The sequence below is a fragment of the Marmota monax genome, unplaced genomic scaffold, assembly GCF_021218885.2.
Source record: "Marmota monax isolate L192 unplaced genomic scaffold, Marmota_monax_Labrador192_F-V1.1 WCK01_AAM20220418_F8-fsc00180, whole genome shotgun sequence".
NCBI classification, from domain to species: domain Eukaryota; kingdom Metazoa; phylum Chordata; class Mammalia; order Rodentia; family Sciuridae; genus Marmota; species Marmota monax.
The window spans coordinates 317,878-431,027 of NW_026693881.1; the positions used below are offsets into that span (position 1 = coordinate 317,878).

General features: G+C 40.9%; 1 protein-coding gene across 6 annotated transcripts; it reads right to left on the reverse strand.

Moving 5' to 3' along the window:
• Nucleotides 1-21,539: 21,539 nt before the first annotated feature.
• Nucleotides 21,540-107,432, reverse strand: Ptpn2 (protein tyrosine phosphatase non-receptor type 2). Of its 6 annotated transcripts, none has more exons than XM_046462742.1 (10): nt 107,267-107,431; nt 78,365-78,455; nt 62,371-62,471; nt 57,225-57,323; nt 52,969-53,103; nt 46,436-46,645; nt 43,751-43,903; nt 35,056-35,237; nt 29,353-29,454; nt 21,540-21,908 (listed from the first exon to the last, which is right to left on the reverse strand). In XM_046462742.1, exons 1-10 carry the CDS (start codon nt 107,333-107,335, stop codon nt 21,887-21,889), a joined length of 1,164 nt encoding a protein of 387 aa, XP_046318698.1. In that variant the 5' UTR covers nt 107,336-107,431; the 3' UTR covers nt 21,540-21,886. The 6 variants fall into 6 exon arrangements, with proteins under 6 accessions (XP_046318698.1, XP_046318697.1, XP_046318696.1 ...); XM_046462741.2 differs by lacking the exon at nt 107,267-107,431 and adding an exon at nt 106,905-107,030; XM_046462740.2 differs by lacking the exon at nt 107,267-107,431 and adding an exon at nt 106,905-107,030 and having other exon boundaries at nt 29,317-29,454.
• Nucleotides 107,433-113,150: the final 5,718 nt, after the last annotated feature.

Below are 113,150 nucleotides of genomic sequence, written 5' to 3' on the forward strand. Positions count from 1 at the left end.
TCTGAAATGATAGTTTTCTATGAAATGATATTTTATCATTACAAGAGTCTCAGTTGCTGTCCTCTCTTCCCTATCTGCAAATCCTAGCTGTCTCATTAAATAATCTGCCCTCAACATCTGCAGGTTCAGATTTCTCAGAAAGAGAGGGAGGGAGGGAGGGAGGGAGAACAGAACCCTGCAAAGTTCCTTCAAGGAGGAACTCTGAACCCAAGTTACAGGAAAGGTCGCTGCCTGGGTTGGCCTCACTTCCCGTCGCGGTGAACGCAGGCTCTGTTCTCCAGTTGACTTTAGCCCTGCTCAGGATCCTTGGGAGGATTTCAGTTTTTCCTTTGTGTGTTTGCTGACACTGTGCTAGGCATTGAACCCAGGGCCTCATGCAGGCTGGGCAACTGCTGGACCCTGGAGTCCCAGCCCCAGCCCCAGGACCCTTTAATCCTAGGTCCCATGCATTATGTCCCAGTTGGAATTTCCCTGAATCTGAAAAGGTTTGGATGAGCTTCAATACTGAGCTTCAAATCAGAAATGAAACTTCGTGTGGTAGGAAAAGTTCAGAACCCAGAAGTACCTGTGCTGGTAAAACATTTTTGGTAGACAGAATTTTTGTAAAAATAACACACACTAATCACAAAATTTCAAACAATAAAGATGGTAAAACAGAAAGGAAAATGCCAGGAAGGCCCCTGAGTATGTCCACCTCTGCCCCAGGGAGACACTGTGGAGTGATTCTTTCTGGCCGTGTGCATGTGGATGTATTTGCATGTGTGTTCAATTGATTTCACACACTGTTACTAAATTTTCTCTGTTTAATCCATGATATATCAAAGGCATCGGCCATCTCTCTTCTCTCTCTCTCTCTCTCTTTTTTTTGCAGAATCTTACTAATTTGCATAGGTTCTGTATAAGTTGCTGAGGCTGACCTTGAACTTGTGATGTTCAGCCTCTTGAATCGCTGAAATTACACCCAGCTCCATGTCATTTTAGTACCTTTTTATTTTTTTCTTTTGGTACTGGGGATTGAATCGAGTGGTACATTTTGGTACTGGGGATTGAATCCAGGGGTACATTCCCAGCCCCTTGTTTAATATTTCATTTGGAGACAGGGTCTCACTAAGTTGCTTAGGGCCTCGCTACATTGCTAAGGCTGGCTTTGAACTTGCAATCCTCCTGCTTCAGCCTCACCTGCCACTGGGATTACAAGCATGCAACACCTTGCCTAGTCCTTAGTATATCTTTTGAAGAATTCTTTAATTGTACAGGTTTGTATTTGATTTGTTCTTGCAGTGCTGGGGATTGAATTTACGACCTCACATGTGGTAGGTAAGTGCTCTACCTGAGTCACATCCCAAGCCCAGGCTTTACTTTGTAAGTAATACATGTTCACAATCAAAAAAAAGAAAAAGAAAAAGAAAACCTATCCTCCATCCTTCTTTCTAGGCCTGCAGTTCCCCTGACAGGAGCAGCCGCCGGGCTATTTGGGTTTTTGTTTTTTGGAAATTCACCCTAAAGTACTCTCTGCTGTTTAGGTGTTACCTGAATCTCCTTCATGTCCCTCTGCAGTTTCCGTGGTGACCGTACTGAATTGGATTAATTTTGACATATGTGAGCTTCCGTGTGACCCTTAGCCAGATTAACACATGGAACATTCAAACATCCTGAAACGAGAGAGGTTTTTAAGAAGGGGCCAGGGTTTTGAGTTCCGGCAAGCGAAGAAGTATTATAGCACAAAGCGTTTCATACATTAAAATGTCTCCCAAAGAGGCCAAGTGAGGACACGGCAGGACGGCCGCTGTCTGCAAGCCTGGAAAGGAGCTCTCACCAGAAAAATGGATTGGCCGACCCCTTGATCATGGAATTCCAGCTTCCAGAACTTTTAGAATTCAATGTCTGGTGTTTTTTGTTTGTTTGTTTGTTTTGCGGGGGTACCCAGGATTGAACTCAGGGGCACTCGACCACTGAGCCACACCCCCAGCCCTGTTTTGTATTTTATTTAGAGACAGGGTCTCACTGAGTTGCTTAGTACCTCACTGTTGCTGAGGCTGGCTTTGAACTTCAATCCTCCTGCCTCAGCCTCCTGAGGAACTGGGATTACAGGTGGAAGCCACCACACCTGGCTGTTTGTTTTTGGTAACAGGAATTGAACCCAGGGACACTTTACCATGTCCCCATCCCTTTTTATGTTTTTTTTTTTTTTTAATTTATTTTTTTAAATATTTTTAGTTGTGGATGGACACAATACCTTTATTTTATTTACTTTTATGTGGTGCAGGGGATTGAACCCAGGGCCTCATGCATGCTAGGCAAGTGCTCTGTACTTCGCCACGAGCCCAGCCCCTTTTTATGTTTTATTTTGGGACAGGATCTCACTGAGTTGCTTAGGGCCTTGCTAAATTATTGAAGCTGGCTTTGAACTTGAGATCCTTCTGCCTCAGCCTCAGAGCTACTGGGATTACAGGTGTGCACCACCGCGCCAGCTTCAGGGTCTGTCATTTAAGTTGCCCAGCCTGTGCTATTCTGCTATGGAAACCTTAGACTAATATGTTAGGACAGGAACAGCAGAAATCTCCAAGAGATTTTGGGGGTGCACAGATGGTTCTATGTCTTCCCAAAATCCATGTTTAATCCTAACATCCAAGGTGATACCATTAGAAGGTGGACCTGGGAGGATGATCAAGCTGCAACAGCAGAGCCCTTGTAATTGGGACTAGTGCCTTTATAAGAGACCCCAGGACTCCACCATGGGAGGACACAGGGAGAAAGCACATCTGTGAACCAGGAAGTGGGCCCTCGCCAGACACCAAATCTGCACAACTTGATCTTGGACTCCTCAGCTCCCAGAACTGAGAAATAAACCTCTGTTGTCTACACCACCTTGTCTACAGGATTCTGTCACAGCAGTCTAAACAGTGACCGGGCATCTGAGAACAGAGGGCTCTGTGCCTTCTTTCCCAGCCTCCCAGAGATACCCTGGGACCAGCAGGACCTGTGTAAGGAGCAGCAGTGTCCGACAGTTCCTGGAGCCTCTGAGCCCATGCTGACCTTTCCCAGGCTTCTTAGGGCCTGGGGGGCTGCCAGGCCTCAGGGTTGGGGGATCCAGCCTGCACAGTGCAGGATTACACGCAGGACCACAGGCTCCTGCAGGAGGCACAGAGCGGAAGTGAGGGCCTCATGGGGTGCCCGCAATGCCAAGATACAAGTGGGCACTGGTGTCATGGTGGAGAGAAGTTTTCACTTCCTCCTCAACTGGGGACCTCACTCCGTCGCCTCAGCTACTGTGTTGACCTGGGAAGGGCTACCTTATGTTTTCCACCTGTGCCTTTTGGTTCTCAAAGCAAAAATTAACTGTAGGAAACAAGAAACAGTTTCACCCACGCCGTGACCTGTGAAATGTGTGTTAACAACAAACGACTGTGCGACTCTGTGTGCCCATGTGTGTGTGCAGACCTATGTGCATTTGGGCCTCTGTGTGAGGTTCTGTTCCCACGGACTCAACCAACTGTGTCTTGAAAGTCATGCCTGTGCCGATCACGTGCAGACTTTTTTCTTGTCATTCTTTCCTCATCAATGAAGTACCGGGGCTGGGGCTGGGCCCCGTGGTGGGGCACTTGCCTCACACATGTGAGACGCTGGGTTTGATCCTCAGCACCACATAAAAATAAATAATTAAAACAAAAATATCGTGTCCATCTACAACTAAAAAAAAAAAAATTAAAAAAAAAGAAGTGTAAGAGTTGTTTACACAGCACTTACATCGTATTAGAGGGTCTAAGTAATCTAGAGGTGATCTGACTCACACGGGAGAATGTGCATGGGTCATATGCAAGTGCTCCACCGCTTAATATGAAGGACCTGAGCATCCACAGACCTGGGTGTCCATGGGGTCCTGGACCATTGGTCCAGGGATGCTGCAGGACAGCTCTATATCCATGCTCACACACCCTCGATTTTTCTAGTTTACAAAGGTAGATACATTCTTTTCCTCAATTAGAGGCGGGAGAGTGGACCATCGAAATCTGCCAGACTTCTGTTTGCCCTGAAGGTCCGAGGACCACTGGGACAAGGGGACAACTGCACAACTGCTGCAATCCCAAGCCTCCCCCTGGGTTGGCGAGTCAGCAGGAGGCAGCAGGCACATCCGCAGAGCTTGACCAGGGAGTGCCACAGCAAGGAAGGACTTGCGCTCCCCCGAGCAGTGGCCTACGTTCCCAGAGTCCTCTGTGCTACCTAATCCTGGTGTGTAGAGAAGAGCATGAGGTGGCTTTGGATTGTGTCCACTCAGCTGCTTCTGGTTGGGGTGGCCATGGGAGCAACCATGGGACCTGGAGGGCAGAAGCAGCAGGGGACGTTCTGAAGTGTGTGCAGATTGGCACCTGCCTGTGGGCGCACCTTGTGATCATGGAAAGCAGCCAGGAGTGCTGCTCCATGCCCCTAGCTTTGGCAGTAAGGACATTGGCTCCAGCTTCTCCATTAGAGGCCAAGAGGCTTCCACAGGCCTCCACCCATCCTCATAGTTGGGGTCCTGCTGTGGCATCTCGCCATCCTGACTCCCTTCGCACTGCCGCCTTGTGGACCTCAGGTTCCAGCTCAGGTGCCAAGAGCATCCTGGGAGATGACTCCCCAGCTCCCACAGTAGCAGGGGTGCCCACAGATACCCTGGCAACAGAACTGGGTGCTAGAAATGGGCTGCTTCCAAAGAAATAGAAAGCTTTTAAAAATCCTCACTGATACATAATCATTATACAGACTTATGGGTACGGTGTGATAATTTCATGCCTGTACACATTGTGAGTTTTTTTGTTTGTTTATTTTTGGTACTGTGGATTCAACCTAGGGGCACTTGGCCTCTGAGCCACCTCCCCAACCATTTTTATTTTGAGACAGGATCTCACTAAGTTGCTTAGGGCCTTGCTAGATTGCTGAGGTTGACCTCGAACTTGTGATCCTCCTGTCTCAGCCTCCTGAGTCTCTGGAATTACAGGTGTGCATGAGCTCACCCAGCCACTTCTTTGTACTGGGAACATTCAAAGTTCTCTCTTCTAGGTATTTGAAATATACGATGACTTATTGTTAACCAAAGTCACCCTACTGTGCTACAAAACATAAGCACTTACTCTTCCCATCTGTCAATTTTGTGCCCATTAACCCGCCTCTCTATTCCTCCTTCCAGCTACCCATCCTGGCCTCTGGTAACCACTATTCAACTCAACATCTATTAGGCCAACTTCGGAATTTTAAAGATGAACTTCCTGGGTTGGTCTTCTTTTTCTTTTTTTTTGGTGGTGCTGGGGATTGAACCCAGGGCCTTGTGCCTGAGAGGCAAGCTCTCTACCAACGGAGCCACATCTCCAGCCCCTGAATTGGTCCTGAGGGTTCTGGATGGGGGCCTGATATAATCAGATCTGAAGGGATTGGTGACTCCAGGTCCAGTAGGGGCAGGGACACTGGTAATTCCCAGCCTATGGTGGGGTCATGATTTGGATCTGACCACAGGCAGATGTGCTGAGGCGTGTCACCAGCCTGTGCCACTCTAATTGGTGGAATCACAGGAGGTGAGATACTGGAAGGAAGTCAGGTCACTGGGGGTCCCCAGCCCTTGGCTCTCTGTCCTGCCTCCCAGCCAGCAGCTCTGCTCCTCCCCACACTCCCACCACGACGTCCAGAGTGAGAGCCAGCCAACCTCGAGCTGAAGAACGAGGAACCAAAATTAACTGTTCCCCCTTGTGTGACCTTCTCATGTTGTAGGGGACAGACCAGGTGGGGCACTGAAGATAGCAGGAAGCAGTTTTATTTGGCTGCAGCCAGGCTCAGAGGGCACAGCTTTTGCTGTAATCAATCAATCCCTGAACCCCGAGTTCAGGGAGTTTCAGAATTTTATACCTAGCATGTAAGGGGAGGGGCTCAAATTTTCATGGTCTGCAGAAGTTCACATAAAAGCAGCCCCCCCCGACTGTTTTGAGCAATTTAACCCTTCAAGGACAACACCTGAGAAGGAGGGAGCTTCTTCTCCCCTTTTGTTTCTCCCCTGATAGCTGTTACCAGGGAGCTCAACTGGTACCTTCTCTTATCCTAGAAATGTAGATATCTGTGAAGTGAAGCTCAAGACCAGAAACCTTGCTAAAGGATTGTCTTTTTTAAAAATATTTTTTAGTTGTTGATGTACGTTTATTTTTTATTTATTTATATGCGCTGCTGAGGATCAAACTCAGTGCCTCACCCATGCCAGGCAGGGGCTCTGCCCTGAGCCACAACCCCAGCCCCAGGATTTGTCTTTTTTTTTTTTTTTAAATCACACTTTGCATTTTCAAACACACTTCTACAAACTACTATACTGGATAAATGTTTGTGAAATACTAGTAAAGGGGTGTCCAGCACCTGGAGTGCTGATCTCTTCCAAGCCAAGTAAAATAGAGCAACAGGAAAATAGGAAGTTTACCCACATTGAACTCTTTTGTAGACTCTTCTGCTGACAGTCCTAAAATTAGTGATGGTGAAGATTTCTGGAGAAGCTTGGTTAAGATTTTCCGTGGAGGAGGGGGTGCCACTCCACTCAGGTGTTTTGTCACAATGGAAAACTGGCTAACAGCAAAGGCAAAACAGTTACTCCAGTGACCCTCTGCAGATACCTCTAACCAGATGCCTGTCAAAGGCAAGACTCGGGACAACCAAGAGCCACAGAACACCTTGGTAAAAACAGAGAGTAGTGAGCTGGATGTGGTGGGACCCACCTGTAATTCCAGCAGCTCTGGAGGCTGAGGCAGGAGGATGACAAGTTCAAAGCCAGCCTCAGCTACTTAGTGAGTCCCTGACTCGGGGGAAAAAAAATGTGTAATGAGGCTGGCTGGTTGCTAGTCGGCTGGTTGCTTCTAGTGCACTAGGGAATTTGGAGAAATGACAAAGATGAGCTCAAGACTTTAAATTCCCAGCTCGAAGTTCCCCAAAGGAATCTGAAAGCTTCTGTTATCACCCCAAAAGAAATCCTCAACTCCTATAATGACAGAGCCAAGATCTCTGAAAACCACACCCGACATCTAACCCTGTGGGCAGTTCAGTTGTGACACAAATCAAATCCCCCAGCCTCCCAGGTCTTTTGTTAATACCAGGGCACTGATTTGTGTCAAAGGGTAAAATACAACAATTTAAAGATCTTAGTTGGCTTCATTTTTTATTCTAGAATTGGGTGACGGTTTTCTATAAAATAGAACAAGTGTTCCAATGATCTGATCAGAGGAAGTCGGTTTTCCAGACAAGGGCTGAAGAAGGTAGGAACAGAGGTGAGAGAGGATCAGTTGTTTCTGATAATTTTGATAGGCAGAGCTAGAAACAGAGACAGAACTGTAGAGAACAACTGGTTGGCTGACGTCAGGTTTCTCCAGGCCACCTTTGTGTGTGAGGATTAAGGCCCAGGGAACTTCATCATCCAGCCAGTGGAAACTGTCCTGTCTGGGGAAATCAGCCTTTCTCTCTCCTGATTTCTCAGAAGGTGTGAAAATAACCAAAGGTTAGTTGGGGACATGGAATTTGTCATGAATGACTCCATTTTGAACTTTACCTGGGCTGTTGGGACCCAGTCTAATGGCCCTGTGAAATTTTTATTTAACATTGTACAAGAATGAGATCCCAACCATTGGAATAGGAACACAGGGACAGGTTCCCAGGAAACAGCAGGACTTTGAACCCTAATACTGCGAAGGTGACACGTTTTACCAATATAAGAAGATCTTGCCACCCCTGTTTCAGGAAGTTGCTGTCCCCTGCTTGGGAAGACCCTGCCCGCCTCCCTCAGAGACAACCCTGGCCCTAGGCACCTTGCTTCTAGACCCAGGCTGTTACTGGAGGCCTGGACTCTGGGGATCCCAAAAATCAGGTTTGGTCACTCACCCCCAAATCCCTCAAAGAAAAAAAAATAACAGAAGTAGCAATATTGAAGATCAGGAAAGGAACCCTAACCCATGTGGCCACCTTGGGCAGGCACGCGTGGGATCCGGCTGCCCGGCCCCGTCGTGAGGGCATGGACGTGAGCTCCAGGTCTAAGCAGAGGAAGGCTGGGGCGGAGGTGATGGGCTGCGCTCTGCAGCCGTCTTGCCAAGCTGCGGGCCGGTGGGTCGAGCTCTCGGTTCTGATCACATCGTCTGATCTATGTCAAGGGAATCGCTGCTTCTGGGCCATCTCCGCTTGCTCACAGGATGACATCCGTCTTGTGATCCCGGGAGGGGGCCCTTTGGGTCCCGAGGGACGACTGCTCCTGCTTCGGGGGCAGAACCACGGGACCATCTGCTCCACTGCTCCACTGTTTTTGGAAGGTGCAGGGCAATGAGGGACGGGCAGGCCCTGGCATTGTGATAGCTGGCTGCTGAGACCTTGAAAGCACCTTGGTCACTCCTGCCTGTGTCCTCCGCCCTGGCGTGGGTGGGGTGGGGGCAGGTCACTAGCTCTGATGATCACTCTTTAAATGACCAACATGGCTGTGTGCACAACTGAGCAGAAATCTGACCCAGGTCAAAGTTGTGAGGGATACAGATGCAAAGTGAAGGCAGAGCCTGGTGAGAATCCCCCTCAGAGACCCCCTGAGTGAAAAACTCCTCAGAGCCCCAGGTAAGGAGCCCCTGTCAGAGCCCCAGGTGAGGAACCACTGAAGAGCCCCAGACGAAAAGCCCCTTCAGAGCCCCAGGTGAGGAGTCCATCAGAGCCCCAGGTGAGGAGTCCATCAGAGCCCCAGGTGAGGAGTCCATCAGAGCCTCAGGTGAGGAGTCCATAAGAGCCCCGACTGAGATGGCCCTCAGAGCCCCAGGTAAATAGCCCCCTCAGAGCCCCAAGTGAGGAGCCCCTCAGAGCCCCAGGTGAGAAGTCTCTCAGAGCCCCAGGTGAGAAGCCCCTTAGAGACCAGGTGAGAAGCCTCCTCAGATCCCTAGGTGAGGAGCCCTCTCAGAGCCCCAGGTGAGGATCCCCCACAGAGGCACAGGTGAGAAGCCCCTTAGAGACCAGGTGAGGATCCCCCACAGAGGCCCAGGTGAGAAGCCCCTCAGAGCCTCAGTGAAGAGCCCACTCTGAGCCCCAGGTGAAGATTCTCTCAGAGCCCCAGGTGAGGAGCCCATCAGAGCCCCAGGTGAGGGGTCCCCTGAGACCTCTGTGGTGACAGCCGTCAGAGCCCCAGGTGAGGAGGACCTCAGATCTGCTTGGCAACCGGCCCCTCAGAGCCTGGGGTGAGGAGGACTCCCCGAGGTGCTGGGTGAAGGTGGCTCTCAGAGCTGTGTGATCAGTTTACCTGACAGGTAGCCCAGGTCTTCAGACCCCGGCCCCCGGTCTGAGTTTTCCGTGGTGGTGGCAGAACAGCTAATGGTGTTGTAAACACTGGGTAGCTCGTGGGGTGACGTGCATGTATGTGGCTTCCTCCTGGTAATGCAGAGGTGAGTGTGAAGTCCCCCTCATGATAGCATGATGGCATCTTACCCAAGTGAACCCATCATGTGACACTTGTCCCCTGGGGTATACCCATTGAGCCCTTTAAACCCCCCTCATGGATCAGGGCTGTTCGGGAACAATGACCTGGCATCGACCTGCAGCACCCATTGGCCCTCAGGGACTCTGAATCCTCCTGGCTGGGATGGAGCTCCCCGGGTTCCCCCAGTGCTGTGGTCACATACACATCCTTCAGGGCCTGTGTGCTAAGGACTTGGTCCCCAACCTGTGCTGGGGGTGGTGGAACCTTAGGAGTGGGGCCTGGTGGGAGAAGTGAGGTCATGTTGAAGGGGGTCTTGGGCCCCCACCTCTTGGCTGAACTCCAGAACACTGCTCTGTGTGCTGACTAGGCAGGCCACTGGCTCCTTGGGAACAAACAAGACACTGGACTCAACCTGATCTGGCTGGTGACTTTTTTCCCTGGAGCAAGAAAGCTTACCTGGAAGTCAGTGGGCAGCAGAGTGGAGACAAGAGTCCTGTGCATTTGACTCAGAGGTTTACTGCTTCAGGTCCTCTCCATCTCCAAAACAGGTCCTGTGACATAGCCACTTCCTCAGTGCCCACCATCCCAGACTGGCACTCTTCTCCAGTGTTGTTACTGGACTGAATTGGGCTACTGTTTTGTCTTGGCCGAAGAGCCTTTTTCTTCCTCAGTAACATCGCGCATTGTGTGATTTTATAGTTCAGTTTTCAGAGAGTGACAAGTAGCCTTCCATACTCCCTAAGTTCCTGGAAGGCCCTACCCTGCTCATTATCTGCATTAACTGTAGTGAACTTGGCCAAGTACCAGTACCTGCCTTCTCTTTTCTAGTATTCTCTGGCAAAAGTTGTGTTTTGTTGTTGTTATTTTTTTTTTTTTTGGTACTGGGGAGTGAATCCAGGGGTGCTTTTAACCATTGAGTCACATCCCTAGTCCTTTTTTGTACTTTGTTTAGAGACAGGGTCTCACTGAGTTACTTAGGGCCTCACTAAGTATTTGAGACTGGCTTTGAATTCCAGGTACTCCTGCCTCAGCCTCCCAAGCCTCTGGATTGCAGACATGTGCCACCATGCCTAGTGGCAAAAGATATTAAGCATGTACTATGTACCAAAAATGTACAATTCAATAGCACAATAAGGAATAACAGGCTGAGGCAGGCATGGTGGCATACTCCATTCAGGAGGTTAAGGCCGGAGGCTTATAAGTTCAAGGCTGGCCTCAAACAACTTAGCAAGACCCTGTCTCAAAATAAAGATAAAAAGGGCATTGGGTTCAAAGTGCCCCTGGCTTCAATCTACAATACTGAAAAATAAATAATAATGGTCACATGCATTTAAATATATGAGCTCCAAATAATATTTTTTTTAAAAAAGGAAACTTCACTCATTCCTGTTGGAGCTTTCAGAGTCCGTAGTCCTTACACAGATGGTGCCTTCCTGTCTTAGACCTGCTTAGAAATTGACAAAGGCAAATTCTTCTTTATAAAAGAAACACAGTTAATGAATGTGGAGGAAGTGGAATCAGAAAATTGCTACATTGTTTCCTGTAAGCAGGCGTTAGGTGAAGGCGGTGCAGGGGCAGGCGCTCAAACCCATTAGCTGGAAGGTTGGAAGTCCCGCAGGAATGGATCAGACACCAACAACTGCACCTACCAATCACCTTCTATTTTATTTTATTTTTTTAGCAGTGCTGGTGATGGAACCCAGGGCCTCATGCACACTGGGCAGGTGCTCCACCACGGAGCTGCACCCCCAGTCCAATCAATCTTAATTCCACTAAAAGTGGGGCGCTGCACTTGAGGTGCCTGCATATGCCTCCCTGCCAAGGCGCTTTCACCTGCTGTCGCCAGCACTTAGTTATCTAAGTTAGTTTGTTGGAAATAAGGGGCGAGGTGCAGGTACAGACGCCATCACAGGGATACAGCCAGCTGAAACCAAGGTGGGGGGGGGATTCAGCAGGACAAAAGACCCCGGTTTCCCAACAACTGAATTGCAAAATATTAAACAAAACAAAACAAAACTGGGGGGCTGGGGATGTGGCTCAAGCGGTAGCACGCTCAGCCTGGCATGCGTGTGGCCCGGGTTCGATCCTCAGCACCACATACAAACAAAGTTGTATCCGCCGAAAACTAAAAAATAAATATTAAAAAAATTCTCTCTCTCTCTCTCTCTCTCTCTCTCAAAAAACAAACAAACAAACAAACAAAAAAACTGGCATGGGCAGGTGGGTAGAGGGACCTGTTATAGATTAACGGAGACCCAACTTCCTTTTCGGGTAAACACAACATTTGGACCTTGGATCCTGATTCAAACAAAGAACAGCAAAGACACTAGTTTGACGGCAGCCGTGGAGAACTAAAGGAATGAGTGAAGCTTCTGAGTGGGGCCACGACAGTGCTGTGGGTTAGGCGATGTCTAAGACGCCCTCTCTGAGCGAGGCATGGTGGAGGCTTCCCGGGGAAGGGCATTACGTGGGGTGAGGCTGCGATTGGCAGAGCAGAGTTTCCGGCTGCTGAGCCCCAACCTGGAGGCAAATGCGGAGGTTCACAGTGCGACTCTCTGTGTGCCTGCTTCACACCATCCAGGGTCCAGCAAGTTTAATTACATTAAAAAAACATGTTTTCCAGTCCTTAAGACAGTGGGGAGCCAGCTCTGGGAGGCGGTGTCACATGGCAGGACTCCCACTTCTGCCTGACCTGGGGACAGGGCCGCAATGCCCCTGGCCTCAAATAGCAGTTCACAAACTTCCATCGAGGGCCAGACAGTAAGTATTTCTGGCTTGCAGGCCATAGAGTCTCTGTCACATCCACTGACTGCCCCTGGCATGCAAGAGTGGTCACAGGCAGTGTGCAAACAGGCTACGCCCCAGGGAAGCAAGGGCTACTGGGACAAACGCCTGCCTTAAGGAAACAACGCCAGCACGGGAGGGTACAGGTGGCCCCGTGTCCGGCAGAGCTTCCCAGGTGTGGGCACCTGAGCTGCACACACAGTGTGCACCACGCGGGCATGGATGCACACGGGCGAGGACTCACACCAGGGCAACCTGCTGGAACCCGGGGGTGCAGGGGCAGAGGATGAGGCTGTGGTCCTAGGGTGCTGTAAACAGGACCCGGGGCCTCAAGTGTGCTAGGAGGTACTCGTCCCTGAGCTCCACCCCAGCCCGCTCCTGTTTTATTATTTGCACTAATCTGCGATGTCACAGCATACAATACAGACCAGGATCTCTCTGCTTTCCCCAGTCTTCAGCGTCACTTCAACAAGTACGCAGTTCCCACCAGCACCTCTCAAACCAATGTCTTTGTAATCGTCTGTTGTCCGAGACTCATGTCCAGCAGGCGCCTAAAGGACAGCTTACACACAAAATACTTCCTGAATTCTTGCATGGTAATGACTTTCAAAGTCAGTTTTACTGGACTTTATATCATCCTTGGTTCACATTTTCTTTGTATGTGTTACTCAGTATGTTATTCAATGTTCTTCTGACATGAAGTACTGCTAGACTTTAAAGAAAAGGGAAATTTGGGAGCAGTGGTGCACACCTGTAATCCCAGTGGCTTGGGAGGCTGAGGCAGGAGGATCTCGATTCAAAATTAGCCTTAGCAGCAAAGCCCTCAGAAACTCATCAAGACCCTTTCTCTAAATAAAATATAAAAAGTGACTGGGGCCAGGCATGATAGTGCACACCTGTAATTCCAGTGGCTTGGGAGGCTAAGGCAGGAGGATCGCAAGTTCAAAGCCAGCCTTAGCAAAAAGCAAGATGCTAAGCAACTCAGTGAGACCCCATCTCTAAGTAAAATACAAAATAGGGCTGGGGGTGTGGCTAAGTGCCCCTGAGTTCAATCCCCAGTACAAAAAAAAAAAAAAAAGAAAGAAAAGGAAAAGAATTTTTTGGGGAAAAAAGAACAAATGATTCCCAAAGGAAAGAAAATAATTTATAATCAAAGTCAGAAGTTTACTGAAATATTGCTTAATTTTGGTGGCTTTGGGTTGATACTCTCAAGTGTACTCTCTTGGTCTGTAGTTACAAATATTTTAATTTTACCTCAGGAAACTTCAACTTATTAATTTTAGAATTTTGTGCACTCTGAATTTCTTTTTCAGGGAATCCTATTACCTGTTTGTTGGACCTTCTTTGCCTTTCTTCAGTATCGTTACTGTGTCTTGACTCCTTTCTAAGCTTTTGTCTTATTAATGATCTTTTTATTTTAGAACAGTTTTTAGAATTACAGAAAAAAAATTGCAAAGATAAACACAGAAAAGTCCCATAGACCCAATCTCAATTGTCACCTTTCATTAGAATGATAACTTTCTTTCTTTTTTTTTCGAATTTCTGGGGATTGACCCCAGGGGTGCTCTACCACTGAGCCACATCCCTGCCCTTTTTATTTTTCATTTTGAGACAGGGTCTCGTGACGTCACCCAGGCTGGCCTGGAAGTTCCCATGCTCCTGTTTCAGCCTGAGTTGCTGGAATTACAGGCATGAGCCCTTGCACCTGGCAGATTGTCACAATTAATGAACTAACATTGACCCATCGTTATTAACAAAGGTCCATTCTTTATTCAGAAGTACCCAGTGTCCTTTGTTCCGGGAACACGTGGAGGACTCCACGTGACATTTGGTTGTTACCTTCTGTCTTTTTCCAGACTCCTCTCGGGTGTGATTGCTTCTCAGATGGGCCTTGTTCTGGGTGGCCTGGACAGTGTTGAGGAGGACTGGGCCAGGGTCCTGACCGCTGGAGTTACATGCCTTGGGGAGTAAGACACAGAGGGGTTCATCCCATCGTGCCCAGAGCAGGTACTCCCAACATGACTACATCTGCTCGTGTCAACCTTGATCGTCCGGCTGAGGGTCTAGCGCATTTTTATTTATTTTTTATTTTTTGTTACTGGGGATTGAACTCAGGGGCCCTCAACCACTGAACCACACATCCCCAGCCCTATATTGTATTTTACTTAGACACAGGGTCTCACTGAGCTGCTTAGTGCCTCACTGTTGCTGAGGCTGGCTTTGAACTCACTGGGGTTACAGGGTGTGCCACTGTGCCCAGCTGCATTTTTATTTGATTTGATATGCTATTTGATATGCATTATTCCTTTCCCAGAGGAACTTTTTTTTTTTTTTTTTTTTTTTTTTTAATTTTTTATTGTGGGTTGTTCAAAACATTACAAATTTCTTGACATATCATATTCCACACTTTGATTTTTTTTTTTTTTTTAAATATTTATTTTTTAGTTTTCGGCGGATACAACATCTTTGTTTGTATGTGGTGCTGAGGATCGAACCCGGACCGCACGCATGCCAGGCGAGCGCGCTACCGCTTGAGCCACATCCCCAGCCCAACTTTTTTATTTTTTGATGGTGCTGGGGATGGAGCCCAGGGCCTCAAGCATGGTAGGCAAGTGCCACCACTGAGCTTACCCCAGCCCAGCATTTTAAATTTTAATATAAGTAACACTTTTCTTAGCTAATAATAATACTGATATCCGTGAATATTGAAATGTTAGACGTGGTGAGAAGCACCTGAAATAGAGCATCTTATTCCTCTCAGTAACCCTGTGAAGTATAGATACAAATACGATTCCCATTTACAGAAGAGAAACAGGAAGGCAGAAATCTCACACATTTAATTGTAGTGAGATACACGTATCATAAGTTTCCGTTTTAATCACCCTCACTGCACAGCTCAGGGCCTTGGTGCATTCACACTCTTCCACCACCATCACCACCCACCTCCGGTCATGTTTCATCTTCCCAACAGAATACAGTTTTGATTCTTTTTGTGCTTCACCAGGTCTTCTACTTCTTTTTTTTGTACCGGGATTGAACCCAGTGGTGCTTAACCACTGAGCCACATCTCAGCCCTTTCTGTTCTATTTAGAGACAGGATCTCACTGAGTTGGTCACTGCTGAGGCTGGCTTTGAACTCTTAATCCTCCTGCCTCAGCCTCCCCAGTCTTTTGGCCTTTCAGGGATTCAGATGATTCCAGCCACTTGGGCTCATCCTGAGTATTCCTGAGTCTGAATGGATCAGTTCAGGGCCATCTGCTCTCAGCTGGCCATGGCCACTGCTCCTCTCTGGAGCCACATTTCCTGAGACTGCTTCCCCACCTAGCTGCAGCTTAGACTTTGCAAATGACAGAAGTGCCCACCAAGCTCTGAGTGTGGAAGTGTCCAGTTCTTCTCTGGACAGCTGCAGTGTGTGGGGGCACAGAGGAGGTTCCTGGTGGCCTTGCAGCAGGCTCCGCCCACACGTCCCACCACTGCAGACAGAAGTGAGCTGTCCCAGACCCACCAGGAAACCGCTGAGATTTATCTGTGCAGGAGCTTCAGGTGGATCTTGGCCATTCCCTTCATGAGATCAGTCAGCAGCACCTCTGGCCTCTCTGAAGCCCAACTTCTGCCCAGTGGAATAATCAGGAAGCCCAAGTTCCACGGGTCAGAGTCACCCAGGCCTTGGGGTCCAGCTCTGCAGACCTACCTCCAGGCATCCGACAGTGACCAGGAAAGGCAGAGTTTGAGATGGTCTGAATTTCTCTCTCTCCATTTTGTATTTTAAGTGATGTGTAAGTTATTAATGCTGAATTCGAATTTAACAGATCACTGCTCAAAAGATACCCACCACCTTGGCATTTTATCATTCAAACATCAATTATCAGAAACACAAGCAAATAATACTAAAAATTACCCAGATGTTTCAACAACTATCCAAAAATATCTCAAGGGAATGATTTCTTTGACTTCTATAATCTCATATAATATTGTCCAGGTTCTACCAGAATTGGATCATAAAAGGCACCTGCACACTTGGATTATAATTCACACCAGTCCTCACCTTATGTTGCTGTATGTCTGTTTACAGTCGTTTAACCTGATCCTAACCCGAGGAGAGAGATCCTTTCCGGTCTTATTAGAGAGAATACAGTCGTAGAAAATTCAGCACAGAAATTTGGACCCTTACATAGACAGAATGTGCTCTGTCCATTCTTCCAATTCTGCCTCCCGTGACTATTGCCAGGGTGCCACAGAGGGGATGTATAAGACATTGTGTCTCATTCTGTTTGGACCCCAGATGAAAAAAAAAGACACCACACGCCTTCCCATATCCAAACACAGTTACCAGGCAGGCAGCTTCCTGGCTGGGTCTTACAAGGGCTGTGGGCTTATTTTTACTATCAATGTTGGACTGTGTGGGGGAATTCACTCCACTTTAACAGAGCGGGAATACATTCAGCTGAAATACTTAATTTTCCAGACTTCCTCGCAACTCAGTGCATGCATGTGGCCCAATCCTGGCAAATGAGATGTAAGCGCAAGTAGAAGGGCCAAGTATGGGGAAACCTGCTTAAAGGATGCCAGCTCAGCCACAGTGGGTGCTGCACACCCGGAATGTGAAAGTATTACAGAAGCTTCAGCAGCCATCTTGGACCTTGAAGTGATCATGAGAGAACAAACCATGAATGCTAGAGAAATGGAGCATCCTTGAGTGACCTATCTGTCCTGATCTACGAGCATCTAAATTTCCATCTTGGGTAAGCATTTCTTTCTTCCAATCTGTTAGTGGCCAAGACAGTTCCTAATTGTCAGGGTGCATAATTTTTAGGGTCTGTTACTCTGTACTGGGCAGGCTCAACCCCTTCTGCTGTCACTGTCTTGCCAGGGCCCTGGTTCCCTATGGCGAGAGGCCGTTGAGACCAGGCCTTCTGTAGGAACTCAGCAGGCATCACTTCCTGGGGACTTTTTCTGAGCACAACACATCTTAGCCTGCATCCATTTCTCTTCACTCCGGGGCTGAGGAGCATGGGGTCCTCTCCCGGGCTGTGCCATCTGATTCCCTGCTGCCCGTCTCTGGTGGCCTCGCAGTCTTCTTATTGGGCCTACACAGCCCTGGGAGGTGCTCCTCAGGAGTGGAGTCCTGGCTTGGCTGGGGCTCAAAAGGATGCCCACCCAGAGCCCAGGGAGCACTTCTCATTTTGAAGCAGGCTTGCTCTCATAAGTTGCTGAGGCTGGCCTTGAACTTGGGATCTCCTGCCTCTGCCTCCAGAGCTGATGTTAATAGGTGTGCACCACTGTACCCAGCAGAATGTTCATTTTCTTCCGTCTTCACACCCCTGACTCAGTGTACCCATCTGACAGAGCTCCGCACACAGTCCCTCTGAGCACGGTTGGGTGTTGTGTGTCACATGCTAATTACTATTTTAAATAAATTGTATTTCTCCCCTGCCACCAGGCAGCACAGTTCTCCCCCTGACATGGAAAGCTGGGATATTTCAAACCCAGAGCAACAACTATTCACTTTTGCTTGGAAGGCCACTGTTTGCTGGCTTTGGAGGGCGTCCTTGGGACCTCCCTCCATCCAACTGGCTGATGAGCTTGGTGGTGAGGAGAAACTCAGGGTCCCTGCTGCCCTGGTAAGAAGCCGGTATGAGGTTGACTCGGTGTCAGCTTGACTGGGTGGGACAGGCCTGGGGCTGGCAATGCTTTAATATGTTACCAGGGCTTCGGGAGGCATCTGGCCCAATGCTCTTCTAATGAAAGTGACCCCAGGAGGTCGGCATTTGATCAGAAAGACTGGCTGCCCCAGCGTAGGTTGGGGCATTTCTGGAAGAGACTAGTGTGAGTTGGTGAATGAGAAGATCCCTCCGTAACATGGGTAGGCACCATCTGCGGAGCTGAAGGCCAGGCAACAAGAAGGTGGACACGGGTGGGTTCTTGCTCTCTCTTCTCCCACCTATGGATGCTGGAACTTCTGGTTCTCTGGCTTTTGGACTCTGGGAGTCTCACCAGTGTCCCTGAGCTCTCAGGCCTCCAGTGCCACTCTGGGAGTTCCATCATCTGCTCCCCTGGTTTTGAGGTCCTGAGTTGCAAGGATTGTGCCCCAGGTCTCCCTAGGTCTCCAGCCTGCATTACACCCCCTGTGGGACTCCTCAGCTCCATCAAGCACGCCAGGTGCCCTGATGCACCCTCCTCCTCTCTACTTACCCCTTTGGTTCTCTGGAGAACCCTGATTGATAGCACACCAGGGAAGCTTCCTTGTTTCCACGTCCACATCCTAAGCTGCTCATGGGCCATGAGAATGGCTAACACTGGTGACTTACTGTGCTCACTTGCTTGTTTTTAATTTTTTTTTTTTTAAAGAAAGAGTGGGAGAGAAAGAGAGAGAGAGAGAGAATTTTTTAATATTTATTTTTTAGTTCTCGGCGGACACAACATCTTTGTTTGTATGTGGTGCTGAGGATCGAACCCGGGCCGCACGCACGCCAGGCGAGCGCGCTACCGCTTGAGCCACATCCCCAGCCCCACTTGCTTGTTTTTAAAGGGTCCGTCAACCACCCACATAGTCTTAGGCCACATTCTGCCTGGTCCCCACCTGGGAAGGGCCGGGTCACTCTCCTCCAGTCTCCTAACACTCCCTCCAGAGCCCAGCGGTAGTGGTAGTCTGCACACCAATCCCACCTGGACCACAGCGCGGCACCTCGGGTGGGCTGGGAATTGTTGGAAGATGCATTCCAACTCCACAAGGTTACATTAAGCTTCTGATTCAGTTAGTTAAGATAATAACCCCAGCAGGGCTGGGGTTGTGGCAGAGTGTTTACCTAGCATGTGTGAGGCACAGGTTTGATCCTCAGCACCACATATAAATAAACAAATAAAATATTGTGTCCATCTACAACTAAAAAACATTTCAAAAATTTACAAAAAGATAAAATATAATAAAAACTCACACAGAGCAGGGCAGGGCTCCTCTCTCCAGCCTGCCAGCAGTGGGAAGGTCGGCTTGCTGTGCTGCTTGGTGGGTAACACACTTCTTATGTGGTCCTTTTTTTAAAGTTGTAGATGGACACAATACCTTTATTTATCTTTATGTGGAGCTGAGAATGGACCCAGTGCCTCACGCGTGCCAGGCAAGTGTTCTGCCCCTGAGCGACAGCCTTTAGGAAAGGTTGAGCAGGGGTGAAAGGGCCCTACTCCTCAATAGTTTACCTACTCCTAAAATAGACACAGGAAATCTGGCATCTGAGGCAAAAGGAACATAAGGTGAAGTCATTTAAATTTTTTAAAGATGAAATAGATCTAATAATATGAGAATATCACAGTTGGCAAAAAAAAAAAAAAAAAAAAATCAGAGCTGCACTCTCCAGGAGTTCCCTGCCTCCAGCAGGGAAGTGCACACCAGGGAGCCCCGTAGACCCCAGGGATGGTCCTTGCCCCTGCTCTGCCTCCCAGACTGGGGGCCCTGTTGCCATTCCTAAGAACATTCAGTGCCCAAGTGCTCCTGAGCAACTGCGTCTGGGTTGTGAGTTCTGTGAACTCAGGTCCCCACAGCTGAGCAGTTATCTGTTCATCTTTGTCACAGCATTTGCTCACTGACCTGCCCATTGCTGAGGTCACAAGTCATGTTTCCTCTCTGGGCACTGGATGTGGAGGACCTCGTAAGTGCCTAGCATTTACATGTTCAATAAATCTTCATTTGACAAATGAATGAATAAGGACTATTCCACTAATTCAAAATGGATGGCACAGCTCCAACAGGTGCCTGTGAGGTCAGGTGGGGGACAGCTAGAGGCACACGGCTCCCTGAGGCCTCGGGATTTAAAATGAAGGTAGAACTGTCTAAGGCACTGTCTAAGTTTGAGGATGTTAATGATCGGGTCTGTAAAGATCATGTGGACATAGAGTGGACTGGTACAAACGGGTGGGCCACACCAGGAAGGAAAAGCCACTGCTCTCCCCACACACATAACGCAGCTTCCACCAAAGCGGGCCATGGAGTATGCAGGACCTCATGACTCAACTGGACGTGGAGCCCACGGGGAGGGGAGCTTCAGCTCTCTGGGCATGTTGTCATATAAAATGAAATATCTGGAGACAAGCTGAAGGAGATGGCATTCAATTTTAAAGACTGAAGAATCTATACACACCATGACACCAGTCTGGGAACCGGAGACATGGTTCCTCTGTGAAGTGAGATCTGGCCTGGGCTAAAGACGTTGCACAGAACCAGCTTAGTGAGGTACCAGAGACTTGCAGAGTTGAGACGACCAAGGTCACTGTGTTAAAATTAAAACCAAAGGCTCAGAGATGGAGTGTTGGAAACTCTCAGGTTTGAGAGTCAGGAAGAAGAAATGAAATAAGGAAAATCTGAGGTCTTAGGAAGTCTGTGGAAAAAGCTTCAAAGAAGTCCTTGATCTGCTGCCAAGAAGTCATATAAAGAGTGATGGCCTTGTTTGGTCACAGCAGAAACTAAAATGACCTTGTGGGCCACCTTGGGAGTGGTATAAGACAGACAAAGCCACAGTAAGGCAGAACACGGGAAGTGAGGAAGTGGAGGCAGGTAAAGGTGGTAACTCCAGGAGCTTCCTCTAACGGGGAGGAGCAGCTGGCTGCTGTGCCTGGTGAGAACAACTCCTCCTGCAGCTTTCAGGAGAGACCCGGCAGGGGCTCACTCCACCTGCCTCTATATAACAGACCCAGGAAATCTGGCGTAGGGCAAAGAGGAACACAGGATAAAGTCATTTGAATTTTTAAAAGCTGAAACAGCTGTATTTATAAAAATATTGTAAGAATTTCACAGCTGGCAAAATAAACAAATAAATAAATGACAGGTTTTTATACCCTTAAGGCGCCGCTCACATGACTGCAGGGGCTTAAGTGTCACTGGACACCAAAACCATCACCAATAGACAAGTGACCACATACGTTGCCCCAATCCACCCCTTGGGCAGGAACTGAGATGGAAAAAGGGATCCCTGGCCTCCTGCTGAGGGAAACGTGGGGCAGAGTGCACCAGCCTGCAGGAGGACACTGGGTACGAACTGCAAGGGACTGCCGCACCTCTCTGAAACTACTTTTTGACCACTAGGCAATATTAGCTCACATCTCAAGTGACCTCAGGGATGTAACTTTCCTGTTTTTGCTTTTACCTAACCAATACTATCAGGACAGAAGACTATTGAGGGATAACTAAAAAAATCTGGAAAAGTAACCAATGTTTTGAATCAATTTTCATTTAAATATCAACTGCTAGTTATGGAAATCTGAGAAAAAACCCATAATATTCATATTTGAAGCAGAGCTGTCCTAAGACAATGCACACAAAGCAACATAGTCTATTTAATAAAAATATTTAATGCTGCCAAAAAGTATAAAAATACAGTAGGAATGGCAGTACAATACAAAGTAGTCTCTCCTAATTTATTTCTTTTACATCTTTCTACATTTCATACACGCATTAAAAACATGTAGCAATACATCAGATTAAAGGGTCTGCCAAGTCTTCTGCTGGTGGGTGCTCTTCATTCCCTGGGTGTAAAGTTTACTTTGTAAACAGACAACCGTGAGGCCGTCTACAGGCTTAGCAAGCCTCACTTAGTTTCCGGAGTGGGCTTCAGGTCTTGCTTTGCACATCAATGGTTCAAAATTTATAGCTGCAGAATATTCTCAAGTCATGAATATTTAGGTGTCTGTCAATCTTGGCCTAAAACATAAAATAAGAAGTCATCTATTCAATTCATATTTACCAAACACACAGACGTACATAGATACACACAAACACAACACGACTAACGATGAACTAAAAGTAGGGCACCGAAAACCATTCCAACGTGTCACAGTCAACCACACCAAATGCTTCGCTATCATCTTGGTAAAACTGCAGTGCTTGATTTTCATGTACAATCAGTGGTGTAAGACAGACGCAGGTAAAGCACCATGACTCATCTTCTTCTTCAAGAATTACTAACTTCAAATTTTTCAGGTCATCCAGTTTTACACAAGAAATGACCTCTATGTAAGATACTGACAGACAGACAGATTTTTTAAAAAAAGTAGCCACAGGAATTTAGCAAGACTACATGGTATGTGCTGACTTACCAACACTTTGGAATTCAATGCCAAAGTCTAATCCAATTTGGACCTCCACTGTGTAAGACTGCTAAAAATACTATTGATACAATGTTTGGACACAAAGTTGCCATGTGTCTTTAAATCACTCATGTTAGCAGCTGCATTTTGTCCTGAGGGACAACACTAAGGATCTACACTACATGACTGAAGTGAGAGGAAACTGAGGTTACCATCAACATGAAAGAAAACAGACATAAAATAATTGTCAGGCTTACTGTACCTTAATGCCAAGGGGTGAAAATGAGTTTAAACAAGCAATGGAAGGAACGGCTATGGACAAGGGCAGCAGGATTTTTGAAGTTCCTGCACAATTATTTGCAAACAGACAAACTGACAGGTTTTTATACCCTTAAAGCGCCGCTCATGTGACTGCAGGGGCAGGGTCTCTGGACACCAAAACCATCACCATTAGACAAGTGACCACATACGTTGCACCAATCCATTGCCATTCTCCCCAGCTCCTCTTTACCACAGAGCCCCAAACCTAAATATGTCAGTCCTGTGACTCCGCATGGGCAGGCAGGAAACACAAGCCAGGTCCACACCAGTTAGCCAGAACGTCTACTCAAAAGCCCCGAGTTCTGGGGACCAGACTTCTTCCAGCTCCCAGCCCCCTCTGCAGAACAGCACCCCTGGCACCGGGCACCAATGGAGCCGTCTTTTCATCGGGACTTCCCACCAACATGAACATCAAGTCATCAAGAAATCATTCTTAGTAGAATCTGAGTCACAAAAACTATGGGTGCTCGTTACAGGGGTCTCCAGCACCTGAACCAAGGGGGCTGATGGAAGGCAGAGAACCCTTTACAATTCTGATGCAAAATGTGCACCTTCCATGCACTCAGAAGACTGCTCGGAAAGGAACTTAATTCAATAACAGTGAATGAAAGAAGGGTTTGATTTAGAGAATATTCCGATGTTCCAAGAATACTTCTGATTTTCAGTGGTAGTACAAATTATTTCACAACTTTCTCCCTCCACTTAAAAAAAAAAAAAATCAGAGGAATATTTTGGCTTTTAACAGCTAAGAGTCTTTCATTTTCTCACTTAAATATTTGGTCCAAATACTCCACATAAACACAGTCGTGACTTAACAGGAAAGGCCTGAGGCGTGGAGTCATCGGGCCTCCACGGTTGGAGACTGCACCTCAGTTCTATCAGGTACTGGCTGTGCAGTCTGTGGCAAGTTACTTACACTTTGATTCAATTTTCTTACCCAAAACCAGAGGTAATGCCATCTAGTTAGATGAAGGGTCATGGAGGTTAAATCCAGATTATACATTTAAACTGGTTGGAAAAACTGTAGATGGTGATTGGCTACAATTTCAGATTAAAGACATATTTACCAAGGATAATTTTTTTTTTTTTTTGGTACTGGGGACTGAACGCAGGGGTACTCGATCACTGAGCCACATCCCCAGTGATTTTGTATTTTATTTAGAGACAGGGTCTCACTGAGTTGTTAGCACCCATCATTGCTGAGGCTGGCTTTGAACTCGCGATCCTCCTGTCTCAGCCTCCCGAGCTGCTGGGATTACAGGTGTGTGCCACAGTGCCCAGCTGAATGATTTCTTATAACAACCTAAAAGATGGGATTTTAAAAAATTTAATTATTATTTCTAAATATTTTTCAAACAAGATGAAATCACTGACGAGGGTAACTGTTTTAAAGGACTATTTATACGTAAGACTGAAAAGACAAATAGGCTTCATTTTCAGAAATTCTGGTATGTTTGCTTGGACCAATTTTTGCTATTTTGTTTAATGAAGCGAAAGGTAAAACAGGTTCTGACAAGCTGAGTGGTGTGGGTTGCGCTGGGTCTTCTCTGCAGAAGTAGCCTTGGCTGGCGTGGGCAACTCGGGGTTCTGTCCTGACATGCTGAGGTATCAGGAGCCAAACTGCTCCAGGAGTCATTTCTGCCATTAGATATTCACACCAAGAGTCTACTGCCTTGAGTTAGTAGACTCAGTTGCTGATCACAACCTCTCAGGTGAGCCAGGGCTGCCTTAAAGGCCACTTACCCAAATTCCTCTCCTGAATGTGCCAGACATAGTGTTTATTAGTTATTTAAAGCATCAACGGCATCATGGTCTGAAAAGTCTATGTCAAGTCAGAGCAGCAACGAAAAATAACTTGATGCCTCTTAAAGAGTCTATACAGGAAAAACCACCACCACCATCACCACCACCTTCAACACCTCATGCAATTCTCCTCGCAGAAGGCCAAAACAAGCTAAGCAGCACACCAGCCAGGGTCAGAGCCGACTCTGCAGGCAACATCCTCACTCAACACTGTAATCCCCATATTCCATTTTTAACCAGAAAAACAGAAAGGGCTCAAAGACAGAACTTCTCATTTTCCCAATGGACTGCCCAGAGTCAGGGTTCTCTGAGTGTTTTCACTGCCAGCTCCCAAACTCTCAGACCATGCAGAAGCTTCCACATCAGCCCCTGCTGACACTGGCAAGGGCTCTGGGCCAGGAGCACAGCACGGGAGGAAAGGATCGGCACTGACAGTGGGTCTTTCCAGAGCGCAGGAGCCAAAGGAGACGGACGCTTGTTTCTGTGGAGAGTGCAGACAGGAAAGCACCGTGCAGAGCAGCCTGCTGCTCTCCTGGGGCAACGTGAAGGTGCCAGACAGTCAGAAAACTCCTGCTGCAGGGAAGAGAGAACCACACTCATACCACTTTCTTGGATCTGGATGAACAATGAAATGGCAATGTTAGGACAGGCAGCAGAATAGAGCCCACATGAGAGCGCTGTTCGTGCACTTCCTGGGCAGAGCAGGAAGGAAGAGCCCCCCCCCCGCCCCCCCCCCCCACCTCCACAGCAGGGACGGCTGGGACTGCGAGTGCCAACGCTGCTGGGAGGCTCGGGCACCACTGTCCCATGAACACCACTTGGAGAATAGGTACAAGGACAAACAGAATCCAAGCCAAATAACAGAACTGGAGGGAAGGATGAATGAACAGGTCAGCTACAGAGTAACCATCCAGACAGTGAGAAGGCCTTTATTTCACTTCATGAGATGATAACATTTGCCTCTATCACCTACGTAAGTCACAGCCAAATAAGAGCTTCTTAAAAGTGAGAGAGCCTTTATTAGCTGCTGTGTATGAATGAGAGTGCAGAGTAGACATTTCTATTGACACCTGGTTCCAGAGTGTGGAAAGAGGCACCCAGTCCAGTCAATGAAGGATGACCTCAGCCGTCCTTCCTTCCCTACCAAGATGCCACAGACTGGCGGGGGCTACACCCAGTTACATAGTCCTCACTCACTCAGAACCCCCGTGGGGACCTGCTAGAAGAAAATATAAACCAGTGTTTAGCAAGGGCTTGAAATCTTGCCTGAACACAGACAGAATGAATTACATACTGAATGGTATTCAGATTAAAACATTTAAAATTATTTTTAAAGATATGTATCTGAAAGTAAAAATCAAAGCAGATTAGATTTTTTGAATCTGTACAATAATAAGGCAGGCAAATTTGGAAATGCAGGCACTCATTAAAAGGTCAGTAAAAGTATTTTTAATACCATCAGGTTCTGATCTCTATATCAAATCCAGTTAGTAACAGTTTTCTGAGCATTTTATTGTTCAGCTTGGAGACAGCATCTCTCTTAAGTCATTCCAACTTCAGATCCTCCTGTCCCTGCCTCCCAAGCTGCCGGGGTCACGGGTACCACATGATGAACATGTCCAGCTGGGCAGACACGTTAAGAAATGAGTTGCAGTCTAAGAATGATCTGATTCTAAAATATACCAGAGAGAGACTTTTCAATGATAGCACCGCAAAAGAAATGAAGAGATGTCAAGTTTCAGGCTTCTTGGGACCTAACACCACCACGACCGACTCCCAGCACTGTGTGAGCACCATCCCTGAAAGGCACAGTGCCGGGCACACAGAGGGACCGTGCATGCCATCAACTGAGCCCTACGTGTTTCCGAGTCACCATCAATTCCAGCTCATGCAAGTCGAAGGGACAGGCACATGTGCACCCAAGGCAACTCACTTGCCACCCTTCCTCTGGCAGCTGCTAGGCAGAGCTCTTTAACAGAAAATGACTAACAGTTTCTCAACATCCTTTCACTTTTATTGTTTATCTCTTGGCAGAAATATTAAAACACTGAGAAATGGACCCAAAAGATAAAGGACTTGGCAAATACATATCATCTCTGTTAAACATGAGAAATGGCTTCACTTTGTGCTGAAGCTCTGTATGCACTTTTGTTACTTTAAACTGCAAAAAGCGGGCATTATGTTTATCTTATATATAAATTAAACATGGAGAATGTTTAAGGAACAATGTAACACAACACGTGGCTACACCTGGAAAGGAGTGTGTAACCAGCCAGCACCGCCATGAAGCAAAGTCTGTACCAGCTCAGAGTAGACGTGGAGGTGAACTAAGTGCTCTTTCCTGAGAATAAGAGACCTTCTTTTTTTTGTGTTTGTTTTTGATACTGGGGATTGAACTCAGGGGCACTTAAGCACTGAGCCACATCCTTATCCCTTTATTGTATTTTATTTAGAGACAGGGTCTCACTGATTTGCTTAGGACCTCACTAAGTTGCTGAGGCTGGCTTTGAACTTGCAATCCTCCTGCCTCAGCATCCCGAGCTGCTGGGATTACAGGCATGTATCACTGTGCTCGGCTATAAGTGACTTAAAATCTGTTGAAGTCACAAATATTCTGGAGACCTATGCATACACAAAATCCTTTTCAAGATACAGAACCCATCAGGAACTGCTTTCTTCTGGTGCTAATGGAGAGGGCAGGAGCCACATCTTTGTCCATGTTTGACTTGCATAGCTCATTTAACAAAGGGCTGGGGTAATGACCATGGCACTGCCACCTACTGCCATATATTTTAGTAATTAGCATTTGGCACACACAAAATATATCAGCACTGGTAAAACCACACCCCTGTTTAAAGACTCCACCATCCACCTCACCCTCAGGGATCTGCTGGGAGGGAAGAGCCTGGCCCTGAAGTTCACAAAGTGTTCACTACACTGAATTTGATTTTAAAACACACTGTACCATGTACCATTCAGAAGGACAAAAAGCAGACATAACGCTAGGCTGAAATGCTGAATCCACGAAGCACGTTCATCCTGAGTAAGGCTGGGTACAGCCTTATCAGTATTTCTTTCCTATAAGGAGTCTTTACCTTGTTGTTAAAATCAAGGAAACAAACTAACTGGAAATGGAATGATGCCTGCCCATGCTGGCTTGCAGAGCAATGGACTGTACTTTAGCAAAGATAAAACAATGCAAATTAGAAAGAAGGATTTTAAACCAAAACCACCTAAAGCATTAGCGTCTTGATGCCTAAACACAGGTTTAGTTCAGACAGACAGACAGAGATGTCCCTCTTACTCCTCTCCGCTTCAGGGTCAAGGACACAGTGATACTGAGTCAGGACATGGGCACACGTTACATCAATCTTACTTAATATGTAGTACCACCTATGTCCTGCACAGTCAGCACACTCAGTAAGGCTACGCAAGTCAATCCCAAACATTACCTACACCCATGGTTTTCAAACTGCCTTTACATGATAACTGTCCCCCTTGAAATGATTAAGCCTTGTGCCAAAACCTTACATGGTATATAAAAGATAAAGCAGAGATGCTGAGGCTGACAGTCAACCTCTTGGTGACCCTCTTGAAAATCCAATGAGCAGAGTTTGGAAACCACTCAAATAATATGTACTATCTATGCTGCCTGGCAATTAATTTATATCAACTATTTAGAGTTTAAGTTAAACAAGTCAAACACTGATTGGTGTATTGGAACCTGAAGAAAACTAGCACTAGGGTGAGTACTGAAGTCTAAAAATATTCACTAAGAAGTTAAAGGACAAGGGAAGGTTTGTACATCACCTCACTATTTGCTGCAGTGGAAAGAACGTGAAAAAATTTTGCTTCAAAACTTCAGTCTGTGAACTGAAATCACAGATCACCAGTGTCGCTGCTTTGAGTTTCTAAATCATGATTTACCCCAATTATAAATTAGGGTAATTACACTGAGTTTTTGTGGAAAATGTACAATGTTAGTCATGGGCTTTACAGAGACCGATTTCTGTACACAGTCTTGGCAGCTATTACCTAAGTGTCCCAGCAAGGATTTCAAAGATATTTTGCAGAAAAATTTTGTTTTTGTTTTTCTTTTTAAAATAGAGAAAACTGTAAAATATAAATGAAATGCAAATATGTAGTAGAAACTGCTTATCCTGATTTGTAACTACTCATATCAAACTTCTCTTTAGGAAAAGGGAAAATGTATCCAGTACAATTGAAGCAACATACAATTTATTATTATTATTTTTAATGGTAACAGATTTTCAAATTGAGTTTTTAAAAAGTACATTTAACTACAAAAGTAAGATTAAATAGGTACTTATAAAATATATTTACCCTGAAATGGTTAAGAATATAAAGTGTTGATGCCCATGTCAATAATACATTATACATTACACACATTAAAGGTCATTTTCTTTCCATTAATAATGTAATAAAACCACAATATTTATTGCTTGTATCAAGTGCAGGTTAAAATCCAGATAGCCTTCAAATTCAAATCCTTGTGATAAAGGATTTCTCAATGTTGGTCGGGTGAAATTACGTGTCACACTTGTGAATACAGGTGCAGAATGTATCGATTTTTAACACGCACGAACGTCTTTATTTTAGACAGCCGCTTACAGTTTAGGTTTCAGAGGCACCTGCAGTGAAGAGTCCTGAGATGCTGGGCTGGGGTTAAGTCTCACTGATCTGGCTGATGTCTATTCTACTGCACCGTTTTTGGGGTAGGAGGCGTTTGCTGCTAAAAGACAGACCCTTGTGATTAATGCAGCAACGTCAGTACTAGTGCAGAAGCTTGCTGGGCAAAACTGTTTATTTATAGGACATTTTGCTGAAAAAACAGAGTCCAGCCAACCAAAGCGCCAACCAAAATGACTGACACAAACCCCATCTTAGTGAGCACAGGCTGCCAACATAACCACCTTTTTCTTTTTCGTTCAGTCTCATTCAGCCTCTGTTTCATCTGCTGCACCTTCTGAGCAGTGGTGGCTTTTCTGTCCTCTCGAATACGTCTCCGTAGAATACTGTGGATTAGAAATAATAATGATAAAAAGAAGGTACACATGGCAGAACAAGATCACTCTGGTATAAAGGACCCGGACACTGACAAGCCACACACATCCACATGTTCTTCAAGTCCTTCAATCACTGCAATAAACAAGGGGAAGCCCCAGTACTCCAAATGGTCCAGAGATGTGCTCTGATAACTCAGCAATCGCTTCTGGTACAGTTTTATATTAATGTATACTTTTAACAGGACCTGAAAATAAGCAAGGCTCTTTTTCAAACTGTGAACTGGTGTCCATCAGTTTTCGTTCCCTCCTTTTTTTTGGCAGGGAGCAGGGGGAGGTTCTGGGGCGTTGAACTCAGGGGCACTCGACCACTGAGCCACATCCCCAGTCTTATTTTGTATCTGATTTAAAGACAGGGTCTCACTGAGTTGTTAGTGCCTCCCCGTTGCTCAGGCTGGCTTTGAACTTGTGATCTTCCTGTCTCAGCCTCCCGGCAGCTAGGATTACAGGTGTAGCCTCTACGTACAACTCCTTCTTTCTCTGCCAGCCAGTCTGCAGATGCAGGAATGGAAAAACAAGGAGGTGCTCCAGCACCTGGTCCTCTGTACTAGCATTTGATGTTTCAAGGCCCTTGATCAATGCCATCTGTTAAAAATTTCCATGGATACTCTACTGTGACAGGGCCTACTTTTCTTTTCTTTTTATTTATTTTTGGTACTGGGGGTTAAGCTCAGGGGCACTGAGCCACAACCCCAGCCCTATTCTGTATTTTATTTAGAGACAGGGTCTCACTGAGTTGTTAGTGACTTGCCATTGCTAAGGGTGGCTTTGAACTTGCTATCCTCCTGCCTCAGCCTCCCCAGTCACTGGGATTACAGGCATGTGCCACCACGCCCAGCAAGTGGGCCTACTTTTAAATTTATCCTTACACTTTTCTAGCTCCTGTTTTCCTATTCAGTACTAGTCAGCATAAGCTCCCTGACTCCCAAGATACTCAGACTCAGCACTACATAAAGAATGGCCAATGGCAAAACATCAATTACTACTTCTTCCCTTTAAAAATCTCTCACAAAACTCATCTGCTCTTTTTGCTTATTGTCTGTGATATGGCAAAAGCCTAACCAGTTTCCCAGTAATTTTTCTAAAGTAGTTCTGAGCATGCAGTTTAATTTTAAAAAAGTGACTTCCTCTTCAATGTCTACTACATGAAGACACAACTTTTCTTCCTGGCCAAAATGTTTAATCTGAATCAAATCATGAGCAACAATGAGAAATATAGACTGTGGAACATTTTAAAAGACAATTGGTCAAGAGAGGGGAAAAAGAAATGGAGAACAGTTCCAAATTAAAGGAGAAACTTTAAAAACCACATCAATCAAATATAATCAAATGCATGACCCTTGATTAGATCCTGAATTACTTTTTAGAATAGTTCTAGAAATTGGGATAATCATAAAAATGTTCTAAAATTATGTTATGGTCTTAGCCACAAAACTCTGTAAATATATTAACATCCACTGAATTCTATACTTTAAATAACAGGAATAGAGGGAAGGGAGGAAGATGGGAATGGGAAAGACAATGGAATGAATGGGACATCACTCTCCTATACACGACCAGTGTAACTCCACATCATGTACAACCACAAGAATGGAAGTTACACTCCATGCATATATGATATGTCAAAATACAATCTACTGTCATGTATATCTCTAAAAAAGAATAAATAAAGAGAAAAGGAAACCCAAAACACAAAAAAGAATCTTATTTTATCATGATACATTGTCTGATATGCTGGAACCTGCAGATGTTGCTGACCGACGTGTCCAGGCAAAATCAGCACAAACAGCCTTCAGCTCTGCACTACTTTTCATGCCCAAACACCGCCCCCCACCATCTTGTTCTTCAGATTTGTTTCCCACAAAGACAGAATCTTCCCTTTTATTTTGGTCCTCTCGTTTCTATTCTATTCTTCAACCCTTCCTCTTCTCATCCACTGAAACCCTTGTGTATTTATGGTATTTAATTTATAGTAAATAATTGACAATTTGCTAATAATTTGCTAATTTGGGTACTTGCTTCTCATATTAGTAACTGAGGACTATATTTTGCTTACCTTTAATTCCTATAGTTCTTCTGCACATCTTTTTCATTTTCACTTATTAAGTAAACAGGCCCCCCTGGCTGTCTGAATTCCATCTGAATATTTACTTGCAAAAATTATTACTGAGAATACTCTCTGAATTGAAAACTCGTAGACAAATGCACGTACTGCTAGTAAAAATATTCAAGTTGTGTTCAAATGCAGGAAATACATTTATAAAAGATGTAATGAACCCATTAAGTGATACGATTATATAATTAGTGCTTTACATCTGATATGAGTTTAAAAGGGCTGCCCAGAGGAGACCATGTGGAAAGCCTTGCAGTTGCACACAGTGGGCTTCTGCCAACACATGCCCTGGCAGGCACATTCCACACTACACACACTCTCAGGAGAGGGTCCAAATGACTGAACTTTTCAAATACCCCAATTATTTATTCTCATTTGCAGAACACTGACTTTCAAATTTAAGACTGTGAGACATAGTAAGAAGCATCTTACTATCACAATGGAGTAACCACACATTTGTGTCTATATGTTATTATCATTACACATTATATTATTATAATATATATTATTACTATATCATTAGTATATTAATGATAATATTAACATATAATTAAATTATAATATTATAATTATAGGTGTTTATATTTATATTCAATACATACATATATAAAAGTAGGTTAAAATAAACTATTTGTGATACTCAGATAATTTTTTTTTGTATGTATACTCAGATAATTTTTAAAGTATGCCTTTATTTTATTTGTGTATTTTTCTATGTGGTGCCAAAGATTGAACCTAGTGCCTCCCACGTGAAAGGCAAGCACTCTGCTGCTGAGCTACAGCCCCAGCCTGGATAATGTCTTTTTTACTCTTACATTTTCTTCTTTAAGAAATACTTTTTAGGGCTGTGGTTGTGGCTCAGTGGTACAGCGCTTGCCTAGCACATGTGAGGCACTGGACTCAATCCTCAGAACCACATAAAAATAAATAAATATAATAAAGGTATTATTTCCATCTAGAACTAAAAATATTTAAAACAAAAGAAAAAGAAATGCTTTTTAAACCAAGTAAACTAAACTTCCAATTTGAAAAGCACTGCTGTAGAGGATATTCAATAATGAAATGGAACAAAAATAGTATTATGGGCTGGGGATATGGCTCAAGCGGTAGCGCGCTCGTCTGGCATGCATGCGGCCCGGGTTCAATCCTCAGCACCACATACAAACAAAAGATGTTGTGTCCGCCGAGAACTAAAAAATAAATATTAAAAATAAATTCTCTCTCTCTCTCTCCCTCTTTCTCTCTCTCCTTAAAAAAAAAATTAAAATAGTATTATATTCTAGTCTTTCAGAAGCTCCAATTTATTTAATATGATTTTTACTTTAAAAAAATATATATATTTTTTAATTGTAGATGGATACAATATCTTTATTTCATTTTTATTTGGTCCTGAGGATTAAACTCAGTGCCTCATGTGTGCTAGGTGAGCGCTCTACCACTGAGCCACATCTCCAGCCCCTCATTTTTACTTTATTAGGATCTCTAATATAAAGCTATCAGTATTAATATCTATTGGGCCTGAGCAATAACTTACTAATCTCATCTACCTCAGAGGAAGGAAAAAATAAAGATGAAAACAACATGAACAAGTATACATATGCGCCCACAGCCCCCTTTAAAAGCACGTTTTGTAACAGCTCTGTAATTCCGGAGTGATTTTGCTAATCTCTGTGCCATGAGACTCAGACATGGGAAGGTTAACTCACTGGACAGGGACTATGGCTGGCCTGTGTCTTTAAAACCAAGACAACACTCCAAAATTACAAAGGATCCCAATCCAGTCACCAAGCTCATTTTTCCTAATTCTGCACATAATACTTAATCAAGGGGTGGGTGGCGGCAACAAGTATGCTTGTGACAATCTTATTATGAAAAAAATATTGAAAAAGATAACAGCAATTTAAAACAATATTACTTTGTGGTTTTGGGGATGCTGCTCAGTGGCAGAGTGTTTGCCTGACAAGTGAGGCACCCCAAGAACCTACACATGCACACACACACACCGTACACTTCCTCATTTAAAAGTTCTAAATTTAAGGTGAAAAAAATATACTTGTACAAATAATTTCATGCTTTCACTAGTCATCTTAAAACTACTAAAACCATAATAAGGAATAATATATCATAATTAACGATTCAAAAATAAACTATTCAAGTCTAAAAACCCATGACTATATAGTGAAATGTTAGTTTTTATAAATTTTAAGGCATGTAATCTTCTTTTCTGTTGCTGAGGATTGAGCCTAGGGCCATGCACACGCTAGGAAGAATGTTCTACCACTAAGCTATACCCCCAGGCCCATATTAGGAAAAGAGAAAAGTGAAGCTATAATGTGTAGTTGGCCTTGACTATTTTCATTGGTACATTCCAAAATCCTGATCTAACAAAATGACTGTAACATAAAAATTCTCAAAGTAAAAAGTGTATTTCACAAAAAAAGAAAAGGAAAAAAATGTCATTTGGAGACAGAAGAAGAAAAAGAGTTCATTCACTTTGCTAGATGGCTCATAATCTTAGGATACCAGTTTCCTAATGTGGGTGCGAGCCTTGGACATGTAATTTGTTAATGTTAAACGTTCATATTAATTTAAAACCCAGAAAGTTTCAAAGGGTATTTTAATGTAATTTTTGGGAAAAAGACTTATCTTCCTCTAACAATGGAATTTTTAAAAAATATTTTAAGATCTTATTAAAGGCATATTGGGTATTTTTTCTTAAATATTATTTTGGTTGTAAGTAGACACAGTATCTTAATTTATTTATATGTGGTGCTGAGGATTGAACCCAGGGCCCCACATGTGTGAGACAGGCACTCACTCTGCCACTGAGCTACAGCCCCAGGCTGTTTTTTGTTTTTTTTCTTTTGGTACCAAGGATTGAATTCAGGAGCACTCCACTGAGCCATATCCCCAGCCCTATTCTATATTTATTTAGAGACAGAGTCTCACTGAGTTGCTTAATGCCTTGCATTTTGCTGGGGCTGATTTTGAACTCATGATCCTCCTGTTTCAGTCTCCGGAGCTGTTGGGATCACAGGCATGCAACACCACGCCCGCCTTTTTGTATTTTTATTAGAGACAAGGTCTTGCTGAGTTGCTTAGGGTCTTGCTCAGCCTCCAGAGCTGCTGAGATTACAGGTATGCACCACCAAGTGTGGCTAAAGGCATATTGTTAATTGCATTATAACTAATACTAAAAGTGATTGCAAATAGCAGTTATTAATACCATTTATTTTCTGTACCATACTGTTCATTTTCCCACCTAATTATATTAACTTTTCTACTCAACTAGTGTTGTTTCTTCAACTGGTTTCTAAGTATAGACTTTTTGTAATGGGATTCCGAAAACCCCTTAGGTAACAAACCAAATGAGCAACTACCCTCATTTAATAAATGAAGGCTTGCATGACTCTGAGCCCCCTGAGTTAACTGAAGCGTACCTGCTGCTGTTTTCCTCTGCTGTGTCCTGCACTTTAGAGGAGAGCACTGTGCATCGGTCACTGGTTGGTTTCTCTTCTTCTGGACCTATTCTGCTCCCATTGTACTTTCCAGTCATTATTTTGTTTGGTGAATGGTCAAAAGCAGGAGATAAGTCTTCTTTAGAAAGTTCTTTCCACCGTTTCTATGTAGGGAAGAGAAATGAAAAACAAATGTGAACACTAAAAATGTAGTTTTCCTTAAATAAAAAGCATCTACAGATACACCGAGCGCAGTGGTGCACACCTGTGATCCCAGCAGCTGGGGAGGCTGAGGCAGGAGGATCCCAAGTTCTGAAACTCAGCAAGACCCTAAGCAACTCAGTGAGACCCTGTCTCTAAATAAAATATAAAAAAAGCCGGGGAGATGGCTCAATGATTAAGCGCCTCTGGGTTCAATCATCAGTAGCAAAAATAAAAAAGAAAAATTTTACAAATTGAAATCAAGTTATGAAAACCCTGTGATGCTGACAGATGGCATTCTACCAAATCACAACTTTACGCTTGTGTTAAGTTTAAAAACTTCAGTCAATAAAAGCATTTAACACTTATTTTTATGTGCATTATATGAAGTTGAATACAATTATCTTCATAAAACCTAGTGAATTTTATCTACTGGAGACAAACTATACAAGGATCTCACTAAAGTATTAGTTATAGTAAGACAGTTTTAGCTAAAATTCAATATTGCTTGACTCTTCATCATTCCCAATCCACAGATATTCAAAAGTGGCATAGTGACCAAGATGACCTGTAAATGTGATCTGATTCCTTCTTGCTTCTTGCCACTGACCAGTCTAGGTGAGAAACAACAACGAGACTTCCAAACAGGTCCTCGTGATGCCAAAGGACTTTAATTTGGTTGTCCTTACCAGCTACACGGGCTGCTCCAAACAGCTAACCCATAACCCACCACTGGGCTAGCGAAACATCCTCTAGCACACCTGGACATCAGATTTGATGACAAAGAGCAGGATTCAGCCCAAGGCGAAGAGAGCTTTCAGTTTCTTCCTTTTTGAAAGACGATGTCCTCACCTACCTTAGGAGAATACTATGGTGATAAATGAGATGGTGGGCGAAGAGCCTAGTATCTCGCCCCACAAAGGTTAAGTTTCCTGCACCCTCTCTGCCCCATTCCTAGGAACAAAGCTGGAGGTGGAAGCACAAGGCATATCTGGCTCCTGGAGTTGAAAGCAGTGGCAGATAGTACAGGCCAAAGAAGGAATGACCTCGGCACTGGGACCATGGTCTCTTGAGCCCTGCATGGGCTGCAAATATACCACCACCTGTCCACTGCCAACAGCAACAATGGCAGAAGCTAACACTAGTGGGAGCCAATGGTTCTCATTAAGACTGACTTTGACACTGGCCCCAAACAACTGATGTGGACAGGGAAAACCCCCTTTGAGACCTTTTCATAGAAGCACGGAGTCTTGAAACTAAACACTATTTACTGCCCAATGAATGTGATAATTTTAACACTGTAATGTACACTTGCCTGGAATTTGTGGAAAATTCATTCCCTGGAGTTACTTCTTTGTAAAACAGCACTATTTAAAGCAACCCTTCTATATTCAGATTTAAAAAAAAATTCCAGAAAATCTATTCATACACTGGATAAAGTAGTTTCTAATCTATCTTGCTTTTACCACACAACAGATAAATGAGAAAAAAAAAAAAAAAAAGGCGTTCAGCATCTCTACCTTTCCCAGAAACATCTATTCTACTTAGCTGTATGATTCACAGATCTCTTTTTGTCTTGTAATGGTAGATTTTCAGAAACCTTGGAGAATGTGACATTCTATAATCTCCTATGTCTGGAAGACACTGCAAAGCACACCTGTTACAACTGGGTGGAGATGGAGAGTCTGAGTGGACAGAACGACCCTGAGCCCCACTGGACTCAACCACATCCAGAAGAATACTGTGCCCACAGTTAAGGAACCACCAGGCAGTGGCATGGAAGAGTGAGATGCTTTCACTTTAGAGACTGCCGGGTTCCTTCTTCCCTGGTTCCAAAATTTTGTTACTTGCCCCAATAGCATTTTTTATAGTGCCAACGCAGGGGAAAGCTGAGGTGAACAAGATACTCATCAAGCACTTGCTGAACCCACACTGCTCCATGCTTCAACCCCACAGCAATCTTAGGAGACAGGCACTGTCACCACTTCCTTTTACAGAGGACATGGGGGTAACTGAGCTTGGGTAGCTTGCCCCAGGTGAGGCAGCCAATGAACAGCAGGCTAGAATTTAACTCAGACAGTGTGGGCTGATGATCTGTGTTCATGAAAAGTTCAACAACTTCAGCCAAGGGATAGCTTTAAGAAATACCCAATAAAATGTTATGCTGTCTTCAGAATTATGCTGGTCCATTTTTAAAGTTTCCATTCTTCACAGAGATCTAGTTACAGCAACTTGGACAGCACTCAATCATGTCAATAAATGAGACAATATCAAAAAAATCAAGTCTTACAATTTCCCAGAATATGCAACAAATCCAGACTGTCAATAAGAAAGACAAACAGCAGAGGCAGGGTGAGGGGCATTTAGTGCAGAAGAACACCAACTACGTCACTCTGCCATGTACCCAAGCAGCAAACCCACTTGTGGTTGCCTTCCTGTGACATCTGAGCCAGCAGGCACCCCCATGTCACCTGCCTCAGCTGGTCACTGCCAATGGGTGACACCAAGGAACAGCACTTCACACAGGCTCTCACGCTGAAGCCTGCCTCAGCTTCCCTTTCCAATCTGGCACTTGAGCCACACTCCCAGCTCACATGCTGTTGGGGACAGTGCCCCACATGCTGCTCAAACCCCAATCCCAATGATTTCTCAATAAAGAAAGTACCTCCAAGAGCAAAGTGAAGCTATTAAACTTGAAACAACTATAATTTGTTAAAAAGTTCACGGGTTCATTTAAGCAGTGCCGAATTACTAGCTAGAGATCTTACAACATCTGGCCATCCTGGATGGCCAAACTACACTATTTACTCTGGAGGTTCACGGTCACCGTCACTACTGGGAAACTGCTAATGAGTATGTGGTAATACGAGCAACTACCTTACATGTTTATCTGACCATGTACCAGGAGGCAACCAGAAACTACATGCATCTAGGTAGGTCAAGGTCACTGGAAGGGTTTTATAAATGAATACATGCTATATAATTATACATGGATTTGATTTAAGGTACAATCACTCTAGATGGGTAATAGTAACACCTCTCCTTTGTGCCCACACGTCCTAAATCACTGCACATATATTCACATATGCAGACACCATCACAAAAAAACTATCATGAAACTATATCCATTAATGAAAGTACCACTCACACCATATAAATCTAAAGTAAGGGAAAAAAACAAAAGACGGAAGGAGATGACAGATGCCAACTTTAGGAAAAAGGACCAGAGACAAAATTTCATGGGTCAAGTACTTTTGAACAAAAAGGTTCTCTAAAAAAGAAACTAAAATCATTTGACATGTTCAATTAAAAACAAAATGGGAAGAGACTGAAAGACAAAAATATAAAGAATAAAGACAACAAATAGAAAACAGTAACAAACACAACAGATACCAGATACTATTCCAACTTTATCAGTAATTATTGAATACTAAAGGTCTAAATATACCAGTTAAAAGACAAAGTTTCTCAGAGTTAATAAAAAACAAGACTCAACTATATACAATGTATCAGAAACCTACTTTAAAAATTAAGACATACATAGCTGGGCACAGAGATGCATGCCTGTAATCCCAGTGGCTCAGGAGGCTGAGGTAGGAGGATCTCAAGTTCAAAGCCAGCCTCAGCAACTTAGTGAGGCTTTAAGCTACTTACTGAGACTCTGTCTCAAAATGAAAAGGATGTGGCTCAGTGGTTAAGCATCCCTGGGTTCAACCCCTGGTACCAAAAAAAAAAAAAAAAAAAAAAAAAAGACACACATAGATTAAAAGTAAACGAATGGAGAAAAACAAAGGAAAGGAGAAACCATATGATTTCAGACAAAAAGAGGGCCAATGACAAAGGGGTCAATTCTCTAAGACATAAAAGTGTTTAACGTATGTGCACTTAACAGTAGAGCATCAAGTTCAAAATTCTATCAGAAATGGGCAGATTCAGCAGGAAGAAAATTAGTAAGCAGACAGCCCAACACAAAACCATCATCGATCATGTACCTGGCACCTAGGGAACACTTCATCCAACAAAAGTCACATGGAACATCCACCAAGATACGCCACCGACTGGCCATAAATGCACCTTCACAAAGAGAAATTATACAATGTCTACTTTCAGACCACAGTGGAATTAAACTAAAAACCAGATAAATTTCCAAAAGTAGAGATAAAACAACATACTTCTAAAACAAAAATACAACATTGAAAATTGTAGGATGCAGCAAAAGCAGGGCTCAGAAGAAGATTTTTAGAAAAGAAGATCTAAAAGCATTATCTAAGTTTCTACCTTAGGAAATTAGGAAAAGAACAAATTAAAATCAAAGTAAGCAGAAGGAAAAAAAAAAGTGAGAGAGTAGAAATCAATGAAATGGAAAACAGGAAACTCAAGGGGGTGGGGTGGGGATAAGACATAAAGAAAACCAAAAGCTGATTCTTTGAAAAGATCAACGAGGGGCTGGAGTTGTAGCTCAGTGGTAGAGCGCTTGCCTAGCACGTGCTAGGTTTTGGGTTTGATCCCCAGCACTGCATAAAAATAAATAAAATAAAGGCATTGTGTCCAACTACAACTAAAAATATAAATATTTAAAAAGAAAAGAAAAGATCAATGAAATAATGAACCTCTAACCTGGCTGAGAAAAAAGAGAGAAGACACAAATGACCAATATCAGAAATACAACACTGGACATCACTGCAGATCCCAGGGATGACAGAAGAATAATATAGGAATATTACAACTCTATGCTCCTGAACTTCATAACCTAGACAAAATGATCATTTTTTTTAGAAAGATACTATTTGCTAAAACTCACACAAGTAACAGACAATCTGAATAGGCCTGTATTTGTTTTTAAAAATTTAATCAATAGTTAATAACCTTCGAAACAGAAAGTACCAGTTCACTGAATTCTACCAAACATTTAAGAAAGACATGCCTGCCAATTCTCTACAATCTCTATCTATCAGATGCAGGGGGGGCCCAGCATCACCCTGATACCAAAACCAAAGACATCACTAGAAACATGGTTCCTATGTGATACATAGGCTCAAGGAGTGTCCCCCAGATGGCACCATATCTCAGCTAGACAGAAGCTAGTTTTTTCTTCCCAAATAATCAGACACAAAGAGGAGGAGATAGATGTAGAAAAGGTTTGTTTTTCTTTCTCCCTCCCATAAACTGGTATCACATCCTTCTGTGCCAAACAACATACTTTTGGGGGTTACAGCTAGTTGTATATGGTTTGGGTTCTCATTTTTAACAAAGTAACCTGAGATCTTTATAACATGTATTAAAGTTTTATGATTCAGGATTTCAAAGAATTTTCCTTCTCTTAGATTTCTATTCTAAACTAACATTCAAGCACAACACTCTCCAATGAAATACAATATGCGCCATATACATATTTAAAATTTTAGCAGCCACATTGAAAAGACAAATTTAAATAATGTTTTAACTCAAAATATTATCATTTGAACATGAAATCAATATTTCTAAAATTATTGAGATTATTTACACTTTTGTTGTTTATTTTACATTTTAAGCACATCTTGATTCAAACTAGCCACATTTCCAATATTTAATAGCACATGTGGTCTGTGGCTATCCTATCAAATGGTGGAGTCCTAAGAGGAGAAAGCCAAGAGAAAAGCATCTTCAGAGCGAGTGCATCATAGAACAGTGCATGGTATTATAAAAAAATATTACATTTAAGAAAAACACATTACATAAACACACATTCCAGGAAGGACATACACGCTATGATCTGAACTTTTGTGTCCTCCAAAACACACAACATCCAACCTCTCACTGTGGTGGTATTAAGCGATGGGACACTTAGGGGGGTCATTGGGTCATGAGAACTCCTCTCTCATTAATGGGATCAGTGCCCTTAAAAGACATCTGAGAAAACCTATGTGCCTGTTCCACCAGTGCGGACACAAAGCCCTCTCCAGACACCATCTATGGGGAACAAGCCCTCTCCAGACACCAAGTCTGCTGGTGCTTGCATCCTGGACTTCCTGGCCTCAAGAACAACGTGGAATAAGTTTCTTTTGTTTACTAAGGTATTTCGTCATTGCAGCAACTGACTGGGACACCGTATGTGCCCAGATGACTACAAACTTGGGGTGGATGAGTTAATGAGGACTTAACTTTGTATGTAATTCAGTTTCACATTCTTTGAATTCTTTTACAGCCAATGTGTAGTATCCCTAGAGCCTGCTAAGACCACTTCTGAACAAATTTCTCCTTGAATAGAAGACTATTCTATTGACAAGACTTTCAGAATTGACAAGACTTTGCCAATTCTGAACTCCTAAAAGATACAGAGGCATTTTCAATGTCCTACCTGGAACAAGGGCAGAGAATACTTGAAAACTGAGTTTAATGACTACATACCAGATAAACTGATATAGAAAAAAACTCTTCATAGCTACAAACTACACTGTCAAAGATGACACAAAAAATTATGTCCAAAACCCATGTATATGTAGTGAAAAAGATCCTCAGGGTAAATATATATATTCCAAAACTTCAAAGAAAAAAAAAATTGAAAAGTGAAGAATGAAGGATACTACCCAAAGGACAGCTCACTTTCCCTGCAGTCACTTGTCCAATTACAACCAGGAAACCCACAAGGAAGGCATCAGCAAACCACAAAGGTGTGGGAAAAGCTTGATCTAACTTTCCTTTTCAAATTCCATATTTAAGCTGATTAAAGTTTACTAAGAAAGAATAGGAAACTTTCCTAACCTTCAACATTGAAGTTAATTTTACTCTATCTAAATTACCGTCTACAGCCAAAGCGATTCCAACAAACCCCATGTTCCCAAAGCCTGGTTTCTGAAGCAGGATCAATTATTTGGGTTAATTTCCTGCATATTGAGTATTCTTGCTCTAACCTAATGTTTCTCCATTAAATTTTTTCTTTAATGCCTTTTTTAATTTTTTAAATATTTATTTCTTAATTTTAGGTGGACACAATATCTTCATTTTTTTTTTTTAAATGTGGTGCTGATGATCGAACCCAATGCCTCATGCATGCCAGGCAAGCGCGCTACCACTTGAGCCACATCCCCAGCCCTCTTTAATGCTTTTTAATGAACTAAAAAATAAAAAAGAAAATTCTAAATAAAATTTCAGAAATATTACTGATGCATGTGCCTTATCAAGAAGAATCTACTACTCTGCATAAGTATTGTGCACCAATAACAAATTACTAATATTTGACTTGAAATGTTAAAATAATATACATCACAACAAAAAAGTTAGTTACATAGGAAAGACAGTAGAATGAATCTGACATAACTTTCCCATGTTCTCATATGAATACATGCCCAATGTAACTCCACATGTACAATCAGAAAAATTGGAAGTTATATTCCATATACGTATATCCAAGTATATCCTACTGTCATGCATAACTAAAAAAAATAAAAAGTTTTAAAACGCTACTAATAAATGAATAGTTTAAGAATATTTTACTGTCTTTGAAACCTACACAATACTCAATTCCTTTCATTTAGTCCTTTAGGACACTGATGGTTTAAGTTATAAAAGAAGCTTATTTCTGAATTGGCTATTAATTATAGAAACTAAAGACCTACAAGTATATTCACATATGAGAAATATTATGAAATGAAACTAGTCACTTTTGTATCTACTGACTTAAGGCACAGACTGTGTTTCCTTCATCCAGAATGCTAGGGACTAGAAATTCTGTTTCAGAATTCAGTTTTGGAACTAGGGAGCATTTTGATGAGCTTTCCTGGTTGAGCATCCCTCATGTGCAAATATGAAATGCTCCAAATCCAAAACTTTTGAGAGGAAGGGAAATGCCCAAAAGTTTCAGATTTTAGATGTTTGGATGTCAATTGCCATCCTGTATCTACTTATGTTACTAGACAAGACAGGAAACAGGTGTCTTTTGTTACTGTTTCCTATTTTACATTGTGCCTCAATACATAACATAGATTTGATAGTCTTTGAATTTACCTTTTGTAAATGTGCAATAAAATATATTCATGGATAATAATGCCACTAACCAAAAAAATGTAATATTGTATTAGTACTTCACTGTGTCTGCAACAGGCACTCAAGATGTTCACCGTTATAAAGTTAAAGTATGCACAGGTGAAATATTCTACATTTCCACAACAAGTTTTTAATGGGGCAAACATACTTAAGGTTTCTGGTTTATTTCAATGACTAAATGCTTAAATCCTCCTTACATGAAAAAAGCTCAATTTCTTTAATGAAATCTTGTTTCCCACTAGGGTTTTTCAGTAACCCAGAGGACTTAACCTAAAGCTGAATATCCATGAGGAAGTGAGCTTCAATTTTATAATTTTAAGGCAGCCAGCTGGATTTACCCCATTAACTGCAACATATTTTTTAGAAGGGACAAGGTAAGGGCTTAGTTGGAATGGTTACCGGATAGCAACTATATTTAACAAACGGGTATTATTCTTTCCCAAGAAAAGTTTACCTGTATATTTGAATCTCCCTTTATATACTTTGCTCCTTCTATTATGGCCATGTAAGAGAATCTGAGTTGATCTGGTGTCTGAATAAGTCCCATTCGATATTTTCTCATATTCAGTAACACTTGTTTAATGTTAATATCATCTCCTTTTTCCATCTGCAAGAAAGGTAAAAGTAAGTCAAGCCTTCTTTTGTTACCTTACAGGAAACAGAAGCAACACAAGGTTCAGACTTGTGCTATGCATTTGCTCGTAGTCATGGTTTGGAGGTGAGGTGTCCTCCCAAAGCTCCTAATGATTCAGGATTGTTCAGAGGTGAAATGAGCTGTAGCCTAATCAGTCCTTTTTCATTTAAATGGAGTAACCTGGTGGTAACTGTAGGCAGGTGGGGCACGAAAGGTGGATCACTGGGGGAGTGTCTTGCAAGGGTACATCTTTTTCCCTATGGCCCCTTTCCCCTTGCCAGCCCCGCCCCCAGCTTTCCTGGCTACCATGAGCTGTGCAGCTTTCCTTTGCCTTGTCCTTCTCATAATGCTCTGCAGTCACTTGTCCAAGTACAACAGGAAACCCACAAGGAAGGCTCCAAATATACTTTTCCTCTTCCAAGCTGTCCTTGTTAAGTGTTTTGGTCACAGTGATGATTTTGTGTGCCGAGCACATTTTTCCTTTAGAACAAGGTTAATTTAACACTCTCCCAATCCACCCCATCCCTCACAATTCACTTGTTCAAACAGTAGCTGCTGACTTTTGATTCTTCAGCTGATTGACAACTGATTTCAAAACAATCATTCTAATTTCATTTTGGTCAGTAATCAGTCAAAGGACTTAACATATACCACAGACTGGAAAGCTGTTAAGAGTCAGAATATTTTTTTTAATTATTATTTTTTTGTAGTTGTAGATGGACAGAATGCCTTTAATTTATTTGTTTATTTTTATGTGGTGCTGAGGATCAAACCCAGTGCCTCACACATGCTAGGCAAGTGCTCTGCCACTGAGTTACAGCCCCAGCCTGAGTTAGAGTCAGAATATTTAAGCCAACAAGTAAATAAGAACTTGTGATGACACCTACCTTGGATAATAGTGACTGGCTATACAGTAAAGCCTAAATCAGTTTAGCATATGAAATTTAAAACATAGCAACTGATAACTGAAAAGGAGGTGTAACAGTTTGGTACTTCAATTTTAAAGAATAATAATACTTTTGTGTGTGTGTGGTAGGGATTTAACCAGGGGCATTCTAACTCCAATTTACATCCTCAGCCCTGTTAAGTTTTGAGACAGGGTCTTGCTAAGTTGCCCAGGCTGGCCTTGAACTTGTAATCATCCTCCTGTCTCAGCCTCCCTGATATTACAGGGATGTGCCAAGGCACCTAGCTTAAGGAAGGACTTAGGATCAGTTGTGGTATTATTTATTTACAAAAGTCCCAGTGGCAGCAGGCCTCTGTGCCACTGCCCTTCTGCCTTCTTCATATCTAGACTACAGTGGCCACCTAAAAATGGTGGAAAGTTCAGAGAAAGCCTCAGTCCACAAACACACTGCAGAGCCACCATACCATCTGTAAACTACTGATTTAGTTTTAGAAAGACCTCCAAATTGAAAAAGAAAAAAAAAATGGTTGCTGTTAATGACAGCAACCAAAATGTTTATATACGGCGAGGTTCACTGTAATGTAACAATCCAATTTTTGATGAATATAATAATCCGATAGGTTAAAACTGAACTGTAATTTCTAGCTTTCATCAGATGCAAGATTCAAAATGCTCCACCAAGAATGTTATCACATTGATCAAGATCCCCATTAAAGTACTCGTGTTTACCAGGAGTACATCTTGTGAATTCATGTGAGCACCTACTTGTGCTAGCAGTCATATTAGAAAGCCTGAGAATGCTAAGACCAGAGCAATGAAGCATAGCTACACTTTACAGGGAAAGCTAAGAGACTAATAAATAAAGTAAAGTGAGGCAACACAGGGCCGTAAACCCTAAGAATACCAGTCTACTAAATTGCTCACATTGTTGATAATACTAAAACAAGCTCAGGAAAGTATAAATTACACTAGGGGGAATATTGAAAGAGATGACACTGAAATCAAAGCAGAAGGTACTACTGATGGGTTTGATTGTATAATAAAAGGAGGGACAAATGACAGCAATAGGAAAGGGAATCAAGGGAAACAAGAGGCCCCCTACAACCAAAACAAAGAAAAAAATGAAGAAAGGACCGGAATCCAGGTGGTGGCTGGGAATGGTGGGTGGAGACTTACAGCTCTGGGTGTGTACACAAGAATTCAGGGAAGGAAAGATAGCACCAGGTAACACTTGCACAGTCCTCACAGCGGCCCTGTGAGTACTGTCACTAGCCCCAGTGAAGGAAAAACAGACAAAGAGCTTGTCCGAGCAGGGAGAAATTCAATACCAAGGTGAATTTTACTGGAGAGGGGGCCTCTTACTTCTGTAGTGTGAAACTACCAGAGAAAAGCTTCTTCTTGCGAGCTCTGGTGTCACCTTGACTCAAGTCCACAGGCATTAAGGAGGCAGCCAAAGAGTGGAAATGACTGTTCTAGGTTTTGCCCAGAGAAAGAAGTTTAACCTTAAGAAACCTGGCTCTGGGATATGACATCAGAGCCTATTCCTGCCAGAAGGCAGAAAAAAAGAGGACTGAAATGAGACCATAAATGGCACTTACCAAAACAAGACAGGTGTCCACTAGAGAGAAGGTGCCAGAGCGCCCAATACCTGCACTACAATGGATCACTGCAGGCCCATGGTCAGGATTCAAGGAGCCAGATTCTCTCACTTTAAATAAGAAATTGAGAAACGAAGCTGGTGACTCAGGGACTCCAAAGTCTGGCCAAGTAGTATAATGAAAGTGAGAGATCGTCCTGGTCTCCCCACTCTAGAAAGTAAGATTAAACAAGAGAAAGTTAGTGACCATTCTTGGCTTTTTTAAAAAAGCAAAAAACGATGTCAGAAAGATCATGTGTTTTACTCAACGCTGTTAATCTTATGGGCTGTTTATACTTCCATTTTCCCATTTGGGTTTTGATAAGCATGTATGCAAATCAGGGAAGTTTTTTTTTTCTTTTCTTTAGAGAGGTTTGGAATATATTAATAGCTAACACATATAACACATCACTTTGGAGGCTTGTTTTAAGCTCATTGTTTATTATCTCAATTCATACAAAATCATATCAGAAACCATTTTCCAGGTGAGGAAACTGAGGCAAAAATTAATTTGTCTAAGATCAAGGGCAATAAATAGGGCCTGGACTTGAAGCAGCAGTCTAGAATTTCAGTTCTTAACAATTAGCTTGTACCATACATGCTACCAATATTTTCTCTAATTCATGTATCACAATAAACACATTCTTTTTCTCTATTTAAAAAAAATTACTATCATAATTTTCACTTTCTTTTTTTTAAGTTTAATTTTGTAAATATAATCTCCCTCTTAATATGATTTGTCTTGAAAAGCAGCTCCACATATAAAGAGGAGCAATACAAGAATTAATTTAGAGGAATAATCTTTACATTTTTAATTGAAATAGCTCCTCTAATTGCTGTCTTTCTCCAATGTAATAAACCCCAGTCCTGAAGCTGGGTATGTGCCCTGCTGATGTAAGATGGTGCACCAACACGCCCAATGCCTCTGTCTCTGAGGTCTGCCTGGCATCACTATCACTTCCTGGATGTTCCTGATGAGCCTTATTCTGACTAATTCATTATGAAAATGTTCCTTAGCATTCTGCCAACTGCCTTTTGCCCTAGGAAGCACTGCTCTAGTTTATAGTCTTCGTTTCTGTAAATGAAGCAGTGATTTTCTAATGTCTGCACAATTTTCTAGTTTTATTGCAGGACATTTCTAAAAGGAGGAGGCACAGAAAAAATTAACAGCTAAACATCATCATAATGTCCTGTTCCCAGTGAAAATTTTCAAAATTAGAAGGTAGCTTTCACATTTTGATAACTTTGCCTTTTTCAGTACGAATTAAGACTCCTAAGTCATAAAAGATACTGAAAAAATACAATGTAGAAATTAAAAAAAAATTACATATGTTTAGTCACTTTTTTTTTTTTTTTGAGGATGGCCTTAGGCCTGAGCCTAAGCAACTCCATTTTTATTTTTTTTTTTTTTACCTTTATTTTATTTATTTATTTTTATGTGGTGCTGAGGATTGAAGTCAGGGCCTCGCACGTGCTAGGCAAGCGCTCTACCGCTGAGCCACAACCCCAGCCCCTAGTCACTTTATTTTTAATATCTGTTTTCATAATTCCAAATACACTGTGATCCATAGGGTGTCAATATACTGAAGGTACTAAAACATTTCTCTGTTACTATTTAAATGATTTCTAGATTTCAAAACATTTCCTTGTTGTTGTGTGTATAAGAGAGATTGAATCCAGGGCTTGCTTGCTGTATGCTAAGTGGGTATTCTACCACTTAGCATCTGAGTCGCTGGGATTAAAGGTGACTACTACTGCACCTACTCAGCCTTCCTTTTAAATTCTAAAATACGTAGTTGGCTTTGGTGGTGCACACCTATAATCCCAGTCACTGGAAAGGTGGAGGCAGGAGGATCCAAGTTCAAGACCAGCCTGGGTGGTCTTTCTCAAAATAAAAAAAATTAAAAGGGCTGGGGATGTAGCTCAGTGGTGGAGTACCCTGGGTTCAATTCCCAGCACCAAAAATGAATGAATAAATTAATAAAAACCACCTAAATTCAGTATGCTAAGTGAAAGAAGCCAGATTCTAAAGTCTCCATTTATATGACATTCTGGAAAATGCCATACACAGGAACAAAAACTAGATCTGTGGTTGGTGGGGGCTGGAGGTGAGGGATAGGAATGACTATATGCAGGTAGCACAAGAAAGTCTGAGCGGTAACAGAATTGACCCATATTTTCTTTATGGATTCATTTAGACAATTGAACACACTCTGAAAAGTCATACGACTACACACCAGGAAGAGTCAATCCTACTGTAGGTAAACAGAAAAAAAAAAAAAATCTATACATTCTAAATCATGAAGGCTAACTATAGCTTCCTTTTACAAAATCATAAGTTCACAGTAAACATGGCAATATCCACACAGGAATGGGCCAAAGAGACTGACTCCTGATTAGCCAAGGGATATAGTTAACTGTCATGTTTTCCTTTAAATGAGGTGTAAAATGCCAGTGGGTGTTTTTGACCCCGCTTTTTCCCCTGTTAGCTGCCCTATTATGGTCATCAGCCACTATGCAGAACTAACAGGCACTGCAAGACTGGCCTTGGTTCACAAGAGCCTAAACCAGGTCTGGTGTGGACCACCCCAAGTTCCCAGGACTGTGCTCATGTGTGAGTGTATGGCTGTGCTCCCCAAGGAAGGGCCCAATGCTCCCATCCTGCTTATGCTCAACTACTGCATCACTTCCTGGCTCTAAATGCATCACAGTTACCCATGATCTTGAGCAACTGATTTTTTTTTTTTTTAAACATCATTTTGGCTCAAGGCTTGTGATCTCTCTCTTTTTTCAAATTCTGGTCATGTTGTCTGGGATACTCAAAGTCAGTTCCCAGAAACACTCAACTATTCGTATAATACGGTCTCCTCCTCGCCAAGAGATTTTTAAAAACCAGCGCTTTTCACGCCTTGCAAAACCAGACTGAAGGACATTTTTAAGAGGTTAATTTTGATTAATTTACTCTTACTGAAACAAGATTCAAAGATGCAGTTCAAAAAAAGATATAATTCAGAGTCAATATAAGAGGAGAAAAAAGTTGCCCAAGAATAGAGAACTAAAACTAAATCCATCTTTACTCTAAATAAGTTCTATAACTTGGACTTCACGAATCTGACAAAGTCCTTATGTCAAACTCTGGTCCCCTTCTGGTCACCAAGGCACACCAGCTCTACCACTCTGACCTGTCGTTTCCCACCTTTCCCTGTGGCTCCAGCTCACACACCCCACCATACCCATATTACATCCATAGTTACATTTACGTGGCGGTCCTGGTGCAGCCATTCCTTGCAAACTACATCATGTATACTATACCCTTGAACCAAAAAAGTTGCCAGCTTATTGCTCTTTTAAATAAAAAACATTTACATTGTTTGAGGGAGAATTCTTGATGTAAGGTCTTTGAATGTGGATGTCAAACTTGCTACATTTGGAGACCAAAAAGTTAGGTAGGCATAAGACAATGGGGAGCTGTTGGCTTAGGACAATTTAAGTATATGTCCTTCCTAAAGCCATTCAAATAATAGCTAATATTTACAATAAATATGAAAGACTATAAAAGTTTTAATTATTATAAATAATCTACACAGCTCCATGGCCCCAGCCCAATTATTTTCATATTTTATGTATATATTGAAGGTACCAAGATTATGTTTCTAAAAGATTTTCTTTAAGCCCTAGTTCTGTAATCTATAATGGAGTTCATGATATAGTACTTACCTTACAAGGCTGTTGTGAAGAATAAATGAAATGATGAATGTAAAGTTTACCTGCATGTGGTAAACTGGCTATTTCTAAAACAATTATACTAACTGCCTTTGTTGAAATCCATAAACAGCTCCAATAAATTATCAAATCTGCTAATCTTTAACCTCCTCACTGAACTGTTCTTCTAAAACTAAAGACTGACAAAGTGTGCCAGCCCTCTTCCCTAACCAGAGGTCAAATTTGTATTTTCCCTGTCACTGCCTTACCTACTTTTGCCAGAATCTCATCACCAGTGATCAGTACTGACTAAAATTCACTGAGAAAGATGGACAGAACTCATCAGATCAAGAGTGGCAGTATAAGAAGGCACAGGGAAAAGCAATGTGCAGAAGCAGAGGCCCCTGGGAACTGACCTCTTTGTAATGTCTAAGTTTGTTAGAAGGAGCAACAGGTACTTGCAGGAAAAAGGCACAGAAGGAGTTGAGGACCAAGTTGGGCGGGTCATGGACTGCTGTACTAGACATGAACTTTCCTTGATAACTAATGGGAACCAGGGAAGGATCTCTAGAGCACAGAGGGGTCACACCTGTGTTCTAGGACAATCACTCAGGTGTAGTATGCTTAACAATACACTTGGTATGGTGACAGAGGAGAGTATAAAGGAAGCAAATATGGACTCTACCCCTGGGTGGGGGTGGCAGAAACCTTGTTACAGAGTCAGAATACACACACACACACACACACACGTATTGAAGAAGCCAGTAAAATTTAAAAATCAGGAAGAAGTGTAAGACTCATAGCTGCTAGGAATGAATGTGTCACAGTTACCTTAGGACAGACCTAAGTAAGAAATGGGCCACATGGAGATGCTGATGTGCAGAATACAAATAAACAGGCACAGAAAAAAGGAGGACATTCTAGGTGGGATCAACGGCTTAAACTATTTTGAATCAGATCCCAGTTGAGCATCATAATAATTAGACACTCATCCTGTTCTGGGTAAATCTACAGGGACAGGGAAATAGAAGAGTCAGCATTATAATAGTATTCCTGGAACCTGAGAAACATAAAAGCTGGCCAACAATCTTACGGAAAACAGTGCAGGGCAACTAAAAACAAAGATCTGAATGACCAATAAGTATTCCACATGACCTGATATTTTTAAAGCCCCTCAAAAATATCTCCAAAGCTTAAGTCCAGGAATCCTCTGAGAACACAGATGGAACCCCTTCTTTCAGGGGCACAAGTTGGGATTCGCTCAGCTGTAAGAAAGACACTGTAAAGGGCTTCTGATAAATGGTCTGGCTGCTCATTAGACTGGAGGTCTACAGCTTTGGCCCTAAACTTTTAAACAGTCCTACTTTTGTGGAAGTGGGCCATGTCTCCATGGTTCAGGGAGCTAGAGAGAGGTGTGCAGGCAGCAGTGGGCTACCATCCCCTGCTCTGCTATCGTCTTCCATCACTCCACTGCTCCTCTCAAAGGCCCCGACCCAGTGCAAAGGACACCCAGCAAAAGATAGTAACTGGGGCTCCCCTAATGTCTTAGCCACTGCCATGGTGTTGACTGGATGGATATTTAGAGCAACCCTATGAGGCAGACCCATTCTCATCCTCACTTTATAGATAATAAAACTGAGGAACATAGGTAATTAATGTAACCCAAGTCACTTAGCCAGGGGAAGCACAGTCAGCCTCTAAACTTAAGCAACCTGGTTCTTTAGCAAGTGCAATTCTGCCTCTCAAAAGGAAATGCTACTTCACCCATGGAACAGTTCTAGTTCCTAATAAAAACTGTAAAGTAAAACAAACAGCTGCTATTTGATATGGTAGAGTTTAAACCCAGGCCAGTCAAAAAGCCCCTTTCATCATACCACACAGGTGCTAATAACTAAAACACAGAGGTTGGCCAACTCTCACAATGGTCTCCACTTCAGAGAGGTGCTTGGGAATCGAGAAGCTTCCCTCACAAGAATTAACATCTTTCAAAAAAGTCTTATTCTCTTGTCAGAAGTTAGAGGACCTGCATTTGAGTTTGGTCTGTCACTTATTAGATAGGTAATCTGGCTAGAGGAAAAGGGTATTGAAAAAAATGAAGTGAGGGTAATAAGAATATTTACCCCATTCAGGTTAAGCACTTACCTAACAATATGTCATTTTCTCAACACTTTGCCACGAGCTCTCCTTATAGCCCTGGGAGGGGCCATTGCACGTTCACCTCACAGAGAGAGAAGGCTTGGGAGGCAAAGCAGCATGTGTAGGGCTCACCTCTACTCAGTGGCAGAGCTGGGTTCTGAATCCCGGTTTGCCTAATTCTCAAGCCCTCTCTTACTCCCCAGGGTATTTCTGATACTAGGGACTGAACCCATGGCCGTCAGGGTGGTAGGCAGGCATTCTACTGCTGAGCTATATCTCTGGATCCCAAAGTACTTTTAATAATTTTCAATCCTCAAATATTAACCTGAACTTTGAAATTCTTAGTTCTTGGGTGCCTCAACAGAGTCCTCAGAGTTACTACATACACAATCTAAAATAAAACCAAATGGGTGCCTCAAACTCCAAATCTAATAATAAAGAAATTATATACATATATATATTTTTTTGTACTGGGGATTTATCCCAAGGGTGCTTGACCACTGAGCCATATCCCCAGACCTTTTTTGTTTGAACTCACAATCCTCCTACCTCAGCCTCCTGAGACACTGGGATTACAGATGTGCCACTGTGCCTGGCTAGAATAATTCTTAAAACCACTATAAAAAAGTCCAAACTTTTGAGTAAGAAAAGTCTTACATTGATATTTTCTAATTGTAGCAGATGTACTGTATAATAAGACTTCACATCTTCGGACAAAAGCTTCACACTAAATCCTGTTTCTTTAAACAGCATCTCTCGGTCATCTGTTGGCCAGTACTGTGCACATTTAACCTAAAATTGAAAACAGCAGTATATAAGCATTATAAAACCATAAAAAGTTGAAAAGTGAAAACAAACTGCACACATATACTATATGTTTTCAAGTATCAAATCCTAAGAAGAGCCATCACTATATTTTAATAAGATTGACATTTTATAAAGTAGCTTTGTAAAATGTTCCTATAACTTTTAAACTAAAAAAGCCACAAATAAATATCATGTACAAAAATAAAATTCTAAAATCTGATTTTAGAATTAAAAAACATTTAGTTATAAATGGACACAATATCTTCATTTTATCTTTTAATATGGTGCTGAGGATTGACCCCAGTGCCTCACACATGTGAGGAAAGCACTCTACCACTGAGACACAACCACAGCCCTGAAATCTGTTATTTTTAAAGCACAATAATATTACAACACCACATAGCATTCACTTTCTAAAAGTTATCAAACTATCCCCAAAATACCTTCAAATTGTATTGAAAAGGCTTTATTTTTGCAAGTATTTTCATAATTACCTATAAATTTGCAATTAATACTACACATCTAGAAATATTACATACATATTTCTACTTACTAAAGTTAATAATTTACTAAAATTAAACCAGGGGAAAGAATCAGAAGATAAGCCTCTTTTACCTAGAGTGGTTAATATAGGTTGAGCATCCTTTATTGTAAATGCTGGGATGTTAAGTCTTGGTTCAGATTTTAGAGTATTTGCACATACATAATGAGGTATCCTGGGAATGAAATAGAGTCTAAAGGCAAAATTCATTAATGTTTCACATACACCTTACATCTATAGCCTAAAGACAATTTTATGCACTATTTTTAGCTTGCGTGCATTGAAGCTGTGACCCATCACAATAAGTCAGTGTGAAATTAATGTTATTTCAAGAAAAGAAAAGAATATTTAAGTAATATAGGCAAAGAGAATAACAGACTTATTAAGGAACAAAATAAGATGTCTATTTGACAGCAATTTGTAATGTCAAAAGGAAATGAAACAATGAAGCTGAGAAATGAAGTAACATAATTTAAGTTGTTCAAAAGAAAAGCAAATGTGAGCCAAGAATTTGATATCCGGCCTAACTGACTTCTAAGGGTTTTTGTTTGGTTTTATAAAGTAGATAAACTGTGACAGGTTAAAAAAAAAAAAACAAAAAAACCCCAGAACCTATATAATATCCAGGAATCCTTCCTTAGCAACCCACTAGAGAAAAAGCATTAGTCAGAATTGGAGAGGCATCAACAAAACTGGTGATAAATGTTAAATACATAGTTGGTCTTCCCTATTCATGGGTTGCCCACCTAAATTCCACTGACCTTGGATCAAAGATATTCAAGAAAAAAACAACTGTACTAAATATGTAAAGATTTTTTTTTTTTTGGGGGGTATCTTTATTCCCTAAATAAAAAACAGTGTTAACTATTTACACAGCATTGTATTATACTGTTAACGAGTAATCTAGAGATTATTTAAAGTATAAGGAAGGGGCTAGGAAAATAGCTCAGTTGGTTGAGTCTTGCCTAGCATGCACAAAGCCCTGGGTTCAATCCCCAGAACCATGAGGAGAAAAAAAAAAAAAAAAAAAAAGTAAAGTATAAGGAAGAATGTGCATAATTTATAAGCAAATGCCACACAATTTTATGTAAGGGATTTAAGCATTGTAGATTTTGGTATCAGTGGAGGATTCTGATACTGATCTCCCCACAGGATGAGGGGAGAACTAAGATTTAAAAAGAGATGTAAGGGAGAGACTATAGTATATTACAGTCTCTGACAATGTAGGTTTGTACAACCAAAAAAAAAAAAAATAAAATAACCTGGAAGAGAATGGGAAAACATTTTAAAAATGTTTAATTAAGCAGGTGTAATGGGGGATGGCTGTAATCCCAGTTATTCAGGTTGTTGAAGCAGAAATTACAGGCCAGTCTCAGCAATTTACCAAGACACTATCTCAAAACAAAAAATTTTAAAAAGGCACAGGCATGTAGCTCAGTGGGTGAGAACCTGTCTAGCAGGCAAGAGGCTCTGGATTCAATCCATAGTACTGCAATACCTACATGCGCGCACACATACACACAGCAAGCTCAACTATTTTCAGTAATTATTTTGGTGGTAGGGCTGATGTCATTATTGGGACTCTTATTTTCTGTGTAATATGGTATGAAGTAAATGAGTCTAAAATATTTGGCATCCCTGATATCTTTGAATACCAGGATTATTGCTATAAAAAAAGTAGCAGGTTATGATAGAAGGGGTTAAGACAATCTCTGCAGTTCCAAATCTGAACTAGAAATCTGTGTGAATTCGTCAGACGTATTGTATCTTAACAAACATATCTGTACCTAGCTCTGTCCACTAAAAAGCCTTAAAAACAACCAGCAAGCCAGTAACAATAAACATCCTTATTTCTCTGGTGCTCTTGAAATAGCATTGCCTTTTAAGAGTAACACAGCTCCTTGGGGAAATGGCTAGCTCCAGATTCAGGATAGTAAAAGTTTAAAATGAGCCTGAAACTGGTAATCATTCCAGAGAGCAAGAAAGCTATAAAAGACCCTTAGTTTTGTGTTAAAATGACTCAGGGTTCAACCTAAAGAGATTTCTGCTAGTCGATGAAGGAATGATCTGATTACCAGTAAGTACAAAGGAGTGAGATGAATCAAATATGTTAAATACATAACAATTCATCCTCTCCTCACAACTGGTCCTCTTTTGAGGATCCTAGAGAATGAACTGTTCTGAAAACTGCTTTTTCTATACTGTAAAAAAGTGGTCAATTAACTGGAATAGAAAGTGTTTTTTGTAGAATTCCAACAAAAACAGAACAGGAGAGAAAGAAAAATTACCATTTGTAAGCCATATGAATTAAGGAGGTAAGTACTGGTCAACAATGATTGCTAAGGTCATAAAAAGACAATCAGACACTATAAGTCTCTTGACAAGCAACACATTATATGAAGGAATCTACCCCCAAACAACTGCACCTGAATCATGAGCACTTGATGAGCACCATAAAAATGATGTCTAACTTCTGATGGTATTCTTATCCTATTAATATAGCAACTGTACTCCAAAATGAAAGGAATGGAACTTATAAATCATCTAGTTTGCAATGCTGTTCAAACTAACAATGTCACCATAACTTAATTTCTAAATGAGTTTGGAGACATGAAAGACCATTATAAAGGGTGATGCTGACACTACTGGAAATCCTGGTTTGTCAGTGCCACTTCAGAGTAGAAACAAATGAAAATCATACTATTACTGAAAACCAGTACCTATGAATTTAAGAAAAAGTAGGCATCAGGTATCTGAAGAAGTAGAACATTACAAAATCTTAAAACTGGGAGAGTCTTTAGTTGATAATAAGTCCCAATTTGCTTGTCTGATGGGAATGTAATCTAAAGCTACAGAAGTCAGAAGCCTTAAAGTCTACCACTCACTGGCACTATGCTTAAACCGTAATCTGAAATTTCAATAAGTTTATATTTGCCCACTTTCATTATGACCTAAGTCAATTATAAATTATAAAGATCAAAAGACCATCATTTTAATCTTTTTGAAAACTTCCAAGATTTTAATAATATCATGAAAATTCTAACAAAGCCTAGGGATTCCAAAGAGCTCCATTATCACCACCAGTTCAGTATTTGTTCCATTACATTTATATCTCAGAGATCAAAGGTCACCAATTGTTTTATAAATATTTAAGGTAAGAAAGGAAAAGGAAGGGCTGGGGCTGTGGCTCAATGGTAGAGTGCTCGCCTAGCAAGTGTGAGGCCCTGGGTTTGATCCTCAGCACTGTATAAACATAAATAAAATAAAGATATTGTGTTCAACTAAAACAAAACAAAACAAGACAAAGGTATTGTGTCCAACTACAACTAAAAAATAAATATTGGAAGGAAGGAAGGAAGGAAGGAAGGAAGGAAGGAAGGAAGGAAGGAAGGAAGGAAGGAAGGAAGGAAGGGGATATATAAGGAAGGGGATATATTACTTCTGGTCAGAAACATCCTGACCACCAGCCTTTAGCAACTAAAGCCCAAACTAATGAATACCCTCCATGAAAACCTTTATAAGCTAAAGATCATATGCAGTATACTCAATTGTAAGACTCACTCACCGATTCTTTCTCCACAATTCGGTTCAGCATGACAACTGCTTTGGACTTCTGCTGCCAAACCATGAGCCAGAAGTGGCAACATGTGTTGGGAAGTGGACCCTGTAAGGACAGAGAAAGAGCAGATCAGGAAAGGGGACCAGAAAAGAACAAGGCTCCATCCAGGCCAAGCTCCCTCAAGGGTACTTCTGGTGTGCCATGAGTATAGCCAATGGGGTTGGGTCCTAGTAAATACATTTAAACTTTAAATGCACTTGAATTAAAAAACCAGTCTGTGCTAGTTACGGTTTGGGGCACAAATGATCAAAATCTTTCATTTACCTAAGTAAAGCAGGAAAAAACTTTGTTTAGGATACCAAGTGGTTTTCAGAGTTGAGGGCTGGAGACTATGAGTTAAAGCACAATCATCTGTCCCAAGAGACCAAAGTTGAGATACTGCTCCTGATATAGGATTATCACCTGGCTTTTGCTGCCAAAGCTAAAAGAAGGTGGCTGTAGTATTCAAGCACAATCTATATGCGAACCAGAGACAAAATCATGACTGAGACCATCTGACTGCTCAGGTTCTAGCTGCAAAGGCTGGAGTCAAAGGAAATATCTGTCACCTTCAGCCTCTGAGAGCAAGAGGCTAGCCAATCAGCCCAAGTCAATTACAAAAGAATCCCCCCCCTACAAAGTGGAAATCATGTACATATGCAAATCACTCTGAAACTATCAATCTACAAAAGCACAATATGTTCAGCCTCAATGGCAAAGTATTTGGGAGAGTTAAAAGGAGCAATAGTCCATACTGTAATAATGACACTGGGGGAGAAAAATCATATGTATTTCTAATTACCTTTCCCTTTTACTTAACGATGGTATAGGGCAAAAGGAAAGACAAGTAACAGATGAAAAGGCAATGCCCAAATCATAAATTGTTGATTTTTTTGTCAAGGCAGAGATGGATCCCAGGGCCAAGTTAACACTCCACCACTGTGCTGCAACACAGCCTAATTAATTTCAAATGGGTGAACATTCAAATAAGTGGATTTTATTGTACTCCACATAACTCAACGTGTAATCGATTCACAGGGTAGTGTAGTACAGTGGTGAGAGTTAGGGGTAGGAACAGAGGTAGAAGTAGGACACTGGGGGCCAAGGCTGCCCAGAGCTGCAGTCCCACATGTAGTAAAGGGATTCAAATGGCTCTACGCTGAAAGCATCATTAGAGTAGGAATATTCCTAGGCATGTAGCAGATGCTCAATAATTATTGCCTAAGTAAGGAAACTCTATTGTTAACTGTAAAAATGCTAAAAAAATCTATTAAGAATTATGAGAAACTATAATTTAAAAAAATTTTGGGGCTGGGGATGTGGCTCAAGCGGTAGCGCGCTCGCCTGGCATGCGTGCAGCCCGGGTTCGATCCTCAGCACCACATGCAAACAGGGATGTTGTGTCCGCCGAAAACTAAAATAAATAAATAAATAAATATTAAAAAAAAAAAAAAAAAAAAAAAATTTTTTTTAGTTGTAGATGGTCACAATACCTTTATTTTATTTATTTATTTTTATGTGGTGCTGAGGATTGAACTCAGTGCCTCACACATGCGAGGCGAGTGCTCTACCATTGGGCCACAACCCAGCCCAAGAAACTGTGATCTTATATTTAAGGGTACTCTTCTCACTCAAGGTATGTATCTGCTGCTTTACTTCTAAAGCAAAACAAAACATAGAGCCTAAAGGTAACAAAAAGCAATAAGAAAACCCCCAGTTTGAAGAAAAACACAAAGCAATTCACTAGTGAGGTCACCCCTTAGTGTGCACATACACCCCAACTCCATTAGTGCCTCTGAAGATTAAATAATAAACAGGGAAACAGTTGTGACTGAATTAAGACCAAGCTTTTTTAATTGCAGAGACAAATTTATCTCTCAGCTCTCCCATGTACTCAGAACGCTACCACTTTTTTAAATCTGAAAAGTAGACTTAATATACCAAGGGGCTGATTTCTAAAAAACTACTGCTAATAAAACTGAGAGAGAAATGATTCAATTAACAATCACAAAGAACAATCAGAACAGTGGAAGTAGTGAACATTTGATGTTCTCTACCCTGTCAATTGTTTTCTGAGTAGTACTTTGTTTCATATAATGTGCAGGGTACCAGGGCAAAAGCATAAGGAGGTGCAATCTCAGCCTTCCAGGAAGGAGTGTGCAGAGAGGACTAGCGTCAAGGGCCACAAGGGGAAAGGTAGACCATCAGGTCTGAGGGAAGAAGACGACTAGAAAGGAAACCACAGCGGGGCTGCAGGAAGAAGAGATACAGAATGTGCAGAATCTGCGGATTTAGCCAGTCTCATCCAGCACAGCCTGGACAACGCCAGGAGGAATCCAGGAAAGAAGAAAAAGCTGGAGACAGGCTTCTAAGTTATCACACTCTAGATGAGTGGGCTCTATCTGTGGGGTCACAAAATCTATAACTAACCAATGGGGTAGTGGAATGGGCTTCCAAATGCTTACAGAAGGGTCACTATTACTACAGTTACTACAACTGACAAGAAGCAACAACTTGACAAGTAACACCTGGAGCATCTACCAGTGCCAGGCACTGCAGAGTCTCACCACACCCTGTACAGACCACAGACTGCACAAACGAAGAGGCCTGGGGAGGGAAGGCACTTGTCCATGGTAACACTGGTTTTTTTTTTTTTTTTTTTTTTTAGAGTCAGGGCCTCAATAAACTGTTGAAGCTGGCTTTGAACTCGTGATCCTCCTACCTCAGCCTCTGGAGCCACTGGGATTACAGGCATGCACTATCGCACCTGGCCTCGCACAGCAATCTTTTTTTATTTTTATTTTTTAATATTTTGTTGTCAATGGACCTTTATTTTATTTATTGCTAGGCAAGTGCTCTACCACTGAGCCACAACCCCAGCCCCTCGCACAGCAATCTTAAGGCAGCAGGGTAGAATGACTAAGAGCAGGACCTACTGTGCTGTACAACCTTGGTAAACTTAATGTTCTTGAGTCTCTTTGGATTTCTGCTCTATAAGTATAAGGACTGGGCTGGGGGCTGTGGTTCAGTGATAGAGCACTTGCCTAGCATATGTGACGAACTGGGTTCGATCCTCAGCACTACATATAAATAAATAAATAAATAAAAGATCCATTAACAACTAAAAAAAAAAAAAGACAACAGTATTTACCATAGAAAGTTGTCCTGTAAAATAAGGCATGTAAAATAAGGAACAATGTTACGAAATTATTTTAACTGGTATTATTTTCACTTTACTAGAATATAAAGTTCATAATGACAGAGTTTTCATTAAAGTCTCTTTTACTCAAACAAGGTCTGCCACAGAGTAGGTCTCACTAAATCTGCTGGATGAATGAACAATGAGGTGTTGGCACCAGGATCTCAGCAGATACTGGGGGACAGAGTACCCTGTCTTGTGTTTCAGAGGATGAAAACCATGGTCCCAAGAGCTGAAGTAAACTTGGAGGAGAAAAAGCTAAGTTAGAAACTGAAGAAAAGATCCATTTTTAAGGACTGAGAAAGAACTAATAAATGGTAGAGAGGAAGAAAGGGTTGTGATTAGGGTCATGGGTAACCATTCTTTTCTCTTTTTTCATGTTACTCTTGTCTTAAGTAGAAAGTACCTGGGATTGAACCCAGGGGTGGCACTGAGCCACATTCCCAACCCCTTTTATGTTTTATTTTGAGAAAGGGCCTCTCTAAGTTGCTGAGGCTGGCTTTGAAATTGTGATCATCCTGTCTAAGCCTCCTAAATCACTGGAATTACAGGTGTGTGCCACCGCATCCAACTAAAGTAAATATTTTAGCTAAAATACTGCTTTATTAAAGAATTTCATGGGGCTGGGATTGTGGCTCAGTGGTAGAGCACTCGCCTAGCATGTACGAGACCCTGGGTTTGATTCTCAGCACCACATAAAAATAAATAAATAAAATAAAGATACTGTGTCCAACTAAAAAAAAAATTAAAAAAAAAAAAAACACTTCATGAAAGTACATAAGAAAAACTTCAACTATTACACAAAGGCTGAATGTGGCAAATGAATGTCTTATTCCCAGTACCCAGAAATATCCACCTCTATTGGTGTGTATGTGATGAATCTATTTAACCCATTTAGCCCTACGCTCTGAAAATAAGTTTGCAATCAACACATGCAGCTGTATCTTCATGTCTTGTTGGTACTACTCAGGAGTCCTTCTCAATCAGGGTGTGCAGCCACTGAGTATTTTACACTGTGTAAATCTCTGCTGTCCCAACAGGTAAAAAGTGGTAGCTGATTACTGGTTTAGATTTACATTCCATAAATACTTTCCAAATGAAGTATCTTCTCATAGATATGCTACCCTATTTTGTTTTTAGAACTGTGACTTCATGTTCTTTGACAGTTTTTTTCTCACAGATTATTTCTTTTTGATTTATAGGAGCTCCTTCATCTCAAGTAAACTGATTTTAGTTTCCTGTGAATTAGAAATAGTCTAATAGTTCACAGTTATATTAATCTGAAATACTTTTTTTTTTTAACTACATCAAATGTTTTTCAAATGACAGGTCATTCTGATCCAGGTTAGGATTTTAAAATTCTGAAATATTATGGCTTATCTTCTGAATACTTAAAAATCTGTAACTGGGAGAATGATACGTGGTTAATTTAGTCTCCATTATTTGATAAAGAGCAGCTGGTGTGGACAAACAAATCATGGGTGCATGGGTGTGGCCCAGGCCTCAAGCTGTGGGGCGGAATGCCATGGGGAGCCCGCAGGCACCCTGGCCTGGACTCTGGGGCACCTGGCCTCTGCACTGGAGAGCGCCAACACCACCCAAGGCACGAGTACATTCTGAAGGTGAGAGCGAAAGAGAAGAGCTTGCAGGGGCCTCTGGCTACGCTTTCCAGGTCAGGTGAAGAGAACTGGAAACCCACAGTAAGCAGCAGCAGAAGCCTGGGTCAGAGAGAAGGCAGGGAAGACAGTGTGCCTGCAGAGGACGGGTCAGTCTAAGCCACTGCGTAGAATTTTTTTTTCATAGACATATTAACATTAAACACAACTTCACAAAAGAAGTCAAGCTACACTTTTGGCCAAGCTGAAGTAGAGCCACAAGCTCCAACTCTGCTTTTCCGCGAGCCACACGACTTGCCTGTGTCAGGACGTAACTCCTCCGTGCCTCTCCCATGTCAACCAAGCTGGCATTGATGTAATCATTTTCTGCATTCTGCAGTTTAACACGACTGTGATCATCTGAAAACAAAGTGATAAACCATAACTGTCATTTCAAATTCATCGATTCTTTTTTGGTCTTAATATTTATGCTCTAAGGTATTCATAAAGAATAAAACAAAGAAAAAATAAATTAGCTCCATAGAAGAGTTGAGACAAGTCCTAAATTATTCCCTATTTTTGTAAGGAAATACAAAACATCTTGTTTGCTACTACAGCATTAGAAGAAAAGTGTGTGTTTGTAGTATGTGAACCTTTGTAACTTGAAAAATTAACTGAAGTGTGAAACACAGTAGAACAAACAAAGAACTTACCTTCCTAGAAGTAAAGGTTTGTTTAGATTCTGGGGGCCTAAGGAGGGACTGGTCTACCTACAAAAAGGTAACTGGTCTCAAACAGATGATACCAGGTTTCATTTTCTTCATTTCTTAACAGATACATACTCAATTGTATTTAAGATTTTTAACACTTAACTATGTTTAGGTGGAGTGCTAAAAACTGGAATACTTTAACTGTATTTTTAAAAGACCACTGAAAATGCTTTATTATTTAAGACTGTTAACCATTTGTATACATTTCTAGTTTTTTTTTTTTTAATTTTTAGTTGTCAATGGACCTTTATTTATTTATATGTGGTACTGAGAATCAAACCTGGTGCCTCACACATGCTAGGCAAGTGCTCTGCCACTGAGCCACAACCCCAGCCCATATTTATAGTTTTTAAAAGTAAAAATCTCATAGATTTAAAATTCAAATATTTGAAATATAAAACTTGACCTTGTATCATTTAGAGAAAGGAAGAAAAGCATGAAAAGAGAAGAAGCATGTCACACCAAGGTGAATGTGAGCTGAGAGCCCTAAATACAAATGTCAGAAGCACAGAACCAAGGTATGGACTAAAGGCACATTGCACATTTGACCCTGGAGCATAGTCTACAGTCTACATTTCCCCTCAAGGAAGTGTGCACTGAACATTGACTCTCTCTCCACATTTAAACTAAAACCTGTCTCTATCATCTCCATACGAAAGAAAATGTTAGATGGCTTCAGATTCACACATCAATTTATCTGAGATGTTTCTGCTGGAATGAACCCAAGACCTCTGTAAATATTACATGTCATTTGCCAACAGGAAAAACTAAGATCTTGTTATAGTAAATCACATATACTAGTGTTCTCGGAAAGATGATGTCAGCAAGCACTTTTTTTTTTTTTTTTTAACGGTACAGTCTCTCTCTTTTTTTAACAGTTTCATCACCCTTTAACTGTTATGTTGTACAAGATAGTAAAAAGATCAGCTAATCAAAGAACAAAAAAAAGACCATAGATCTCCTAGATAACAGACAATATCAACAAAATAATGCATTCTTTTAGAAAGCTACACAGTCCTAAAAATTCAAGTGTCCTAAGATACTATGCCAAAGGAATGTATTTCCTCATGTTGCAATCACAGAAAGAACACAAACCCCAAGGCTACTACTCATCCATTTCACAATGAAAAACGACCTTCTAGCCAACCTGCAACCGGGAAGGTCAGCTTCCCAGGGCACGAGGAATCTGGTTATCCAACATGGTACCCTTCTACACCTCACACAGCTGGGTAGAAGGCATGCTGTGTGGGCAGTAGAACACCCCTCCCTTGGGTCTATGTATTCAAATTCACTGTGATTTCCCCCCAATCTTTAACATCTATATAATATTTGTTACTCCCAAACTGTACCAACATAGTAATCACAAACCCGGCTAAAAGCACAGGTCCACTCTTTGGAGCCAGGAGGCACAGGGTGCTACCGGAAAGCCACTAGAGTTCTGCAGAGCCTAGGCACAGGCAAGGCCTGGCTTCCTGTCTAACATTAAAGCAAAGGACATGAACTTCTCTCAGGGGGAAATAAAATTAAATAATTTTTTTAAAATTTTGCTGGCAGGTGACAATAAAAAACGAAAGTAATACTTGGGAAAACTCTATAGCTATTTAGAATTGCCTACAAATTGTGGCTGAAACTATATTTTCTTCTCAGGATTGATTAAAACTAAACTCTCAAACACACACCCACACCATTAAGTATTTATTTTAGTTCTCCTATTAAAAAAAGATTAATAAAAATAAAACATATAACTTTTGATTCAGAAGAGACTCCAAAAGGAAAAAGCATGAGTGTTTCTGGTGTTAATTAAAATACATCACCTTAAAATAGCTATATAAAAAGATACTAAATATACACATTTCAGGAAATGAAATTGTTAAAGCTATTTTATGAGAAACTGTGACTTTATATTCTTCAGCAAAGATAAAGAAGGAAACTGCCTCTTTGCCAACCAAGACTTGCTTAATATACTGGTTCAGTGCGAAGCATCTTGAGGGCAGACACAGGTCCTCCAGCCACCTGGATTTCAATGCCTCCTTTCCCTGCCCCATTACTATCTGTGAACTGTTCTTTCCAAACTAAACTTCTGACTTCTGAATTAGGAATAAAATCAGAAATTACATGTTTTCTCCTCTTCCATAATTTATTCTGCCCAGGAACCTCTGAAAATGAGATGATAAAAATGGGAGTCCTATAATCTTTGGGCTATATATAAGTCCCAAAGTCAATAGTACTTTAAATGGTTCCATTTCTTGCACCAGACCCAGGCAGGCCTATGCTCAGTTACAAATGTTAAGTACAACACATGAAGCATGTGAAATGCCCCAAATACCAAAAAACACTAACTTATCTCTGGCATACCATACTTTTTAAGGCAAAAGTACTTTCTATTATTGTTCTTCCCTATCTTTTAACGGATCCAAAAAAGGGAGATAAAGGAAAACACACCAACTGTACTGCATGAAAAAAGCAACAAAACCACTCTTCCACAGGAACTTTTACTTCTCAACACCTAACGACACCACCATAGACAGTTTTCTCCAAGGCATTACCTGCTCTGAATCAGGTTTGTCACTGAGTTAATGAAGAAGCTCAAAACCCAACAGGGCTTTAGTTTATATGATGGTCAGATTTGAATGAAGCCCACTTCTGAGGAAGAGTGCTTTTGACTCCCCCCCTCCAACTGTACATTTTCTGAGAAATGGTTTCATCTCTCAAGAAATGACTTGCTCTAGCTGTGGCCTGAACTGTCAGTACAGAGTAGCTTCCTCTTTCAACACTGTTATAACAAGCTTTTAAGAAACCCCCACAGGTTTCACCTAATTTATCATTATGGTAAAGGATCTCCTTTTGGAAAGTTTTCCAGGTCAAACAGGAAGGAGGATTCACATTCATCACAGCACAGATCAAAAGACCAAGAATAATGAACTTAAAAATAAAGCAAAGAGAAGACCAATTCTCAGTGCAGAATTAACAGCTGACTTTTCCCTTAGGTTTTAGAGGTAAAAAGTAAGTGTTTAGGTAATGATATCCACATTTATGTGGTACTTCCCTGCCAAGAACTCAAGGCATTTCAGAGACTCATCAATCCTATTCAGCTCCCAAAGTAAACAACTGAACAAATACTGTAAGTTTTCTTTCATAAATTAAGCAATGAGCCCAACGCACAGACACTACTAGATTAATGGAGAAGAACCACAAATCTTAGCACACAGAGTTCTAACATTTCAACTATTCATTCTGCAAAGAAAATTCTATTTGATAAATGGCTCCTCACTGACCATATAACCAACTAGAACTTCTGGTAGCAATAACGAGCCTGTGACATGCCAGATACTACAGGGCACAGCTTAGTGGTCCCCACCTTCCACTCTCACAACCTTCTGAAGTGGACAGTATGACGCCATGGTGCTGGCACTCAGGAAGCAGCATCTTCAGCTGAGGCACATGAGAGCAGCACAAACAGGGATACAAACCCAGGCCTGTGAGGGGGAAGGGACTGACCTTTCCCATCTCACACGGCCTCTCTGTGCAGTCAGGCCGGTGCCTTCACCACCCTTTCCACACCTCCTAAATTTCTTCCTGCATCAGTTTTCATAGTGTTTTTCCCCTCAGGTGTGATTTCCACCTCATTTCTCACACAAACCCCACTTCCTTGAAGACCAGCCTTGACTGAGCCCTCAATTATGGTCTGGCTCTGCTCTTTGTATCTGATACTGGTACTTCAGCAGTCATGTACAATTTTGAATTAGCAAGTGTATTTTAAGAGCCAGGCTACAGGGACATAAAGACATTATCTGTTTCAAGCTTTCTAAAAGTGTGTGGGGGGGAGTAGTAACTCCTAGTGCTGTACTACTCTGTACCTTGGGAAGAAGCCTCAGCTAATGCTGAGTGGCCTCAGCTGATCAGGCTTTGCTACACAGGGGAAGGAGGGGGGTTGGGGAAATTACAGCAGGTGGCGAAATTAAGGAGAAAGGCACACCAGGCAGGAGTGGCAAATTCAAGAAGATCGAAGGGCTAGGCAGGTGAGAGAGAGGTCCCGAAACACACAGAGGACAGACAGAAAGGCCTGGGTCACACCACAGGCCTGAGCAATGACCAGGACCCTGAGGAAGTTCTCTGAAGGCATGGAATGAGCACATCTGATTTAAGATAGGAGCGACCAGAACAAGGAGGAAGGCAATCTCATAGAGAGACACACTAAGATTAGTCAAGGGTTGCAAGCACTGAACCAAGCAGGGGCAGTGGGAATGGAAAGAATTACTGATCAGGTCACACAGAAAGGAGTAACCTATGACTTGAGAACATTATTGGTGTCCAAGTTCCTGAGACACAGAGCCCTGTGGTAACAGCCCAGTCACTTCAGGTCTATTTTCTTGTCTGTGAGATAGAATGGGTTGGGAGCCAAGAGAATCACACAGAGTAACTCTCTGTTACAGACTACAGGCCTTCAAGAGATTCCAACATTCCTTGTCCTGGCTAGATTATGTCTGTAAAGGGCTGGGGAAGGCTCCAGAAAAGAGACTCATTGTGATCACGTTCAACCACTGGCACCCTGATTCCACCTAATGATTATGGGGTAAGGAGATGGCTTTATTGTGGCAAGATAGCTCTGCTCCTCTAACCTTGAGTCCAGATGCTTGCAGATCCTGAGCTATATGAAGTATTTATTTTAAACAAAAGAATCACGACTCCCACTTATACTCAAGGACTAGCTTCTCTTTGGCATGACATTTGCCACTGCCTTCTCTGTTGGGCAATCTGCTGCAAAACAACAAAACAGGGCACAAGGGGGAAAAGGATGGAATGGCTAGACGGGATCAGTCCTCCTTGATTATGTTCACTGACAGAACCTCCTTGATCATTCCTGTTTTAACTGAAGATTATACGGGAATTTCAAAATTCTACTTCATCAGATATCTGTATTTTAATATATAAACAACCACATCCTCCCCCTAACTCGGAGCACACTGATGGTCCTGGAAGAGGTGCCCTATTCTGCAGGTGTGACTTCAGCTCCACCCTCCAGGACACCTGGCTCCACAGCCAGCTCCCATACAATGAGCTGTGGCTGCCTGCTGGGGTTTAACTCTTAGCCAGTAGGGAGGGAGCAGCACCAGGCACCACCGCTTGTTCACCATGGAGTTCTGCTCCCAGCCCAGTGTGCTGCCCAGGACCCAGTTCAAAAGGCCATCAAGTAAAGAAACATGGAGACATAGTACAACGCAGATCTTATTCCAATTTTCTGTTTTACAGGCACTCATTTTGTGAGTACAGTTCTGAGTGGTTTAACACACGTGTAATTCATGTAACCACCACCACAAAAATCAAGATACAAAACTACTCCATCACCACAAAAGTCTTGTGTCCCATCCTTCATAGGCATCTCTTTCCTTATCGTTACTAACCCATTCATCTATTCTCATCACTATAATTTTATTTCAAGAATGCTATATAAATAAACTCAGTAAGGAATCTTTCAAGACCGGATTTTTTCCCACAGCATAAATGCTTGAGATCCACCCAAACTGTTGTGTGCATCAATGGTTCGTTCCTTTTTAATGCTGAATAGTACTCTGTGACATGAGTACACCACAGTTTGTTAATCACTTACCAACTGAAGGACATTTGTGTTGATTCCAATTTGGGGTTATAAAGCCGCTATGAACATTCATGTGCACGTTTTTTTTTAATAGACCAAGTTTTCATTTTTCTGGGATTAATGTTCCAGAGTGCAACTGCTGGACCATAGAGTATCATTTAATTTTTAAAGGAACAGTCAAACTATTTTCCAGAGTGGCTAGATCATTTTCAATTCCCACCAGCCATGTATGAGATCCAGTTTCTGTTTTTTTTACTTTGGAACTGGTGATTGAACCCAGGAGTGTTTTACCTCTGAGTTACATCCCCAGTTCTTTAGAAATTTTTATTTTGAGACAGTGTCTTGTTAAATTGCCAAGGCTGGACTTGAAGTTGCAATCCTCTAGCCTCAGTCTCCCAAACTGCTGGGACTGCAGGCATGCACCACCATACCTAGTTAGGGTCTCCACATTCTTGGGGTATTGTGTAGCTTCTTTATTTTAGTTGTAATGATATCTGACCACCATGGTTTTTAACTTGTATTTCTAACAGCTAATGACGTTTTTCATATGCTCAGGTGCTTATCTGCCATTTGTGCATCTCTCTCTTTTTTTTTTTCTGGCATATCAAGGATTGAACCCAGGCCTGGCATGTGCTAGGCAAGCACTCCACTACTATGTTACATTCCAAGGCCCTTTTATTCTGAGACAGGGTCTCACTAAGCAACCCACATTGGCTTAACATCCTCCTGCCTCCGCTTCCTACACATCTGGTATTTCAAGTGTGCACCACTGCACCTGGCTATTGTCTGTTTTCTGGCTGGGTCACTTCTATTTACTATTGAATTTTAAGAGTTCTATAAATAATTTCAGGTAAGAGTTTTGTTTTTTTTTTTTTTGTCAGATATGTGATTTACAAATATTTTCTCCTAGTCTATACTCATCTTTTCATTCTCTTAATAATGTCTTTCACAAAGTAAAAGCTTTTAATTTTGATTTAGTCCATTTCATTCATTTAAAAGAATTTATGGATCATTTCTGAGAACTCTTCATCTAGTCTAGATTCTGACTTTTCTCCTGTTCATTTCTCTTGTACCATTACTATCCTCTCCTTGCATTTAAATATTTTGTAGAGAAATACTTTAAGACTTTATAAATATTGTTTCTCATCAAATTTTCACCCACCAAGTTTACCATCCATTTCTACATTAGTTTTCATTCTATATATAAAGTTAGAACTTTCCCTATTTTCCACTTATTCATGTTTCTTAATCTCAGTATAGACTTGTAAACTCCTATTTTATTCAATAAGTTATAATCGTTATTTATTTTAATGCTAAAATAAGCCCAGACTTAGCCAATGAGCTTCAGGTTGGTTTCTGTGTCCTTCTGACAAACTCTCATCAGTTTTTGAGCATGTTCTTACTTTATGGCACTACAAGACATTCCAGGTTCTTCTTTATCCTTTAGCTACTAGGATCGGCCACTTCACTAAGGAGTCCTATTTCTTCTTAGAAGGGAATGAAATTTGGGTATCAAAAGCTAAGCATGTCCAATACTAAAGGGTGTTACTGCTACCCAGACTTCTCAGTGGCAGGGTAGGAAATGCATGCATATTTACATCTCCATGTGCACCTGTTGGTCTGTATTTACTGGAAACCATGCATTTACAGCATGCTGACCCAACATCACAGGGCTCATGCTAGCTCTTCCCTGCTCATCACTTAGGGGACCCCCTTCAAGGACACCACCACCCTTATTTATGTGCCTTTCACAAGTTGACCCAACCCCAAGGGCTTTTAGATTCAATTATTCTTGGAGAGAAAAAGGGAAGCTTATTAATATCCTCCTTACTACCCTACTGTTCAGGGACAGAAATCACACACAAATATTAAGTTCGGTAATCACCTAACTGTAATATGAAAGAAAAATAAATGGAAAGTAATTTATAAAAATACTTTTTAAAAATTTTATGTAAATATTTGAGCTAAAATACACAAGAAAAAACCTCCCATAAGCTTCCAAAATGTCCCCTAGGGATAGATAAACAACCTTATTAAGATCCACCACTCTAGAAAGTAAATAAAATCAGAAGCAGAATCAAACTTGTACCTTCTAGAGGGCACACAGGGAAGTCTTCTCAGAAGACTGATACCTAACTCAGTCTTAAAGATGGAAAAAAAGATTTGAGACCCTGAGAGACAGCTACTAATAGGGGAAGAAATGAAGCACAGAGTGATGTTCAAAGTCACCTGACGACCTTCTGTGACTCATTCACAAGAGAGCTCTCTAGAGGACTCTGAAAGGAAACCCATACTCTGCACGAAGACCTACAATGAGTACACGGGTTCAGAGTCTGCACTTTCATGCTTCAACAGTCCCCCCCCCCCCCCACCCCGTACCAGGGACCCAACCCAGAGACTCACACATGCATGTTCTACCACTGAGCCATTATGCCCTAGCCTTTAAATAGCTTAGTTTGGAGAGATCCTGCCTATGCTGATGTGAAATTGGACAACAGTGTTATTCATTTGTGAACCCTAGTTTTACATTTTGGACTTAACACAGGAAAAATAATTTTTTTCCATATGAGAATTCGAGTATCTGTGAGCTATCACGCAAGCTGTTTAGGTTTTCTCCTTCCATAGCAAATCAATTCTACCTTCTTCACTGTGAGCTCTAGTTCTCATTCCTTAGACCCAACCCAGTGCATCAATGGTCTATAAAAATAAATTATTAAAAGCAGAAATAGCTTGATTAAAACTGAAGATTAAAAATAAAGGAAAAAAAAAAAACTGAGGACAGAACCAAAACCCAATAAGTCAAGCCCTACAAGTTAGGAGAAAATCTAAATAAAGAAGTTGTCAACATGATTTGGAGTCAGACATAGTGGTGCATGTCTGTAATCCCAGGGACTCAGGAGGCTCAGGCAGGAAGATCACAAGTTCTAGGCCAGCCTCAGCAATTTAGCAGTCCCTGTCTCAAAATAAAAAATAAGAAGTGTGGTGCCACTTCCCCACCCTGCTTCATCCTGGTATTCAATGAATTAAATACCTGGCTTCATCCTGGTATTTAATGAATTAAAGCCATTTTTTAAACCCTAAAAAAAAATTTTAAATAAATTAAAAAATAAAAAGGAATAGGGAGTTGGTTAAGCTGGGTTCAATCCCCAGCACCAAAATTAAGTAAATAAATAAACAAACCAATGACTTTTTGAGAATGTGAAGCATAAATTGATACCTGGTCTGTATTTTTAAACTTTAGATGGGATAAGAAAAATGTTAGCAAATAGTTACCATAAAATTTACATTAAATCCATACTTATTTTGATTATTATTAAATAACTTGAGTTTAAGGAAGTCCTAGAGGAACAACGCATTCTCTAAATTGTTGGATATAGGGTTCTATATATTTTTCTTATTCTATTAAGCTTAATAATGTTGTCCAAATCTTCTATTTCTTTACAAATATTTTGTCTTATTAATAAGTCCATGAACCAGGTTCAGGGGCATACACTTATAGTCCCAGCAACTCAGGAGGTTCAGGCAAGACGACTGAATTTGAGATCAACCTGGGCAACTCAGCAAGATCTGTCTCAAGTTAAATCCCAAGTACCCCCCTGCCATACCCAACCCCCCCCCAAGTTCATAACCACAGATTGTCAATTTCTCCCTGTAATCCTATTCAGTATGCTTAATGTATCTCGAGACTACTTTATTAGTTATGCACAAACCTCTGAGCTGATACAGCTATCTGCACTCAAAGTGCACTCACTGAGATCTCTGGGAGAAAAGAGGAAGATAGACAGGAAGCCTGTAAGTTTTTCTTCCCCACCCAACAACTCATTAAGAAAGTATGTTTACTGAGAATCCTCTTTGGGGCAGCAATAAACTATGGATCATTATATGATCTGCCATACTAACTGGAATCCTAAATCTGTCAATCTCCTTTAAACTTCAACTGCTCATGTGGATAAATGTGGAGGACGTTATGCCAAGTAAAATAAGCCAATCACTTGAAGATATTTAAAGATAAATACTGCATGACCCCACTTATGTATTTGGTATCTAAAATAACTGAGTTCACAGTAACAACAAGGAGCTGAAGAAAATGGGGAGTAACTGCTCAATAGGTATAGTTTCAGTTATGCAAGATGGAAAGTTCTAGATACCTGTTGTACAACAGTGTGATACAGTTAACAATATTGTAATGCATAGAAAAAAATATTCGAGACCCTGAATTTTAATGAAAATATATTAATTATTTTCCCACCCCCCTTTTTTCCCAAATATTTATTTTTAGTTGTAGTTGAACACAACATCTTTATCTTATTTATCTATGTCCATGTGGTACTGAGGATCAAACCCAGAGCTTTGCACGTTTGAGGCGAGTGCTCTATGATGAGCCACAACCTCAGCCCTCCCCTTTCTTTCTAAACTAGCTACCATCTATTCGCTTAAAAATCATTCCAGGGTGTGAGGGTGGGGGGGTGGGGGGTGAAGCAAGCCATTCCCAACTCCTGAGGCAGATCTAGCACCTCCTCTCAGCTCCACCACATGGTGGTCTCTCTGCTATCTATACACACCTGCTCAACTTTCAGTTACTGGAGACAAAATACATATACTCATCACCGTACTCCCAAGACACAACAGAGTCAGACATGTAGCTGGTTTCCAACAAATGTCAAATATCTGTCATGTATAAAAAGACCACAGCCACCTCTATGACCAACTCTTTTGGATGAGAGGACCACCCATGGGAAAGTGGTTGCTGAACTGATATTTGAAGGAAGAGGAATCTGATTGAAGTGAGTCAGAGAGAGGAGGGATAGGAAATTTTGAAAAGGGAAAGACATATTCAAAGGCACTGAGGTGTTTAAAAATAGTCACACTAAAAGAATGCCATAAGATTCAGTTTTACTAAAATGAATAATTTATAGGAAAGTAGCTAGAAAAAAATGTGGCAAAAATATAAAAAGTGTCAATCCCCAAAAGGTTTAGAGTGATAGTGCTACAGAACTTTTAACTTTTTCCTAAAAGCTGTAGAACACTAATAGGAGAGGGGAGTAGAAAAACCAAACTGCACTACGTAAAGGTTACACTAGATCGATTGAGCATGGATTGAAGTAGAAAAAGGATGGAGATAAGGAATAATTTAGAGGCTACTATATAACCCAAGAAGAGGGCAGGAAGGACTGAACCAAGCCAGAATGCACAAAAATAGGACGGCTTTGGAATACAACACAGAAATGGCAATATAATTGCTTAGTTACTAACCAGATGTGGAAGTTGTAAGAGGAGTCTGTTTCTGGCTTCAGCAAAAGTGTAAATGGTGGTACCACTTGAAACACGGGAACAAGGCAGAACAAACAGGTATAGGATGCACTGATGGGCTGTTGGGGAGGAAGGCTGACTCATTGTCCAAGCATCTTCACACTGAGTTTGAGGTGGAGGAAGGACGCTCAGCAGAGAGGGATGACTTGCACAAAGGTGTCTGCAGCTGGGAGAAGCAGACCGTAGATGAGACTGGGAATCCTAGGTGCAGAGCCGGAAGCTGAAGCCATGGAAAATGAGATCATTCATAAAAGTGCTAAAGGGAGGAGACAGGAGAGAGAGAGCCTGAAGAAATCAAAGCAATCTGAGAAAGAGAAGCCCTAAAAATGGGTGAACAGCCAGAGAAGAGGACAATACAAGAAAATATGGTATGAGGGAAGAAAGGCATGGTCAATAATGTCACAGGTCAAAGTAGAGTAAGAAGCCCCTCATTGCCTCTGTAAACTAGAAAGCTAACAGCACTCGAGAGCAGAAGTTTCAGTGGGGAGGCTAAGATAGAAGTATGGGCAAAAGGCAGCACATGTGGTAAGGAGAGAGAAACAAACAGCAGGGAGTGTTCTCTGAAGACCCTATGTGTACCTGTGCACACATGCAAGCATCCACATAGGGAATGAAGGGGATGCAGTGAGATGAAGGTTGACATAACATGGACGGGAGCATGTCTAGATAATAAAGGAGAAAAATAACTAGAGGGGAGAATGAAGTACACAAAGAAGAGTGGTAATGACAGAGTAAGGTCCACAAGGAGGACCCAGGAATTGAGGCAGAGAAGTAGCCTGGGGCGAGAGGAGGGAAGGCTCTTCACCAGGGATTTCTGCAACGGATGAGCACAGAGGGAAGGAAGTTTCCTGGTGGTAGAATATAAGTTGAAGAGTTGTTTCTTGACTTTTAAAATTGAAAACTTAAGGAAAGATGATAGTCTGCACACATGGGCCCAAAGGCTGGAAAAACCAAAGACTGATTATAGAATTAAAGGTCTGAAGAGATTTAAAAAAAAATAAAAACAGCAAGGCAGTTAAGTAATATGCTACAATAAATGAAGTAAAACTCCTAGTGAAGTCAAAGAACTAGAATGAAAGAGCCAGAATGACAGAAAGTAGCACTCAAGGTAGCACAGTCTAAGATTTCAGGGGTAGGCTGGGCACAGTGGTATACCCCTGTTTTTCCAGATACTCAGGAGACTGAGGCAGAGGATTACAAGTTTAAGGTCAGCGTGAGCAACTCAGGGAAACCATCTCATTAAAATGAAAAGGAATAGGGTACAACTCAGTTATACAGCACTTCACTAGCACTTCCCTAGTGTAAGATCTTGAGTTTAATCCCCCAATACGGGGGGAAAAAATTCAGGGGTGAAGATGACTGAAGGTCAAAGTCATGAAAGCTGCAGAGATGTAGGAACTCTAAGGCTGGGGAGTCTATGGTGCTTATACAGAGACATGAAGTCACCAGGATGAAGGTGGTACTGGTGAGGAGAAGAGGGTGACTGGCAAGACAGTAAGACACCAGAAGTAAGGAAAGCTGAATACCACAGCAGTACTGAGAGATGTTCAGATGGCACGAGTCTTTGAGGATATCCTTTTCATTTGCAGACCAAAGGGCAGTGGACTGGAGCTGGAGATCCTGGTGTGACAGGGGAAGCAAGAGTAAGCAGCCCTTACCTAAGAGAGATCATGAGATGTTTGCTCAGGGCACCAGGCTTCAACCATGGCAAAAAAGGAAAAAGCACTCACTGAGGGTTTGCTTCCAGAAGACTAGAAGTGTTGGCAGGAAGGGCAGCAGGGGATAGAGGGACAGAGATAGAGGGACAGAGGAGCACCTCCTCTGAGCAAAAAATGCCTCTTCCTAATACTAGGCCCTCACAAGGCTCCCTCCTCTTCATTGAAACAGCCTACAGGCATCAGAACCTGGTACAATGACCAGCGGATGGAAAGCTGATGTGCACTTCTTTTTTTCTTGCAGTGCTGGGTTGAACCTAGAGCCTTGCACAGGCCGTGCAAGCTCTCTACCACCAAGCTACACCTCAGTCCTTGACAAGCAATGTTTTTGGATTTAACCCAGGTGTTAACCACTAAGTCACACCCCCAGCCCTTTTTTATTTTTTGAGACAGTGTCTTCCTAAAATGCTTAGGATTTCACTAAGTTACTGAAGCTGAGTTCAAACTTGTAATCCTAATGATTCAGTCTCTCGAGTCCTGGGGTTACAGGCGCACACCACCAAATCTAGCACTGACTAGCATATTTTAAACAGAGGTCTCCTTGCAGCCTTCAATTGCAAGTATCCAACAGCCAGTTAGGAATATATGTGTAAAAGTTAGGTGATAAGTGAAGGAGTTTTACTTACTTGTATATTTGATAGTTAAATTACAATATCTTCCTTTTAAAAAGTGTCTCAATTCCAATTTTATAAATTTCTCCATTTAGATTAATTTGCAAAAGCTAATGAAAGGACTCAAATGTAGTTTAGCATACACAATGACTGCAATTATAACAAATACATAAAATTAAAGGCAATTCCAGGGTTCAGGGAGGAGAAGGACAGCACAGTGGCTATGGACACAGGAGGGCGGCACAAGTGATCTTATGATACAACTATTGCCCTGGACGGTGGCAACCACATGAATTTTCACATGATGAAACTGCACACTTACATACAAGTGCCTATAAAACTGGTTGAGAATCTGGATTGATGGTATTAAGGTCTCTTTCCTAGTTGTTATACTGTACTGTAGTTATGCAAGACGTTACCATGGGGGAAACTGGGAAAGGGGAATACCAGATTTCTCTGTATTATTTCTTAAAATGGCATGCAAATTTACAATCATCAAAATAAAAAGGGTTTTAAAAATTAAAGGCAACAAAGCAAAATGTACAACTGGAAAGTATCACCTTCAAAACTTCTCTCTCTGAAACTCTAACTAAAGAACTATTCTCTCTAGCTCAGATGATTCTTAACCAGAGACTCAGAGGGGTGAGGGAACACCTAGGGTGTTAGAATTACTGCCCAGATCCCCATTCCCTGAACATACACACACACCCACACCAGAACTGTCACCATGGTGAACCACAGATTTCAGAGGAAGTCTATCTATCATCAAGTGCACTACAACTAAGAAAGTGGAAAACCACATTTCTAGCTACTTATCTTCACAAACACTTCTAACTGGCAAGGAAAATGCATCTAAGAGTAACATGGCATTTTACAAGTAATTTATAATAAATTTCTCATTGATTTGCCCAAAATTAATCATTCCTCATGGAAATACTGTACTTAGTCGACATAAAGAAAAATATTCTGTTCATGTAAGAACTAAAGTATAAGTTTTTTCCATCCAATAACTGATGAATTTTCAGAGGTATATCTAGACGTTAAATATCTATCCTATAAATCAGGGAACACAATGTTTATGAAGCTGTACAGTGTGTGGCCCTGAATACAGTGTGGTTCAGCTTATACAAGAAGGCTTGGCACATCAGCAGCATATCCCAATCAACTAGGGGGAAGAACCAGAAACAAGCAGAAGCCAGAATGAGACCAATTCCAGATGTTTTTTAAAGTATTTGCTAACAATGAGCCCTAAGAAAAAAATCTATGGTTATACCATTAAAGTTAAACAAAAGTGAACAAGTTGAGTAGGAAGGCAACCTAATTTAGTATCTGAAATAGTTGTATCAATAGAACAAAAAAATAAAGTCATCTCATTACTGAAAAACTCCAGAATTGTAGTCGTTGACAAAATGGCGTGTGTGCGCCCCTGCATCACAATCTAAGGGTATGACAATGGGGAACGACTATGAAACAGAATGGTACAGCCAGACCACTGAACAACTGCTTTGTAATGGGGATTGTCTACCACGTACTGCTAAGTAGGAAGAGGGATAAATCAGTATGCACAAGATTCTAATTTTTAATTTAAAATGATACACATAAGCTTATTCAGAAAAAAATACTAAAAAACTATAAACCCGCAAATTATTGTTTTTAAATTAGTTTTTTTCCTTTATAGTTTTCTGTTTTGTAAGTTTTCTTTGGTGAGCACACACTACTTTTGTAATTAGGAAAAAGGGGGAACAAAAATTATACCAATAAATATTTTAAGCAATATTTACAAAGGTGATGGAACAATATAAAAATGAAGCATATATATGAATACATCATACAGACATATGTATAATGATTATGACTATTTTAAAGAAAAAACAGTTGTAGAAATTACACCAAAATAATGGCAATTGTGTTTGAAGGATAAAATAATTATGGGTAATTATTTTTTCTTCCACTATACTATGCCTTCAAATATATATATTATGTAAATTAGTGGCTGGGCATGTGGCTCAGTGGTAGAGCACTTGCCTAGCATATGCAAGGGCCTGGGTTCTATCCTTAGTAGAGGGAGGGAGGAAGGAAGGAAGGAAGGAAGGAAGGAAGGAAGGAAGGAAGGAAGGAAAGAAGGCAAGCAAAGGAAGGAAGGAGGGAGAGAGGAAGCAAGGGAGGGAAGATAAAAGAAAAATGTATTATTGTAAATTTTTAAAATTAATGAACTTGTCATCCCTGACCCCAAATCCTCCTCTTCACTGTATCCTGCCTCCTAAAACAATCCAAAAAACATATACATGCACACAAACCCACGAGTACTTACATGGGCTTACATCTCTGTATCTGTTTCGATTTCTGTTTTCTGGAAACTTGGCCACTCTATGAGGATAGTCATGGGACTCATTTCGAATTTCCTTAAAATAACAAAAATATATTTTAATATCCCTCTTAAATTTTATACAGAAAAACATATTTTCCCAATCAGTGTAGAATAACACTTATTAAGGACTATGTATGCCAAGCATTGTGCAAAGCACATGGTCTGTCATCTCTCTTAATCTTCACAACACTAAGAAATAATCCTCTTCCCCATTTCATAGGTGAGATCTAAACAATTTGCCAAAGGTCAAACAGCTAACAAGTGGCAGCCCCCAGAACCAACCAAGATCCTCCAGAGGCCGCAGCCTGTGCTCTCTGTCTACTAACTGCTTAGTACAGGCTCTATTCAACGCAAAACACTTTATGTACAGAATTAATGCAATAGAGGTATCTGATATCTCACACTCGAATTCTTACTAAAACTATCTTATTACATCTAGCTAAATTCTTTGAGTGTTCATCTTTAAAATTCTTATATATTTCTTTATTTTAATGCTACATAATTAATTTGAGAGAAGAAACAGCTCCCAAATTTACTTCTAGAGCCATTAAGGTTAAGTGATGAGCAATAACCACTAGGCCTGAGGCCTAGATCTTTAAGGTTCTCTATATTCCATTGGGGAAAACAATCTATGAGGTGTGTCTGCACTAACCACTAAGCCACCTGGCAAAGCCAGCACTGCCAGCTTTTACCTTCCAGAAGGAACGTTATTCCAGGAATCATCAGGTGAAAACAAACACAGCCCCCCACCCACACACAAAAAAAAGTATGCTTCAACTATAAAAATTAAATTGGGGTTTTGCTCATACTAGTACATAGAAGAACAGGCATTTAAAAGTTAGGTTAGCTGACAGTTTCATACATTAAGCATAAATAAATAAATTATTCATTTTATGATGGACACTGTTATGGAGGGTTCCTTTCTCTCTCGTCTGCAACATCTACCCCATGAGCCCCAGGGCAGGTAAATTCCTAATTCATAGCTTTACCCTTTTGGCCTAGTACAGAAATTCGATGGTAAGAGTCAAAATATTCTCTGCATACATTTTGTTAAACTTCAACGTAACTTCAAGGAGCACTTAAACTCAATTTTGAGTTCCTGGTAACTCAAAATTTTTTTTACTGAGGAGAAAGAAGAGAAAAAATTTTATTTTTTTTCTTGAATATTTATTTATTTATTTTTAAAATTTTTATTGTTGGTTGTTCAAAACATAACATAGTTCTTGACATATCATATTTCACACAAAAAATTTTATGATTTATAATAATTCATGGGATTCATGGTGTAAACAGGACGCCTATAAACTGTAATCACACCATAAATCCAAGACAAACACAAACTGAGTAAAGTTTTATTTTTATTGCAAAAATTTTTCATTAGTTTTCCCATAAAATAGTTGCTGAACCTATTTTACCATTATTTTCTTTTCATTGTTTCTGTTCTTGACTTTGTTTCCCTCTACTTTCTTGGGGTTAATCTCATTGACATTTTATAACTCCTCTTCCAAGTTTTTATTGATGCAACACGACGCACAAATTTTTAACCTGAACTTAATTTTTCTGTAAGTTAACAAATAATAAGAATACTCTTGTAAGATATACAACACTCTATTAGCCTGAAGTGTAACAATTGGAATTTAATTTTACTCTTTCAAAATGGAAAGTCAATTGTCTTAATATCACTCGATTTTGGTTTTATCAGTAATATTTGCTATCATAAACCAATTTCCACACATGCATGGGGTCTGTTTCTAGATTCTCATTCTATTTCACAGAATCATGTTTATCCTTGAGACAGAGTCAAATTTTAGTTACTACAAATTTGTAATTCGTGGAAAGGCAAGTTGCCCCTATTTATTCTTTCCATTGTGTTATAACTCATGATGTTTTAATTCATTTTATACTTTTCTTAGTAAAGATACGCTAAATGTTTATTCTGACAAAACTTATAGCCTTTGTTGCTATTGCAAATGGAATTTTTAAAAAATCCACCGATCATTGCTAGTGTATAGGGAAGATATTTTTTTGCGGGGGCGGGGGTACCAGAGATTGAACTCAGCAGCACTCAACCACTGAGCCACATCCCCAGCCCTATTTTGTATTTTGTTTAGAGATAGGGTCTCACTGAGTTGCTTAGAGCCTTGCTTTTGCTAAAGCTGGCTTTGAACTCATGATCCTCCTGTCTCAGCCTCCCAAGTTCCAGTGTGCGCCACTGCATTCAGTCTAGGTAAGATAGTTTTTGAGGGGCTACAAAGCAATGGACAAGCAGGACAGGACACCAGCCCTTCTTCAATACTTCTTTTACACAAATACATCCATTTTCCACAGTGAATCCCAAATGTCAGTTTCTGATTACTATACTTCGCCTAGAAAAGCACACTTAGCTGTGTTCCCTCTAACAAAAAGTTACCAATGTTGAAAAATAAATAAATAAAAGAGGAAGGGCTCCAAATATAGCAGTGGGGAAAAGATTTAAAATTTACAAAACAATGGAACAGCCAAATCCTGTTCTAAGTCCTTGGACTGAAGAAATAATCATAATATAAATATGTTTTATTTTCCCAGGTTAATAATTAAAAGAACTCTTACAGTGAGTCCACTGTTTAAACCTCCAGTGTTCCCACTTGTTCTCCATACCTTTCTTTAATTTCTGTGAACTTGGAAAGATAAGGAACCTCAATCAAAGCTTTAGAAGGCACACTAGCTGCCTATTCCACTATCCCTTCTTTCTCACTAAAGAAAGACTTCTGATTTTATTTTCTGATGAACAATGGACCCAACTAAAAACCTGTATTTCCCAGCCTTCCTTACAGGTTAGTCTGTGACAAAGTCTGGCTAATGTGAATAAGCAAGATCACCAGGTTGGGCTGCAGAAGATGCTATTCAGTACCAGCTATTCAGGAAGCTGAGGTGGGAGGATCACTTGAGCCCATAAGTTTGAGACCAGCCTGGGCAACACAGAAGACCCTGTCTCAAAAACCAAAACAACATTAACAAAAAACTGGTTCAGCAGACCCTTGTTCCTCTCATCGAGGTCTGCCTGAAATTTGGGTTTTGATGTTCTAGAGTAAAGGGATGGGACGAGGCATCTTTGTGACCACAAGGTCAACAGCACATTCCAAGAAAAGCTAAACAGAAACAGGGTCAGATTTGGTGACATCAGGAAATCAGAGCAGCAGCCCTGAATTCCTATCTCCAAAAATCACATCTCATGAGAAATATAAACCCCTGCTAAGTCTGTTATTTTATTTCCCATACAGCTAAATCAGGTCTTCTAACTAATACACACAGCACAACCAAACTTCAATAGTAAATACATCTAATACGGATATGGTACTTCTCAAGGCAGAGAGCTGAGTTATTCACCAGGAATCACATACATTGCAAAACCAGCTCTACTGATGTTTTGATGCTAAAAATGTCATCTTCTACAGCAGAAAACCCACAAACACTGCTCCTAGACACATCAAGATTGCTTCCCGTCAGCAGTAAAACTGCTAGGCCAAGGTTTCTCAACCTCAGCACTACTGACATTCTGGGCTAGGTCCTTCTTTGTGGTGGGGGCTGTCTGGTGCATTCCATGGTGTTTAGCGGGCAGCATCCCTGTCCTCCCCAGTACTTGTCAGTGGCAACTCTCCAACTGTGAACCCCAAATCTCTCCAAACACTGTCAAATGTCCCTGGACAGCAAAATCTACCACAAACATACATACCGCCATCAACACCCAGATGAAAACCACTGATACTTTTATATTAAAATTGAACCTAAATGACAAGAATCTTTGTTTTAAAGTATAATTCAACCAAAAAATTTAAATCTAGTATTTTGAAAATATAATTTTTACTCAAAAAAGCAAGGAATAATTGAGTCACTAGTTATTTCTCGTTTAACAGCAATGATCCAAAACATAGGCAATACACCCACAAAAATATCTTTCAGAGTTATTTACAATGTTGAAAAACTAGAAATAACCTAAATGCCTAATGACAGAGAAAAGACAGTTTGAATAAATCATGGTACATTTTTGCAAAATATTAAAAAAACACACACACAAGTTCTCATGTCAGCAGTAGCATAAACTCAGTTCTTGGAATGATAGTATACAACATAAACAAGGGAATCACATCTGAAAATGGAACTGAACTATTAGTTGCTATTTGGTAGAAAAAAAAATTCACTTAGCTCCTTAGCTGTATTTAAATTTTACATACACATGGATTGCCTATTTTAACAATGTGCATCCACTTCTTTTCTTCAAAAGCCTAATTTTCAGGATACCATGAAGAAATCCACTCCAATCAGTGGTCCTATAGCTTACCTCTAGGACAAAGATTCTCAGTTCTTGTTATATCTAGTTTTTTTTTGAGGGGAGAGGGGTGTTTCCAGGGATTGAACCCAGGGTGCTCTACCACTGAGTTACATTCCCCAACCCCTTTTTTTTTTTGTATTTTGAGGGTGAGTCTCACTAAATTGCTAAGGCTGGCTTTGCAATCTTCCTACCTAAGCTTCCTGAGTTGCTGGAATTACAGGTGTGTGCCACTCAGCACATGCCTACTTTTAACGGATCTACTTTCTTCTATTACTTTGCTTCTTATTATTTTTATACACATAACATTCCCTCTTGAAATTTATTTTTATATCATTGACTTGAAGTAAGGAGATATACTGACTCAACTACAGAAACAATTCTGCTATGCTCCAGTAATTCTGGGCTGAAATGCAAGACTTGTTCTTAAGATATTTTCTTGTTATTCAGTTCAGCTAATCTTCATTAAATAAGCAATGACTGTGCCTAAAAGTACTACCTAAGAATTTAGGGATTCCCCAAAAACTCAGGATTTATGCATGAGAAATTTCAAAAGTGTAGTTCACATAAAAAGTCACCAGCATAATTTCAGTTTTCATGGCAAGAGACGAGACAAACAACTCTTTTCCATGAGGTTCACAGAATTGAGGTAGCCTACTTCAAGCAGTAACTTACAAAATCCTCAAAACAACTTGGTATTATAGAATGGTCTCCAGGAAAGTCTGTCTAGAGCATCGCTTTTTTCTCCCTACAAGACTCAGCATTTAAAAAGCAATAATCAGTACTAAGGCTAAACACGTCTACCATTGGATTGAGTAATCCCTCTCCTGGTATTTCCAAAGGAAAATAAGAACATGGAAGTCCGTCGAAAGAGACACAAGCCTAAAGATTTATTCTGAACACCAAAAAGCCTGATAGGGGGAAAAAGAGGCCAAATGTGCATGAACACAAAGATACTGCAGAACACTGAGCAAAAGAATATGACACAGCAATAAAAAAGAACAATCCTGCTACAGACTGCAAGAAGGGTGAGCTTCACATTACGCAACAAAGGAAGCCAGACACAAGAAGAACATACCTGAAATTTCCATTTATGAAAACATGCCACAAAATTATTCAATGGTAACAGAGATCAAAACAATGATTGTCTGTATGGAAGGGCAAGGGGGAGCCTTCTGTGGTGTGGGAAATGTTTATATATTGATTTAGGGGCTTATTACAGAGATGTATATATTGTAAAAATTTATTAAGCATTTGCTTATAATTTGTGTAATTATATTATGCTTCTAAATAAATAAGTAAATAAATGAAGGTTAAGTGGTGCAATCACTGTGAGAAAACAAGTGCTAACCAGAGTGACCATATGAACCAGCTGTTCTGCCCAGGACACATACCCATAGAAATGGACACTTATGTGCACATAATGCTTGTGCACAGTGCTCAAAACAACTGATGTCCATGAGCCGATGACAGATAAACAAAATGCAGTATAGCTCCACGTGATGGAACTTACTGATCCGTAAGGAAGAATGGAATAGCACATGCAACAACACAAACGAACCTTAGAGACATTACACTACAAGGAAGAATGCATGTTGTTATGATTCTGTTTAATAAAATGTACAGAACAGGCAAATTCAGAGGCAGAAAATATTATTGGAGATAATCTGGGCTGGAGGTGGTGCTGTGGACAGGGACTCACAATTGATGTATATATGATCTCTTTCTGGACTGTTAAAAATATTCTAAAATTAAGATTTAGTTGCACATCTGTAAATACATTAAAACCCACTAAATTGTACATTTTAATGGGAAAAGTTTACAGTGTGTGAAATATATCTCAATGAGGCTGAAAAAAAGTCAGGAGCTGAAATGCAGGCTTTGGTACAACATCCGGTATCTTTGCTTTTGAACTCTTTCTAGTCTATGGTTCAATAAAAAAAGTTAATAATATTTCAAAAAACAGGTCACAATCCTACTGACTGCAAAAAAAGGCAATCATCTTGTGCTCCCATCACACCAACATTGTCAAATTCCTTTGGTTCTTTGAGTGACACAAACTTTTTAAAAGTGTAATAAAATTTCCATGACTCGTTAATAGCTAGTACAATTTATCTATTCTTGATGTATAATAGCTTGAAAGTCCCACATAAAACCATCCAACTCAATAAAACAGTTTACTTTCCTAGATATAAAACAGTAACAAGTGTAAGACAAAAAAGGAAATGATGGTTTGAAAAGCAATGCATTTTATAGGGTTAAGAGAATAAGAAATCCTTAACTATAAAAACCAAGCAGTACTGTGTGGGTGAGTGTTACACATACACAAATCTCCTGGAGAATTTAAATTAAGTAAAGTCTGGTCTAAATTACAAACTCTTTGGGGAAAAAGAATGCAGTGTGCTTAGTTATTGGAACTGAAATACACAAATACTTTTTGCTAAATATCTTCATGAATGGTTTATTATCTATTTTGAAATTTTTTTGGTGTGTGTGGTATTGGGGATTGCATATACCCCCAGTTTTTATTTTTTAGACACAAGGTTTCACTAAATTGCCAGGTTGGCCTCATGATCCTCTTACCTCAGCCTACCAAGTCACTGGGATTAAAAGCATGCAGCCACCACATGGCAAATCTTAATTTTAAATGGATATTTTTATAAAAATATTTGCCTCTTAAGTAACTGATTTGAATATTTCCTCTACCATTTTAACTTAAATGGGCTGACTTCATTAATGCAGTCTTATCAGGTACTACTTTTAAAGAAAAACTTTAGAAAAACCAAAACTTTTAAAGCACAAAATATTTAGATTTTAATAGAAATATTTCTAAAATGCATGACTTCTAAAAAAAGTAATACCCTGAACAACATTTAACTTTTCCATGAGGTCCCAAACGTTAATTTATGTGCTATGCCAGATGTGGTGTCACGTATCTATCTGTACACCCAGTTACTCAAGACATATAGGTGGGATTGGGGGAGGTCAGCCTATGATATTTAGTGAGGCCCTGTCTCAAAAAAAATTAATTACTGTGCTACAACACAATTAGAGCCTTCAGTAAATATAGCCCTTTATCTCTATACTAAGTGGCCTTTGAGTTTTTATGTGTTTTGCTTGGACAGAAGAAACTATTTTTACCTTTTAATAAATTAATATATACTCATTGTCAGAATGTAGGACTCTATAGATCAGCAGAAAGGGAAATTAAGAGTCTACCACCACACAATTCAAAAATAACCTAAAATTTGTGGGCTTTTCCTTCCCGATGAGTTGCTATGTACAGTATGTACAGTTGATACCATACCCCTTATCTGTGGGCCACATCCCTAAACACTCAGTGGATGCCTGAAGCTGCGGATAGTACTGAAGCCTACAATTTAAAGCTTTTCCATCTTAACTAAGCACTTATGCACTGTGGCCATAACTTGACAGTTTAAGATACAATCACAAAACTAGTCCAAATTTCTTTTTTCCTGTCTCACAATTTCAGCTAGATTTGTACTTACCATAAATATCAGCAACCTCAGCATGACTGTTTTCTTGAGAATGTACACCTTTTCTCTTAAAGGAAGAGCTTCCTGGCTTCTTTCTGGCATACCCAAGCTGTCAGCTTCACTACTTTTGTTCTTTGGAGCCATGAGATAACACAAGGGCTGCCTGAATGCAAGCAGTGCACTGCCTAAATGCTTCAAGGGCAGGGTGGCATATATAGTGTGTACATACACTAGGCAAATGGATGCCTCATGTTTCAGGCAGGTCAGCAGAAGACTTTTTGTTATGCTACTCAAAACACTACTCAGAATAGCATGCAATTTAAAATTTACGAATTGTGTCTGGAATTTTCCACTTAATGCTTTTGGGCTATGGTTAACTGCAAGTAACTGAAACCATGGAAAGCAAAACCAGACACAGGGACTACCGTATTTCGATTTGTTTACAAACACAGGAGTATACAGGAATATTATATATTTACCTGCTTCAATCTCTTAAAATATCTTTTCCTGCCAACACATCCCTATCACCACCTTGGGTTATGTTACTCCAGATATGGCCTACAACTCCTAGGTACAGGTGTGATCCTTCTGCCTCAGCCTCATGAGTAGCTGGGGCCACAGACATGTGCTGCTGCACTATGCCTACTCCTTTTTTTTTTTTCCTTTGTTTCTTTTTCTTGCAGTGCTGGGGATTGAATCCAGGGGCGTGCATGTACTAGGCTAGTACTTTACCACTGAGCCCCAATCTTATTATTTATTTATTTATAATTTGAATCAGGATCTCGCTCAGTTTCTGAGGCTGGTCTTGAACTTGTGGTCCTCCTGCCTCAGACTTAAACGTGATAATTTATAAACTACAGAAATGTATTGCTCACAGTTTTGGAGGCTGGGAAGTCTAGGGCAAAGGTACCAGGAGATTTGGAATCTGGCAAGGGCTTGCTCTCTTCCTCAACGGTGGCACCACCTTGTTGAGTCTACACATGGTAAAGGGGAATCAGGCTGCCCCAAGCCACTTTAAAAGGGTACTAACCCCATTCATAAGGCTCCGCCCCATGACCATATCATATCCCAAAGGCTCTCTCTCTAACCACGACTGCTCTGGGAACAGGTTTCAATATCTTGAGTTTTGGAGGGACACACATATTCAAATCACAGCAACTACAAAATGCAGTACATTTTGCAATAGATACACAGTATTTTGCCCTATCCCTAGACAATTAGATTTCCAAAACTGCACAATTGTTAAAGCAATGTGATGAATATTCTTTAATAAAATTGTACATATTTTTCAAAGTACTTCTTGACAATCTCCTAAATTAAGGGCCTTTCTTGTCAAGAGATGCAATGAGATTTTTGTCTCACTTTCAACAACACCTAGCTTTTTTGGGGGGGAGGGGTGGTGAAACATTGTCTTATTCTTCTGTACTGCTTACTCTTTCTTAAGAGTAAGGAATCTTAAATTTGAACTTTCTTCATGCTGACATTTTAAAATTACATTATAAATATGTCAATATGGAAAGAACTGAAATATTTACAATACCTAATCTTTCATCAAGAATTAATTTGTTTCTCCATTTATTTAAGTCTTCCTTTTCACTCAATAGAGCTTTGTTTCTTAAAATAAATTCAACACATTTCTTGTTAAGCTTAAGTACTTAATTCTTAAGTATTTAAAATTTTCTGTGGCTATTTAACAGTTATCAATTTTGTTTTTTTCCTTCAGTTGCTTAAGCAAATTATATTCCATTCCCTTGTACTGGACACTCTATAGCCCCAGAAATAACTTGGAAATGATATTTTGTTTTATATTATATTCTTTTTTAATATTTATTTTTTAGTTATAGTTGGACACAATATCTTTAATTAATTACTTTATTTTTATGTGGTGCTAAGAATCGAACCCAGGCCCTCGCCCCTGCTAGGCAAGCATTCTACCACTGAGCCACAGCCCAAGCCCATTGTTTTATATTTCTCTATTACATCTGTTGATATTAGAATTTTTAGACTATCACAGGTCAAACTGACCTGTTTATTGGGATGCTATCTCATTTATTTCTACTTTTTGTTTTTATTCATTCTTTCCTTACAAAGCTTTGATTCATTTGTTATTTTAAATGTTTGGTTCATTAATACTTTTTTTCTTGCTTTAATTTATAAACTGTGACCAAATCCATTGACTTTTTCCTTTACCCAATTTAAAGATGGTTATTTTCTATATTTCCTTATTTTCTTCCCCTTATCATTTGCTATATAAATAAAGTTTTCTTTGTTTCTCTATTTTAGAAGTAAAAATACCATTTCTAGTCTACTAAGGATTGGTTTTAAATTAAAACAAAAAACAAAAAAACATGTTTGAAGCCATGTGTGGTGCTGCACACCTGTAATCCCAGCAACCTGGGAAGCTGAGGCAGGAGGATCCCAATTTCAAAGCCAGCCTCAGCAACTTAGGGAGGCTCTAAGCAATTTAACAAGACTATGTCTCAAAATAAAAAATAAAAGGGCTGGGGATATGGCTCAGTGATTAATCACCCCTAGGTTCAATCCCAAGTACCAAAAGAAAAAAAAAATTTGAACTAGTATTTCTCTACTAATGTAAAAACATATTTTAATAAAGTCTTTTTAGTAAAACCTCTTCCTACAGCACAATGCCCCTTATTTTCTTCAAATAATCTAGAACTTTGGATCCATATTTTTTACATTTTTCAAATTATTTAAAAATATTTTTGCTTGCAATAAGTTTCACAACTATAATCATAATATGAGTTAAGTGTAGATTTTATCTGTTTCACTGTCCAAATCTACTTTCTACACCTGTTCCATTTCTCCCAACACTTTACTGACACTGCTCCACCATCTTCAGTGTCAGGGAAGGTAAATCTGATGCTAATCTGAATTTGTTCTTCCCTAAACACAACTGGTTTGTGTTCCTTGCAGTTTTTGTTGTTGTTGTTTAATATTTACTTTTTATTTGTTGTTGGACACAATACCTTTATTTTATTTATTTATATGTGGTGCTGAGGATCAAACACAGGGCCTTGCATGTGCTAGGCGAGTGCTCTACCGCTGAGCCACAACCCCAGCCCATCCTTGCAGTATTTTTTATCCATGGGATCCAAGCTCTCTTCAGCTCAGAGTTCTCTCTTCACCATTTCACTGGTCTATGCCATTTCAGCACTCCTTATCACACAGATCTGAGATCTTTGTGTTCTAGGTAATCTCTCAAAAAACCTATTTTTTTTAACATCTTTTTCCAGACTTCTGAGAGATTTTTCTTAAGCTACCTTGGGGTTCTGTGATATCTGCTAGTCCTGAAATTTTTATTTCAATTGTGTCCTGAAATCTAAAGAATGCTTTACAATTCGGTGCATGCATTCATTCATTCATCTGTTCATTCACAGTGAAGCTGGGGGTTGAACCCAGGGCCCTGTGCATGCTAAGCAAGCACTCTACCAATGAGCTACACCCCCAGCCCTCTAAGTTTAACAACTTGCTCTTGCAATTTGGGAAACTAAATCAGAGTTTTCTTTACTTCTTACAGTATTTCATATGCCCTAAATAATCTCATCTCACTTTCTTGAGGTGAATTTTTCACATCTAACATTTATCTGGTTGTCTTTACAGAAAGAAAATGCATACATCAGCAACTTTCTTTCTTTCTTTTCTTTTTTTGAGACAGAGAGAGAGAGAATTCTAATATTTATTTATTTATTTTTTAGTTTTCGGCAGACACAACATCTTTGGTTGTATGTGGTGTTGAGGATTGAACCAGGGCCGCATGCATGCCAGGCGAGCACGCTACCTACCGCTTGAGCCACATTCCCAGCCCCAGCAACTTTCTTATTGTTCATTTTTTTTTTAAAGAGACAGAGAGAGAGAGAGAGAGAGAGAGAGAGAGAGAGTTTTATTAATATTTATTTTTCAGTTTTCGGCGGATACAACATCTTTGTTTTTGTATGTGGTGCTGAGGATAGAACCCGGGCCGCACACATGCCAGGTGAGCACGCTACCGCTCGAGCCACATCCCCAGCCCTTATTGTTCATTTTTGCTGCTATTTGTACAAATATATTTAACAATCTTTTCTTTTAAAAAAAAATTTTTTTAATTTTTTAGTTATAGTTGGACACAGTACCTTTATTTTATTTATTTATTTTTATGTGGTGCTGAGGATGGAACCCAGGGCCTCACCTGTGCTAGATAAGCGCTCTACCGCTGAGCCACAACCCCAGCCCCTTAATAATCTTTTCTTTTTTAAAAAAATCAGGCCATATGATCATCTCTATAGATGCAGAAAAAGCATTCGACAAAGTACAGCATCCCTTTATGTTCAAAATACTAGAAAAACTAGGGATAACAGGAACATACCTCAATATTGTAAAAGCTATCTACGCTAAGCCTCAGGCTAGCATCATTCTGAACGGAGAAAAATTGAAGGCATTCCCTCTAAAATCTGGAACAAGACAGGGATGCCCTCTCTCACCACTTCTGTTCAACATAGTTCTTCAAACACTGGCCAGATCAATTAGACGAAAGAAATTAAAGGCATAAAGATAGGAAAAGAAGAACTTAAATTATCACTATTTGCGGATGACATGATCCTATACCTAGCAGACCCAAAAGGTTCTACTAAGAAACTTCTAGAGCTAGTAAATGAATTCAGCAAAGTGGCAGGATATAAAATCAACATGCATAAATCAAAGGCATTCCTGTATATCAGTGACAAATCCTCTGAAATGGTAATGAGAACAACCACCCCATTCACAATATCCTCAAAAACATAAAATACTTGGGAATCAACCTAACAAAAGAGGTGAAAGACTTATACAATGAAAACTACAGAACCCTAAAGAGAGAAATAGAAGAAGATCTTAGAAGATGGAAAAATATACCCTGTTCATGGATAGGCAGAACTAACATCATCAAAATGGCGATATTACCAAAAGTTCTCTATAGGTTTAATGCAATGCCAATCAAAATCCCAATGGCATTTCTTGTAGAAATAGAGAAAGCAATCATGAAATTCATATGGAAAAATAAAAGACCCAGAATAGCAAAAACAATGCTAAGCAAGAAGTGTGAATCAGGCGGTATAGCGATACCAGACTTCAAACTATACTACAGAGCAATAGTAACAAAAACAGCATGGTACTGGTACCAAAACAGGCGTGTGGACCAATGGTACAGAATAGAGGACACAGAAACCAATCCACAAAACTACAACTATCTTATATTTGATAAAGGGGCTAAAAGCATGCAATGGAGGAAGGATAGCATCTTCAACAAATGGTGCTGGGAAAACTGGAAATCCATATGCAACAAAATGAAACTGAATCCCTTTCTCTCGCCATGCACAAAAGTGAATTCAAAATGGATCAAGGAACTTGATATCAAATCAGAGACGCGCCGTCTGATAGAAGAAAAAGTTGGCTACGATCTACAGTCGGTGGGGTCGGGCTCCAAATTCCTCAATAGGACACCCATAGCACAAAAGTTAATAACTAGAATCAACAAATGGGACTTACTCAAACTAAGAAGTTTTTTCTCAGCAAAAGAAACAATAAGAGAGGTAAATAGGGAGCCTACATCCTGGGAACAAATCTTTACTCCTCACACTTCAGATAGAGCCCTAATATCCACAGTATACAAAGAACTCAAAAAATTAGACAATAAGAGAACAAACAACCCAATCAACAAATGGGCCAAGGACCTGAACAGACACTTCTCAGAGGAGGACATACAGTCAATCAACAAGTACATGAAAAAATGCTCAACATCTCTAGCTGTCAGAGAAATGCAAATCAAAACCACCCTAAGATACCATCTCACTCCAGTAAGATTGGCAGCCATTAGGAAGTCAAACAACAACAAGTGCTGGTGAGGATGTGGGGAAAAGGGTACACTTGTACATTGCTGGTGGGACTGCAGATTGGTGCAGCCAATTTGGAAAGCAGTATGGAGATTTCTTGGAAAGCTGGGAATGGAGCCACCATTTGACCCAGCTATTCCCCTTCTTGGTCTATTCCCTAAAGACCTAAAAAGAGCATGCTACAGGGACACTGCTACATCGATGTTCATAGCAGCACAGTTCACAATAGCAAGACTGTGGAACCAACCTAGATGCCCTTCAATAGACGAATGGATAAAAAAAATGTGGCATTTATACACAATGGAGTATTACTCTGCATTAAAAAATGACAAAATCATAGAATTTACAGGGAAATGGATGGCATTAGAGCAGATTATGCTAAGTGAAGCTAGCCAATCCCTAAAAAACAAATGCCAAATGTCTTCTTTGATATAAGGAAAGTAACTAAGAACAGAGTAGGGACGAAGAACAGGAGAAGAAGATTAACATTTAACAGGGATGAGAGGTGGGAGGGAAAGGGAGAGAGAAGGTAAATTGCACGGTAATGGAAGGAGACCCTCAGGGTTATACAGTGGAGGGGGTAGAGAGAGAGGAGGGGAGGGGAGGGGAGAGGTGGGGAGGGGGGAGGGTGGATGATGGGAAAGGCAGCGGAGCACAACAGACACTAGTATGGCAATTTGTAAATCAATGGATGTGTAACTGATGTGAATCTGCAATCTGTGTATGGGGTGAAGGTGGGAGTTCATAACCCACTAGAATCAAAGTGTGGAATATGATATGTCAAGAAATTTGTAATGTTTTGAACAACCCACAATAAAAAAAAAAAAAAAAAAAAACATAAAATACTTGGGAATCAACCTAACAAAAGAGGTGAAAGAACTATACAACGAAAACTACAGAACCCTAAAGAGAGAAATAGAAGATGGTCATATTACCAAAAGTACTCTATAAGTTTAATGCAATGCCAATCAAAATCCCAATGGCATTCCTTGCAGAAATAGAAAAAGCAATCATGAAATTCATCTGGAAAAATAAAAGACCCAGAATAGCAAAAGCAATTCTAAACAGGAAGAGTGAAACTGGTGGTATAGCGATACCAGATTTTAATCTATACTACAGAGCAATAGTAACAAAAACAGCATGGTACTGGTACCAAAACAGGCAGGTAGACCAATGGTACAGAATAGAGGACACAGAGACCAATCCACAAAATTACAACTACCTAATATTAGACAAAGGTGCCAAAAGCATGCAACGGAGAAAGGATAGCATCTTCAACAAATGGTGCTGGGAGAACTGGAAATTCATATGCAACAAAATGAATCTGAATCCCTTTCTCTCGCCATGCACAAAAGTTAACTCAAAATGGATCAAGGAGCTTGATATCAAAACAGAGACTCTGCGTCTGATAGAAGAAAAAGTTGGCTCCAGTCTACATACTGTGGGGTCAGGCTCCAAATTCCTTAATAGGACACCCATAGCACAAGAGTTAAAAACAAGAATCAACAAATGGGACTTACTCAAACTGAAAAGTTTTTTCTCAGCAAGAGAAACAATAAGAGAGGTAAATAGGGAGCCTACATCCTGGGAACAAATTTTTACTCCTCACACTTAAGATAGAGCCCTAATATCCAGAGTATACAAAGAACTCAAAAAATTAAACAATAAGAAAACAAATAACCCAATCAATAAATGGGCCAAGGACCTGAACAGACACTTCTCAGAGGAGGACATACAATCAATCAACAAGTACATGAAAAAATGCTCACCATCTCTAGCAGTCGGAGAAATGCAAATCAAAACCACCCTAAGATACCATCTCACTCCAGTAAGATTGGCAGCCATTATGAAGTCAAACAACAACAAGTGCTGGCGAGGATGTGGGGAAAAGGGTACACTTGTACATTGCTGGTGGGACTGCAAATTGGTGCAGCCAATTTGGAAAGCAGTATGGAGATTCCTGGGAAAGCTGGGAATGGAACCACCATTTGACCCAGCTATTCCCCTTCTCGGACTATTCCTGAAGACCTTAAAAGAGCGTACTATAGGGATACTGCTACATCGATGTTCATAGCAGCACAATTCATAATAGCTAGACTGTGGAACCAACCTAGATGCCCTTCAATAGATGAATGGATAAAAAAAATGTGGCATTTATACACAATGGAGTATTACTCAGCACTAAAAAATGACAAAATCATGGCATTTGCAGGGAAATGGATGGCATTAGAGCAGATTATGCTAAGTGAAGCTAGCCAATCCCTAAAAAACAAATGCCAAATGTCTTCTTTGATATAAGGAGAACAACTAAGAACAGAGCAGGGAGGAAGAGCATAAGAAGATTAACATTAAACAGGGATGAGAGGTGGGAGGGAAAGGGAGAGAGAAGGGAAATTGCATGCAAATGGAAGGAAACCCGCATTGTTATACAAAATTACATATAAGAGGAAGTGAGGGGAAAGGGAAAAAAAAAAACAAGGGAGAGAAATGAATTACAGTAGATGGGGTAGAGTGAGAAGATGGGAAGGGAGGGGAGGAGTGGGGGGATAGTAGAGGATAGGAAAGGCAACAGAATACAACCGACACTAGTGTGGCAGTATGTAAAAACGTGGTTGTGTAACCAATGTGATTCTTAAATCTGTATACGGGGTAAAAATGGGAGTTCATAACCCACTTGAATCAAATGTATGAAATATGATATGTCAAGAGCTATGTAATGTTTTGAACAACTAATAATAAAAATTTTTTAAAAATCAGGCCTCAGAATTTTCCTTAAATCTAATAAGTGCCATAAGTAAACTTCAGGAAGTGAGGCACACAGAATATTAGTAAGCCTGAAGACTGAGCAGAAGCATGCCTGTGAAGAACAAGGCAAGGCAGGACCAGGCAAACAGCCAGCCTATGGGAAGCAACAAGGAGGTGGAAGTACACTAAAAAATATTAACAAAAGGAGGAATAACTGGTATGTTGCAAGAACTATCAACAATACAAGATGTGCACAAGGGAGTAAAATGAAGGGAATGAGTATGAACGGATGGAGAGTGAATAGATTATGTAAACTATTGTCCACTTGTCACTCACTCAACACACGTTAAGTTTAATTGTATAAATTATGAAGATGGCATTGTAAATGCGGGTGTGGATTATTCAACAAATAGCATAATATAAGCAGGTACTTATTTAGAAAAACCCTAAAAAGAATTCACAAAAAAACTGTTAAAACTAACAAATTCATCAAAGTTACAAGATAACATACAAACCAATCATATTCTAGAAATGAACAACTCAAAAAAAGACATTAATAAAACAACCCTATCTATAAGAGCACCAAAAAAAATAAAACATGGGAATAAATTTAGTCAAGGAGGCAAAGACTTATACACTGAAAACTACAAAACACCACTGAAAGATAATACAGACCTAAATAAAAAGATGTGTCATATTTATAGGAATCTGTATTAAGAAGGCAATACTATACAAACCACTAATTTAATGTGCTCTGTATCAAAATCCTAAGGATAATTTTTGAAAACCAGAAAAAAAATCCTAAACTTTCAATGTATTCTGAACAACCAAAACAATCTTGAAAATGAAGAGCAAACCCTAAGGACTCCAACATCCCAATTTCAAAGCCCATTACAAAGCTACAATAATCAAGTCAGTTCTGTAATAGCATAAAGACAGATATACAGATCCTCCATGGGATAGCAGGCAGAGAACCCCAAAATAAACTGTCACATCATTAGTTAATTGATTTCCAACAAGAATGCCAAGACCATTCAAATGGGAAAAGACAATCTTTTTAGCATATAGTACTGCAGAAACCAAATATCCTCATGCAAAAGAATGAAGTTGGACCATTATCCTAAAACATATAAAAATTAATTCAAATGGACAAAAGACTTAAATAAGAACTAAAACTGTAACTCAGTAGAAAATATAGGAAATGAAAATACTCATAAACTTGGATTTGGCAATGATTTCTTAAATGTGATACAAAAAATGTAGCAAACAACAGAAAACTAGATAAACTGGCCTTCATCAACATTTAAAACTTTAACATATCAAATAATACCACCAAAAGAATAAAAAGAAAATGTATGGGAGAATAGAACTACAAATCATGTAACTGACCAGGATTCTAATTTCTTCACATCCTCACTAACACCTGATATCTTCCAATCTATAATCATAGTAGTAGATATGAAAATAATACACATGAAGTACATAGCCCTTGCCTGACATGCAGTAGGAGCTCAGTCAAGATTAGCTACTTTATTCTTAAAACTCTTTTCTTCAAAGACATCTTCTCAAAGAGAACTGTGATTCAGAGAACTTAGTCCATCAGGGATTTTGTCTCCTCAACCAATGAGTGACAGGTACACAGACATAACTTGATTTATAATATATTATGCACTTTAAATATATTGCTTTTTTCTTTTTCTTTTTACAAATTGAAATTTGTGGCAACCCTGCATGGAGGAAGTCTATCATCATCAATTTTCCAAGAGCTAAAGGTCACTGGCACTTTTTGGCAATAAAACTTTTTCAACTAAGGTATGTGTATTCTTAAAAAATATTTTTTTAGATGTTGATGGACCTTTGTTTTATTCATTTATTTATATGTGATGCTGAGAATCGAACCCAGTGCCTCAGACATGCTAGGCAAGGGCTCTATCACTGAGCCTTTAGACAAAATGCTATTGCATACTTAATAGAGTACAATATCGGGTAAATGTAACTTTTATACAGAGAAACAAACAAACAAAAAAACTCATGTGATTCACATTACTACAAGATCTGCCCTATTGCAGTGGTCTGGAACTTAACTGAGCATCTTAAAATAATAGTGGGTTTTCAAAGAATGCAAGATACTTCATCATGTCCTTCCACAATATTTAATAGAGTATATGCATATCTGACTAATAAAAATAAACACTTCACCAGATAATCTAGGATTTACCTCAGGACTTTAAGTATAAACAAAGAAATTTAGGTATGTCCTACCACAAGTAAAAGCTCACTGTCCACTTGGGATTATCTTAAAGTCTTGATCTTTTCTTATAGAATCAGATTATTCTTTTCTGATTTCCTAAATTGTTATTTCCTGCTCTATCATAATAATTCAAGGGGGAATAAACTACACTGGGTGTAAATTTTTCTGTATGCTACATACAGAATGAAGTTATGTACTGAATACTAAAATATTGATATGATAAAATATTATATTTTACCCTGACCATGATGTGTAATGACCATAATAGAGATTTTAAAAAATGTTCTTTGTTTATAAAGTTTGAAATGGGTCTATGTTGTGTAGTTTTGCTTGTTAAAATAAAAAGCAGAGCAGAAGCAGGTGCCATTGGCATGGAGTACTGCACTTTTTTTTTTTTTCCTGGCAACTGCAATTTTCTAAAGTCATTCCAGGGTCCCAGATGCTTCACTAGTCAGAGTAATACAAACTACAGGAGCCATATAACCTTAATTTAACCCACTCAGACTATGAATTCCTAGAAGCACTATCAACTAGAAAGAGGAATGAACAGCTCTCATAACATAAAACTGCTCAAATACAGTGAAAGAAGAAACAAAGTGATGTAGTATGAGATTTTTTTCTCCAAACGAATGAAAGCAACTTGAGACAAGGGTATGAAGGATCAGCGACATGAATAAATGAAACTGGTAGAACAAAAGATGCATTAAATTAGAAATATTGAGATTTGGAAGAAATCCAGAGGCACGTAAATAAACACAAACTTCACATTGAAAATGATACCAGAAATCCATAATCAAAGCATCTCAAGCTTTAATCAATTTCTTGACCAGGACTTCCTACCCTGGGGATCATCAACATCAACAGTCTTTTGGGGGAGGGAGGGTTATGATTCTATCTGAAATCACATGCTACATTTTGGGGAATTTTAAATATGAAGACATTTCTGTCATACACAGGTTTTACCTTAAAGGTGTCTAAAGGCACCTATGAACTTTAAAAGCTAGAACCTCACTATTAAGTCAAAGTAACTTCCTGAACCTAGGGTATCACATAAATAACATTAAATTAGCACTATATCAATACATTTAAAATGGTATTACATTCATTTTAATAGCTATTTCAAACAACAGCCCTGCAATTAAGAATATAAAAGGTTAGTAGTCTACTCAGATTGATATTATTTAAGGGAGGAGGGGTGGACAAGGGAAGGACTTGGGAGTGAAATTGATCAAATTATGTTACATGCAAGCACCCTTTAACCACAATGAAGCCAACTATTCTGTGCAATTAATAAAAATTAAATAATAACAGGCAAAGAAGCCCATGCCTGTAATCCCAGCAATTTAGGAGGCAGCAGTAGGAGGAGCACAAATTCAAGGCCAGCCTCAGGAACTTAGAGACAATGCTTCAAAAATAAAAAGGGCTTGTGGGGTGGAGTTGGGGGCTCAGGCCTTAGCTCAGAGGTATGTCTCTGGGTTAAATCCCCAGAATCCGGGAAGGGTTTTTGGTTGGTTTTGGTACCAGAGATTAGACCCAGGGGAATTTAACACTGAGCCACATCCCCCAGCCCTTTTTATATATGTTATTTAGAGACAGGGTCACACTGAGTAGCTTAGTGCTTGATCAGTTACAGAGGCTGGCTTTGAATTCGTGATCCTCCTGCCTCAGCCTCCAAGCCACTGGAGGAATTTTTATTCTTTAAAATTGGCCTGCTGGGGCTGGGGATGTGGCTCACGTGGTAGCGTGCTTGCCAGGCATGCGTGCGGCCCGGGTTCGATCCTCAGCACCACATACAAAGATGTTGTGTCTGCCAAAAACTAAAAAATAAAAAAAAATTAAAATTCTCTTTCTCAAAAAAAATAAATAAATAAATAAAAAATAAAAATAAAAATAAAATTGGCCTGCTGAACAGTATACCTCTTCCTCAGTTATATACTATGTTTTAAATTTTACTTGCAAAACTGAGTTGGGGGGGAGGCTGGGGTTGTGGCTCAGCGGTAGAGTGCTCGCCTAGCATGTGCGAGGCTCTGGGTTCAATCCTCAGTACCACATAAAAATAAACAAATAAATAACTTTATTACTAAATAAATAAATAAAGGTATTGTGTCCAACTATAACTAAAAATACATATATTTTTAAGTTAGGCTTTAATATACAACCAAGTAAGGCAGATGTAACTACAAGTCCTATATACTTGTTGACACAAATGTTCTGACTCTCACAGTTGTCCAACAAGAGACAAGGACTGCACCAAAGCATTAAGCGGAACTACAAAATGCAGAGAAAAGTGAATCCAGATGACAATTTCCAGGGGAAACAAATCATACCTACATTTATCTGAGAAAGTAAGAGGACACCTATGTTAATTTAAATTTGTTTACTTAGAATTCACCTACCTCTGTTTTGCCCAGGCTATATTTTGAGAGCCAAAGAAAACAAAGTAGGAAGAAAAGAGTGAGCAGAATATCTGAATAAAAATGAGGCATGGCAACATCAGACTGAAAAAGCGATACAGGTTCTACAACCGAGGCTCAGGAATTCCCTGGATATTAAAGACTTACTAGAACAGCTAGGGGATAAAGGCTCGGGCTTTCCATATTTACAGGTACCAGTAATCTACAGAATGTAGATCAAAGGCGAAACAGTATGATTTCAACATAAATATTCTCTATTGGGCCACCATTCCCAAGGCTGATTTCCCTTCAAGTAGTGGTCCTTAATCATGAGCAGAGGCAGAGACAGATCCAGTTAAGAATCTGACAAAAGCAGCAAATTGGGAGGCTGAGGAAGGAGGATCATAAATTCAAGCATATCCTTGGCAACTTAGTGAGGTCCTCAGCAACTTAGTGAGACCTGTTTCAAAATAAAAAAATAAAAAGGGCTGGGATGTAGGTCAGTGGTAAGGTACTCCTTGAGTTCAATCCCTAGTGCCACCCCCCGCAAAACAAAAGATTGACAAAACCTATCCAATCACTTAAGAAACTAAATAGTCAGGAACATGCATGCACACGATTTAGTACACAATTTCAGGAGATCTGAAAATCCCTTCAAGTTTGATCCCAGACACTGTTTTAAAGGTTTCAAGTCCCCAAATGACCCTACCTATGACAACACATTTTACTTCCTCCTTGCCATCAAAAATTAAAACGATTCTCTCAGAGCCCTCAACCTCAAGTAGATTGTAAGAAGAGAGCAACGTAAGTAGTCATATTGGCAAATTAGGGCAGTGCTAAAACTAAAATCAGAAGGACTGGCTTTGGGTCCCCATCGTGACATCTAACTAACAGACACTGTAACATTACATAAATCACAAGCTTTCATCTGACCAGTGCTTCCTCTGTCATAAGTGAGGAATTTGGAATAAACCAGGTACTCTATTTTTAAAGAGGGGGGCAATATTCCTGTTTAGTGAACACTTACTGAGCATTTAACATGCTTCAGACTCTCTAGGTAGATGGTAGGAAACAGAAAAACAAGGCCATCCTCAAGGAGCTGGATGGGTAAGTAGAAGTTCTAAAACAATGAGGTCCACACTTGAAGAAGGAGCAGGTAATTTTGCCTAAGGAGACTATGGTCTTGTTTGGAACACATACCTTACCTTTCCCAGATAGGTAAGGTAGGCATAGAATACATTCCACATATGCTCCAAGGTGAGAAAGCAGCCAATTTTCCAAGAAATTCAATAAGTCTGTGCAACCATGTAAAATAACTGATCTTAAGATTAGACAACAGTCAGAAGAATGTGTAACTAATAGGCAAAGGAAGTTTTTTGGACTAAGACAGCTTTGACTCACCTGCCAAACTGCTACCCCACTCCAAATACAGGTTGAGTAACCCTTATTCAAAACACTTAGCAAAAGCATTTCCAATTTTGGACTTTTAGGATTTAGAAATATCTGCATATATAATGAGATGTGTTGGGACAGAACCAAAGTCCAAACATGAATCCATCTGTTTCATACACAGAACCTGAAGGTAATTTTATACAATAGTTTTACAGTGCCTGTGTTTTGAATGTGACCCATCACATTAGATCAAGTGTCAAATTTGCCACTTTTGATATGTCAGCACTCAACAAGTTTCAGATTTTGAAGCATTCTGGATTTGCAGATGAGGAAAGCTCAACACGTACTAGAACAGAGTGCACTTGTTATGTTATCTAACTTCTAAAAATTCGCTGACTAATAAATGGTAAAATCTACTCTCATTCTGACAATATTTGAATTACAAATTTCTAATAAGTAATCTGTTAAGAGTTCCTTGGTTCATAACCCTGATTAATCAACCAAATTATGAGCCATCACTTGGTAGAAACATTCAACAACTTAACTTTTAACCATTTCCCTATGGCTATACTCCATAGGTTTGCAAAACTCCATTTCTTTTCTCTGTCCTTCTTATGCCCCAGCTGAGTCAGACAGCAATTGCCAGTGATTAAAGGCAAAAAAGCAATCATGAACACTGACGAAAAAGCCGGAATTAACCTCAGGTTCCATTAATGTTATTAGTTTGTCAATAAGACCAAATTAACTTTTCCAGAAATCTCACTTCTGCCAACTGCATGCTTTCCAGGCTAACTCTTGCACCTACGTCCTCTTGTTATCACTGGTTCCTGCCTTTTCTCTGCAACAACCATTTCTTCTATTTCTTCAAACTCCACTTCTTTGTTTAGGCTCAACCCTGCAGTACCATAAACATCAAGAGCCCTTTTCTCATAAGAAGTCATGTATTCAACAAATATTTATCAAGGGCTTACCAAGTGCCTGGTTCTGTGCAAAACACTGGTGCTGCCTTCCTGAAGCTCTATGAGTGAAGAAGGTTAACCTGGACTAACAAACCTGTTTTGATCCAACTCAAGGATTCATTTGTAAGAAAACTTCTACTACCAAAAGTCACGTTCTAAAGCAATTGTTCATAAAAGGTAAAAAGAGAAGTGGCCAGAGTTTCAGACTCAAAATATTAGATTCCTTTCTCCTGTAAGAATTTCTACAATAAAATTATAAAGGTTCTCTCACACCATCCAATCCAGCTTTCAGTTACATCTGATGTTTGTTCAATGGCAAAGTCGGTCTTCTAGCCCCAGCAGCAATGCCAAGAAAGCACAACTCCTTATAAATATTATCATGAACATAACCCACTGCTGTGAAAAACAAGGCAGAAAGCCCACTTTGACACTTTTCTCTTGCTCAAAGTAGTGTTACTTTCAATAGTGGTTTGCTTAATGCAAACTGTATTCCCGAAATAACTCACCACTATGTAAGAGGAAGTCATGGGATGCTACAGAAGGTTGTAAGGACTCATACCCAGCACGGGTGGGTTGGGAAGGCTCCCCAGAGAAGTGAGACTTCAGCATGAGCAGGAGGTATTAGGCAAGAGGGGAAGAAAAGGGGGGGAAATTGTACCGCGGCAAAAGGGAACTACATTTATAAAGAGCCCTAAGGGGAGAATAGATACACACATTTCCAGGAACAGAATATAGTGGAAAAGGGAGGAAAATAATATGGAAAACGATACCACATAGGCAGGACATATGGTCTTATGAGTAGAAGAAAGAACTGAATTTTACATTGTGAGCAATGGGAAGCCATGCAAGGGTTTAAACAGAGGCTGAAATAATCATGCTTTATCTTAGGTTCCTCTCTCTACTCCATCTCTTCAAGCTGGACTTCTTAACAGAAGTCTGCACTTACTCATTTGTACTTCTCCCCACCTTCTCAACTCTGGGCATCTGTAAGACACTGAAACTGCTATTTTTAAATGAGGTATCTGTTTATCTTCTGGTTGCTTAACTCAGTGGGCCCATGCAGCCTGGACCCTATTGGTGGCATCTGCAGCATGTGGCCCTGAGGACTACCAACACCCTACAGTCTTCTACCTCTTCTCCCCCACTTCCTTGCTGTTCCTCTCCAGTCTTTAATGCAAGCATCTTTTCTCCTACTTACTCCTTTTTTTAAAAATATTTTTAGATGTTGATGGACCTTTATTTTATTAATTTATTTATATGCAGTGCTGAGAATCAAACCCAGTGCCTCACATATGCTAGGCAAGTGCTCTACCACAGAGTCACAATCCTCAGCCCCCTATTTACTCTTATACTGTACATGAAATAAGACACTCCCCCATAAAACCAAAGCCTGAATGTTCTCTGATAGATGAATGCTAACACACAATGGGGGGAGGAGGGCAGAAGCTCACTGGATTAGACAAAGGGAAAGGGGGCTGGGGATGGGAAAGACAACAGAATGACTCAGACGTCACTTTCCTATATTCATAATATGAATACACCAGTATAACTCCACATCTTGTACAACCACAAGAATGGCAAGTTATACTCCATGTATATATAATATATCAACAATACACTCTACTGTCACATATAACTAAAAAGAACACATTAAAATAAATAAATTAAAAAATAAATATTCCATCCATGGCATCCAGCATATCCAAATCTTCTAAATCTTCCTTGGGTAACCTTGACATCTAGGACCTCAAACACCACTTGTATGCTCGGGATTTTCAAAATTACATTTACAACTCAGACCTCTCCTCTGAATTCCAGACTTATACCTTCCACTATTTCTATTCAATATCTCACAGGTACTTCAACTAAATCTGAACAGTTTCAAAACCAAACACATTTACTCTTTTTCAAATCTATTTCCCACTCATTCTGCCTGCCACAACCTAAGTTCAGGAGCTCAACACTTCTCTTCCGGTTACACCAACACTAACCCAGTGCTACCTGTATACACTTAGCTCTGTCCAACCCACTAGCAGTCAGGATAATCTTGCTAAAAAATATGATCATGGCAATTCCAGGCTTAAATTCCTTAATGAGTCCCTATCAACTAGTTCAAATTCTGATCTACAAGGGCTTCTAGGCTCTACCTTATTCTCCAGCTCAACTTTACCAGACTCAACAAAGAATAACAGCCAGGGGCTGGGGTTGTGGCAAAATGGTAGAGTGCTCGTCTCACATGTGTGAGGCACTGGGTTCGATGCTCAGCATCACATATAAATAAATGAATAACAACTAAAAAATATTTTTAAAAGAATAGCAGCAGGTAGTTCTCTCAGCTTTCCACTCTGTGCCTTGTGCACACGTGTTTCTTCTTGGAACCCTGATTCTCCCGATTCTTTGTCCTCTTCAACAGGCAATTTAATCTGTCCTTCAAGACTTAGATAAGGCCCTCCATTCTCCAAAAAGCATCACTGCAGCTCCCAGGTACTCCTTACTGGGGAACACTGGGCTCTTAGGTATCAAGTCACAGCACCCTGTGCTTAACACTGACTTTACACAGACCGCTTTTTAAAATTTATTCTAATTAGATCACTCTTACGTTTTTATCTGCTTCCCCATTCAGTGCTTCCCACTAGCTAGCTGTCTCCTGAAGAACAGGGACAGTTCTGAGGTAGGTAACCTCAGTGCCTAACAGTGGCACATAATAGGGATGTTATGAGAAAACAAAAGAAAATATGGTCTTGCAATGAGGCCCTTTAGGAAAAAAGTCCCAGAATATGTATGTGTCAGGAGCAGAACCTTGTCAGTGGCATTCCCTGCAGAATTTTCAAGTCCTAGAGCAAAAGCTGGCAGGCCATTGGTCAGTACCTATTTATAGAATAGTTAAATGGATTTTCTAGAATCACAGGAAAATATTTAACCCAAACTCTTCCTGAGTTGCCTTTCATTATTAACTTTAACTGTTCGTGACCTACTTTTATTATAACACTAGTACATATAGCATGGTGTCTACTAACCAAACAAATGCTCTTGTTCTTACATTAGGAAAAATTAATGATACACGCATTGACCAATCAAGTAAATTACAAGATTCCTAGGAATTAGACTATGTAAGGGTTTGCTAAACCACCTTCAAACCAGATGTGAAATTTTAAGAAGTATGTGCATTTTTTTCCGACAAAAGGGGTCACAACTTTCATTGAATCCTCAAAAAATAATAATTAATCAAACTGCTTAACCAAAATGTTAAGCTGAATTAAGCTGCACAGGCCCGTAATCTGAGTCTTGGGAGACTGAGACAGGACAATCTCAGTTCAAGGCAAGCCTCAGCCAATTTAAACCTTCTGCAACTTGGCAAGACTCAGTCTCAAAATAAAAACAAATACATAACAAGGATGGGAGTTGTGGCTTAATAGTAAAGCACCCCTGGATTCAATTCCTAGTACAAAAAACAAAAAAAAAAACAAACAAACAAAAAAAAAAGCTGTAGCATTCACCTTTTTCCTCTTAAATATGATTTTGGTTTTATTACTGGTACCTTGAAAACAGCAGTCTAAGACAAATGTAACTGAGAAGATACAGCTGGGAAAAAATTCCTACTAGAATTTGCATTAATGATTCTCTATAATAGGAAGAGTCCTTACCAGTACATCTTTTAAAAAGCTAGGGCCTTGGGGCTGGGGTCATAGTTTCAATCTTCAGCACTGCATATAAATAAAATAAAGGCATTGTGTCCACCCTCAACTAAAAATAAAAAATATTTTTTAAAAGTTAGTGCCTTATTGTAACACACTCTCACCAATGTGATTCAGGGTACTTAAAATACTGCCTCTAATGTGTTCAAGAACCTTAACATTCCAAATAAAGGAAATATTTTTTATTGTCATCTAATTAAATGGAATGGAGAAAAACCCAGGATCACTCAGAATTACAGGAAGCCCCCTACACACACACATACACACACACACACACACACACACACGGTGAGACAAACATCCCCCGGAGCAGCATATAACACTCAACTAGTAAATTCAATCTTTGGAATAATATGTTAATGACTAGACACTACAGCATAAGCAATTAAATCACCTCTAAAAAAGATAACGTTTTAACTAGCACAGTGGCTCAGGACGTGTAAGTCCAGCGACTGGGTAGCTGAGGCAGGACTACAAGAACTTAACCAAAAACCGAGCTCAATTTAAAGTAAAAAAGGCCCTGCGTGGGTGGGGAAGGAGGGAAGGAAGGAAGGAAGGGAGGGAAAGAAAGAAAGAAAGAAAGAAAGAGAGAGAAAGAGAGAGAGAGAGAGAGAAAGGAAGGAAGGAAGGAAGGAAGGAAGGAAGAAAAGGAGAGGAGAGAGAAAGAGAGGAAAATAAAAAAGATAGGTTAAAAAAAAAAAAAAAGCTAGTCACAAGTGTTCACACTATGGGTTGCATTTTTAAGAGCTGAATGGACAAAATTACCCTGTGGTTAGAGACAAGAGAACAGAGCTAGCCTGTGGGCATCAGGGCATCTTCTGGAAGGGCTGACTTTACACGGCTGTGTTTGCACAAGCACATGTAGCTGTGGAACTTGTTCAAATGTCTGGGAGCTGTGAGGCTCACTGGTGCGAAGCATGCCTCGGTGAAGACACTGTCACACTGCACCACCACGGCCAGAGCCTTTTCCTCAGGGAGGTCGGGGAGGGCCACCAGCAAGAGACACCAGGCCCTCCGGGGCCGGAGAGTGGCGGTGCCTGCCAGAGCCCACAGGCCACCCGCAACCACCCCGGCTCCGCGAGGGGGCCGGGCGACCACGACCGCGCCCGGCCACAACACCTACCACCAGATGTCCGCGAGCAACGCTTCGCACGGGGGTGTGGGCACAACTGGAGGATGCGGCCGGCGTCCCGGGCGCACACGCGGGGGCTCCAGAGCAACACGGGTCCCCCGGGACCCCGTGTCCCTCCGCGCGCGCACGCACGGGTCATGCCGGGTCCCCCTGAGCCCACACCGGTCCCCCGAGTCCACGCGCACACGCACAGATCACGCCGGTCCCCCCGAGCCCACACCGGTTCCCCGATTCCACGAGCACACGCACATATCGCGCCGGGCCCGGTCCACACGCACGCGCCGGGCCCCCCACAGGTGCCCCAGTTCCATGAGCACTCCCAGGCCCCCGCGCCCACCGGCCCCGGCCCCGCCGCGCCATCCACGCCGCCACCAGGCGCCGCTGTGGAGCCGTCCTCCAGAACAACGTCCGCGCTTGCGCTAACGAGGAGGCCTCGCACCACGTCTTTTCCTCAAAAGTGGCCCGACAGCGGTCGGCGCAGGCGCGCCCCTGACGCGGCCCGCGCGCCGCCACTTCCGCTCTGAGCAGGAGCGGGGGAGGCGGGAGGGAGCCGGCGGGCGCGAGCCTGGGTCCCCGGAGGACGGCAGCCGCCGCGCGGGCCAGCGACTCACCAGGTACAGCGGTTGCCAGCGACACTGAGCATCCAGCTCCTCGAACTCCCGCTCGACGGTGGCGGACATGGCGGCGGGAGCGAGGTGGCGCGAGCAGAGCCTGCGCCGGCAGAGAGGCTCAGGCCCCGCACGATCCGGGGAGAGCGCTGGCGCTGCGGCGCATGCGCGCTCCGCGCCCCGCCCCGCCCCCGCGCCGGGCCGGCCGGCCTTGGGGAAAGTACCTGGAGCGTCGGACGTCAGCGCGCCGACTGGGCGCCGGAGCGCCGCGCTAGCCAGACGTCGGTGGGGCGGGGCGCTCCGGGAGGCGTGGCCCGAGAGCGCCCAGGTGGGAGAGGGCGGGGCCAGGGACCACCGGCTGCTGCAGCGGGAGGGCAGGCGGGAGGGAAGAGGTGGGGCAGCGCGCGGCCAACTGGCGCGGCGCCCGCGGAGAAGGGCCGCCGCACACCCCGGCACGTTACGCCTTTCTGCCGGCTGGCCCGGGTCTCGTTAGTCTTCGTTCTTTAAAAGGCAGCATTCTTTAGCCGGCGACTGGGTCGGTGTCTAGCTGGAACGCGCCCCCATCTCACGTCAGCCGCTCTACGCCAGCCGGCTTACTATGCTCAGTACCCCTCTCCCGGAATTTGGGGGGAAAGTACCTTGTTAAGGGAAGTTCAGCAGGTAAAAGTTAGTGTCACCTGTACAGCGAATTCTCTGTCCCCAAATGCGCTAGCGAGGGAAGTCCCCTCGCTTCGGATTTGAGAGAGTTCATTGTTAGGAGCTTACCTGCTTTTATCTTACTATATCAAGAAATGTGCGGGGTAAGAAAATGCTAGCTGTGCAGTCTAGGGTTAAGATTTACATTTTAGCTATCTCTTAACAAAATTAACAATTCATTGGAGCTGGAGACGTAGCTCAGTGGTGGAGCGCTCATTCTAGCATGAGTGATGGCCTGGTACCACAGTACCACAGAAAAAGAAGAAGAAAAATTCAGTTCCTTAGTGGACTAACCACATTTCAGGTGCGCAGTAGTCCACAAGTGCCTAGTGGCTGATTATCACAGCGAGCTTAGGTAGGATATTTATATTATCAAAAAAAGTTCTTTGGGATACAACTGAGAAGATTAAAATACTGGGAACAGAAAAGTGACTTTAATCACGTAAAGTAATGAAAACACTAACCAGGGGGGAACAAAAACATAGGCTGCAGAAGTTAGAAGAAATCTGTAATAGAAGCTGTCAACAGGTTCTTTTTACTTATATCTGTAACTTAGGACACATAGAAAATCACCTTCAAAAATCACAATCTTTAGGGGCTGGGGCTGTAGCTCAGTGGCAGAGCACTTGCCTGGCATGTGTGAGGAGACACCGAGTTCAATCCTCAGCACCGCATATAAATAAATAAAGGTAAATCACCAACTAAAAAATGTTTTTTAAAAATTAAAACCTTTAATTTTCCTGGTTTCTGAAATTATGTCGTTGAAACTAAGTATCTAGATTAAATACTCAAGAATGCCCCGCATTTGTTGGCCTCAGTGGGATTGCTGAATTATAGTGTATATGTGTGTTCCACTTTATTATACATTGATAAACAGTTTTCTGAAATTGGTCACTGGACAACGATGCCCAGTCTTGTCATTTCTATTCAATAGCATATAACTATAGGGACAAGTAAGGAAAATTGAGAAATGGCATAATGATTGGAAAGAATGAAACAAAATTGCTATTACTATAGCCAATATATTGAATGCATAGACATCCAAAGTAATCTACAGGTAAATCTTAATAAATGACTTTAGCAATAATCCTGAATCAATGTAAGAAAAATCAATTGTATTTTTACATTGCAGCACCAAATAGAACATTTTAAATTTTAATTGCAAATCATTCAGAAAAATTTTTGACAAAACATCAAGACCTCTAAAATGAAACTACAAACTATTTCAAAGAGAAACAGCTGAACCAAGTAAATGGAAGACTATATGATGTTAATGGCTTGAAAATTTTAGTATTGTTAAAGTTGCCAATACTTCTCTAAGTAACCTATAAATTCAACGCAATCTTAATCAAAATCCCAAGAGATTTTTTTAGTGGAGATTAACAAACTGAATTAACATTTATATAAAAATGCAAAGGGCCTGGAATAGCCAAAATAATCTTGAAGAGGAAATAGGATTTTACCAGATATTAAGACTTCAAAGCTATAGTACTTAAAATAGTGTGTTATAGCACAAGCATAGACAAATAGAATAATGGGACAGAATAGGATCCAAAAACAAACCACCAAAAAATAGCCAACAAGAGCAGACATAGAGGACTTAAAATGCCAAAACCTGCAATGAAGGTGGTGTGGTATAAAGGAAGGAGAGCAAAGAATAGGCTCACATGTGAACAGCCACATAAGATGTGTGTTTCCCCAAGGTTGGTGCTGGTAAAAGGGGAGTGATGGCATCTTCCACAAATGGTGCTGGATCCAAAAGAGCACACGTTGCCTGTTTCCATCCATGTGAATTTCAACAACAGGCAACAGAACAGTGACTGACTGGGGCAGCACAGGTGATGTGTGGTATTGACTGGGAAGGAGCATGAGGGACCATTCTGGGATCCTGGAAATCGGCTGTCTTAGCCTAGGTGATGGGTGCACTGTTTTACGTAATATATTCTGTGTGTCTATAATCATTGCGCTGAACATTTAAGATTTTTGAACTTTGTAAAGTTAGTGCTAACCTCAAAATTATAATAAAATTAAATAAGTGGTGCTATTTCGTTTAGAAATGGAAACTACACATAGTATCGCACATGGTATTTAATGAGCTAACACCACCTAGTAAATATAGTAAAACTATATATCCAAAGTTACATAATGCACCTAGATTCTCTGAAATCGCCAACCACTACAAAGTATAGATAAGAACCACACAGGATTAAGATAGCAATTTACTCATTCCATATTTTGGAGACATGAAGTGTATCTGCTGCTTAGATTATACCAAATGTAATTAATGTATCTAACAGAAATGCTAACACTTATTCAACTTTGTGCACAGCCTCCAAAATGGCTTTAGTAAAAGACCAAATAAATTATAGTTTAAAAAAAAAAACTATAGCCAATATATTGAAGTCTTCCCTTTTTGACTTCTCTATAAGAATGGATCTGGGCCCTGTCAACATTCTTTCTTTTGCCTATTGCTGTGATGTTAAGCTTTGTCAGTAGCAGGCTGGCCATGGACTGGAGAGTCAAACAAAAAGTAAACTAATTCTAGAGAAGAACGTGTGAGAATACTTCTACAGCTATTTTTTTTTTTTTTAATGCTAGGCATTGAACTCAGACATTGTAGGATAAAAGGGCTTGCTTCCTGGTTGGTGTGTGCTTGCTCAGCATGATCCTTCAGCCCAGAAGGTTCCTGCAATAGCCACTTGGGAGGGAGGCGGCATAGAAAAGGACCTCCAGTGAGATATCTCCACTTGCACAGTTTCCCATACCCCTGAGAAAGAGGGCAGGGTAGTAGGTTGAATGGTGCCCAAAAATACGTGTGTCCAGAACTTGTGGTGGGTATTTGCAAATGTAATTAAACTAAGTAGTTTAAGTGAAGATCATCCTAAATTATCAGGGTGGGCCCTAAATTCAATAACAAGTGTCTTTCTAAGAGAAGGGCACAAAGAGATGCGAGTCAGAGGAAAAGGAAGATTCAGGCAGATTAGGCGATGTAGCCACAAGAACAACTGGAGCCCCAGTGCTGGGAGAGACAAGGAAGGGTGCCTCCTAAATCCTTCAGAGGGTACACAGTCCTGTGGACACCTTGAATTTGGACTTCTGGCCTGCAGATCTGTGGGAGAATAAACTACTGTTGTCTTAAGCCACCAAGTTTATTGTGATTTGTTACGGCAGTCAGTTGCATAAGATTTCTAAGTTCTAACCAGGGTGGCACCCCAGCAACTCATCTGGAGTTCAGTGAGCCAACAATGTTCTTCTCCAAGGGGGCCTGAGAAGGGTGACAGCTGTTCCTTTGCCCATTATTCCCTCTAAAGTTTTTACTTGTAAATCCTTCATTAGTCCAATCTGCTGTAGTTAATAATTCTTATTATTAAATTTTCCCTGTCTGTATTGTGTGGTTTCTCTCTTTTAATTATATCCAGACTGATGCTCTGAAAAATATGAAAACTCAAAAATATGACAACTCTAAGTTTAACTTCATGCATGAAGAAAGGTCCATATTTTTTCTTGGTATTTTGATATAAATCTTTAATTAATGAATGAAATCATGATATACACGTCCATGGAATTCACCTCCCCTCAGCAGATTCCCTCCACCCTAATAACCCTTCCAGGTAGGACAGAGGGACAAGCGTAGGCCAGTGGTGCTGAGTACGTTGGCTATGCAAAGGGAAAGAACTCATCCTGACCACCGCCTACCTTAGGCCATTCCTAATAGACAATTCTCATGGACTGGAGAGCCAAACAAAAAGTAAGCTAATAGTTTCTAGAGAAGAACATGTGAGAATATTTCTACAGCCATTTTTTTTGTGTGTGTGTGTGCTAGGCATTGAACTTAAGGACTTGCTTACAAGAGACAAGTGCTCTACTACTGAGCCATACCCCCAACCCAGTATGACTTTTATTAATGAGACACAAAAATAACTAAACCATGAAAAATGTAAATTGGGCTACTTTAAAATTAATGATTTCTACCAGTGCGGTGGCACCCACCTGTAATTCCAGCAACTCTAAGGCAGAGGCAGAAACACTACTAAATTAGAGGCCAGCCTCAGCAACTTAATGAGACCTCGTCTCAAAAAATAAAAAAGACTAAAGATCTAACTTAGTGGTAGGGCTCCTCTGCGTTCAATCCCTGGTACCATAAATAAATAACAATTTCTGTTCAGCAAAAGACGCATAAAGAAGGGAAAGAAACAGCAGCCGCACTGGAAAGATATCAAAGCAAGGGCAAAGAAAGAAGATCCTTTGGGTCATCTAAAAAAAGAGGAAGGCTTACCAAGACTTCAGCCACCCAGGTGGAGCAGGCACTTTTGGCAAAGAAGCTGCAGATAGAAGAAAAAAGGCTCAGGTTTAAGCAACTAGAGTGATTCCCATGGGGTCTGGGTGACAACAGACCATGTGTTTGTGTCTCAGGAAACTAGAAATGAAAGCCTATGTCTAGGAAGTGTCAGATAAACATTCCAGGCCTTGGAGCACATAAAGGGTCCATGGGGTAAGTTTGCTGGTGCAGAGGACCATTGCAAAACTTCTCCTGAAGAAAATTTTCAGTGGTGTCTTTGTCAAAGTCACCCATTCCCCCAAGACTAAAAATGCTGCTTATAGTGGACTCTTCTGTGACCTGAGGATTTCCAAATCTGAAGTGTGTCTGTAAACTCATCCTGAAATGTGGATGAGGAAAGGTCATGAAGAAGCCCTTCCCTTTTGCAGACAACGCAGTGAGTGAGTATCCCCTGGGGAGACTGGGTGTCGCTTGCTGGGAGACCTCATTCAGGAAATTCCTCTCAGGTGAAGCATGTCCTGGAGATCTCATGGTTCCTGGGCCCTTTCCACTTCTATAGTGACCATGCCAACAAGAATACAGTGGGCTTCCTCAAGAAGGTGGGTCCAGGTGGCTGTTGGGTGAAGCACCAGTCAGGCCCCCCAGAGGCTGAGCTAGACCCAGAACATCTGAAAGCACAGTGACTGGGAGCATTTGTGGTTTTATTTTCTGGAACTATCATCAAAAATCTTGGATTTAGGAGAAGAAACAGCCAGAAAAGCTTCCTGGAATGGAGAGGTCAGGTTGGGCTGTGTCTTGGACCTCACATTTGGTTTTATCAGGTACCTGTGGCATTCCAAGGCAGAGGGCAAAGGTAGCAGGGTGAGTCGATTCACAGGGGTGCAGCATAAAACACCTTGGATTTTCTGCAGG

Excerpts from the sequence above, each read along its gene's own strand:
- Ptpn2 (XM_046462738.2), bottom strand. The coding sequence starts at position 107,015 with ATGGCGCGGCGGGGCCGGGGCCGGTGGGCGCGGGGGCCTGGGAGTGCT. Across the intron at positions 35,238-43,750 it reads AGGGAGATTCAAATATACAG|AAACGGTGGAAAGAACTTTC; the intron begins GTAAACTTTTCT and ends TTCCCTACATAG. Across the intron at positions 29,455-35,055 it reads GCAGAGGAAAACAGCAGCAG|TATTCTACGGAGACGTATTC; the intron begins GTACGCTTCAGT and ends TCTAATCCACAG.